We start from the raw sequence: 144,179 nt of genomic DNA on the forward strand, positions 1-144,179 counted from the left end.
AGAAATACAAAAGACTAGATAGAACATAGAAAATATACTAACATAGAACATAGACTAACAAACCCCGAACCACATAAACCAAACCCCCCTCTACCTAAATACATAGCCCAAACCACATGAAACAAACACCCCCTGCCACGTCCTGACTAAACTATAATAACAAATAACCCCTATTACTGGTCAGGACGTGACAGTACCCCCCCCCCCAAAGGTGCATACCCCGGATGCACCACACACAAATAACCAAAAATAACCCCCCAAAAATAAATCCCAAATCTAAAGGGAGGGAAGGGAGGGTGGCTGCCGTCACCAACGGCTCCTGTGCTACACCCCCCCTCCCCAAACCTCCTACAGTGGAGGTGGCATAGGCTCAGGCCTTAATCCCCTACCGGACCAAACCACCCCCGCTGCATACCTCTGCCTGAGGCCAGTCACTGAAGACCCTGGACTGGGCTCTGGGAGCTCTGGACTGTAGACTGACTCTAGGAGCTCTGGACTGTAGGCCGACTCTAGGAGCTCTGGACTGTAGGCAGACTCACATGGTGCCGGACTGTAGACAGACTCACTCGGTGCCGGACTGTAGGCCGTCTCACTCGGTGCCGGACTGTAGGCCGTCTCACTCGGTGCCGGACTGTAGGCCGTCTCACTCGGTGCCGGACTGTAGGCCGTCTCACTCGGTGCCGGACTGTAGGCCGTCTCACTCGGTGCCGGACTGTAGGCCGTCTCACTCGGTGCCGGACAGTAGGCCGTCTCACTCGGTTCCGGACAGTAGGCCGTCTCACTCGGGTCCGGACTAGACACTTTTACCGGATACTCTGGACGAGGTACTGTTGCCGGATACTCTGGACAAGGTACTGTTGCCGGACACTCTGGACGAGGTACTGTTGCCGGACACTCTGGACGAGGTACTGTTGCCGGACACTCTGGACGAGGTACTGTTGCCGGACACTCTGGACGAGGTACTGTTGCCGGACACTCTGGACGAGGTACTGTTGCCGGACACTCTGGACGAGGTACTGTTGCCGGACACTCTGGACGAGGTACTGTTGCCGGACACTCTGGACTGGGACTGGGCTGACGCACTGGAAGCCTAATGCGTGGGGCTGGTAGTGGAGGTACCAGACTGGGGACACGCACCTCAGGGCTAGTGCGGGGAGCAGGAACAGGACGAGTTGGACTGGGCTGACGCACTGGAAGCCTGGTGCGTGGTGCTGGTTTAGGAGACGCCAGACTACACACCTCAGGGTCAGCACGAGAAGCAGGAACTGGATACACCGGGACATGGGTAAGCACTGGAGGTCTGGAGCGCAACTCTTGCACAACCCGTCCTGGCTGGATGGAAATAGCAGCCCTGCACAAGCGGAGTGCTGGTACAGGGCGAACTGGGCTGTGCAGAGGCCTGATGGTTGCCGTGCGTAGAGCAGCCGTAGGGTAGCCTGGGCCTAGGAGGCGCACTGGTGGCCAGATGCGTTGTGCAGGCATCCTCCTTCCAGGCTGGATGCCTACTCTAGCACGGCACTTGCGAGGGGCTGGGATTGCTCGCACTGGACTGTGCGTGCGCATAGGCGAGATCGTGCGCATTACCGCATAGTCCGGCGCTCTCCCCTCCAGTTGCTTCCCATAATAAGCACGGGGAGTTGGCTTGCGGCTCAATCCTGGCCTCGCCAAACTACCCGTGTGCCCCCCCCAAAAAATTATTGGGGGTGCCTCTCGTGCTTCCCCTTCGGCGCGTACAAGGTTTCATACCAGCGCCGCTCCGCCTTGGCTGCCTCTATCTCCTCCGGTGGGCGACGATATTCCCCAGCCTGGTGCCATGGTCCAGCCCCGTCCAGAATTTCCTCCCATGTCCATGATTCTACTGGGCACTGTTGCTGCTCCCTTCTCCGCTGCTTGGTCTGTGGTTGGTGGGAGATTCTGTCACTGGTGTCGTAGGGTAGAGACCAAGACGCAGCGGGAAAATGTACACTCATCTTCTTTTTATTATGGTGAAGAAGGGAAACACATACAACGTATACAAAACAAAACGAACTTGACAGTCTTGTCAGGCACACAGCTAAACAAGCACAATCTCCCACCAAAATCCCATGACAAACAAACTCCTAATTATAGGACCCTCAATCAGAGGCAACAATAACCAGCTGCCTCCAATTGAAGGTCCAACCCCAATTAACTACACATAGAAATACAAAAGACTAGATAGAACATAGAAAATATACTAAGATAGAACATAGACTAACAAACCCCGAACCACATAAACCAAACACCCCTCTACCTAAATACATAGCCCAAACCACATGAAACAAACACCCCCTGCCACGTCCTGACCAAACTTTAATAACAAATAACCCCTATTACTGGTCAGGACGAGACAGTGCCTTGTGAGAATTTGTCATCAAGTATGTAACCTGCCTCTACCATCCGTTCTATTGGCCAACCTGCAATCACTGGAAAATAAACTGGATAAGCTCCGTTCAAGACTATCCTACCAACGGGACAGTAAAAACTGCAATATCTTATGTTTCACCGAGTCATGGCTTAACGACGACACGGATAATATTACAGTTGGCTGGGTTTTCCGTGCATCGGCAGGACAGAACAGCTACGTCTGGTAAGACGAGGGGTGGTAGAGTGTGTCTATTTGTCAACAACAGCTGGTGCGTGATGTCTAATATTAAGGAAGTGTTGAGGTATTGCTCGCCTGAGGTAGAGTACGTAATGATAAGCTGTAGACCACACTATCTACCAAGAGAGTTTTGATCTATATTTTTCGTAGCCATATATTTACCACCACAAACCGATGCTGGCACCAAGACCGCACTGAACAGGCTGTATAAGCAAACAAGAAAATGCTCATCCAGAAGTGGCGCTCCGTGGCCGTGTAGTTTAATGCAGGCAAACTTAAATACATTTTACCTCATTTCTACCATCATGTCCCATGTGCAACCAGAGGGAAAAAAAACTCTACACCACCTTTACTCCACACACAAAGACGCATACAAAGCTCTCCCTCGCCCTCCATTTGGCAAATCTGACCACAATTATATCCTCCTGATTCCTGCTTACAAGCAAAAACTAAAGCAGGAAGTACCAGTGACTCGCTCAATACGGAAGTAGTCAGATGACATGGATGCTACGCTACAGGACTGTTTTGCTAACACAGACTGGAAAAGGTTCCGACATTCATCCAATGGCATTGAGGAGTATACCACCTCAGTCACCGGCTTCATCAATAAGTGCATCAACGACATCGTCCCCACATTGACAGTAGGTACATATCCCAACCAGAAGCCATGGATTACAGGCAACATCCGTACCGAACTAAAGGCTAGAGCTGCCGCTTTCAAGGAGCGGAACACTAATCTGGACGCATTTAAGAAATCCCGCTATGCCCTCAAATGCACCATCAAACAGGCAAAGCGTCAATACAGGACTAAGATTGAGTCCTACTACACCGGCTCTGATGCATGTCGGTTGTGACAGGGCTTGCAAACTATTAGACTACAAAGTGAAACCCGGACGCAAGCTGCCCAGTGACGCGAGCCTACTAGACAGGCTAAATTCCTTTTATGCTCGCTTCGAGGCAAGCAACACTGAAGCATGCGTGAGAGCACCAGCTGTTCCAGACAACTGTGTGATCACGCTCTCCATAGCCGATGTGAGCAAGACAATTAAAAAGGTCAACATTCACAAGGACGCGGGGCCAGACGGATTACCAGGATGTGAACTCCGAGCATGCGCGGACCAACTGGCAAGTGTCTTCACTGACATTTATAACCTCTCCCTGACTGAGTCCGTACAACCTACATGTTTCAAGCAGACCACCATAGAGCCTGTGCCCAAGAAAGCGAAGGTAACTTGCCTAAATGACTACCGCCCCGTAGCACTCACATCGGTAGCCATGAAGTGCTTTGAAAGGCTGGTCATGTCTCACATCAACATCATCATCCCGGAAACCACTCCAATTTGCATACCGCCCCAACAGATCCACAGATGATGCAATCTCAATTGTACTCCACTCTGCCTTTTCCCACCTGGACAAAAGGAACACCTATGTGAGAATGCTATTCATTGACTACAGCTCAGCGTGCAACACCATAGTGCCCTCAAAGCTCATCAATAAGCTAAGGACCCTGGGACTAAACACCTCCCTCTGCAACTGGATCCTGGACTTCCTGACGGGTCGCCCCCAGGTGGAAAGCTGCACCATCGAGAGCATCATGACCAGTTGCATCACCGCCTGCTATGGCAAATGCTCGGCATCCGACCATAAGCCGCTACAGAGGGTAGTGCATACAGCCCAGTGCATCGCTGGGGCAAAGCTTCCTGCCATCCAGGACCTATATACTAGGCGGTGTCAGAGGAAGGCCCAAAAATGTTTCAAAGACTCCAGTCACCCAAGTCATAGACTGTTCTCTCTGCTACCGCACTGCAAGCGGTACTGGAGCGCAAGTCTATGTCCAAGAGGCTTCTAAGCTGCTTCTACCCCCAAGCCATAAGACTCCTGAACATCGAATCAAATGGTGACCCAGACTATTTGCATTGCCCCCCCCCCTTTTACGCTGCTCCTACTCTCTGTTATTATCTATGCATAGTCACTTTAATAACTGTACCTACATGTACATATTACCTAAATTACCTCGACTAACCGGTGCCCCCGCACATTGACTTTGTACCGGTACCCCCTGTATATAGCCTCGCTATTGTTATTTTACTGCTGCTCTTTAATTATTTGTTACTTTTATTTCTTGTTTTTTTTTAGGTATTTTTCTTAAAACTGCATTGTTGGTTAAGGGCTTGTAAGTAAGAATTTCGCTGTATACAGGGGGCCGAATACCTGTTGTATTCGGCGCATGTGACAAATACAATTTCATTTGATTTGACCACATGTCATTTATTCTCACTCTCGTCAGGTTCTGAGCCATCAGGGGCAGCAGAATATGATTTGTGCCTTCTTCCTCAACACACATCTTCCCACTCCACTCGGCTCTTCTTCTTCCTCGCTGTCCATTACCACGTGTATCCGTTCACCTCGCTCTTGCCCTGCCTTCATCAGCTGTATTCCTTGCAAAGCACGCACTGATGGTGTTTCTCCAAAACCCAACTTACATGTCTGGCTATCTCTGGCCTCTCCATTCTTCCCTTACTGCTAATCAAATGGCATCTTCCAGGTGAGCAACAGGGAGGAGTATTCTTGCTGTGTTCAAAACAATTGGGAACTGGGAACACGGAAATCTCCAGCTTCCGACTTCAGTGTGTTCAAGACAACTGGGAACTCTGAAAAACGTGCTCTGACTGGGAAAAATATTTTGAACAGTCATCCAACTCGGAATTCCAAGTCGGGAACTCTGGCCTCTTTCTAGAGCTGCCACTTTCTGACCTGAGCATGGATCACTGACGTTATGATTTGACCTCTTATTTTTCAGAGTTCCCAGTTGTCTTGAAAACACCATTAGCCCTCTGAAGAAGAGTATGTGCATGTAGTTAGATGACAGGTCAAAAAAAGTCTGCTTGTAATTGCTACTGGTTGGGTTGGTATCCCTTGACCCTTGGACTGACTGAAGTTGGTCTATCTTTACATTATCTTTTCTCTTTGATAGAAGGAAATAATATACAACTAAGATATTCAATTGTCAGTGTAAAAAAATAACAAAATATGGTAGGAAATATTAAATGGCCAGTGCAGTCAAAATTCTATTGAGACAGTTTCCCCGTGTCAAATATAACGCACAAACGCCACCGGGTGGCAGATGGCAATAAAACTATAAAATCCATTGACTTGAAAAAATATGTATTTTAACTTTTGTATCTAACACAATACAAAAAAAGGAAATAAACTTAACGTAGACAGGGGTATTACAAGAACATTTACATTTGTCATAAAGTATTTTGGTGCTTAATGCTTTTTTCAACATAATGTTTCAGTTACATCTTCAATAAATTAGAGGGTTTTGTTCTCTGCCAACTTCATCTTATGAATAAAGAATCTTTCAAGAAAATAAACAAATGAACTATGAACATTTTATCGAGGTTCATATCAGTTGGGTCAAAATATAACAAAATATCAGAATCTTCCAAATAATCATTAAAATTGATTTCTCCTATAACTTGAAGTCTTCAAACTCAATCCAAAATCTGTCCATTGGTTTGTGATACATTTTGTCCATGATAATTATCTTGAATTTTGAATTTTGTGTTAGCAAAAACATGTGCTTTTTATCTGATGACTGAATAATTCAATCATGACCAGAGGGTTTGTGTCAATTACATTTTTTTACAGGCTCACTCCCCCAAGGAAACTGTATGCATCTGGTGTGATTCATGACCTGGAGGCCTTGTGTTGCTAATAACACTTTCATCAAGATGAAAAGCTGTCTTCATTTTCAGCAGACCCATGACTACACATTTGCAAAGACCCAATTTCAAAAGTGAAGGCATGTGTATGCCCAGACTAGAGCCTGCTTCCTGGCATGGTCCACAGCCCCAACAGACGAAAGTGAGTTTTTGTGCAGCAGTACACTGTGGACTAGAGAATGCAGTCTGTGTGGGTTGTTCTCATGTTATACCTTTTCTTTTGCATTTTGGCCTGGTAGATACTCTGACATAACTTAACTGCCTTGCTCAGGGGCAGAACGACAGTTGTGTACCTTGTCAGCTCGGGGATTCAATCCAGCAACCTTTCGGTTACTGGCCCAACGCTCTAATTATATCTTATTGGTATGGAAAGAATTCGAACAAACCTATATTGCGGGATTTACGCAACAGCTCTTTCCCCATGTTCAGTGTGGGCTATCCCCAGTATACCTGGTAATGAAACACTGAAAAATTTCAATTAAGATCCTTACTTTTTTATTGGCAAGACACTGATCTACTAGCTACACATTCTGAATGTATATATTACACATAACGTAAACAATGTTTCAGGATAGTTTTGAGGAAATAACCAGTCCAGCCAATATTAAAAACACTAATGATTTATTCATAAATCGTTGTACTTTGACTTGTTAAATGTTATTTATATTTAATTCAAATGTTACATGTTTGTATTACTGAGATTTATATAGCAGGAGTTTTTCTCCACAGTGTAATTTTATTTTTTTTCATAAGCGGAATAAAACATTTTGGCAAAAACGTTTGAAAATGATAATAACTCACATAATAATGCACATATTTATGAGAAGAACGTACAACAAGCATGCTTTGTTTGACCAATTGGACGATGTGATTTGGAACGAAGACTCCCTGGGTGGATGCCGCGTTCAAAACAACTGCGAACTCGGAAATCTCCGACTTCCGACTTCAGTGCGTTCAAGACAAAAGAATGTTTTGAACGGTCATCCAACTCGGAATTCCAAGTCCGGCACTCCGGCCTTTTTCTCGAGCTCCGACTTGCCGACCTGATGATCACCGAAGTCATGATTTTACATAGTTTTCCCCTGAAGTTCCCAGATGTCTTGAAAGCACCAAGAAACGCCACACTAGCTCGCGCTGACGTCAGCCAGCCTTCCCTGCGAACAGACGGAGCCAGGGTGATGTGTAGGAATGTACAGAAACTTCTTCCTTGAACAGTTTGTGTACTAGTACTTCGATAATATTGACCGAATACCGACAGGGAGTGGACACATATATACGGTAAGGTGTATGTAACCAATTAACATATTAATTGTCTATTGTTTTGAATTTGTTTAACAAACTAACTTTGACGAACAGTTTTGAAAATGGAGGCAGTGTGGGGGTTGCTGAAAGGGAGTAGGCGCTGTCCAGGGCTGATTTCAGCACGGAGATCAGGACCATGGCTAACACGCTGTTCTAAACCTTCGAAGTGTTTACACGCCTAACTTTATTTATGATATGATTCGTTTTTTAAATAAAACTAATAACATAAACATTATTTCTAAATTGTTCAAGATTATACAAGTTAACTTTGTATTGTTCGGAGTTTGCGCTTCCGCAAAACTAGTTTTCCGAGTTAAGTTTTGAGGGCCTTGCTGGACAGCGACATTCTCTGCCTCTGTCGTAGCAAGCTTACATAGCGATATGTGGAATACTATTGTTGATAAAAAGTTTGTTTTTACCAACAATCGATTCATTTGTTAACGATATGAAATACTGCAACTTTCCACTTGTATTGTTGAGATCTAGTGGATAGGCTATAACTCAGAAATTGTATTTTTAGTCATCGTATTCTCTTTAGATTATTTTGATACAAGCATGTTACAAAGTATGTCTACTCTACACAGTTTTGTGCTTAGAAAGTAAATATATGTAAATTGTGTTTAAGTATTTAGTAAATATTACCACTTAGGCCTATATATTTTGTTTGGCATGGAGATCAAACAACCCAGTGCACAATTGTATTTTTGTATTTCCAGTTCTTATTTTCTCTTCATACTAGTTAGAATGTAGGACAAACTACTGTAGTTGTTGGGCGCTGTCGACGAAGTTGGTGGTGCTGTTTCAAAATGGCCGAACACAAATTTCTGTGCATGCAAACACAGGCCTAGGTGACTGGATTTTACCAAAGCACAGTGTCAAAGTAAAAGTAGGCCCACAATGAAGTTATGAAACATACATTTTGAAGTGGTGGTATATTTTTGGTCGTTTTGTGTTACATTTTTATATATATGAAAAATATTTTTTTCTTTATTACATTTAATAAAGGTAAATATAATTTCATACAAATGAACATTGTAATCGGTTATATAGTCACATACCAGTACATTGCATCGATATGCACAGCAGACCGCATGAAGACAAGGAATCAATATGATGAAGGTGTACTGTAATTGTGTTGGTTTAGCATACTTTCTTTATCTATTTTGACACTTGTATTGATGACATTTGTGATTTCTTTCTTGGATGCACCATTCCTGGATTATCATAAAAACATCCTATGCTATAAATTCCAAATAACTGATTCAGAGAAGGTATGGTGACATGGTTGGTAGTTGCTTGGACAACTTGCAAGCCATATCACTTTAATGAATTGGGACCAAGTGTATGTTACTTCAGTTGTCTGGTCTTTTGAAGGCCTGTTAAAACTCAAACTCTCTTTGACTACTACTACTACTAGCATTTTAGTTCTGAAAATGAAAACATATCTTAATTGAAGTTTTTTGATCCATGACCTCCGGTTCTGCTCTCATCACCCACAGCAACAGCCCTGTCAGCATGGCTTCTCAGACAGTGTATCCAATGGGATTGGTCATGTTCTCCACCTCAGTTGGCATGCCCATGGCGGAGGATGCCCAGGGGTTGGCTGAGCTTCCACACAATGAGCTGCCGGCCCCGCAGCTGGTCATGCTCGCCAACGTAGCCTGTGAAAACCCAGCAGAAGGGAAGGAGATGATGGAGCTTCAAACTGTCGGCAGCTACTCCGATAGTGAAGACGAGAACATCATCCGATACAGTTACGATAGCCATGAGAGAGAGATGTGTATCGTAGAATACCCAGAGTCTCCACGGGCTGCCCTTTCCCAGGTTGAGGCAATAGATGAGGAGGAAGAAGGGATTGACCTGTCCAAACCCTCTGACCAGCGCCCTTTTAGCCCTTCCACCCCTACCACCCCTTCTACACGTCTGGGCATGATCATGGAGTCAGCTAAGAAGAAGAAACCTTTGTTCTGTAAACCCTGCAACTACCAGGCCCAGTGCGAGAAGGAGTTTGTAACCCACATCCAAATCCACAGCGCCAATAGGATGATCGCAGTGAAACGCATGGTGGGGGACAAGGCACGGGAGAAAGAGACGTTGGCGGGACCAGATCAAGAGGCGCAGAGCGGTGATGGTGGGGCCAACAACAAAGGGCTGATCCGCTGTGAGCGCTGCGGCTACAACACCAACCGATACGACCATTACATGGCTCACCTCAAGCACCACGAGAAGGAGGGCGACGACCAGAGGGTCTACAAATGCACCATCTGCACGTATACCACTGTCAGCCAGTACCACTGGAAAAAGCACCTCAGGAACCATTTCCCCAGTAAGCTCTTCACCTGCAACCAGTGCAGCTATTTCTCGGACCGTAAGAACAACTACGTGCAGCATATCCGCACTCACACAGGTATGTCAAATATAACCTATTCACTCCAAGTATGCACTTAATGGTCAAAGTATGATTTTTTTCTTTTTTAACAGTATAGGTAACTCTGTTTTTTCTACTTTAGGGGAGCGTCCTTTTCGATGTCCGTACTGTGAGTACTCAAGCTCCCAGAAGACCCATCTTACCAGGCATATGAGAACACACTCGGGTGAGTGTCTAACACAGGCTACATGACAAAGAGGCCTGACTGTACATATTTCTATTATATGACACAAATATGATTGATTGTGCATAGATATAGGTCTCTGTTTTGGTGTCCTCTCATAGTCAACTTTTTCTCCTTATGTTGCATTCGCTGGAGCAGATGGTTTTGGATAAGAACGGTAAAGTGGTTTGCGATACGTGCTGTGAGATGCTTAGTGTTCGACTTGTAATTGTTGCTTGTCTCTCTGTATTGTGGTCCATCTTCCCTGCATGAAATGTGTGCCAGTGTTCCCATTGATGTTAACAGCAGTTAAAATGTCTCTAAACTGACCATTTTCCACATTGCTTTCCTTGGCAGGTGAAAGGCCTTTCAAATGTGACCGCTGCAACTACCTGGCTGCCAATCAGCATGAGGTGACACGCCATTCCAGACAGGTTCACAATGGACCCAAGCCCCTATGCTGCCCCCACTGCCCATACAAGACGGCTGACCGCAGCAACTACAAAAAGCACGTGGAGCTCCACCTCAACCCGCGTCAGTTCCTTTGCCCTGTCTGCAAGTATGCTGCTTCCAAGAAGTGTAACCTACAATATCACATCAAGTCTAGACACCCTGGCTGCCCACAGATCGCAATGGATGTGTCAAAGGTCAAGCTGCGTGTCAAGAAACCTGATTCTGATGAATTCACAGATGAGTACACCATGGTGAATGGAATAGCAAAGTTTGAGCTGTCAGCAATTGATGGTGATGAGGAGGAGGGACCAGAGATCTCTGGAGCTGATAAACAATCAAGCCCTATCAATCTCTCGACCAAGAGCAGCAAATCTAGCACTGTTCAAGCAGTAGAAAGCATGGCAATGGACAAGACCCCCAAGAAATGTGACAACTCTCCTGTCAAAGAGACCAAGAAGAGCAGCAAACCTAGCACTGTTCAAGCAGTAGAAAGCATGGCAATGGACAAGACACCCAAGAAATGTGACAACTCTCCTGTCAAAGAGACCAAGAAGAGCAGCAAACCTAGCCCTGTTCAAGCAGTAGAAAGCATGGCAATGGACAAGACCCCCAAGAAATGTGACAACTCTCCTGTCAAAGAGACCAAGAAGAGCAGCAAACCTAGCACTGTTCAAGCAGTAGAAAGCATGGCAATGGACAAGACCCCCAAGAAATGTGACAACTCTCCTGTCAAAGAGACCAAGAAGAGCAGCAAACCTAGCCCTGTTCAAGCAGTAGAAAGCATGGCAACGGACAAGACCCCCAAGAAATGTGACAACTCTCCTGTCAAAGAGACCAAGAAGAGCAGCAAACCTAGCCCTGTTCAAGCAGTAGAAAGCATGGCAACGGACAAGACCCCCAAGAAATGTGACAACTCTCCTGTCAAAGAGACCAAGAAGAGCAGCAAACCTAGCCCTGTTCAAGCAGTAGAAAGCATGGCAATGGACAAGACCCCCAGGAAATGTGACATCTCCTCTGTCAAAGAGATACCTAAAAAGGCAAAGGACAAGGCAGAGAAAAAGGTAACACTGAAACGCAAGAGTACAGAGATGAACAGTGAGAAAACAAAGCAGAATGTTACCCTGAAGGAGAGCGGGAAGGAGGCCGCAGTTGTGGTTGAAATAGCAGGCAATAAAGTTAAGAGAAGTCCCAAAAAACAGATGACTGGGAAAACAAGTGTTCAAGATAAGACCGAAATAAAGGAAAAAGTTCAAAAGGCGGGTTTGGAAGAGGACAGTGCTGAGAAATCAGTCGAGAGGTTCGAGAAAGATATGCTAGAGAGGGAGAATATGGAGAAAGCGAAGGAGGAAAACAAGAGGCTGGAGGAGGAGAAAAAAGAGCAGCTGAAGACACTGAAGAATGAGAAAGAAGGAAAAGAGAACAAAAACGCAATAAAATCTCAGAAGAGTACTTCCAAAAAAAATGAGAAAGTGGTTGAAAAGACTGTTGAAAAAGCGCCTCAAAGTCTGGAAGCACCAGTGAAAAAACAAGGAGAGAAGAGCAAGACGAAGCCAGTGAAGAGAAAAACTACAGAGGCCTTGGACTTATCAATGAAGGAATCTCCTGATGAGGCCTGCACCAACATTAAGGCCAAACGGTTGAAAATCAAGACCACTGACAAGTCACAAACAAAAGCCAGTACCCCCCGAAGCAAAACTACTGAGCCTTGCCCAGCGTCCGAGCAGAAGGACCCAGTAGACCAGATGATGTACTCGCCTGTAGTGAAAAAGCTGAAAAAGACCGAAAAGAGCAACAAGAAAGAAGCAAGCCCTGGAGAGACCAAGGCTTCCAGTGAGAACAAGGTGTGTTCCATCATTGAGAACACCTTTAGCCCCCCTGAAAGCAAAACATGTCCTGCCACAGAGCTTCAGCCAACAGTTGTACAGGAAGAGCAGCAGGCATCTGACCAGGAGACTGTCCCATCTCTGGATACATCTACTGGGCAGAGCCCGGCAGAAGAACGGCCCAGTAATGGGGAAAACAACCTTGCGCGGCAAAATGTATCCCCAACCAAGGACACAACCCCACGGGCTGAGCAGGCTGAGGTCGCCGACAAAGCAGAGGAAACTCCTACTCCTGAAGGCTTCAGCAGCGCCGACGAGTCCCCATCTCCCATAGAAAGTGACGTCTCTCGCGATTTCAGACGGGCACAGGGAGAACCATCAACACCAACAACATCCTCCCTGGAGCTCCCTAGGCCAAGAGGAAAGCCTACTGAAACCGAGGAAGACGAGGGCATCCACAGCCATGACGGAGGAAGTGAGATCAGTGACAGCGCCTCGGAGGGCAGTGACGATTCAGGGCTCAACGGGCTGGCGGCAGCCGCGGGTAAACTGGCCAATGACCCTGAAACTCCCACAGAAGAGATTCCGACTCCAACTGAACTCAAGAGTCACATGTGCGTCTTCTGTGACCGTAGCTTCCCCTTGGAGGCGGAGTTCCGTCGGCACCTGAATCGGCACCTGGTGAATGTGTATTATCTTTGACAATGCTTCCAAGCCGGACAAGTGAGTGCCTGCAGAGCAGGGAGCTTTGATTCCAGCGGTGTATTTTGCTTGACCCTTTCCCCCTGTTATAAAACATATGTATAGTTGTCTGTGTCAACATATTAACAGTAGATATTCAGTTACCTTGCATTAGTGCTCACGGTTACTGCTGTATAAAATATGAATATTCTATGGTATGCCTAAAACTATCTGACCGTCTTTGTAATACCAGCTTTAGGCAGACTAGTTCAATTGATAATTGGTGTCTGGGCTTTCATGTATTGGTTCCCAGACTGTTTGACTATAAATTCTACAGTTCTTATTTTCAAACAGAAATCATAGAGGATATGTGAGTTGACACCATGTGAGGTCCAAAACCTAATGTTCATGGTTTGGCATTTGGCTGAGAAATTATGAAAATATGGGATACAATTTTTTTTGGCTTGTAAATCTCGTATGGTTATGCAACTAACTAAAAGCTAACCATTCTGTAATAGCGTTGTATATACAAGTAACTGCCAAAATAAAGGTGTTGGGCCACCACAAGCTGCCATAACAGCTTCAATGCGTTTTGGCATAGATTCTACAACTGCCTGGAACTCTATTGGAGGGATGCGACGCCATTCTTCCACGAGAAATTCCATCATTTGGTGTTTTCTTGATGGTGGTGAAAAATGCTCTCTCAGATACCATTCCACAATCTCCCATAAGTGTTTAATTGGGTTGAGATCTGGTGACTGAGACAAAAACACTTTAAACCCCCATGCTGCTTTGATACCCCTCTTTCAAATCACTGAGATCTCTTCTTCTAGCCACGGTAGCCAAAATAAGGGGCAACTGGGCCTTTTTATACATGACCCCAACCCTAAACATGATGGCATGTGGATTGCTTAATTAACTCAGGAATCACACTTGTGTGGAAGCACCTGCTTTCAATATACTTTGTATCTCTCATTTGCTCGAGTGTTTCCTTTATTTTGGCAGTTACCTGGATTTTGCATAGTGGTTGATATTCAAGAAATCGCTACACCTTTTTTTTAGTTCACAAACCGGTTGAGCTTTCTATAGAAGAACCATCAGCCCCGTTGAAGAACAACAACCGTAAATCAATTATGAAAGGAAGTGTTTACACTTTTTCAATGAAGAACCAAAGAAACCCTAGGGAGACAAGATTAGAAGGACCCAGGTGGTCCATGCCAAATAACCCAGAGAATAATGGTGCTCTCACTCCTATTGTGCGAGTCCACTCCAGTGAAGCGACCTGTCTCCGAAATGGGGACGAGGACTGCATGTTCAAAGTCCACCATTTAGGGAGCACTTGACAACTACTTTGATTTCTTTATTTTATTGATAACATCAATAGATTTCTTTTTAAACATTGTATACATCTTATCAATCTGTACAATGGACTAACTAGTCTCTTCATCACAAACACTTTATAGGTGTTAATTGCCATGACTCATGACTCTTAGTCGAATTGATGAAATATGAAATGGGGCGAGGTTTCTTTGGGTTCATCCGGCACAAGTGTGTATAGAATTGTTTCTTGCGTTAATGTTTGAATTATGTTGTCACTTTTTGTATATCCAAGTACATTTAGTCATACAAAAAGAAAACTCGTACTACTCATTAACAAATGCACAACTAATATGGGAGGTAGGGTGTTACTGGCCCTTGAAATGTATAGGCCTATAGAACTTAAGATCAGGATGAAAAGGATACTATGTTGCTATCACTGATAGAGAATGGACCGCTAACATTGAAAACAAGTTGTGAAATGGATGTTTGTGCACACATCTGAAACTTTGCCATTATCAGTTTTGTTTGATTTCAGAAAATGCCCAAAGATGATTTTTTTTTTACAGTTGAGCCTGTGAAGATACCGGTAGTTCTACATTCTTTTTTTTTGCCTTCGACAATCATTATTTTCTGGTTTTGTTTTGATGTTTTTGCATATTAACAGTGTAGCTTTGTTAATTGAGTCACATTTTCCTACAGTAAGAGGTCTGATTTCAATGATATTGTTGTTACACGGTCTAACTTTATAACCATTCCTTGAAGTTTAGTTGTAACTGCTTGATTACTCTGCAGATCGAACCCATCAACTTGATTTCTCGCAGTTATCACCCCACTCATGTTTTACAGAATTGTGCCTCCAAAGCTTAGCTTGTTTGTGCCGTCAGTGATAAACTTATTTCATCTGCATCTAGTTCTGTGTTCTATTGAGGTGATTGGTAGACTTAGCTAATAAAAATGCCATGTGTACTCTTAGTAAATTCAGTGCAATATTGTGTTTTGGGTATGATGCCAAAGTGAGAAGGTATAGAAATTTAAAGACTTATGTTTTGAGTTTGACTATTGGAAGGCATAGAATAGTACCAGGGTTCCCTGGAAAACTGGTCGAATTTAGCCCGATGCACTCTTATCTAGATGGTTAGATTCCGTGTCACTGTAAATGATCTAATTTTTTTGTTCACTTCCTGTATTGTGCTTTTTAGTTGATAGGAAAAGTTGTTCATTCTTTGTAACCATTTTGTATTCACATATTGTGTAATCATATGTACCGTAAAACATCAATTAAATGCAGTCTCAAATAGCCGCCTGTCCCTTTTAATATTTAAGGTTACCACGGACACAGCTGATATTCCCAGTCATGTGCATTTAAACAATTTTACAATTCTGTCATTGTTAGCCATGGTGCCATCAAAAAATAAAACGCGATATAAAATGCATGGTGCTGAAGCACAAAATCGGGGGTGTATGATAGGCAGCCTTTGCAAGTCTGATCTGCGATGGATTTGTTATTTTTATACTGGTCGCAAACAGTGTGGATGTCTTTCCAACATTTTATTGAGCAAAAGCTGTGAGCATTAGAGAAATAGAAGCCTGGCTTTAATAAGCGGCGGTTGTGTTCAGTGAATTTTTTTAAATTAACGCCCGGGCTATTAATTGAAGTTTTAGCCTATATCCGTCATTTACTGTTTGCAGTTAGTGAAGAAATGTACTATTTTTTTCAATTCAATAATTGCCAACAAACTTTAATACTGTCAAAGTGGGGAGTTATTGGACATTGTCCCCAAGACTTTGAAAACAATTGGCCATTTAAAACCTTGTTGTGCATTTAAAACAAACATCCTGTACCATTTTCTGCTCTACATTTTTAAATAAAAAGTTGATGGTGTGCGATTCCTTTCCATTTCTTACATTTTCTGCAGTTACTAATACGTTTAAAAAGTATATTACGTTTCAAAATAGTTTAAGAAAAAAAGTGATTCACTAAAGGTTCCCTGCCTGCTGTCTAAATGGAAAGAAAGCAATGTAAATTGAAGCATAAGTCTACACATCGATAAACAAATACAACTGTTTATATGTAGGTTATTTATAATTGTTACATTTACAGACAATTTTACAAAACCCAGAGCTGAAAAAAATCCATAACTGAAAGTCACAAATATCACAAATAAATATCCAGTACAAAAAGCCTCTTGACATGAAAGCCCTTGTTGCCCCATAGAGGTTGTTACGCACTTCATTTTTTCTTCTTCACCTTGAGCCTCTCTGCTCCTTTGTAGGACATGCTGGTGTCCACCAGGGCCTGGGGTTTCCTGGTCTTATAAGCAACAGACTTCTTGATGCGCTCTCCCTTCAGGTTAACGATGTTGGGGAGTAGAGGTGGACTCCTCAGGGAAAGCCCTGCACCCACTGGCGCATGGGCACGCAGCAGGAGACTGTTCCCCTCCACTCCTGTCACTGCCACCCATCCTAAGAATAGAATACATTTTTTTAAATTCGGTAGCGCTAGGCTTTTGAAAAATACCAACCCTGAAACGTCTGGGTCGGCTGGTTGATCAATTTGTAATTATGTGTGTGTATTACCTGCAGAGGAAAACTTGATATCAGCACTGGCTTTCTGATAACCCTGCCCCTTCAGCTCAAAATCTTGGGAGACAAGAGGGGGGAATTCCTTCATGCGTTCTTCTCCACCCATTGGTACCTATCCACACAGAGTTCTTCATGTTGATAACATTATTTGTAAACTTGTTTTGTAGTACCATTTCAGAAAGAGCTTATATGTCCTTAAACTGAGTTAAGTAAGCAGCATCAACTTACTCCCAGCAGGATTTGACCAGCATGCTTCTGATAAATGCTGTCAGCCTTGTCCAGACTGGTTATGTGAATCGGGACCCGGTTGGAAGCAATGACTGAGAACCAGCAGGACTTCTCACCCTGGGAAATGAATATTACGTCTCAAAGTCAAAGAGTGCACCACTGTTTCGATGTCACAGTTGAGCATGGTTATTTGTTATGTTATTAGGATCCCCATTAGCTGTTGCAGCAGCTACTCTTCCTTGGGTCCACACAAAACATGAAAGTGACATAATACGGAACATAAATAGACAAGAACAGCTCAAGGACACAAGCAACAATGAAAGGCATTCACCTGAAGGTAATCAATTCGGCCTAGAGCTCCCAGGAATAGCGACATTCCAGGTTTCAACACAAATGTCCTGGGTACGATGGCTTGTGTGGGCACCACCAACTTCACCTCCTGCTCTGTCAACAGATCGAGGACCTAACAAACATGAGAGAGGGGGGGAGATGAATGGATGGCATTGTTCTGTTCAACACTAGTTAGGGCTTGTCTTAAAAGAAAACCTTTATGAGTGGTACAATGCAATAATAAACTAAACATAAATCTACTGCAGTGACACACAAGATGGTTGATCCATAAATCTGTTCCATTGTAAATATATCCTGGCATCCCACTTGTGTAAATGATACTTCCAAACGTGATGTAGTAATAGGAGAGGAATAACAAGGGACTCCTTCTCCCCCAGGGGATAAGCTAAGGAACTACTTTCATCTGTCAACTCACTAGCATCAGAAGGGAAACTTAGTCAAAGGGTATTAATTAGTCCCAAGTGTTCTCTCCTAGTGCTGGTAAACAGTTACATCATGCATACATGCCGTTTCAAGAGGATGCAGGGGTGTGTCTGAAATGGCACCCTATTCCCTATATAGTGCACAACAATAGGTTGCTATTTTGGACAGATTCCAGGATTGTAATGAGTTGCATTGCAATCTATGAAATAATATGGGCAAAGTTAAAGCGTGGCAGTAACAGTGGAGCCAAGAGCGAATAGGAAGTAGCTCACGTCATGCTCTTTCATGATGCCAGGGGTGTCATAGAGCCAGTGTGCGTCTTTCAGTTCGTTGAGCGTCAAGTCCACTTCCGTAGAAGGGTTGGAAAGAGTACGGTCTCTCTCCTTGTCAATCATATCCTCTCCATAGGCCAGACTATCAGGATCAAACTCTATCAGGCCTCTGTTGGATTCTACGTTGGTACGGAACGTCCTCCCAATGCGACCTAAACCAACATAGGATTTTTAATAATTACCCTGCATTAAGAGTACAAACCTATAAGCAGCAATGCAAGCCATTGAAAACACAGAAGGCCAAGGGTTAAGCTGTATGGGTTGTCCTATTCCACCCCTTGGTATTTAGGCTACCCTGTTGGGGTTACCATCAGTCGTATCCCTAACAGCCAACACCAATCTCTTACCCACTAGGTAGCCCTGCTTGCTGAACTGCTCTAGTCTCTTGAGCTCCTGTGGAGAGAGATCACTCTCGGTCTGCTTGGAGGCGCTCTGGAGCCTCTCGGACCTCCTGAACATGCGATACGGGGTGGGGTTGATGATGGGGAACTTCAGGAGGTTCAGGGTTGTACCTGTGGATCATATTCAATTTCAAATACAATTTAAGAATTTGTTTTCAACATTTTAGAGACTTGAGCCTATACACAAACAGACATACTCTGAGTGTACAAACCATTAGGACCACATGCTCTTTCCATTATATAGACTGACCATATGAATCCAGGTGGAAGCTATGATCCATTATTGAGGTCAGTTGTTAAATCCACTTCAATCAGTGTAGCTGAAGGGGAGGAGACAGGCTAAAGAAGGATTTTGAAGCCTCGAACAATTGAGACATGGATTGTGTATGTGTCATTCAGAGGGTGAACAGGAAAGACAAAATATTTACGTGCCTTTGAATGAGGTATAGTAGTAGGTGCCAGGCGCACCTGTTTGTGTCAAGAACTGCAACGCTGAGGGGCCTCCCAAGTGGCGCAGCGGTCTAAGGCACAGAATCGCAGTGCTAGAGGTGTCACTACAGACCCGGGTTCGATCCCGGGCTGTATCACACCCGGCCGTGATCGCGAGTGCCATGGGGTGGCACACAATTGGCCCAGCATTGTCTGGGTTAGGGGAGGGTTTGGCCGGCGGTAGTCATCACACTCTAGTGACTCCTTGTGGCGGGCCGGGTGCCTGACCTCAGTCGTCAGTTGAAGAGTTTTTCCGCCTACACATTGGTGCGGCTGGCTTTCGGGTTAAGCGGGCGGGAGTTAAGAAGTACGGTTTGGTCATGTTTCGGAGGATGCGTGACTCGAGCCCGTTGGGGAGTTTCAGCATTTAAATTTTTTTTATTTTACCTTTATTTAACTAGGCAAGTCAGTTAAGAACAAATTCTTATTTTCAATGACGGTCTAGGAACAGTGGGTTAACTGCCTTGTTCAGGGGCAGAACGACAGATTTTTACCTTGTCAGCTCTGGGATTTCAACTTGCAACCTTTCGGTTACTAACCACTAGGCTACCCTGCCGCCCCAAGATCGAAATTGGTGTGAAAAAGGGGGTAAAATACAACAAAATATTTGTAAAATTAACTGCATCGCTGCTGGGTTTTTCACGCTCAACAGTTTGCCGTGTGTATCAAGAATGGTTCCCCACCCAAAGGACATCCAGACAACTTGACAACTGTGGGAAGCACTGGAGTCAACATGGGCCAGCATCCCTGTGGAATGCTTGACACCTTGTAGAGTCCATGCCCTGACAAATTGAGGCTGTTCTAGGGCGCAACTCAATATTAGGAAGGTGATCCTAATGTTTGGTATACTCACTGTAGGTGTTATTGGTTCAAGCTTTTCATCAATGTGACTGAAAAAGTAATTGGAATGTAAAACTTTTTCAAGACTTCTGATTACAGCAGTAGAAAGGAGAGAGTTCTATAAATAAGCTCTACAACAGTCAGACGGCATGTGTGCTATCACAAGGTCATGTTCTCAACAAAATAACCTATTCAACAAGAAGCTTTTTGTTCACGGCCTTGTTTGAGTGTTTGTAATGCATCTTATAGTGGAACTTTGGGTTACAGGCTGGGCAGAGCTCTATCTTACCAGGCCATGGAGATATGGTAGCTTTGTGGATCACATCCGAGGCCCTGGATTTGCAGTAGTCGGACTCCAGTAGACTGTTGAACAGTGTGGATTTCCCAGCGTTGGCTGTTCCTACCAGATACACGTCTCCCTTGTACTTCCACGATCTCTGAAGACTTGAGATGAGATTTTCTATTCCGTATCCCGTTTTGGCACTGATGAGGTGGGTATCTTTGATATTATCACTGGAAATGCCTACATCAGCACAGTACATGGAAAGCTGACGTTTAATCCTTTGCAAGTAGTTTTCAGAGTCTCCAGGGAGCAAGTCCACTTTATTACCCAGAACCACTATGTGTTTGTTTTCTCCAACAAGCTCTAGCAAGTCTGGTACTATGGAGTCTGGGATGTCCAGAAGATCTACAATCAACAGTACCAATGCTTTCTCTGATTTGACCCTGCGGACTATATCCCGATATTCCTCCTTGGACATCTTGACAGTCAATGCCTTTTGGTGGTGTGTGAGCAAGTAGCAACGTTGACAAATTGCCCTTTTCAATTCGTCTTCCTCTAGCAAAAGTTTATACTTCTCACTTGGAAGATAGCCTGCCACATCAGGTGCAATGCAGTGCATGACCGCGCCACATCCGTTGCAGCAGGTGTCACTGACAGGTTCCTCCATATCTGGTGTACCATAGATTCTCTGCTGTCCTTTAAGTTTCTTTTTCTTACTCGTTTCCTTGAGAGGGAACCCTACATCATAAAACTCGATGAGAGAATCAGGGCTCACCGTCTCCAGTTTGGTGACGGTCCCATCTTTCAATGACCGCAGCTGTTGCTCCAGAGTCCTCTGCTGCTTCTCGGAGCCTGACCGTGGCGGCAACCTCTTGTCTTCTTTGGAAATCATGGGGACAGCATTCACATGGAGCTGACCACGAAGTTGGTCAACGTGACTATCTTCCGGCTCAATGTAGTCCATGAAAACAAATTCCTCCTCTTTTTCTGGCTCTATGGAGGCGTGTGTCCCCTGATTTTTTACATTTTTACCCAGCTCTTGAGTTTCACCGCTTGCTCCTCTTGCAGTGCTGTAAAACCTGGTCATCCATGTGCCATTCAATACAAAAGGAAGTGCCTGATGGAAAACGCTTCCTCCAAACACAGAAGTATACTGCCTTGGTAGAGCAGGTGATGATATCCATTTGGTCCTATGCTTTACAGATCGACATGGAACTGAAAGATGTCGAGAACATTTACAAGTAACAAGTTCACGTAGCGGGACTTGCAACAATTTATACATCTTTACAAACGAATACAATTGAATCATACATTAGAAACCACAGTGAAATAACATAACCTTGAATAAAAACGCATGTGTGTCGCTATTGCAAGAAACCATTCATATCCTGACAGGAACTTACGTATCCGGAAAGGCCGTTTATTTACGTTTCCAACTATTAAGATTCGACATCTAATATAATAAAACATATTTTTTGTTAGAAAAACATTGATTATAATAGTTAATATTAGATCAGAGTAGTAAACATATTTAGTTAAGACTAATTTCTTGCACATTAAAATAATAACGTTGGTATAGGAAGTGACGTTTAGGCTTGACCATAGATATTTTTTGTGTTCGTTTAGCGAAGTGTGTAACGTTAGACAGCGTTGAATCAGACACTGTTGATTATTTAAAAGTCGGTTTCTGCTTATTTATGCGAACACGAGAGGGAATCAGCAGTAACCATGTATGACCAAGATGAAGGTTTGTTGGTATTTCAGCCATTTGAGTCGAATGCGTTATTTTTTACATAATGTAGTTAGCTAGCTTGCTGCTAGCTAGCATACAGGCTAATATGCGCATCACTAAGAATAGATAGCTACAGTAGCTAGCAAGCATACTAGCGCTATGTAGCTTGCGCGGTTAACGAATTGCCTAGTTAATTAGTTGGCTGGTTTCACCAGAATCAAACATCTAGCTATAATCACACTTTCAACTAGGCCTACTTATATGAAAATCACATCATGCCATGTTGAAAAAACTAAGTTGGCAAGTCTTTGAGGTGTGCTGATTTAAAATACCTTTGTGTCTATCAGTTGTTGTGCTGTTGAAAACTCCATGAACTAGTTAGGGCCTTGGCTAATGTTATGTCACTGCGTCTATATTCACTTCTTTGATGTCTTTTCTGTGATCTATTATCCAATTCTGTGATCTCAGATATCCAATACGATGAGGATGAGGATGAAATCACCCCCGATTTATGGCAGGAAGCTTGCTGGATTGTTATCAGGTAAAATTATGCTCTTACCTATCTCTCCTATTTTTTTTGTATCATGTAGCATACACTATGCAGTTTGCTTATTTTCAAATAACACTATCCTCTCTGATGCGCCTTATAGTTCCTATTTTGATGAGAAGGGCCTGGTGCGACAGCAGCTGGACTCCTTTGATGAGTTCATCCAGATGTCTGTGCAGAGGATCGTGGAGGATGCCCCGCCCATTGACCTGCAGGCTGAGGCCCAGCACACCTCTGGAGAGGTGGAGGATCCGGTGAGTGATAGACAGGCACTTTCAGATATTCTGCTCCATGTATTGCCTCTGGCTACGAGGGCACTTACTAATGCCCTGTTAACGCTCCCTTTTTGTTGCTCTACAGCCACGCTACTTGCTGAAGTTTGAGCAGATCTACCTTTCAAAACCCACTCACTGGGAAAGAGATGGAGCCCCGTCGCCTATGATGCCCAACGAGGCCAGACTCAGGAACCTTACGTAAGTTTGCTCATTTGGGGCCATACTTTTATCACGATAAATCTCCCTTGCACATCATTTGCAACCTTCAGTGCTGACTAGGGCCACATCTGTATTATACAGGTACTCTGCTCCACTGTACGTGGACATCACCAAGACCATCATCAAGGAGGGCGAGGACCAGCTGCAGACACAGCACCAGAAGACCTTCATTGGCAAGATCCCGATCATGCTGCGCTCCACCTACTGCCTGCTCAGCGGCCTGACAGACCGTGATCTGTGTGAGCTCAACGAGTGCCCACTGGACCCCGGGGGCTACTTCATCATCAATGGGTCAGAGAAGGTAAAAGGAGAGAGAAAGTAGAGGGTGGACTTCAGGGCAGATTCCTGGTCTTGATTCTATGTTTCAATCAGGGTTGGGGAGTAACATATTATGAAGAAACTGTAATCCGTTATGTTACCAGAAAAAATATTGTAATCAGATGACAGATACTAAAAAAAAAAAAAAAAGATTGTTTTTAGTCATTCTGAAAAGATGTTTGTGTAAAAAATCTAGGACACCTTCCTGTTTTATCAGTGATATTCAAATCAGCATTGAAAAAAGGTGCAAGTTTAGGTTTGTTCCGCCTGAGTGAGTCTGGCCACAAGTCAAAGACCACTATGATGACACACTAATGCATTTGAAGGATCGCAGGAAAAAAGAATGAATAGGCTTTTGTAAGCTACTGTGCCTTCAGAAAGTATTCACGCTAGAGGTCGACTGATTAATCGTAATGGCCGATTTAATTAGGGCCGATTTCAAGTTTTCATAACAATCGGAAATCGGTATTTTTGGATGCCGATTTTTATTTTATTTATATATATATAATTTGTATTTATTTTTTTATAAATTTTTTTATTTTTATATATATATATATATATATTTTTAGACCTTTATTTAACTAGGCAAGTCAGTTAAGAACACATTCTTATTTTCAATGACGGCCTAGGAACGGTGGGTTAACTGCCTTGTTCAGGGGCAGAACGACAGATTTTTACCTTGTCAGCTCGGGGATTCAATCTTGCAAACTTACGGTTAACTAGTCCAACGCTCCAACCACCTGCTTTACATTGCACTTCACGAGGAGCCTGCCTGTTACACGAATGCAGTAAGAAGCCAAGGTAAATTGCTAGCTAGCATTAAAGTTATCTTATAAAAAACAGTCAATCAATCATAATCACTAGTTAACTACACATGGTTGATGATATTACTAGTTTATCTAGCCTGTCCTGCGTTGCATATAATCGCTTAGGTACACGTTGCTCCAACCATAAACATCAATGCCTTTCTTAAAATCAATACACAAGTATATATTTTTATACCTGCATATTTAGTTAATATTGCCTGCTAACATGAATTTCTTTTAACTAGGGAAAATGTGTCACTTCTCTTGCAAACAGAGTCAGGGTATATGCAGCAGTTTGGGCCGCCTGGCTCGTTGCGAACTGTGAAGACTATTTCTTCCTAACAAAGACAGCCGACTTCGCCAAACGGGGGATGATTAAACAAAAGCGCATTTGCGAAAAAAGCACAATCGTTGCACGACTGTACCTAACCATAAACATCAATGCCTTTCTTAAAATCAATACACAGAAGTATATATTTTTAAACCTGCATATTTAGCTAAAAGAAATCCAGGTTAGCAGGCAACATTAACAAGTGAAATTGTGTCAGTTCTCTTGCGTTCATTGCACGCAGAGTCAGGGTATATGCAACAGTTTGGGCCGCCTGGCTCGTTGCGAACTAATTTGCCAGAATTTTACGTAATTATGACATAACATAACATTGAAGGTTGTGCAATGTAACAGGAATATTTAGACTTAGGGATGCCACCCGTTAGATAAAATACGGAATGGTTCCGTATTTCACTGACAGGAAAAACGTTTTGTTTTCGAGATGATAGTTTCCGGATTCGACCATATTAATGACCTAAGGCTCGTGTTTCTGTGTGTTATTATGTTATAATTAAGTTTATGATTTGATAGACCAGTCTGACTGAGCGATGGTAGGCAGCAGCAGGCTCGTAAGCGTTCATTCAAACAGCACTTTCGTGCGTTTGCCAGCAGCCCTTCGCAATGCATTGCGCTGTTTATGACTTCAAGCCTGTCAACTCCCAAGATTAGGCTGGTGTAACCGATGTGAAATGGCTAGCTAGTTAGCGGGGTGCGCGCTAATAGCGTTTCAAACGTCACTCGCTCTGAGACTTGGAGTAGTTGTTCCCCTTGCTCTGCATGGGTAACGCTGCTTCGAGGGTGGCTGTTGTCGATGTGTTCCTGGTTCGAGCCCAGGTAGGAGCGAGGAGAGGGACGGAAGCTATACTGTTACACTGGCAATACTAAAGTGCCTATAAGAACATCCAATAGTCAAAGGTATATGAAATACAAATCGTATAGAGAGAAATAGTCCTATAATTCCTATAATAACTACAACCTAAAACTTCTTACCTGGGAATATTGAAGACTCATGTTAAAAGGAACCACCAGCTTTCATATGTTCTGAGCAAGGAACTTAAACGTTAGCTTTTTTTACATGGCACATATTGTACTTTTACTTTCTTCTCCAACACTTTGTTTTTGCATTATTTAAACCAAATTGAACATGTTTCATTATTTATTTGAGGCAAAATTGATTTTATTGATGTATTATATTAAGTTAAAATAACTGTTCATTCAGTATTGTTGTAATTGTCATTATTGCAAATAAATAAATAAAAAAATTGGCCGATTAATCGGCATCAGCCTTTTTTTGGGGTCCTCCAATAATCGGTATGGGTATCGGCGTTGAAAAATCAAATCGGTCGACCTCTAATTCACGCCCCTTGACTTTTTCCACATTTTGTTGTGTTACAGCCTGAATTTAAAATTGATTCAATTGAGATTTTGTGTCACTGGCCTACACACAATACCCCATAATGTCAATGTGGAATTATGCTTTTAGAAATGTTTACAAATTAATTAAAAATCACAAGCTGAAATTAGTCAATAAGTATTCAACCCCTTTGTTATGGCAAGCCTAAATAAGTTCAGGACAAAACGTGTGTTTAAGTTGCATGGACTCTGTGTGCAATAGTAGTGTTTAACATGATTTACTTCATCTCTGTACCACACACATAAATTATCTGTAAGTCGAGCAGGGAATTTCATACACGGATTCAACCACAAAGACCAGGGAGGTTTTCCAATGCCTCACTAAGATGGGCACCTATTGGTAGATTAAAATAAAAAATAAAAAGCAGACATTCAATTTCCCTTTGAGCATGGTGCCATTATTTATTATGCTTTGGATCAATACACCCAGTCACTACAAAGATACAGGCGTCCTTCCTAACTCAGTCACCGGAGAGGAAGGAAACCACTCAGGGATTTCAGCATCAGGCCAATGGTGACTTTAAAACAGTTACATAGTGTAATGGTTGTAATAGGAGAACTGAGGTTGGATCAACAACATTATAGTTACTCTACATAATGTAAAGATATAGCCTAATCGTATTATTATATGTAGTAGAAAGCAATGGGTTAGAAGAAGCCTACATAACCAACCCATAAAGTAAAATGCAACATCTATTTATGGCCAGCTATGTGAACTCTAACACTGATTTATCCTGCAATTGGGAATATTCATTTTTGTCTTCTAATGCCTCTTAAGGGAAAAGTAATCTGAAAGTAATCAGATTGTTACTGAGTTTAGGTAATCCAAAAGTTATGTTACTGATTACAATTTTGGACAGGTAACCAGTAAACTGTAACAGATTACATTAAGAAAGGAACCTAACCAACCCTGGTTTAAATGAGTGAGCAGTAACACAAGCTTTTGCAATTGAGCTATTGATAGCAATTGCCTTGTTTGGTTTGCAGGTCTTGATCGCCCAGGAGAAGATGGCCACGAACACAGTGTACGTCTTCGCCAAGAAGGACTCAAAGTATGCGTACACAGGGGAGTGCCGCTCCTGCCTGGAAAACTCCTCGCGCCCCACCAGCTCCATCTGGGTCAGCATGATGGCCAGGGGAGGACAGGTGAGAAACAATATACCTTGTCCTAAATTTACTGGCAAATTTTCTACCATCCCAGATATTGACATGTCAACATTTTGTTTTGTTTCTTTTTCTCCCAGGGGGTGAAGAAAAGTGCCATTGGTCAGAGGATCGTGTCCACTCTGCCCTACATCAGACAGGAGGTGCCCATCATCATAGTGTTCCGAGCCCTGGGCTTTGTGTCCGACAGAGACATCCTGGAGCACATCATCTACGACTTTGACGACCCTGAGATGATGGAGATGGTAAATCTCTGTCTAGGACGTTCTAGATACAGGAAACACTACACACACACACACACACTTCTTATCTGACGTGCTGTGCTCCACCAGGTCAAGCCATCCCTGGACGAGGCCTTTGTGATCCAGGAGCAGAACGTGGCGCTGAACTTCATCGGCTCTCGTGGTGCCAAGCCCGGTGTCACCAAGGAGAGGAGGATCAAGTACGCCAAGGAGGTGCTGCAGAAGGAGGTGCTCCCCCACGTCGGAGTCAGTGACTTCTGTGAGACCAAGAAGGCCTATTTCTTAGGGTGAGTATTTATTATTTTATATTAATGTAATGACCATGGAGCAGCAGTTCCCAATCTTTTCCATTCTGGGGATCAGCAAATCACTTCAATAAGCTCTTGAGGACAAAATATCTTAGGGAAAAATATCTTACTGGGGGGAGGGGTGGTCCAAAATATAGGGGAAGGTTGTTCAAGCTTTTTTTTCTCCTGGTTAACTTTTGCTCTTTTACAGGTTTTACTATATAATGTCTTCCATTCTAGCCAAATTTCCTCATCTGCTTGCATGCACCCCTATATCAAGGTGTTTTGGTACTTCCTTTATGGACTACGCTTTTCCATGTGCTAACTTTTACTGTTCCACAGGTCAATATAGTCTAACGGTCTACCCTGCCCTCTATCCACCATTTATAGTGACATTAGTGGTAGAGGTCGACCGATTAATCGGAATGGCCGATTACAAATTTTCATAACAATCGGAAATCGGTATTTTTGGACACCGATTTGGCCTAATTTGGGCGCACACACCTACTCAACATTTTTTGTGACGAAACCATCAGTAGAGTTGAAAATGCCATGGAAACCCATTTAACTTGTATTTTTTTATTCAGTACATGGGGAGTTTAATCTCAAAGTAATTTTTATGTGCACTGCGTATTTAGGCACATACATTTATCTGCAACAAGTCAATTTGATAGAAACGCAACTGATGGGAAAATGTACAAGGGTTTTCCCTCCAGAGCGCTCAAGACCTCAGACTGGGGTGAAGGTTCACCTTCCATCAGGACAACAACCCTATGCACACAGCCAACAAGACAATGCAAGAGTGGCTTCGGGACAAGTCTCTGAATGTCCTTGAGTGGCCCAGCCAGAGCCTGGCCTTGAAACAGATCTAACATCTCTGGAGAGACTTGAAAATAGCTGTGCAGCGATGTTCCCCATCCAACCTGACAGAGGTTGAGAGGATCTGTGGAGAAGAATGGGATATGGATGTGTTTTCTGTTTGTTGAGATTGACATAGTTCATTTATTGTGGTGTTGAAAATGCAAACCATGATATTGAAGTGCCTGAAGTCTGTATGTCTTGTTTATTGGTTGTCTGGTGCAGAAACCTGTTGGTGGAAAAATGTTTGTATATATTTTATATAATTATAAATATGGCGTAAAAATTTTGAAAATCTGATTCCACCCTAGCTGATCGTTTTCAAATCAAATTTTATTTGTCACATACACATGGTTAGCAGATGTGAATGCAAGTGTAGCGAAATGCTTGTGCTTCTAGTTCCGACCATGCAGTAATATCAAACAAGTAATCTAACCTAACAATTTCACAACAACTACCTTATATACACACACACAAGTGTAAAGGAATGAATAAGAATATGTACATAAAAATATATGAATGACTGATGGCCGAACGGCATAGGCAAGATGCAGTAGATGGTATAGAGTACAGTATATGAGATGAGTAATGTAGGGTATGTAAACATTATATAAAGTGGCATTGTTTAAAGTGGCTAGTGATACATTTATTACATCAATTTTGTCATTATTAAAGTGGCTATAGATGAGTCAGTATGTTGGCAGCAGCCACTCAATTTTAGTGAAGGCTGTTTAACAGTCTGATGGCCTTGAGATAGAAGCTGTTTTTCAGTCTCTCGGTCCCAGCTTTGATGCACCTGTACTGACCTCGCCTTCTGGATGATAGCGGGGTGAACAGGCAGTGGCTCGTGTGGTTGTTGTCCTTGATGATCTTTTTGGCCTTCCTGTGACATCGGGTGGTATAGGTGTCCTAGAGGGCAGGTAGTTTGCCCCCGGTGATGCGTTGTGCAGACCTCACTACCCTCTGGAGAGCCTTATGGTTGTGGGTGGAGCAGTTGCCATACCAGGCGGTGATACAGCCCGACAGGATGCTCTCGATTGTGCATCTGTAAAAGTTTGTGAGTGTTTTTGGTGACAAGCCGAATTTCTTCAGCCTCCTGAGGTTGAAGAGGCGCTGCTGCGCCTTCTTCACCACGCTGTCTCTGTGGGTGGACCATTTTCAGTTTTTCCGTGATGTGTACGCCGAGGAACTTTAAAACTTTCCACCTTCTCCACTACTGTCCCGTCGATGTGGATAGGGGGCTGCTCCCTCTGCAACCGGCTCTGATGGTGAAGTAATGAAACAGGCAGGGAGAGTGAGATCATCTGTGGTGGTCGGCTAATCTTCTGGCAGCAGCCCTGCGTGGCATCGAACTGTGCCACAAAAGCATGCTGAAGTGGCGAAGTCCATATCCACGTTTCTAAACGCAGTTATTGTTATTTGTGGTCTTAAACATTATTTTGAGTTAATTATATGCGGGGGGGATGGTGTTACATTTATTTGACAGTACAAGGGGAGGGTCACCTGAAAATATTTTAAAAGTTGGCGACACCTTGAGTTGGAACCACCCCCTCCCTCCACCTCCCTTCGTTGCGGTCACATTTAGAGTCAGTTTTATCAGTGAATGTAATATATTCAATGCCTATTATTACAGATGGATGTCTGTTAAACAGTTTGCATTGTGAAAAGCAATGTAAAATTGTATATAACATAATTTAACACTGCCATATTATACTTTTTAATTGATTGCAAACTTTGCTGACCGCAGGTTGAAACCGCTGCCATAGAGATCGTGTAACTCACCAGGTCTCTGTTGGACTTTCTTTATGTAATTCTATGGTTATGACGGCGTTAAGTTTCTTCATGCAATGGTCTTTATGCAATATGTTGTTGTTGGACGTATTGATGTAACTCAGTTGTGTGTCTGTTTGCAGGTACATGGTCCACAGACTCCTATTAGCGGCCCTGGGCAGAAGAGAGCTGGACGACAGGGATCACTATGGCAACAAGAGACTAGACTTGGCTGGGCCGCTGTTGGCTTTCCTGTTCCGTGGGTAAGTCCTAAAGAAACACATCTATAAAATGTCTAGAAAGCTTTCATTCAGATGTAGTGCAACTTTTTGTAAACCGCACTCCTATCCAAACTGAGCATTTGGTGAATATGAATGGAAGCTTTTTTTTGTGTTTTTTTTTTCATTTGTTTGGACCCATTTAGAATGTTCAAGAACCTGCTGAAAGAGATCCGCATCTACGCCCAAAAGTTTATTGACCGAGGGAAAGACTTCAACCTGGAGTTGGCCATCAAGACACGAATCATCTCCGACGGCCTGAAGTACTCTCTGGCCACGGGGAACTGGGGTGACGTCAAGAAGGCCCATCAGGCCAGAGCTGGAGTGTCCCAGGTAACACAGGGCAGGACACATCTGGTACACATCCCTATATAGTTACAGTTTGCCGCTATGCTGCTATAAGATGATTTTGTTTATCGTCATTTAAAAACGACAACATTCCTCGTCTGTTTTTAGGTGTTGAACCGCTTGACCTTCGCCTCCACCCTCTCTCACCTTCGTCGTGTGAACTCTCCCATTGGTAGGGACGGCAAGCTAGCCAAGCCCAGACAGCTTCACAACACGCTGTGGGGCATGGTGTGCCCTGCCGAGACCCCTGAGGTACGCCCAATACCACTCCAAATCACACATATACCACCCCCTTGATAAGGAACATGTTGTTGTATGATGCCAAATTGTAATGTTACCCACAAGGAGCTAAGCTATCACTTACAATTGACATTGAAAGTGTTGTCCCTGCTTATTTTGTCCCCCATTTGTATGTCCCCTCCCTGTCTTATTTCCCAGGGTCATGCTGTAGGCCTAGTGAAGAACCTGGCCCTCATGGCCTACATCTCCGTGGGCTCCCAGCCCTCTCCCATCCTGGAGTTCTTGGAGGAGTGGAGCATGGAGAACCTGGAGGAGATCTCACCGGCAGCCATCGCGGAGTGAGTCCAGCAGATGGCAGCACACTACTCTTTTATTAATCCAGAAAATATCAAAAACATTCTGTCATGTCTCTGAAAAGTTTGTCAACCCGTTTTTATCTGCATTTTAACTGATGTTTTCCATTAATTATACTCTTAACAGTGCCACAAAGATCTTTGTGAATGGCTGCTGGGTGGGCATACACAAGGACCCAGAGCAGCTGATGAACACACTGAGGAAACTGAGGAGACAGATGGACATCATTGTGTCTGAGGTAAGAGAGAATTTTCCCCGATTTTCAGGAATTTCTGCTTTTCTGACATTGACATTATTTTATTATTAAATGAACCTACACATAAAAACCCAATATCCCCTTTATCAGATTTTCTATGTTCTCATACGCTATTTCCCGTTTTCTAGGTGTCCATGATCAGAGACATCCGAGAGAGGGAGATCCGCATCTACACGGACGCCGGGAGGATCTGTCGTCCTCTGCTGATCGTAGAGAAACAGAAGCTGCTGCTGAAGAGGAGACACATCGACCAGCTGAAGGAGAGGGAGTACAACAACTACAGTTGGCAGGACCTGGTGGCCAGCGGCGTGGTGGAGTACATCGACACCCTGGAGGAGGAGACTGTAATGCTGGCCATGACCCCTGATGACCTCCAGGAGAAGGGCGTGGCCTACTGTTCTACATACAGCCACTGTGAGATCCACCCCTCCATGATCCTGGGAGTCTGTGCTTCCATTATCCCCTTCCCCGATCACAACCAGGTACGGCCCCAAAAAAATATGATGCTCCTAAAATAGGTTTTCTTATTGGGCTGATTGAATAGATAGAATGGCAAGAGACTGTTAATATCTATGCTAAGACGTGGCTATGAAACATCCTAAATTAAGATTTTTATCCATCCATTTGAACTGTAAATCAATGAAGACATTTCCCACCCACCTTTTCCCGTGTAGTCTCCCAGAAACACGTACCAGTCTGCTATGGGTAAACAAGCCATGGGTGTGTACATCACCAACTTCCACGTGCGGATGGACACCCTGGCCCACGTGCTCTACTACCCCCAAAAACCCTTAGTCACCACCCGCTCTATGGAGTACCTGCGTTTCAGAGAGCTCCCTGCAGGTGAGAATTGACAGCCAATTACACTCTTTAACTCGGACCTAAAAATGTCTGCTGTTTTTTTTTTTTTTGTTCTGGCTGGTTGAAATCCTCCATTTGTGCCTGGTTTAGGTATCAACTCGATTGTGGCTATTGCGGCTTACACTGGCTACAACCAGGAGGACTCTGTCATCATGAACCGCTCTGCGGTGGACCGGGGATTCTTCAGGTTTGTGCTGTGATTTCAAGACCTGCAATTTGATGTGAAAATGACTTTAGACGAAATGTGTAAATAAGTGTTTTTATTTCAGGTCTGTGTTCTACCGCTCCTACAAAGAACAGGAGTCAAAGAAAGGCTTCGATCAGGAGGAAATCTTTGAAAAACCCACACGTGAAACCTGTTCGGGTGAGTCCTAGGCATCTTGGCATCTTAAAAATGTGAAGGAGTCAGCCATAAAACCAGAGCCTACTATTTCCATCACCTCATACGTTTTCCATCAGCAACTTCTGTTAAATTGGCATTCATACAAAGAGAATTTCTCATTGAACAACCCAATGGTCCTCCCCTTCCCTCAGGCATGAGGCACGCCATTTACGACAAGCTGGACGACGATGGCTTGATAGCTCCCGGCGTGCGTGTCTCTGGCGAGGACGTCATCATCGGCAAGACGGTGACCCTGCCGGAGACCGACGACGAGCTGGACAGCACCAACCGGCGCTACACCAAGAGGGACTGCAGCACCTTCCTCCGCACCAGCGAGACGGGCATCGTGGACCAAGTCATGGTCACCCTCAACCAGGAGGGCTACAAGTTCTGCAAGATTAGGGTGTGTCCTGAGTCCTCTAGATTTCCCCAGTAGTGACATTTTGACAATGCGAGTAGTAGGCTGTAAAAATGTAAAAACGAACATGGTAACAAATTACTCCTGTTGACAGCTCTACTTCTCATTTGTCAAGTTTAGGGTAGGCAGGAATTACATCCACAGTAGGGGCAGGCTTGAATTAACCATGACTTGAGTTTTACAAGCATCGTGTGTGTGTGTGTGTGTGTGTGTGTGTGTGTGTGTAACCTTTATTTAACCAGGCAAGTCAGTTAAGAACACATTCTTATTTTCAATGACGGCCTAGGAACGGTGGGTTAACTGCCTTGTTCAGGGGCAGAACGACAGATTTTTACCTTGTCAGCTTGGGGATTCCATCCAGCAATTATTACTGGCCCAACGTTCTACCCACTAGGCTACCTGCCCCCCCCCCCCCCCCCCCCCCCCATTGCTTCCATAGACGCAACAAGACCAAGAAGCCAAATCAGAGTTGTTGACAAATTGACTAAATGCAACATGGACTCCACTGACAGAATATTGCACCCTCTAACCTTACTGCACAGCTAGAAACACCAAGCATTTTTCTACACCTGCAATAACAGCTGCTGTATGTGACAAATAAAGTTAGATTTGAAGGTTATGAGACCTCATTACACTTGACACTCATCTGCCTACTTGTGGCATGATTTAACTCAGCTCCATTTCTTTTTTTGTTCTTTCCAGGTTCGCTCCGTTCGTATCCCCCAGATCGGTGACAAGTTTGCCAGTCGACACGGGCAGAAGGGTACCTGTGGTATTCAGTACAGACAGGAGGTGAAGTATTAGACATGTTCCTCATGCCTCGTCTACCAGACTACTCTTCACTAGACTACACAGTATGTCATTGAGCCAGGCCGTCTGGTCAAATGTCTAGAGACATATTGTGTTTTAGACTGAACATAAATACAAACAAAGGTCTCTTCACAGGAAACGCTAAACAACGTCCCAGAAGGAGTATGTACTATAAAACTGATTTTTAAATAGAACATGGAAGAATGTGCCACGTTCCTGTAAGAGGATATCCCTTAGAAGAACTGGTTCCGAAAATTGGAACCCACATGCAGAAGTCTTTGTAAGTAAACTATGTCCATTGTTCCGACGCTTTCCGCAGGACATGCCCTTCACTTGCGAGGGAATTACTCCAGACATCATCATCAACCCCCACGCCATCCCCTCTCGTATGACAGTCGGCCATTTGATTGAGTGCCTGCAGGGAAAGGTACTGTCGCCCGTCTAATGACTCCTCCACCCACTTCAACTTTTACTCCTTTTTACGAGACCTCTCAATGTGATTGCAAACTGATATTAAATAAATCGATAGGATTGTCTGTCGTCTAGATTAGATCTTTTACAAATGACAACGGTCAGCGAGAATCTGTTAAATAAAAATGAAGCAGAGCATATTTTTTTTTTAGACGTCACGTAAATCAAGTGTTGCGGATGGCAGTTTTCTTTGTAGCAACGTTTTCACCTTCCCGCCCTCCTTTCACCTTGTAGGTTTCAGCCAACAAAGGGGAGATTGGTGACGCCACGCCTTTCAACGATGCGGTCAACGTGCAGAAGGTCTCCAACCTGCTGTCTGAATACGGCTATCACCTGAGGGGCAACGAGGTCAGGACATCAGCCCCCTTTTACCATTCACACCAACTTTCTATAGTAGCTATTTCACACTAGTCTGTCGAGAGTACAATTGACTGGCTTCATCTTTCCCTTCTAGGTGTTGTACAACGGTTTCACCGGCCGTAAGATTACCTCTCAGATCTTCCTCGGGCCCACATACTACCAACGCCTGAAGCACATGGTGGACGACAAGATCCACTCTCGGGCCCGAGGCCCAGTCCAGATCCTCAACAGACAGCCCATGGAGGGCAGATCACGGTAAGAACACTAATAATGATTTAACGTATGACTTTTTCCCTTTATGGCACTATGGGAGTGCACTGGGTATGCATTTCTGAGCTCGTATTCATAAAGCGACTTTTTAAGTATGAGCTTATCGATGATCAGTTCTGTCTTTTTAGATGTTAATAAAAGTACTAGATCCTAGATCAGATGCTTTGTTAATACAGGTCCTGATTTGGCCCGCTTTACTAACCATGCTGTCATCTGTCCACCCAGTGACGGAGGTCTTCGTTTTGGGGAGATGGAGCGCGATTGTCAGATAGCCCACGGCGCGGCTCAGTTCCTGCGTGAGAGGCTGTTCGAGGCGTCCGACCCCTACCAGGTCCACGTCTGCAACCTCTGTGGCCTCATGGCCATCGCCAACACCCGCACGCACACCTACGAGTGCAGGGGCTGTCGCAACAAAACACAGGTACGTGTCAACACCCCCACCACTGTTATCCCTGTTTTTATTTTATTTGTTTATTTTATTTCACCTTTTATATAACATGGTTTATGCTTAGGTCGGCCTATTCATTTGTTGTTTATACCTTTTATTACTGTAACTATGTCAATTCTGATTCTAACTACATTACAGTATAGTGAAATGTGTCCTATAGATTAGTGTTCAAAAAGGACTAGCCTATAGAGAATCTTGACTCTGGGCCTCTATAGCCCTAGTTTTGTTTCTGAAGATTTATTGATTAAGATAATGTACAATGTAACCGTTTCAGATCTCCCTGGTCAGAATGCCGTACGCCTGCAAGCTGCTCTTCCAGGAGCTCATGTCTATGAGTATCGCCCCTCGTATGATGACCAGTTAGGAGCACTACGAACCCCTTTTCGAGTCGACAGGAATTCAATTATGTGTGGAAGGAATGTCGAGGACGTCACTTATCTCTACAGTGGGAGAGCTGGAGAATCAGGAGACTGATGTAAAACTAAATGCAACAGTCAACTTGTTTTGATGCTAATGGTCAGGCTTGTGTTTTTGTCTGCAAAAGTATTTTTGTTGTGATATCACAGTTTTGGAAAAGAAGGAATATCATCTGTTATTTTTGTAAAACTAGAATAAATGTTTATTAATGTGCTGTCACACTGTATTTCTTCATTCAGTGTTTTGTAGCTAGCTTGCTCTGGATGTGAAAAACTGAGGTGTTATATTTCTGTCACACTTTAAAATGTTCTGTGCAGAAGTCTTGATCATGTAATATCAAAATAACCACAAAAGTCAATTTTTGTATTTATTAGTGATATACAGCACCTGTCACACAGTAATAACATCTAGTGTTAGTAAACCATACACCAATGTGAATACAGCAAATTCATACATACAGCTTAAGTCTGGAAAAACTAGAAACATTTGGTAAAAGCAATGTCCGCTGGCCTCTTCATTGGAGTTGCAGACTTTTAGCACCGAAAGTGGATCTCTACATTCTATCATAAATCCTCCTTTTTCTATGCCATTTCATACTTGTCGGTTACTCAATATGCCCTACAGTACATCCCCAGACATCTGCCACTGTTTGGATTGGTAACTTAACCCGTAGTATGCGAGTACTGGGATTGTATGAAAGCAAGAGTGTTCTGAGTTTGGTTTTCCTTCCTCATTCCTGATCACTCACTCCACACAATGGCTTTTGCAAAGGCATGTCTTCATGGCTTGTCAAGGGAAAGAATGATTTGTGTACTTTTCAGAAGGTCCAAAAAATAACCTTGGTACATTTAGAAATATTTTTATTTTTCAAATGTAAGATTTATTCAAATTCATGTGTTTTTTCACATTACAATTTTAGTAAGGGTAATTTTTTTATGCCCGGGTGTCTATGTTTCTGCCTTGCCCACAGGGCCGAACTACCGCGTTTGTGGCCACCGGGAACCGGACTCCGTTTTTTGGGGGGGGTAATCCATTAACTTCCTGCATTTCAACAAATTTTGCCATTGTGCAGAAGTTTATAGCAGTTTTCGAGTGCTATTCTGCACATTTTGTCATGAAGCTAACAGGACATGTTGCAGTTTTAAAGCTAAGTTCCTGCAATTATACACTTTTTGCCATGGGGAAGGGATTTTTTTTGCTGTTTTATAGCTCATCTCATGCTTTTATTCACATTTTGCCATGAGGCTGAGAGAAAATGTTGCAGTTTTAAAGCTAATTTCATGCAATTCTACACATTTTGCTATCATATGCTAATAAAAAACAATAGGTCGAGGGCACGCACCCGTTCGGTAATCTGTCCCTGCTTGGCCAACTAGTGATGGTCTTGCAATGTATTCTTTTTGCTAGAACTAAATGGAATAATTCACAAAAACAGTAAACTACGTCAAAAAAATGATGGTGGAAGAGTAAGAGTGAAGCATGCACATGCAATTTGTTTGTGCACATACAGTGTACAAAACATTAGGAACACCTGCTCGTTCCATAACAGACTGACCAGGTGAAAGCTGTGATCACTTGTTAAATCCACATCAATCAGTGTTAATGAAGGGGAGGAGACCGGTTAAAGAAGGATTTTTAAGCCTTGAGACTTGGATTGTGTATGTGTGCCATTCAGAAGGCGAATGGGCAAGACAAAAGATTTAAGTGCCTTTGAACAGGGTATGGTAGTAGGTGCCAGGCGCACTAGTTTGAGTGTGTCAAGAACAGCAATGCCGCTGGGTTTGTCACACAACAGTTTCCCGTGTGTATCAAGAATGGTCCACCACCCAAAGAACATCCAGCAAATTTGACACAACTGGGTGAAGCATTGGAGTCAATGTGGGCCAGCATCCCTGTGGAAGGCTTTTGACACCTTGTAGAGGCCATGCCCCAACAAATTGAATCTTTTCTGAGGGCAAAAGGTGATACAACTCAACATTAGTAAGGTGTTCCTAATGTTTTGTACACTGTGTACTTATTAAATGAATGACTTGTGTGTGATGTCAGTGACAAGAAATGTGTGTGAGAGGCCTAGATGACTCTTGTGGATGACTTGTTACAGGTCCTGTGTGGCTCGGTTGATAGAGCATGGTGCTTGTAATTCTGGGTTGTGGGTTTGATTCCGATGGGGGACCGGTATGATTATTATTATTTTTTAAATGTATGCGCTCACTACTGAAAGTTGCTCTGGATAAGAGTGTCTGCTAAATGACTAAAATATTTAACAAATATTTAACAAATGGCAACGTTCTCAAATATAAATCTGATGGATCTCTGGGATGCTAATGGTGGCTGTTGGTCCTCTTTCTTAGTCATTGTACAGGTCTACTGGTGGGATGGTCGGGGCTTCTCCCTCCTCTCCTGATCCTGCCAGGAGCCACCACTGAGGCTCTACTGTGCTGAGACGCCTTACAGCTCATCATCCTTGGCCACTGGAAGAGAGACACACAGACAAGAGCACAATGACACATTGGCTAAGGGGATTTCTAGGGTAATGATCCTTAACTGGTCCTATTTATGACCAATGATAGGGGAGACCTATGTCTTATATGTGAATCTGGGGGAAACCTGAATACTTTGATCGGTTTCCATCAGACTTGTATCACATATCTAGCCCTGATTCCTTTTTTAGATCACTGGTATTGAAGAAGTGCTTAGATCTTGCAGGACGGAGAGCGTCCCTTGTTTTGAATAGTGTCCATCATCACAGATCACCAGGGTTGGAAGAACACCTAAAAGTAGAGCTTTCCTTTTGATATGAATGTCGTTCTCACTCAAACATCCAAGTTCTTTCCCCTGGAGTGCAGATGTATAGGCAGTGCAATGAGTGCATCTGTCAACGCTCGCACCAAGTTACACACCCAGAAACGCGCGCTGCCTTGTCGAAGGCAACCATCAAGCTAAGTATGCACTCCTAAACATGTCAGAACAGAATGGGAACCACGGGCTAGCGGGCTTGAATTCCAAACAAGTCACACATACTGTACATACACACCCTTTGATTTGCCCTTTGAATACCTACATTTCCCCTTTGTATATGGTAAATATCCCCCTTTGCCATATTGTGTGGGTGTATAGATTTAACATGAAACAGAGTAGAAATAGCAGTGAAATAGAAAAGGATGCGCTGGGTACCTTTCTTGACAGGGATGTCATCGATGGACTCCACCACGTGAATGGTGCCCACCGCTGAGGCCTCTCCCTTGGCGTTGACAGCGTGGCACTCATACGAGCCCGCCTCTTCCTTGGTGAGCGGCGAGATCTGAAAAGCATGGCGGCGGCGGTTATCGCCTTATCTGATTTTATCAGAACACGCAAGGCGACACAAACACAGCCTCATCTCTTCCTCCCAGCCAAGCTCGGCTCATTTCGACAGAGCAAGGGTGCCATTTCAATTGGAAAGAAGCGTTCTGGATTGTTTTACGGCTGTCTGACTGCTGTCAAGTGCTGGCTTGCACCTGTGTAGGTCTTTAGATACTTCTCACAAGTACAAACATATCATGGAAGATGGCCAATGAGTAGAAATTCTGAAATTCTATGAAGAAATTTAACGAATGTGATGTTTGACAGCAGGGGAGCAGAATACTGAGAGAGAGAAAAAGAGGGTGGGATAGGTAGATAGATCTAACCACTGAACAGGGCTCACCAATGTTTTCTGTTCATTTACTCAGACATGGAGGAAGGAGTTGCAGGTGTATTAAACTCTGTTATGTAGAGGACCTGAACAGAACAAGTCAATGAGTAGCGTTCATGGATAACTTTGGAATGTGCCTCAGGTAATGTTATTCATAAATAAAGTAATAGAATGGCAGGTATCTAATACATAACTCTTCTATCCTATGCTTAATTTCTACCTTTACTACCTCTGTGTGTGGGCCTTGAGGTATTTGACTGATTTTTTTCTGTGGGACGACCCACAAGTCTGTATGATTGCTAAAATCCTTTGTACTAACAGTGTTTCAAGTCAAGGTCTGATTTCACTATTACTGAAACAGGACCCAGGTGGTAAATACAAAGATCCAGTCCATCTAAAAAAACTGGAGACCCCTTACACTGCAGTGTTGTGATGCCAAAATCTTTGCAAAATGCATAGAATTTAAATGGTATTTTGTCAGATATTATTCATCCTAATCAGACAGTTTTTTTTACATGGATGATACATTGGAGATAATATAAGACATGTACTGGAAAGACTATAGAACACTATAAAAAAATCTGGGAAACGAGGCCTGGTATTCATAGCTGACCTTGAAAAGGTCTCTGATAAAGTACGACTGGAATTTATATATAAATGGCTGGACTATTTTAATTTTGGAGAATCTCTTATACAATGGCTTAAAGTTATGTTTACTAACCCCAGGTGTAAAATGGTAAATAATAGCTACTTCTCAAAAAGTATTAAATTGTCAAGAGGAGCAAAACAAGGTTGTCCACTATCGGCATATCTATTTATTATAGCCATCGAAATGTTAGATATTAAAATCAGATCCAACAATAATATCAATGGGCTAGAAATCCAGGGCTTAAAAATAAATGTGTCACTGTACGCTGACATTTCCTGTTTTCTTTTAACCCTCTTGTTTTGTCTGTTTCATGTTAATTAATTATGTTTTCCCAGTCCAAAATGTACTGCCCCATTATAGCTGATTTATAAATCCATAATAATACATATATTATCACCTAATGTTGTGTTAGATATTTTTATCAACTTCAGTTCTTGTGAACATTACAAGTTTTGAACTTCTATTTGCTATTTATGGCCTGTAGGCCTCATTGACCTGAGCTCATACAACTAATTTTTGAGTAAAAAAAGCATAATGTATGGATAATTTTTACTATAACAAATACTCAGATGAAACATATTGTGCTATTTATCACAGACTACTTTGTGTCAAAGTTTAACAAGGACATTTGTTTTGAAACCATTTCAAATGTTTAAATAGTGACAGGATTTTATGTCATCAACCTGGCGTATCTCTTTTCCGATAACATTTTAATTCGACAGCCGACCTCTCCTCTCAGTTGGGGATGAAGACCAGGACAAATTCACATTCTTTGACAGGAATGTAACAACAACCTCAGGAGGGCCCTCTTCCTCATCACTGGATTGTTCCACATATTCTGTGTTGTCTTCAACTTCTGACACTTCCTCCTCTAATGCATCTTCACTGTCAGTTTCCTGGCCTCTCTCCTCCTCATGATTAAGAGCCTCACATACAGTATATAATTTGGTCATTGTGCTGCCACAGAATGAATTGTGAGCAAGGCCTCAAAAAAGCTTTATGAACCAGAGCTGCGAGAAAAGTTCTATATATTATTGAAACAATGTTGCGATTATTTGTGAGAATGCCAACAGGTGGGGTTCCCTTGGGGGGAAAATTATATTGGGGAAAGGTTTCCGTGGGGGTTGTCATGGAAACCAAGTAGGGGAGTGAGATGTGTGTGTATGTGTGCTCAAACACACATGCATCTGGGGGTCTGGGAGAGGAAGTGTGTCCATCTGATGAATGGGCATGTGGTTTAACTCAATTTTATACACTAGTTGTAGTCTCACCCATTAATTTCTAATGACCGGTCATTTTTGACCGGGAACACCACAGGTGTACAAGAGTTAAATAAAACACCCCAAAATTTGATGAAAATCATCAAAATGTATTTTGTGTGTTCAGATGCCCTGTGTTGACAGGGCCTTACGACAATCAGATTAAATTAACTACATTTTTCAGACTACCGGAACAGAGCAGGAGGGTTAAATCCACAATTTGGATCCCTCCACAGCCTCAGAGGATCTAGGTAAATGTTCTAACCTCTCTGGATTAAAACCGAATGATGATAAATGCACCATATTACATATTGGATCGCTACAAAATCTAACTTTTACATTACCGTGTAGTTTACCAATAAAATGGTCCGACGGTGAAGTGGACATACTCGGTATTCATATCCCGAAAGAAAGAATTAATTTCACTGCAATATATTTTAATAGAAAGTTAGCCAAATTAGATAAGATTTTCCTACCATGGAAAGTGCAACACTTGTCTATTTCTGGAAAGATCACCTTGATTAATTATTTAGTCATATCCCAGTTTACCTATATACTTATGGCCCTGCCTACACCCAACAACTTTTTTTATTTTTATTATATGAGCAAAAAATATTCCACTTTACTTGGAACCGCAAGCCAGACAAAATTAAATGGGAAAATGAAATAATCTCCAAAATATCACTATTTTTAAAACAAACAATAGACAGCTGGTTGCAATTTCAGTTTAATCCACCAGGAAAGTCAGAACAAATATTAGAATAAATATTATGGTTAAACTCAAATATACTAACTGATAATTGTTTTATTTTTTTTAACAGTACGATCTTTGTAAATTATATCATAAATATGACAGGTTGAGTTATGTCACACATGCAGATATTTCCTATATATCTAAAATTACAACCAACTGATTGCAGCATTACCGCATTACCACCATACAGGTTGCAAAATAGTTGGAAGGATATTTTCAATGTATGGCACATGGTTTTTGAATTGATATACAAAACGACGCTGGATTCAGTATAAACTAGAGTTTTTCTATTTAAATTATTATACAAAATTCTTGCAACCAATAGAATGTTATATACTGTATATGAGGGATACAAACATCCCAGCTCTGCAGATTTTGCTGCGAAAAGAGAGAATCATTAGATCACTTGTTTTTGGGACTACCCATATGTAGCTTGTTTTTGGTCGCAGGTTAAGAAATGGCTGAAAGATTGCAACATTGACTTGGAAATAGCACTGCTGGGTGATTTGAAAAGTCAATTGATCAATATAATAATACTCTTAGCAAAGGTGTTTATCTTTCATTTACAATCTGTAGAAACTATGAGAGGGGTTGAGGGTAGCTGAAGGCTGGGACTAATGAAAAATATACTGTCCGTGAAATGTATTTAGTATGGATAAGCTGGCTGGCAGTGGAAGCCTAAGTATTGTTTTCCATTAGTTGGGGTGGCAGGGTTACAAAAAAAAAAATATATATATATATATACACTGCTCAAAAAAATAAAGGGAACACTAAAATAACACATCCTAGATCTGAATGAATTAAATCATCTTATTAAATACTTGTTTCTGTCACGCCCTGACCAGGTGAACTCTGCTATTTTGGTCAGGGTGTGGCATTTCTATGGTTTATTTTCTATGTTTTGGTTATAGCCTTTCTTTGTGTTTTATTTCTATGTTGGGCTCGGGGGTGATTTCCCAATCAGACAGCTGTCACTTGTGAAGTCTGATTGGGAATCACATTTAAGTTCCTTTTCCCCCACGATGTTGGTGGGTTGTTGCCTCTTTTGTTTGAGCAAGTTAACATTTCGTCTATTCTTTGTCTGTTTTGGTAACGTGTTTATTTGTGTCTAAATAAACATGTGTTCGCTCCCAGCTGCGTTTTGGTCCGCTTCCTTATCACCCGACGACGAGCGTTACAGTTTCTTTACATAGTTGAATGTGCTGACAACAAATCACACAAAAATAATCAATGGAAATCCAATTTATCAACCCATGGAGGTCTGGATTTGGAGTCACACTCAAAATTAAAGTGGAAAACCACACTACAGGCTGATCCAACTTTGATGTAATGTCCTTAAAACAAGTCAAAATGAGGCTCAGTAGTGTGTGTGGCCTCCACGTGCCTGTATGACCTCCCTACAACACCTGGGCATGCTCCTGATGAGGTGGCGGATGGTCTCCTGAGGGATCTCCTCCCAGACCTGGACTAAAGCATCCGCCAACTCCTGGACAGTCTGTGGTGCAACGTGGCGTTGGTGGATGGAGCGAGACATGATGTCCCAGGTGTGCTCAATTGGATTCAGGTCTGGGGAACGGGCGGGCCAGTCCATAGCATCAATGCATTCCTCTTGCAGGAATTGCTGACACACTCCAGCCACATGAGGTCTAGCATTGTCTTGCATTATTAGGAGGAACCCAGGGCCAACCGCACCAGCATATGGTCTCACAAGGGGTCTGAGGATCTCATCTCGGTACCTAATGGCAGTCAGGCTACCTCTGGCGAGCACATGGAGGGCTGTGCGGCCCCCCAAAGAAATGCCACCCCACACCATGACTGACCCACCGCCAAACCGGTCATGCTGGAGGATGTTGCAGGCAGCAGAACGTTCTCCACGGCGTCTCCAGACTCTGTCATGTCTGTCATGTGCTGTGTGAACCTGCTTTCATCTGTGAAGAGCACAGGGTGCCAGTGGCGAATTTGCCAATCTTGGTGTTCTCTGGCAAATGCCAAACGTCCTGCACAGTGTTGGGCTGTAAGCACAACCCCCACCTGTGGACGTCGGGCCCTCATACCACCCTCATGGAGTCTGTTTCAGACCGTTTGAGCAGACACATGCACATTTGTGGCCTGCTGGAGGTCATTTTGCAGGGCTCTGGCAGTGCTCCTCCTTGCACAAAGGCAGAGGTAGCGGTCCTGCTGCTGGGTTGTTGCCCTCCTACGGCCTCCTCCACGTCTCCTGATGTACTGGCCTGTCTCCTGGTAGCGCCTCCATGCTCTGGACACTACGCTGACAGACACAGCAAACCTTCTTGCCACAGCTCGCATTGATGTGCCATCCTGGATGAGCTGCACTACCTGAGCCACTTGTGTGGATTGTAGACTCCGTCTCATGCTACCACTAGAGTGAAAGCACCGCCAGCATTCAAAAGTGACCAAAACATCAGCCAGGAAGCATAGGAACTGAGAAGTGGTCTCTGGTCACCACCTGCAGAACCACTCCTTTGTTAGGGGTGTCTTGCTAATTGCCTATAATTTCCACCTGTTGTCTATTCCATTTGCACAAGAGCATGTGAAATTTATTGTCAATCAGTGTTGCTTCCTACGTGGACAGTTTGATTTCACAGAAGTGTGATTGACTTGGAGTTACATTGTGTTGTTTAAGTGTTCCCTTTATTTTTTTGAGCAGTATATATATATATATATATAGTATATATGGGGGATTGGAAATGATGCAGACAATTACTCCAATAGAAACCACAATCTAGCTGCAATGTTAAAGTTGATCTACCCCCTAGAAAATAAAACAAAAACATTAAAAAAGTAGTGTGTATCTGTGTGTTAATGTGTGTGTGAGGGGGCTGGTTGGACTCACCAAGACCCAGCCGGTGACCTCATGTTTCTCAGGTCCTCCACGGGTCTGAATGGCCAGGTTATCTCTGTCTCCTGGAAGCAGCTCCATTCTCTGTTTTCCGCTGGTGACCTGGGAAAACAACCGTTAACTTAATAACTAACTAATCCAATCAACCCATTGTGTGTGCAGCTGTGAAACTGAAAACATTCAACGCTTCAGCACAAGAGACAACTGGCTAAATCAAATGTTATTTCATGTAATCTACGATCACATTCTCTTTATATGACCTAAGCTCAGACACCGACGTCTACAGCTATAAAAACACATGATATAAGCAAAGAAAATAAAGGCTCATCTGGGAAATCTGTGGGACATAAGAAAGAGACAACAGAGAGACGTAAGAAAGTATTGAAACGGAAAGATGGATGTAACACATATAGAGTTGCAAAGGGAGGGTATATTACTTGAAACTTTCGAAGTTTACCAGTAAACTACCAAAATGTTGGTATCTTTCAATGATTTTATGTAATCTATCACAAGACATCTAGAGCCCTTTTGGATACTTCAGATTATCACAGGTGTCTGTAATTATCTCTTGCCCTCGGTGTGGCCTAATCACATGTAAAATATATGAAATAATTAAATAAGATTTTAAAATAAATAAAAAATACAGTGACAGCTGTAATGGCGGCGGATGAATGGCACGACAATGGGTCTCAGGATCTTGTCACGTTATATATGTACATTAAAATTGCCATTGCTGAAATGCAATTGTGTTCTTTGTCCGTAGCTTATGCCTGCCCATACCATAACCGCACTGCCACCATGGGGCACTCTGTTCACAATGTTGACATCAGCAAATCACTCACCCACACAACGCCATACATGCCATCTGCCCGGTACATTTGAAACTGGGAATTATTTGTGAAGAGCACACTTCTCCAGCGTGCCAGTGACCATCAAAGGTGAGCATTTGCCCACTGAAGTTGGTTACGATGCCGAACTGTAGTCAGGTCAAGACCCTGGTGAGGACCACAAGCACGCAGATGAGCTTCCCTGAGATGGTTTCTGACATTTTGTGCAGAAATCCATAGATTGTGCAAACCCACAGTTTCATCAGCTGTCCGGGTGACTGGTCTCAGAAGATCCCACAGGTGAAGAAGCCGGATTGTGGAGGTCCTGGGCTGGCGTGGTTACACTTGGTCTGCGGTTGTGAGGCCAGTTGGACGTACTGCAAAATTCTCTAAAACGACGGTGGTAGAGAAATGAACATTACATTTTCTGGCAACAGCTCTGGTGGACATTCCTGCAGTCAGCATGTCAATTGCGCGCTCCCTCCAAACTTGAGACATCTGTGGCATTGTGTTGTGTGACAAAACTGCACATTTTAGAGAGGCCTTTTATTGTCCGTAGCACAAGGTGCACCTGTGTAATGATCATGCCGTTAAATCAGCTTCTTGATATGCCACACCTGTCAGGTGGATGGATTATCTTGGCAAAGGAGAAATGCTTGCTAACAGGGCTGTATACAAATTTGTGCACAACATTTGAGAGAAATAAGCTTTTTGTGCATATGGGACATGTACGGGATATTTTATTTCAGTTTATGAAACATGAGACTAATACTTTACATGTTGTGTTTTATATTTGTTGTTCAGTGTAAATGGGTCAAATTTAACAGGTCAAGGCAAATCTCAGATCTAAGGGCACAGTTCGAACAAAGCAACATTCTGTTTAGCTGAGAGAGAGTGGTAGTTTGGGCTAATCGAATCAATAAAACAATGCTTACAACATCAAACTTATATAAATGTAATCTCTCTCTCTCTCAGTGCAGGGAGACTTGTTTTGGCCCATCTTGATTAAATATCTCTTTTCATATTAAATCCTATATAGAGTGGTCTCTTGCACTATTTTGAGAGTAAGCAAACAGTGGGTTATCTTCCTCGTCTGTCCAGGAATGATGAGTTGTGTTCTCCACATTGACTTCTTGCATCCTGGCTTTCCATGGCCCTGTTTGTCTCCCCTCCCTTACATATTTTCTCAACCTCATTCTGAATTATCCTCAATAACTTTAGTATTTTTAGTCTCTCTTTAGTCTCCGTGAAACCAATGGGAATTTCATGCCTCTTTACTTTTTTCATGAAGAATGTTAAGAATATTAGCCGCTGACCGTGGGTATGAGTAAAGCCTTGACTGTAAAGATCAGATAATATTTAAGGATTTCCCCTCTAACCTCTCATGTCCTGTGCTATTGTGTCAGTGTGTGGTTAACAATAGCATGCTTCATATCCTCTATTTTCACATCTCTTTCATCCATTGTGTCCCCAAATACAGAGCCCAAATCAACCATCAGTGGAAGGGGACGTATGATTAACTTGACATATGAAAATACATTAACGACCTACCGTATGTACAGTTCTTTGGACCATCATACGAAACTACATATGGGAGTGTTTCTGAAAGACTTTTCTCAAAGCATGGAGCGATTTTTTTTATTTTTTTTGCACCACACCTGAGAAAAGTGTGGTTCAAAAGTCCCAGAGACCTCACAATTGAACCTTCTGGTACCTTCTTCCAGGTGATCACGGGGGTGGGGATTCCAATGGCCTCGCAGCTCAGGTACACCTGGGAGCCTGTGACATTGTAGACCTCACCAGGGGCCGTCACAATGACAGGTGCTGTGGAGGAGAAGAAAAAAAATGAAAAAAGTGAGACGATTGAGTGGCTTTATCATCTCCTTCAAATCAACCTGTAATGCTTATCTTTTAACTTGGGCGGAATCAGAGATAGCTCTGTTGTAATCCACTGGGACTAGCTGGTACAGGTCTGAAAGCAGTAATATCCTAACAGAGATGTTCTGATTGATATGTGATAAATGTATTATATAAATGAACAGATAGCATCTCCAGTCCCTTTTAGCCATCCAGAAAGGAATGAATGTGCCTTTTTTTAGGTCAGTACAGTAAGTGAAGGAGTTTATGTAACATGGACCACATAAAGGAGTTCAGAATGAATTCTGTTAGTGAGGAATTTAGTGAAATATTAAGCATACTTTCTCCCTTTAGTTTCCTCATGCCAGTCAGAATTAGTTAAAAAGTAACTCTGTTTGGTTTCTCAATACGAACACTGAACATTACTGTCATTGCCTTTCAAACATTGGGACAGGTTTTATGCGGATTTGCACAAATTCACAAATATTATTTAATCTGATAAACAAAACTTCTAGTAATGTGCTTGGCTCAAACAGAATTTTCTGCTTTTATGGATCAAGAAAATGTGTGCATTTACAGTTGAAGTCAGAAGTTTACATACACCTTAGCCAAATACATTTAAACTCAGTTTTTCACAATTCCTGACATTTAATCCTAGTAAAAATTCCCTGTTTTAGGTCAGTTAGGAACACCACTTTATTTTAAGAATGTGAAATGTCAGAATAATAGTATAGCGAATGATTTATTTCAGCTTTTATTTCTTTCATCACGTTCCCAGTGGGTCAGAAGTTTACATACACTCAACTAGTATTTGGTAGCATTGCCTTTAAAATTGTTTAACTTGGGTCAAACGTTTCAGGTAGCCTTCCACAAGCTTCTTGAGATTTTGCTTCAATATATCCACAGAATTTTCTTTCCTCATGATGCCATCTATTTTGTGAAGTGCACCAGGCCCTCCTGCAGCAAAGCACCACCACAACATCATGCTGCCACCCCCGTGCTTCACGGTTGGGATGGTGATCTTCGGCTTGCAAGCCTCCCCCTTTTTCCTCCAAACATAACAATGGTCATTATGGCCAAACAGTTCTATTTTTGTTTCATCACACCAGAGGACATTTCTCCAAAAAGTACGATCTTTGTCCTTATACGCAGTTGCAAACCGTAGTCTGGCTTTTTTTATGGCGGTTTTGGAGCAGTGGCTTCTTCCTTGCTGAGCGGCCTTTCAGGTTATGTCGATATAGGACTTGTTTTACTGTGCATATAGATACTTTGTACCTGTTTCCTCCAGCATCTTCACAAGGTCCTTTGCTGTTGTTCTGGGATTGATTTGCACTTTTCGCACCAAAGTACGTTCATCTCTAGGCGTCTCCTTCCTGAGCGGTATGACGGCTGCATGGTCCCATGGTGTTTATACTTGCGTACTATTGTTTGTACAGATGAACGTGGTACCTTCAGGCGATTGGAAATTGCTCCCAAGGATGAACCAGACTTGTGGAGGTTTTTTTCTGAGTGATTTCTTTTGATTTTCCCATGATGTCAAGCAAAGAGGCACTGAGTTTGAAGGTAGACCTTGAAATACATCCACAGGTACACCTCCAATTGACTCAAATGATGTCAATTAGCCTATCAGAAGCTTCTAAAGCCATGACATCATTTTCTGGAATTTTCCAAGCTGTTTAAAGGCATAGTCAACTTAGTGTATATCAACTTCTGACCCACTGGAATTGTGATACAGTGAAATAATCTGTCTGTAAACAATTGTTGGAAAAATGTACTTGTGTCATACACAAAGTAGTTGTCCTAACCGACTAGCCAAAACTGTAGTTTGTAAACAAGAAATTTGTGGAGTGGTTGAAAAACGAGTTTTAATGACTCCAACATAAGTGAATGTAAACTTCCGACTTCAACTGTACATAACTTCACACTTCTGGCACATAATACTTTGTATGTGGGACACAAGTGTGGACAGAAATGTAGCTTTACTGAAATCTTATTTTAGTTATGAAGACTAGGCTTTGGATGACAGGGGTTGCAAAGTGAAGGCCTCTTTAGAATAATGTTATGATGCCACATGCTTATGGAAGATTGAATAGGGTTGGCTTCTCAATACTCTAACCCAAGGAATGGATATGATCATGACTATAATAAATAAGCACTGTCTCATATACTGTAGGTAGAGGCCCCTGTTATTTTGAGTTCCGGTGAAATTTACTGTTGCCAGTTAAGTATGGTCAACAAAATCCTGAAATAGGCCTAGCTAATAGACCCTGAGAAAACAAGAACAACATGGAGTAGAGTTAGGAAGGGTGGCCTTGAACTTGAACCTAAAGCAGTGCTATCTTTAACCTCTCTGCGAGCCTTAAGGGTGCAGCTAAAGTTGCTCTCTGACCTTACCCTGTTGGATATGGGCAAATTAGTCTGTGGCTTTTCGCGTGTGGTATGACTTTTTTTTCTGCCAGGCAGCGTTTTTTTTTCACGTCCCGAACCCTTTCGCCTGCCTAATCCAGAACCAGCATGCAGTTATAATTAATCATGTAAAGGTTCACTGAACTAAACACTGAAGCCAACGGGCTTTGCTGTAAACCAACAGCGCCTGTCTGTGTGTATGTAGGCGAGGCGCTGCTGTTTGATTGACAGCCATTCTCCTTTACAAAATGTAAAATCCCTCCCTTGGAGGGTGGAATTTCAGACATGTCTGTTCAGGGCTGTGGAGGGTGCCACCCCAGAGTGGAGACAATGGCTTTCAGCTTAGTCAGTGGCTGTCTTTAGTTAACTCTGGTTATTTTGCAAGGGTTATAGAGGTAGAGGATGATGTTAACCTTGTCCACACCCAGTGCCACAGATTTTCCCTATTTCTCAGCCAGTTCTTCTATCCAGTAACTAAAGAGCATTCATGTCTCTGCATGGGTCCCAAGACAAATCTGTGCATTGTGGCAGTGATGTACAATAACAATGTAAGTTGATGGTGCATTGGACAAGTCAAATCAATATAATTTAGAATCAGTTCATGCAAGGCAAACATTGACAATAGATGAGATACCAGCAGCGATTAATACATTAACACAATTTTCAGTAAGTTAATGGTTAATTAGCCTACTCAAGAAATCTTAACGTTATTTATTATAACTACATTACTGAGAAAGGAGAAACATGAGTCATCACACCAAAATGTAATTTTTTTGGCACCTTGGTGAACTATTGGCTATCAGGCTAGAATGTATTTCAGTGAGATTCGAATTATTTTAGTGCAATACACAAAATATTACTGTTTCCAAAATAGACAGAATTCAATTTCCACTAGCCTACTACTGCGCTCTTCATTCTCACCTGTTGCGCATTTTCCTTTATTCAGGACTTTTATTTCAGGCTTCTCCTCGCTCACCGCTTTCAGGCTGGCAACTTTCAAGTCGCAGCCAGTTTTATAGGTCACTCCATCGGAGCCACACACTTCGTATTTGGTCTTGCAGGCGCAAACTCCGAGCTTTGTCTTCTTGTTCTTGTCGCTCTTAACGCACTCCAGTCCAGAGGCGCAACGCTTGGCTGTGGTCCCGCGTCCCCTGCATGGCTCCCCCTCTCCAGCCGCGCAAAGTGAACAACAACCGCAGGAATCGAAAATCGTGCCAGACTTGCAGCCCACCTCTGGAAGAGGGTCGCACAGACTGGGTTCGCAAGCGCCACAACTGCGCGGCACTCGGTCCGCAGATGCGGACGCAAGTGACAACGAGAAGACCACAGCGAAAAACACTAACATGTTGCTTGCTGAGTTTACAGTTGCGGTTCTGTATGTGTTCAGACTCCTACAGTGTGAAGCACTGTACAGTTATCAGCGATTTTGTTGAAGATCAACCACGCCCCTAAACTCCATCTTTGATTTCCATGTCTCCATCGAAGTTAAGGTCTAAGACCCCATTATACAGTTACTTACTTTGCAATTAACCAAATGCCACAGTTAATACAAAATGTTTTATTTTACTGATGTAACTTAATTACTTCAACTTTGAGCACATCTGATGTCATCAACAATTTCTGGATCACAATAAAATTCACAAAATAACAAACCTTTCATGCAATTCACACTGAAAGTTCAAAGTACAAATGTAGTATCCATTGATCATCCATGACTGTGATCGTTATCTTAAACACATTTCTTGCATGTCATTTGCCAGTTACATTGCCAGTTAGTCTTCAATCACAACACCATGTTATCCTGGGTAGAACAGGAAGTGGTTACCTTTCAAAGTAAACCTGCATGTACATGCTACAGTATATACCAGTCACAAACATATCTTGACACTGACTTGGTTTGTCAGATATGGACGTGTTGGATACTCCATGTCCACAAGGTCTGATTCTCTCTGATGGACCGTGGTCCACTCTAGATCTTAGTTTAGTGGTCACCAACCCTGGTCCTGGAGAGATACAGGGTGTACAGTGCAGGTGTTTGTTCCAACCCAGCGTTAACACGCGTGATTCTTCAACTCGTAATGAAGATTGACTGAATCAGGGGAAGGGGCTATGGCATTGACATGATTGGGGGCTACAGTCTCTTTCTCTACTATCAGATGGAAAACCTCTTTCACTTGATGTATTTGGAGACAAAGGAGGAAGCGATGTCCCTGTAAGGCGTGTCCGAGTCGGAGCGCGTGGGGGGGATGCGGCACAGCCTCTGGAAGCGAGGCGAGCGCAGGAGCAGGTTGTGGCCCAGTCCCACACAACTGGAGCTTAGCCAGTACAGAGCCATGGACTGAGGAAGGGAGAAAGAGAGCGTTCAGCATAGACAAATAAGCAAAGTTGAATTCCATGCATAGCCGTAAAATTTTATTCAACCGAAAGCTTTAGAAAATGAGGTGCATACGGTTAGCCCTTCATAATTATATCTGAAAAAAGAATTACCAAACATCACCTTGCTAAAATATATATCTAACTAAACCAAAGATCGTGAAGAGCTTCTGATTTTTTTCAGTCTCCCTTGCAGCATTTCACAAGGCCTACTCTCACATGGAACAGCGTTTTGGGTTCCTCTTCCGCAGTTTCTTATGCAACTACGATGGTTCTCCGAGGGAGACACAACAAAAATGACGCTCCAGATTATCGAATCAGATTGAGGGGGGGGGCTAGATTGGGAGGCTGCATCAGTGTACCTGGGAAAGATAGGAACGAGAGAGGGCTTTCAAAGCCCGATGGGGGTCTTCAGGGACAAACAGGGTTTGTCTGTGGCAACATCTGCCCAACTGTAGAGTGTACAGAGCGTGTATGTGTCTTTCGCACAGTGTCCCAGATAAGCGGGACGTCCTGTGCATGGGTCTGTGGACTTGGTGGAACTATCACCAAAGTCGGGGAGAAAACATCCTCAGTGTTTTTTTCTGCTATCACCATTTCGGTGGGCTTCTAAACAAAGTGTTAGTCTCATCCATCCCTTACGTAATGTGATGGGTGGATAGGCGCACGGGGCAAGGGAGGTTATGCCTGTCTGGGCAAGAGGGAGACAGAGGTGTGGCTGAAGTCTTTTGTTTCAGCGCTAGTGGGAGGGTGTTGCCATAGGGATGGCTAGTGAAATGTGCTAGCTGTCTTAATGTACAGGGGGAAAGTGATGTGGCATGTTTAACAGCTTTTGTGAGGACATGTTGTTGAAGGACAAATGGTTTGTGGTTGCGTGTGCTGACACACAAGCATGCAGACACACACACTTACGGAGGGCACGGTGGCAGCTATGGGTATCATCAACAGAGAGATCCCTCTGATAAAGTTGGTCACATACTTCTGGAACTTGGATGCTTCTATCCTCCGCAGAGCAAATACCTGACAACACAAATAAACTAGACTGAAGGGAAACGTTCACGGTGAAGGTCTCGACATTCTCATTGCTACTGGGAAATTAATTCTGGTTTTTAATATCTATTCACGGGTCAGTGAGGGATGCAGAATGACAAATCTCAAATTTTATTTGTCACATGCTGTGTAGACTAACAGTGAAACGCTTAAAGGGATACTTCGGGATTTTGCCAATGAACAGCTCTACTTCCCCATAGTCAGATTAACCATTTTTATGTTTCTGCATCCAGTATGAAGGAAGTTACGTAGTTTCGCAAGCCAATGCTAACTAGTATTAGCACAATGACTAGATGTCTATGGGATCTACTAGCTTGCTAGCAGTTCCATAGACTTCGTCATTGCGCTAATGCTAATCAGCAACTTCCTTCAAACTGCACACCGAGACATAAAAATGGTATCCACGAGTTCATCTGACTCTGGGGAAGTAGATAAAGGGATTCATTGCCAAAATCCTGAAGTATCCCTTTAAATCAAAAACAGATGTGACTATCAGAAAACGAGTCTGAACCAAGCGAGCAACTCTCACATCACTATCTTTTTCGTATCCCAGTAGATAATCTACGAAAGTATGTTCTGTCCTAGCCTACATTTGAGTATTTCATTACACCAAAACCTGACACTCCACTCCACCCCCTGAAATCTATTGTGAGTTGAACACACGTCTATCTGAAAGCATGTTAGGTGAGGAGTGTCCTCTTGTAAAAACAACTGCCACAGGGTCTGAATACTAGGTGGATCAAAGCTTTCATCTAAAAGGTTTCCCTGTTGTGTGTCTAATGGAGGTGTTGTTCAAGCCGGGTGTGTTAGTTCGACCAGGGCCTCACCTCTGTGATGAGCAGGTTGATGAGGCCCAGAGAGACAGGCATGATCCAGGTAGAGTCAGGCAATGTCAGGTCGGAGAACCATAGAGTTCCCCCTACTGTCAGCTCTGTCTGCAACGCTGAAAACAAAAATCATATTTGAAATGTTCCATATTCCATTCCAAACTTAAAGCAAAACAAATGTGATTATGTAGCTTGTAGAAGATACAACAGACTTGATTGTGATTCAAGTCTGTGGTGAGTGTGGAGGTTTACCGGTGGCAGCATCAGTCACCCCCAGGCTCAGGTTGCGCAGGGCCAGGGAGAGGCAAACCCACATGGGCAGCTGCACCCATACCAGCAGACTGGCCTTGAAGGGGTGGCAGTTATCCCTCACGTACAGCTCAGACACTATCCTCTTCAGGTTTTTCTTGAATTGGTATCTAATGGGACACAAAGGATGCCAGGCCATTAAGGAAGTTCCATTTTTAAAGGCACTACTTTTAAAACCTCATAGCTGACTTTGGAAAACTGACAGTGTAATGTATCAGTTGAACAACATGGAACTTTCCCATAGAAATTCCATTGTATTCCATAACTAACCAGATCTAAAAAGTTAACTGTCATACACCATTACATTGACAAATCTCAAACTGCATGGAAGTGTGTTGTGTTTTGGTTAATATTTATAGGCTGTGGTTTCGGAGTTGGTGCCAAGCTCCCAGAGGCAGCCCTCCAGGAGCCCAGGTCAAAGGTCATTTATTCACCGGCAGTGTTTTTCCGTCCAGCCCTTCTCTTTGGCCCGCACCGAGATCTCGTAGCGCAGTCTCTTAGCCAGCTCCGCTATCTCCACTTGCAGGGCTTCAACCTAGCTGGAGGCAAAGAGAAGCATGGGGGTTAACTTTGATTCAACATGGACTCCCCCTGAAATGCAGCCAAAAGTTCTAAATTACACAGCCCACATTAGTAACCCAAAACTGGACATGGGTCGTAGAGGGAATCAGGCTGGCCAGGGAGCCTGGTCACGAAGGACCACTCTCTGAGTTATGACAACAAAACATTCAACCCGACTGCTCCTTTTTTTAAATCAAGTTCTCAAAGTCCTCCAACAGTCCGGGACCTTGATGTATTACAGCCAAATATCAAAGTCAAAAAGCTGTTTTTCTCATGATGACTCATCATGGAGGACATTCATAGGCTTGAGTAGAATGCTGCTGTGTGTGTGTGTGAGGCCTGTGGGAGCGATATGCTGACCTTTACTCTAACACAGTGGGAGAGAGAGCAGCACTGGGGAGGGGAAGAAAGGGAGGAGGAGGACACTGGGGGAGAAACAAAAACTGGAAAAAGAAACAACCGACAGCTGAGGAGGACGGAGGAGTGGGAAAGAATGCTTAATAAAGGCCAAGGGCTCAGCAATGTTTGCACAGTCACAGAGAAGCATTGGCTGACTTTAAATTGCCTGTCACAGTTCCCAAGAATGTGTGTAAACATCTTCCTGGGATGCTTCAGTAACGGACAAGGATGGGAGACGAGGGAGTTTCAAGTGCAGCAGAGAAAACCTTCCCATTGTGACTATATCATGTTCCACAGCCCACTTGTTTCACACAACAATATGGATGAGAACTTCAAATCCTGTTTATTTACATATCAAATTGTTAAGCAAATTATACATTACACCAGCGGTGCACCTCAACAGTCTAACGTAGCTTCCTCGTCTCTTTTCCTTGACCTGCACCCATATGTACTTGCAAAATAGGTGAAACCAATGGTCGAGCCTTCCTGGATATTTGCTTTCAACTTGCCAGTTCTTGCATATCTGTGCAGATGAAGGAAATAAGATGAGGAAGAATGCCACATGACTTTAGACTATAGAGATGCACCCAAGGGCTTCTCAATCTCAACTCTGCCCCTGTTGGGACTAGTGTGGGCTGAAAGAAGGAAAAAAAAATAACGACTATATAATGCTCGGTTCTTGATGCAACACAGACCTTTGCTATGATGACAGCCTGATAGGCTCCCAGTGGCAGTGTGACAACTGTCCTCAGGGCCACAGTGGTGCATACGATACTGGCCCACCATGGTAGACCTGTGGCCTGATGGACAGAGATCAGTAGCTGCTCAGTCAGATGGACAGGAGTAGAGTCTGCTAGGCTCTCATACCAGCCTGTACCGTTGGCTGTAGATGCTGGTCTACATGGCTGAAAGCATAAAGTTGATTTGAGAGGCAGACTAGGACGGAGACGTGGTAATGTGTCCACCCGAAGGGGAACGTGGCTGCGGTATGTTTTGTGGTGGTCACAGGCAAAGGGAGCGTGGGAGATGCTTCGAATGGGAGGTCTGGATGACAGGTGGCTGATTTGATGTAATATCCGCAGTGAGCCAGGTCTCACGTTCACGGTCATCTTCAGACAAATCTGTAGAGGAGAGGACAATTTTTTAAAGAAGTAGGCTTTGGCAAAAGAAGTTGTACAGTAGTATGTAAATCAATCACCATTGGCACATTTTTATTTAGCCTAGCTAGCAGCAATGACTGGCCCTTCTGTAAGGTAGACATACACGCCACCTAGCTAGCTAGCTACACAGGCAACAAGGTCAATGGACATTGGAACTGTTTTGCTTTGCAGCAAGTTTTCCATTACTTTAGGGCAGGTATTCCCAAACTGGGGTACGCAATGCTGTCTATACATTTGGGTGAGGTTTTTTCTCTCGCCTGAGTAGCCTCGTTTCACTGCCAAAAATAAAATTAAACCATCTAGTGTTCAGCGAAATATCAACACAATGTCAAATACAGGTAGCCTAGTCAAATAATTAACATCCAATCACATAAACCGTTACTCTCTCGCGGGAATTCCACTAACGGTCCGTATGTAGCCAAATGTAGCTGCTGCTCATTCCGATTGCTTGAAAATGCTACTACCAGCAGTACTACACCTGCACCTGTCGACGACAAGTTGTTCTGCTTCCACAAGCACATCCAATGCTAGCATCAGTAATTCTACATTTGTTGTTAGCCCAGCTAGCATGGACACTGACAGTTGTGAATCTGATGCAGCTGAAGAGCTACTTCCCCCTTACCGGGGAAAGCACCGAACCGTCAAAGAGGCACAAATATGATGAGAACTACATTGATTTGGGGTTCACTTATATTGGGAGTAGTGCCTTTCCTCAGCCACAGTGTATTATATGTGCAAAAGTACTATTTCACAACTCGATGAAACCTTCACTCTTGCACAGACATTTAAAAACAAAACATGCCAATTTGGAAAATAAGCCACGGGAGTTTGAGTGAAAATAAAGACGACTTTCGATTAGTAAGACATGTATAAAAGCAACAGATACCATTAATATGAAGGGGCTAGAAGCGTCTTATATGGTGAGCTACCGAGTGGCTGGGACAGGCAAGCTCCATACTATTGTGGAGGACTTAATTCTTCCTGCTGCCGTGGATATGGTTGGGACAATGCTGGGGGGAAATTCCCAAAAAAACGATATAAAGACAATTCCATTGTCAAACAACACTCTTTCACAATACATCAGTGACATGGCAGGAGATGTTTTGAAACAATTCGCATACAAGCCAGTGAATTATATGCGTTACAGCTGGATGAGTCAACAGACGTGGCGGGCCTGGCACAGCTCCTGGTATATGTCCGTTACGTTTATGGGGGGTTAATTAAGAAAGACATCCTCTTCTGCAAACCAGGATAACATGAGAGGATATTTTTAAAATACTGGACAGCTTTGTGACATCAAATGGACTTTGGTGGTCAAGATGTGTTGGTATCTGTACTGATAGCGCAAAAGCCATGACAGGGAGACATAGTGGAGTGGTAACGCGCATGCAAGCAGTTGCTCCCGACGCCACTTGGGTACACTGCAGCATCCACCGAGAGGCTCTTGCTGCCAAGGGAATGCTTGGCAGTTTGAAAGACGTTTTGGACAGTGAAAATGGTTACCTTTGTTAAAGCAATGCCCCTGAACTCTCGTGTATTTTCTGCACTATGTAATGATATGGGCAGCGACCATGTAATGCTTTTACAGCATAACAGAGTGCGCTGGTTATCACGGGGCAAAGTATTGAAGCGTTTTTTATTTTTTTTTATTGAGAGACGAGCTTAAAGTTCTTTACTGACCATAATTTTCATTTGTCTGACCGCTTGCATGATGACGAGTTTCTCACACAACTGGCCAATCTGGGTGATGTTTTTTCTCGCCTGAATGATCTAAATCTAGGATTACAGGGTCTCTCCAACTATATTCAATGTGCGGGACAAAATTGAGGCTATGATTAAGTAGCTGGAGTTCTTCTCGGTCTCCTTTAACAAGGACAACACAGGTTTTATATGTATGATTTTTTGTGTGCAAATGAACTCAAGCTTACGGACAATGTCAAATGTGATATAGCAGGCCTCCCGAGTGCATCGCAGTGCTAGCTGTGCCACTAGAGATCCTGGTTTGAGTCCAGGCTCTGTCGCAGCCGGCCGCAACTGGGAGACCCATGGGGCGGCGCACAATTGGCCCAGCGTCGTCCGGGTTAGGGAGGGTTTGGCCGGCAGGGATATCCTTGTCCCATCGCGCACTAACAACTCCTGTGGCGGGCCGGGGCGCAGTGCACGCTGACATGGTCGCCAGGTGTACGGTGTTCCCTCCGACACATTGGTGCGGCTGGCTTCCGGGTTAAGTGGGCATTGTGTCAAGAAGCAGTGTGGCTTGGTTGGGTTGTGTTTCAGAGGATGCACGACTCTCGACCTTCGCCTCTCCCGAGTCCGTACGAGAGTTGCAGTGATGAGACAGGACTGTAACTGCCAATTGGATACCACAAAATTGGGGAGAAAAAGGGGTTAAAAAAATGTAATAAAAATTGTGATATAGTGAAGCACCAAAGTTGGGTGCGCAATTCCGCAGATACTTTCCCGAAACGGATGACACAAACAACTGGATTCGTTATCCACCTACCGATATCTGAACAAGAGAGCCTCATCGAAATTGCAACAAGCGGTTCTGTGAAAATGTAATTTAATTACAAGCCACTGCCAGATTTTTTGATTGGGCTGCGCTCAGAGCATCCTGCCTTGGCAAATCGCACTGTTAAGATACTGATGCCCTTTCCAACCACGTACCTATGTGAGAGTGGATTCTCGGCCCTCACTAACATGAAAACTAAATACAGGCCCAGACTGTGTGGAAAATGATTTAAGACAGACTCTCCAATACAACCCAACATTGCAGAGTTATGTGCATCCTTTCAAGCACACCCTTCTCATTAACCTGTGGTGAGTTATTCACAATTTTCGATGAACAAATAAGGTTTTATATGCAAGATGGTTAAATAAAGAGCAAAATGATTGATTATTGTATTATTATTTGTGCCCTGGTCCTATATGAGCTCTGTCACTTCCCACGAGCTGGGTTGTAACAAAAACTCATTCTTATGTTTAATACATGTATCGTATAGTGTGGGTGTGTGTGTGGCAGGCTTAGAATGACGTCAAGAAAACAACATTTGAGAGTGTGCTGACCCTGGTGCTTGAGCAGGTACGCAGCTGGAGGTTGAATGTTTGAAGGGGTACGGGACTATAAAACGTTTGGGAACCACTGCTTTAGGGGAATAGGAACGACTCAAGAAAGCTGTTGTAAGCGAGCAGGTTATTTTACAACTAAAACCTCTTTGTAGCTAGTACATCATGTACTGTACTAGCCCTTGATCATGACTCTCAGTTCCATTACACAAGAGTCACTGGACGAAGGCGTCTTCTGTACGGGGGAGTTTTGTCGAGAGCCTGCCGCTCGGTCTGAACATTAACACCCATCACTTGGTTTCGGAAGCATAAGGACCTTTTCTGTCTTATCTGATAATAATAATAATAATAAATAAAAAAAGGTTACGTTGATACATACCTTTATAGGGTTAGTGAATTCCCACACGGCAATATCTCTATGTTAGTGTTTATGGAAAACCTCCCTTATCGGAGTTGCCAACAACCGGATGCATCCGGTTTTCAGGGATACAGCTAATTCAACATAGCTTCCTTTTTAGCTGATAAATGAAAGTGGGAACTCTGCTCAGGCATATTTTAAAGCCTGCTACGTTAAGTTAACCAGAGAGGAAGAAGCGAGGGACAACTGGGGCCAAAATCTCTTCTCCAGCAGGTGGTGTTTTTTCACGTTTTTAACTCACCAAGCAAGGAGTTTTGGTTTAGAGCTCAATAAGTGTGTCGAATTTGGTTAACAAAAAATGTAATGCTTTTTTTTGCTACGTGTGGCATATTTGATCAGTATTAGTTTCGTAATGATTAGGTTGTTATGCGTGTACTGATATAAGTACAATAAAAATAAGAGTACCCACTTTATATCAGTTGTACCTGGTTGTCAGTAGTTCCCACTGCCACAAAGTCATAAACCCTGCCAATTTTTACCATTTTAAACCTAACCACACTGCTAGCCTTCAGACCAAAAATGAGCATTTTTGAATATGAGCATTTTTTAATATGTGTTTGTGGGAACTAGCCGAAGAAGTTGTGCCTTTTGTTCACAGTCAGCATATCTGCCCTCTCATCGGCTAGAATGGTACCACCTGATCTTGCCCCCTCCCGACTGCCTTTCATTTTTGAAGACGTTTCTTTTCATTGTTAGATCGGCCACTAGAGTATCTGGTCAATAGTCAATAGAATGGATAATCTGTGGGTTAACGAAATGATAAACTAGGTGGTTCGAGCCCTGAATGCTGATTGGCTGACAGCCGTGTTAAAATCAGACCTCACCTTGATGCATCTTGCATAAGAACAGCCCTTAGCCGTGGTACATTGGCCATATACCACACCTGCCTTCTTGCTTAAATATACACTACCTGTGCTAATTACCTATCGGCGTCTCCTAACACCTGTGTGTAAACTTTAAGAGTTAAGCCAAAAAAACATCTGGTTGCAACTGTTAACGATGTACAGTATGTTTATTTTGCATTTGTGAAATTATGTTGATGTGATATGAACGTAAAGGGATTTATGTTTCTAGAACACTACCGCAATTGAGGATCGATTCACGTTTAGATGGAGTATTTGGCTGTTCTGGTTTCCAGAGCCAATTCACCTTTCAACAGAATGTAAGGTCATTGGATCATAAGGAGTAACGTTACGCTCCTTTAGTCCATTATGGGGATAGTACTGCACATAAGCTATCTAATGTGAATCGATTCTCAATTGCGACATGGTTCTAGAAACAAAGCGTTTTGCTTTTATATCACATCAATATACACAAATTAAAATACACTTAATGGACACTTAACGGGCTTTATCGCAGTTGCAGTTGACACTTTCAGTGATAACACTTTCTGGCGGCCTTCAGTTACACGCAGGTGTTTGGAACACGTTTGATAGCTAATTCATTAGCACAGGTCTGTCTTCCATGAACACGGGCTGCAACATGGAGATACGGCCATGTAGGAATCCTAACCTTATAAAAAGGTGTGTATCAATTCAACGTTTTGATTTTTGAAAATTGTTTCTCGCTGATATGGAAGATAAGGTGCTCAAGCTTCCAAAACAGCAACGCAAGCGATGCGTGTTAAATGTTCGGACCGAGAGTCGGGGCTCTTAACAAAACATCCGGTACAGGAGACACCTTCATCCAATGACTCTTGTGTAATGGAACTATGAGGCTAGTCAGTGACATGCAATTGGCTAGTTATAGCATGTAGTTCGGACAAAAATAATACATTCTCACCTTCGTTCCACTTGCAGAAACTAATATTTAAACGTATGTCCCAAATCGAGTATTCATTTATGATTTCACCTCCAGCTGCCAAACGTGTCGAGGAAATATGACGTCTGGAAAAGAGTTAATACGCCCGTGAGAGGCTAGAGCATTAGCAGCACCTTGTGGAGAAAAGTATGTATGCCCTGAAACCTGCAATTGATCATGAAGGAATGCCTATTTAAAATGTAATTTTTTAAATCTTTATTTAACTAGGCAAGTCAGTTAAGAACACATTCTTATTTACAATGACGGCCTACCGGGGAACAGTGGGTCAACTGCCTTGTTCAGGGGCAGAACGCTCTAACCACTAGTCTACCTGCCGCGTATGAGTGATATGAGTGAATATTCCACCATTTAATCATATGTGTGCTTCCAATAGTTATGTCACACCCAAATGTGTTTAACTTCTTTATCATTTCCGTGATATCTCTCTGCAAAGAAAAGGTCAGCCATTCTAAATGGGTCTAGAAACGTTATTTTCATTGGTTCATAGACCTACCTGTTGAGCTAACATATCTAGATAACGTTGCCCGTTAATGTATTAGGATACTTAGGCTATTTGTATTTTGTATTTATTATGGCTCCCCATTAGCTACTCTTCCTGGGGTCCAGCAAAATTTAAGGCAGTTTATAATTTTAAAAAAAATATTACAATACATTCTCAGATTTCACAACACACTGTGTGCCCTCAGGCCCCTACTCCACAACTACCACATATCTACAGTACAAAATCCATGTGTACGTGTGTATAGTGTGTATGTTATCGTGTGTGTATGCATGTGTCTGTGCCTATGTTTGTGTTGCTTCACAGTCCCCACTGTTCCGAAAGGTGCTTTATTTCTGTCTCTTTTTTCAATCTAATTGTACTGCTTGCATGAGTTACTTGATGTGGAATAGTCATGGCTCTATGTCATGGCTCTACATAGTCATGGCTCTATGTAGTAATGTGCACCTTCCATAATCTGTTCTAGACTTGTGGACTGTGAAGAGACCTCTTGTGGCATGTCTTGTAGGGTATGCATGGGTGTCCGAGCTGTGCGCCAGTAGTTCAAACAGACAGCTTGGTGCATTCAACATGTCAATACCTCTCATAAATACAAGTAGTGATGGAGTCAATCTCTCCTCCACTTTGAGCCAGGAGAGATTGACATGCATATTATTAATATTAACTCTCTGTGTACATCCAAGGGCCAGCCGTGCTGCCATGTTCTGAACCAATTGCAATTTTCCTAAGTCCTTTTTTGTGGCACCTGATCACACGACTGAACAGTAGTCCAGGTGTGACAAAACTAGGGCCTTTAGGGCCTGCCTTGTTAATAGTGCTGTTAAGAAGATAGAGCAGTGCTTTATTATGGACATGCTTCTCCTGATCTTAACTACTGTTGTTTTGACCATGACCATTTACAATCCAGGGTAACTTCAAGCAGTTTAGTCACCTCAACTTGCTCAAGTTCCACATGATTTATTACAAGATTTAGTTGAGGTTTAGGGTTTAGTGAGTGATTTTTCCCAAATACAATGCTTTTAGTTTTTGAAATATTTAGGAATAACTTATTCCTAGCCACCCACTCTGAAACTAACTGCAACTCTTTGTTAAGTGTTGCAGTCATTTCAGTCGCTGTAGTAGCTGACGTATTGTGTTGAGTCATCCACATACATAGACACTCTGGCTTTACTTAAAGCCAGAGGCAATTCATTAGTAAAGATTGAAAAAAGTAATGGGCCTAGACAGCTGCCTTGGGGAATTCCTGATTCTTTCCAGATTGTTGGAGAGGCTTACATTAAAAAAACACCCTCTGTCTTCTTTTAGACAGGTAATTCTTTATCCACAATATAGCAGGGGGTGTAAAGCCGTAACACATATGTTATGCCAGCAGCAGACAATGATCGATAATGTCAAAGGTCGCACTGAAGTCTAACAAAACAGCCCCCACAATCTTTTTATCATCAATTTCTCTCATCCAATCATCAGTCATTTGTGTAAGTGCCGTGCTTGTTGAATGTCCTACTCTATAAGCATGCTGAAAGTTTGTTGTCAATTGGTTTACTGTAAAATAGCATTGTATCTGGTCAAACACACATTTTTTGCCAGAAGTTTACTAAGGGTTGGTAACAGGCTGATTGGTTGGCTATTTGAGCCAGTAAAGGGGGCTTTACTATTCTTAGGTAGCGGAATGACTTTTGCTTCCCACCAACACTGGGGGCACACACATTCTACTAGGCTTAAATAGAAAATATGGCAAATAATATTTTTTCACCTCTTCCACACTAACTTTACGGAATTCAGAATTACAATGCTTGTCTTTCATAATTTGGTCAGATATACTTGGATGTGTAGTGTCTGCATTTGTTGCTGGCATGTCATGCCTAAGTTTGCTATTCTTGCTAATCAGGGTGAGCTTCACACAGTGGACTTCCTTCTGGGGCACACTGGCTTAGTGCTAACAATATAAATCTGGTTCATAGGCACAGGATTACTGCATACAATAGCTGTAGGATCAGTAGAGGCATTCAGGGCAGTTAAAGGGACATAAATGAGGTTACATACATTGTGTCTACTGATGCCCCTGGTGTAATGTACATTTGCTGAAGCATTATGACAATTCTGCGTCACAATGGTAGGGATTCGCTGAGCTGGGCTTGAGTCATTGATAAGTCATTGTCTCAACGCAGCCTTATAGTGCTGTGAAAGGATCCAGGATCCCACATGATTTGGGTGGATCCCATCCTCCTTATAAAACCTGTTTTGTTACCAAAATGTATTGAAATCTAGTATGTGGGACTGTGGGTGCAATCCTTGGCCATACGAGTGAACCCACTGGGCACAGATGTCAATTCAACGTCTTTTCCACGTTGGTTCAACGTCATTTCCTGTGAATGACGTGGAAACAACGTTGATTCAACCAGTGTGTGCCCACTGGGTCTTTTTCTCATGCAAGGGTCTGGACACGGTGTACTGTAGAAGGGTATTGAGATAAACTTGGCTCATGTTTTTACTTTTACTTAAAAATGAATCGTGACCAACACGAAAACACAGCCTGGACAGGTAAAGGTTTGCTTTTGAAGTATTACATTAAGAATTTAGAAAAGTACATTTTTCCCAAGATTTTTTAAACATTTTGAGTGCATTTTCCCCACTGCTGCACATGATTCCTCATTGGCAGAAAAGCAGGCAGCTGTCGGTGGTGATGTGGGTGGGCGTTTCCGTGGCACTGGCCTGCGTCGTCCTATCCCTGATCACTACCCTGTGGTGTCGCTTTGTCAGCCGCAAACACCATGGAGGACGACGGCGGCAACAGGATATGCAACTCCATAGAAAACAAGACATGGGTTTGACTTTGGACTATTGGTGTTTATAAGTAAAGCTTTATTTGGGATCCATTCATAACATTGTCTCTTGGCTTGCAAGGACATCCAAATGCCAGCATTTAATTTTGGTAGTATAAAAATGAACCAAAGAAAGACAAACATTAAAAATCATATAATTTCATTTGAATAGATTTAAAATATCTCATGTAGAACTCTTATCAGTTCCAGACTGTAACAGCAGAGCTCTCGTCTCTATGACATGAGTCATTTTAGTCTCATTGAGTTTGGTCTGTAATTTGTGGCATGAATTTTACTTGAATAGTGGTATATCTACCCAACGGTGGATTTGAACAGCATCATGCCACTTGGTTTGTTGTTGTAAGTAACCTGAGTTCTTCAAGTGAAAATAATATTTTAATCCAAAATCACCTTGCAATTATTTGCTCTAATCTGATTCAAATATCTAAATACAATCTGGCCCTTTCTTCAGAAATAAATCACTAAACCATACCGGAAGTACAATGCATTTAACATTTACATATTTTTTTTGTATCTCAGTAGGCTATTCCTACAGAACTGCCCACATGGTGTAAACACTTCCAAACTGACTTAAACCAGGAACTTCCCCCAATTAAATACAACAACCCTCCAGACAAAGTGTGTTGTGATTGGTTCACCGAAGGCCGGGTCAACATCACGACCCCCGTGCCTTCCTGCTAGCAGCCGCACGCCTACTGTTGATGGCCTTGGTGCTGGCCCTCAGTTTTCTCAGACGCAGCTGTCGTAGCCTCAGCTGCAGGTCTTTGGGGAGCTTGCCCCCCTTGGCCAGGATCTCCTTCAGCCTCTGTTTGGGGGTCTTGGTGAGGCGGAAGTCACATATGGTGGGGTAATGCTCATACATCACACGGCACATACGTGTGGATGGGTTGTAGCCCTCGGCACTCACCGTGACCTCGTACTCGCCCGGGTTTAGCAGGCGCCAGTAGTCCCCGTCAACAACTGCAGTACAGGCAGGACACAAAATGGCTACTGGTTAGTTGTTGGCTTCTTTGGCCTACACCTTTCATAACATATTCATGCAGTGCCCTCTAAGTGCAATTTTACGACATCATTTTGAGGTTTTCTTCTTGAATCATTTCCTGATGTTAAAAAATGTGCATGTGAGGAGGGAGACAGCCCACCTGATCTAATATGGTGGTCGATGTCATCCACTTTGATTATGGCATCTGCAATGCCAGCCTCTGTGTCTTTGTCTCTGATCACACCCTTGAGTCCTCTGTGGACCTTCAATACAAAGCAAAAATCTAGAGATCAACAACACCATCATGCTGTGTTTAAACTGTACTAGACACTATTGGTGGACGGACCTGCTCCATGTAGATCAGTAAAGACTCTTTGTTGTTCTCCCACTCGATGGGCAGCTCACTGGCATGGGGGAACTTATCACAGGACAACTCCACTGTCACATCGAAGCAGTTGGTGTGTAGATAGCTGAAATCATTCATGCCTGGAATAGATTTCAGGCAAATAATCAAGAATGTAAATCTTAAAATGGTACTTGAAATGACAGTACAGTACCCTGCTTTTCAAAGACAATGATGAGATGAACAAGATCACAAAATGCATGACCGTGACCATAAAAGCGGTGGAATTCTCACTTCCTTGGACCGTGTGCCAGTTGGCTCCGTTGATGATGTTGTTGTAGCGTTGGAAGTTTTCATTGTGACAAGGCCGGCGGTCTGGATTCGACATGACCTGGTTGGTGCTGGCATAGACCGTGGCCAGCCAGCGGAAGAAACTATTGTCCGGTGTAGGGGTGTCATCGCGAGGTGCCCAGTCTTCAGTCCTGTCGAAGGGGTAGGTGACCACCAGTTCACCCCCGTGGAGGTTGGCACTTAATACGAACGGGATGTTCTGCATCCAGTTAATGACAGCACGCGTCTCTAAGGCCACCTATTGGATATAGGTCAATGCCACAGGAATAATGCATTCAAACAATATATTGAAGTACAACAATTGAAATGGTTTATATTCTATGTGTGATAGTTTTGACATATTCTCAAGGATATTGCTACATGACAAATCAAGAGCTTGGTTCTATAAGGTTACACAGTATCTGCATTTTTGTCAAAATTGAATTATTGACATAGCCTTGTTCTGTTCAATGTTCTTTACCTATATAGTACTCTAAATACGCCAATTCATGTTCAGTTCAAAAGAATACCATTCAAACCAATGAGGGTTCAGAACTTTAAAGCCAATTATCGCAGAATCATCTTTTTGCAGATAGATTTAAGAACATTTTCGCATTCTTGATTTTCCCTAATTCGCTAACACAATATCATAGAGCGGATACTATTTGGTGATTTGATGTATGCGTGTGAATTCTAAATGTCAACTTACGAAGGCGTCCTCTGAGGTATAGTACTCTGGTATGGGGATGTAGTGGTTGATGAGTTTGGACTTATCGTTATTTTGGAAGTCAAATTCAACAGCATCCCACATGACTTTGTTCAGGTCAGCAAAGTTGTGGTTCATGTCGATGCCCTGGTAGCTATAGCGACCGAGCGCCCACCCCGCCAACTCGGAACCCTGGGATGAGAGAAGGGTCAGAGGTCAACATGGGCCTCTTTGAATGGTTAAAGGATATTTGACCAGTAATGTTGAGCATAAAAAAATACTCTCAGTAATAACACTATAATATATTATATTACAACAAAACATGTTTTCTGAGACCTTCTTGAAGGCCATTTCATAACCATCGGGGTTCATGGATGGCAGCAAGTGGATGCGTGTCTCCTTGACCAGCCGGACGATGCGCTGGTTTCCCAGTTTGTACTCCTGACAGATATACTGCATCAGGTTGAGCAGCAGCTCCCTTCCCAGGGCTTCATTCCCATGCATGCCAGCCACATAGCGGAACTCTGGCTCGCCTGCAGAGGGAGACAAAGCACATGTGTAAACACAGCATAGCAGTGGCTACAAAAGTTGTGACCAATGATTTATATGTGCACTAGATGACTAATAGGTGGCGCTGTGTTGAAGCCACCTAGCCTCCATCTTGGCACTCCCCCAATGTTGTAATATATTTCCTACGGGGTAGTGCCAATATGGCCGACCAGTGGCTTCAAAGCCTCTCAATGGCCAAAACATAGCATCTGCAATCCAGGGTTTATATACAGTACATCATTGGTTGTGACCATTAGGTTAGAAGCCATTCTTCCATGCCGCTCTAGTTTACACTTATATAATCCACTGGCAGACGGTTCTGAAATCCAGCACATCCTCCCTAGATAGCTTTGTGGTTTTTGACCACTTCCCTTGAGCAACTTCCCATGAGTCAAGTAACAACGTTTCCGGGGGCGGGACCAAAGAGATATGGCTGAGTGTAAATTCAATCAACAGCATTTAAAACTGTGGCTTTTACTTGGCAAACATAACAAAACACTGGTGTGATTGGACTGAATCTAACAGGTCGGGTGCAGACTTAATCATTTATTTAAAAAATGATGATTTGGTTGGGAGATTACTCTCGGCTTTGGAGGAGCACAAGCCACGTCTGTTCCTATGCTCAAGGGGCTTCTGTAGGTTCCGAGTGCAATGTTCCTGGAATGTTTTTTTTAACCTCCCCTTTCTAATTCACACCACACAAACCACCCATTCAAATCATAGTTCGATAGATCCAAATAAGAAAATAAAAATCTCACATCTCATGACAACGATTAGAATTCTGTCCCTAGATGACCTATGAAGTCAACATTACTAACTGGATCTCCGAGATACTGTAAGACTAAAAAAAATATGCTTCCACTGAGCACAGACGGCAATTCAAAGTCTATTCCACGTTGGTTTAAAACTGTGTTCTCATAACACAGCAAGAATGGATATGGAATCCTGGAATTCTGGTTACTGTTCCGGTTGAAATAAGGCCCCTAGTCTTAACCACAGAATGAATGCATTGTTGATAGAAAACACCTGTCCAGAGAGTCTGATTGGCACAGGTCCTGACTGTGTCAAAGCATGTAAATCACAGACAGTACATTCTTTGGACAACAAGAACCTCAGACACCCTCCCATAAACTATTTACATTTCTGTCCTCTCCTTTCTGTTGATCTTGCCTGTATTTTTTTTCACAGCCATGAAATGAATTGTACGGTCAGTTTTTACAGTAACAGTGCATCATACCTAAAGCCTTGTGTCACAGCAAAACATTTTGGGTTTGATAAAATAGGACCCCCCAAAAGAAACAAAGCACATATCTATCACCATGAACCCACTGACTGTGAGATCACATTGTACATACTGGCACATGGGACGAAAAGGCAAAGGACTTTGCCAGTGGAACATTTAAACTAGTCTGGCTTATCCTCTGCCAATGGAATTGGAGGTTAACAACAAAATTAGGTCAAGTTGACAGACAAAAAAACATTCAAAGCTTTTTATTCTCTTAAAAAAACTATATTCTAAATTGTCATTTTAAGACTAGTCAGCCTGTTTGAAACGGCTTCTCCTTATATTCCAGTGCACAGGCTAACCAGTTCTCTGTCTATGGCATTCCTGACTCTCTCTCCCATTATGAGTTCTGGCGGCAAGGGGTATTAGTGGTTACCAGAGCTGGTAGCCCGGCTCAATGGGCGCCGAGCGTGGTCAATGAGTCCAAAGCAAACACTTTAGACAAGTCAGAGTGAACAAGGATTGACTCCAGTCTCTGAGAGCATACTGTACAAAGTACTATAGCAGTGGCACTGCAGATAAGTTCCAACCTGGACTTTACATAGTAAACGTAAATCCAGGACACTCCAATTAGTATATGCTACATTTGGTATGATATGTATTCATTTGTGGATGTCTGTCATCCTTTTCGTATGATATGTTACGAATTACAATTCATATGATACACTATATATACAAAAGTATGTGGACACACCTTCAAATTAGTGGATTCCGCTATTTCATCCACGCACGTTGCTGACAGGTGTATAAAATTGAGCACACATCCATGCAATCTTCATAGAGTGGTGTAAAGCTCGCCGCCATTGGACTCTTGAGCAGTGGAAATACGTTTCCTAGAGTGATGAATCACGCTTCACCATCTGGCAGATGAATCTGGGTTTGGCGGATGCCAGGAGAGCGCTACCCACCCCAATGCATAGTGCCAATTAAAGTTTGGTGGAGGAGGAATAATGGTCTGGTGCTGTTTTTCATGGTTCGGGCTAGGCAACCGTTTGGGGAAGGCCCTTTCCTGTTTCAGCATGATAATGCCCCCGTGCAAAAAGCGAGGTCCATACAGAAATGGTTTGTCGAGATCAGTGTGGAAGAACTTGACTGGCCTGCACAAAGCCCTGACCTCAACCCCATCGAACACCTTTGGGATGAATTGGAACGCTGATTGATAGCCAGGCCTAATCGCCCAACATCAGCACCCGACCTCGCTAATGATCTTCTGGCTGAAAGGAAGCAAGTCCCTGCAGCAATGTTCCAACATCTAGTGCAAAGCCTTCCCAGAAGAGTGGAGGCTGTTGTAGCAGCAAAGGGGGGGACCAACTCCATATTAATGGCCATGATTTTTGGAATGAGATGTTCGACGAGCAGGTGTCCACATACTTCTGGTCATGTAGTGTATGTTGTGAATTGCAATTCCTACAATATTTTATAAATTAGCAAAACGTATGACAGGTTACGAATTACAATTTGTTGTCGCTAATGTTAGCTAGGTGGCTAGTTGGCTAACACTAATGCTACGGGTTACATTTTAGGGTTAGGGGAAGGGTTAGCTAACATACATAAGTAGTTGCAAAGATGCTATAATGCAAAAGTTGTCCGTGATGAAATTTGAACACGCAACCTTTGGCTTGCTAGACATTCGCGTTATACACCCACCCACCCACCCATCCACCCCACTTTATTTTTGACATTTTTTTAAGTAACCTTCTGTCTTATGTAACCATACCAAACGTAACATATCATTATAATTTGAGTGTCCCTGATTTACATTTCATTTGTTACGTCTAGTCTATGAGGCCAGGCTGTAAGCTATGTAGCATTGCCTTATGCTAAAACTTCATAAAGGTGTAAGAGGCCTATGTCTACTCACCCAGCTCATGCTTTCCAGGGTGGTCGGAGATCTCCATGACGTACATCTTGAGACCCATGTGACTCTTCCCGATGCTGTAGATATGTGTAATGTCAGGGCAGGCCTCGGTCACTGATTTCATGAGCTGAGGAGGGACAGAGTTACGGTGTTGTCTGGTGGGCATTAGACTTCCATTCCTGTGGGACCCCCAGAGTATGCACATTTTTTGGGGGGGGGGAAATATATATTTTTGCATCCGGGGGGTCCACCAGGAATGGATTGAGTAAACACTGCCTTATGATGGTTAAGTGTGACTGAGAAGGAAGCATCAGTATGCACAGTACAGTTTTTCTACCGTACAACTGGATACATAGTCTTGGTTTAGTTTGCTGAGCACATGGGGAGAGTGCGGTATGTGTGGACACGAGCCTAATGTTACATCGTACCGGTCAGACTCACCTCAAGCTCTTTACTGAGCGGTAGTGGCAGTGTAGTGAGGAGAAGAAAAACCCCTAATAATATTTGTTTTTCGGTGAGACTGAGGGAGGGAGCTCCAACCAGAAACCCTCTGCTTCCAGGACAGATACAGTCAAGCGCCAGAGAGTAGATTGAAGTGAGTAAGTTTCTTGCTAACTGTTGCATGCCATGTCCCTGCTGCTATGTTTATAATGCACAACATCACAAAATCTGAGCCAGCGTAGGATTTATTTTAATGAGAAATTGTATTATTTTCTAAGTCACTGTTGTGTAGTTCTAAAATATGGTGAATCAGTTGTTTGGAATTTTAATGATAATTCTCTCAGACACACGCAACCCATTCGAAACCTCTCGCGACCCAAATTTAGGTTTTGATATTCTTATTGGTCAAATATTTGTTAATTGTTGGAAGAGAACAGGAAGTAGTTGAGTTGATGTATGGCTGTGAAGGTGGTCAGTTCACTATCAAATCTGCTCTACCATAATTCTAAAGAACCCCTAAAACTACACCAGTAGCCTATGGGTGAGTGCTGAAGGTCTCCACTTCAGGCCTTACTTTCCTCATCTCCTTGTAGTTGTGGTGTCTGAAGTCCAGCTTGTCTTGGGTGCCTTGCTCCGTCTGCTGCCAAGCGTAGATGTTGTTGGGATCTACAGGAGGGGAAAGACGCAACATAATGGAAATGCAATAACATTTGAATGTCGTTGAGGTTATGATTCCTGTGTCTTAATCTAGTGTTGGGAGGATGTTGTGATGATGTTGGTGGACAAACCTGGCAGGGTACAGCCCAGAACCTCAGCTCTCAGACAGATAGTTCCGTTCTCGTACCAGCTCTGTGGATTGATGCGGATGTAGCGCGCCACTGTTGCCGACTCGTTAAATAGGGCCAACGCTGGAGTTTCAGTATCCTGGTTCCCCTCAAATACCTACAGTACAGGAAAACGCCAATAGTGGAGATAAGTCATGCTCCATGAAGAGATGACTTCATATTCAATGAAGTGTTTATTTCTTGTTTCTCGAATTGCAGACTGCATCTTTAATAGATTATACAATAACTTCCAATTTTGCAGTTTCCGTCTCTCTGCCAGTCACATTTTCAAACCAGTGCCACAGACTGGTAACTAGATGGTGCAATCTGCCACAGTGTGCCCATGGAGAGTAAGGCTTGTGGGTTGGCAAGGTTGGCACAGTTGGCAAGGTTGGCACAGTGGAGTCAGCTTTGGCCAGGGCAAACTGTCAGCGCCATGGTCAGCTTGCCAACAGACAGTGGAATGTCATTGGTCAATGATGTCAGAGCACTGTAGATATGAATACCTCACTGGACCACATAATGATTTATTGTAATTTTTTTGTTGTAATTTTTTTAATTTCACCTTTATTTAACTAGGCAAGTCAGTTAAGAACAAATTCTTATTTGCAATGACGGCCTACCCCGGCCAAATCCAGGCGACGCTGGGCCAATTGTGCGCCGCCCTATGGGACTCCCAATCCCGGCCGGATGTGATACAGCAACTTGACAATTGGGTAATGAGGAATCAAATAGTATTGCTATTCAAGATATGAAAATGGGAAGAAGGCAATAGATTATGGTTACTACATATCATATTTTAATGTATTGAATCAACTCACTGCCTCTTTAGTCCCATTCATAGCTGGCTGCCAGACCAGGGTATCATTACTGAACTGGACCTTGTAGGTGAGTATGAAGTCCCAACTGTTAGGAAAGACAGGGGCAACTAATTAGCAATGTCCATACGACATTTACAATGCATACAATTCATTGCTATGGCTACATCACTGCACAATGGGGGCTTGGTGAACATGTGCCGTGACCTCCACTGACCTCCAGATTGAGCTGCGTCCCTGCAGGATGACCCCGGTGAAGCGCGTGGGTCTCCGGGCATCCACCTCCAGCCACTGTTTCTTATCCTCATACTGGGCGCACCACGCCCCATCATAGATGTCCCCGTCCTCAATACCCGACTACCCAGACAGCCAGATTTTATTTACAAAGTGCATTTTACAAATCTAAACACAAGCTGTAGAGGTGGTTACCACAGAATAATGCATGGAGAAAATGGTAAGAATGGCAGTAACATTTGTTGTGTTTGCTAACAGTGGTGAGAGACCTGTAGACTAGTTCTTGGTCTCACCTGGATGTTGAGTCGACCGCGGTGAGGTCCGAGTCCCCGGCGCTTGTAGGACGAGGCCCGCAGCTGTGTGTCCTTCACCCTCAGAGACTCCAGCCCCAGCGGAGGGCACTCTGACAGTCACGTAAGGAGAACAAGGTCACAGAGGAGAACAAGGTCACACACACACACACAAGTCAAATATTGACTTGCAGAGAAGAAATGGATCTAACGTGTAAGAAAGCTGTCCATGAACATGACATGACATGTCCATGGGAATTACAAGTTGAATTGAATGCCTTGACAGGAGCGGTAGGAGAAGGGAGATTGAGAGACTGCCCACTGGGCACAGATGTCAATTCAACATCTATTCCAAGTTGGTGGAAACAACGTTGATTCAACCAGTGAGTGTCCAGTGGGTGCATACATGCGCAATTCTCTAAGGTATTTGAGCATGAAAGAGAGTGAGAGGGGAAAGTCATGAAGAGATGCAGAAGGGTTCGCAAGAAAGAGAGCAGAAGCGTGCAGGAAAGAGAGACTTCCTGTGTTTCCATGTGAGGAGCAGACAGGCGCTCATTGTCTGAGGAGCTACGCCTGGTCGACTGGTCCTCTAAACACTAGTTCCTGTGTTAGGGCTGTGAGTGGTCTCTCTTAAAACCCTAATACCCTTTTGCCTTAGAGGCCTGCAGGATCTCTCCACGGGGGTCATTGCTCTGCTCCAAGAGCTAATTGTTTAAAACGACTCAAAACTTTGTTGACAGTAGTCTGCCAAGTAAAGTAGCCAACTGATCTACTGAACTAGTGAAGTGATGCCAAAGACATTAACCTCATGTCAACAATGGTTTAGTCGTTTTAATGAAAATGGTGTTTTTACTCCGATACTATTTGTGTTAGGAGAATTGGCAAACATAAGGACTCAATGATTTCTTAGAGCCATCCTATTTAGAGCATAGGAAACATCGTATAAGCTTTATGCATTAAATCATGTCCAACCTCAACAATTTGTATAGTTTCTTCAGAGACAATTTTCAGAATGCAGTTTAGATATTACAGCAAACTATCCAGTGGCCTTTGGGGTTACTCATCACCATTTTACCAGTACATTAGTCATGGTGAAAAACAGCTTGGCAGATCAGCCAACCTACAACATGAATATTTAAAACATTAGACTCCCTTTTTCTGAGGAAAAACTGGGGAAACTCATAACTTCCCCCTGCTTTGGGGCCTCACGGTCCCCCTGCTTTGGGGCCTTACGGTCCCTCTGCCTCATTACACACAAACTTCCTACTCGGCTCGGCTCCTTATTCAAGGTATATCTCTCCATCTGGCCCCTGTAATTCCAGTTCTCTTTCCGTCACATTACCGACCAGATCAGGGGCACCAGCAGACCCCCCCCCCGCCATAGGGAGGGGCTTCCATGCAGCTCTGAGCAGTAATGAGAGAGAGGGAGAGTGCGAGAAAGAGAGAGAGAGAGGATGGGCAGGAAATACTACAGAAGACTAGGGTCAGTTGCTGGAGAACAAATGCAAAAGCACAACAACTATTTAAGCAAGGGAATGTTTTGTTTTGCTCTACTACAGCCAGTACCGTAGCTACTCTGTCATCAAGCAATGCTGTCATTGCCAGTTGTCTATCATTTCTGCATTTCAAAGTTGAAGTGAAAATGTACCATGCGTTGTGCACGGTAAGGAAAAAGAGCGCCGCACAGTATACAGTATGTTGTCTATTAGGCATCTACCCATTCTCATACTGTACATGTCACTCAGGGAAGTTCCCCATACATACGTCCCACTGGCTTCACTGGCAGCGAAGGGCGCCCAATGATTTTGGGTTTGCTTTTTTTAACAACCTTGGGCTTGCGCTTCTTAGGTAGGACTTTGGGTTTCTTGGCCTTCTTCCATATCTTTTTAGGCTTCTTTACTGCCTTTACACTCCTGGTGGACCACTTGGCTACAAAAGGCAAACCATCTCATCAACATAAGATAAGGACTATACAACACATTCTCAGGCTTTGCAGATATGGTATCTTGGTACTGAACGTAGACAGCTGACTCAGCCAGTTTAACTCAGGGTTTTCTGATGGTCTGCGTCTACAAGACAGCTGGTTCCCATTACAACCTGATAACCCCCAAGCTAAACACTTGTAGAACCAACCCCCTGGACTTGGTTTCCAAGACCACAGCAATGCAGCATAGCTATAACAACACCCTGTTACTCGTGTTTTCCCTGCCTTGCGCTCCACCGTTGTTATTTATCCCATTCGTTTGCAATGTGTGTTTTCAGAGTTGTTTGTTGATGGACATGGTCTAAATGATTTCAATGTAAGTAATTAAAGATAAAAATGTAGATGCTTTTTAACCAATAGGCTGTGCCCAAGGCCGAAATACCGCATTTGGGGCCCTGGGGAAAACCTTTTTTTGGAGGGGAAATGGCTAATTCCCTATATTTCAACACATTTTGACATGGGGCAGAGAGAAACATGTGCAGTTTTATAATGCTATTATACACATTTTTGCTATGAGGCTGAGAGATAATTTTGCAGTTGTAAAGCTAATTTCCTGCAATTTTACACTTTTTGCCATGGGACAGAGAGAAATGTGTTGTTTTTAAAGCTCATCTCATACTATTCTTCATATTTTGCTATGAGGATGAGAGAAAACGTTGCAATTTTAAAGCAAACGTCCTGCAATTCTACACACGTTGGCACTGAAGGTTGGAGCCCCGGGGCACGTGCCCTGCAAGCCTGCTCTGTAATCTGGCCCTGGCTGTGTCTTTTTCCAGACATATCACACATTTACTTGATGCACAAGTGAGATGTCAGATATCTGCCCAAAAATGACACTTGAAAGACACATGAGATCATTTAAAAATGTCTGTAATATCTACAACAATGTCTAGCCTACGTCTATAATAACACATCACATAACGCATCACATTGTTTCAATATTTAACTTAGCAGTTGACCTGCATTTTACATCAGCAAATACATTTCAATGCTGCTCACCTAATTCGAGTGGTTCATCCTCAGGTTCTTTGTTCCATACTCTTTTTTCCACTTTCTTGTCGATACCCTCATTTAAGTCTTCTGTGTTGAAACTATAGTTAGCGGTGGTGGTCGTTCTCGGTGGTCTAGTAGTCGTTGCCAGTACCTTTGAAGTCGTTGTAGATGTCAACCTTACCTCTGGTGCGTTGGTGCTTTTATTGCTCTGGGTTGTATTTGGTTTAGTTGTAGAATCTCGTTTCTCAGTCGGAGTAACAGTTGTAGTTTTAATATAATCCACAGACCTCACTGTAGTTGTGCCATTGCCAGATGAAACGAGACCATGTGATCCACATATCAAACACGACAAAACAAAGGTAAAGTACAGGGCTTGTGCCATAACTGTCCCTTCAGACATTCCGGGTGAATATTGACAATTTAAACGTCCCCCACTCCACATGAAGGTCCACCCATAGACTTACATAATACGGGTCCCGTGCACAATCCGTTGCGCGTGCAGAAGTAACCGGACCGCTGCCCATAAATGTTCTGTGTCCCGAACGTTTAGAAAAGCTTCACAATAAGAGCCCTCGTTTGACAGTTTTAAAAGGTACACGTGTAAAAGATATCATCACAAGGCTGTAGTTATTATTAAAGGAGGGAACTGTAAACTATGTCTTGGTCAGTCCTACTGAATAATCTGTCTGTCCAACAGTCTACTTTCTGAACCATAGCTCCACAATTATTTTCAAATTATTAAAACGGTTCTAGTTATTTGCAATATAATTTTACACTAAGGATGCTAATGAGCTTTTAATTTGATAGAAAAAAGCAGAAGCTGCTTCAGCTTTTGCTTGATGTGCTTGTGATTACAAAACAGAACAAAGTAACGCTGAAGTCCCAAATATTGATGGGGATGTGCTTCCATCTAGTGGGTAAAGTTGAGTATTTACAACCACCAAATTCAACAATTACTTTCAGTTTGAATATAGAAGATAAACGTAGAACATTGCTTCACTTGCTCAGACTGAGCATGCAGGGACTGGCATGGCAATGATTGCTAAAACCTATTAAGTTAATACAATTATAAAGTGTGCATTTATTGTCTATGTTTTGGTAGGGATATCTAAAGAGAGCTGGGACAAATGTCAGATGTATTAAAGGCAATGTTGCATTGCTCAGCAAGTATAGGACATTTGTCACAAACTGGTGATAAAAGCACCTAGAAATGCTAAATAAAAGGCTTACTGTCTTACTTGTCATTTAACTGTAAAATTGTACATGGAATCCATATGGGTTGTTTATTGTGATCATCGAATAATTAACATCTTAGGGCCATGATTTAAAATGATGTTCTGTAAACGGGATAAAATGTGGTAAGGAAGATACTCACTAGATGGCGCCAGTGACCAGATTTTGAGCTGAACATTTGGAGCGCCAAAGTATAGACCAAGTAATATTTTTTTTGCTATTATTGACATTTGAAATTGTCTTGTCTGCTTAATGTATTATATTCATAATAAGTAACAAAGCTTTTGGTAGCTGTCTTCTCTAATTTATCTACATTTTGTGGAATGATGAAATATAATTGTCATCAGTGATTGATTACCGTTTTGATAAATGATTGGGGTAGGAAATAATTATTAGACTTTTAAATCTTTTTTTTTTTTTAAACATGGTGGGCATATATGATGCAACCTATGTTATTTCTTGGTGGATAACATTTTACACCAGCCTTACTATTGTACTGCAGTAACTCACTTTACTTAATGGAACATTCTTTCACAGCTCTCCTTTAATTTTATTTCTCTCTGTCAACCTGTAAGGATTTATAAATGGATGTTTCTGCATTATGCATTGAAGTTTTGTTAGGACAATGTTCATTTGCCCCAACACTTGAGGTTACTTTCCAGTCCTCCCTAAGTTATGCATGCTATATTCAAATGAGTCACGTTGCAGGTTTTCCAGTGTACACTCAGGTTCCGCCCCACTTACTCTCTTCTGGGAAAATGAATTCTCACATGCAGGTATTTGGACCTCTGTTAGTTGGATCTCGTCCCCAACATCCTGCTGTGTCCTTTTAGACCTGGTGTAGTAGTGTTTTGGCCTTTTACTTTGAAACACTGGACCCAAGCAATGAATTTGATCATATTACTCCAGTGCTAGCCTCCCTAGACTGGCTTCCTGTTAAGGCAAGGGCTGATTTCAAGGTTTTACTGCTAACCTACAAAGCATTACATGGGCTTGCTCCTACCTATCTTTCCGATTTGGTCCTGCCGTACATACCTACACGTACGCTACGGTCACAAGACGCAGGCCTCCTAATTGTCCCTAGAATTTCAAAGCAAACAGCTGGAGGTAGGGCTTTCTCCTATAGAGCTCAATTTTTATGGAATGGTCTGCCTACCCATGTGAGAGACGCAGACTCGGTCTCAACCTTTAAGTCTTTACTGAAGACTCATCTCTTCAGTAGGTCCTATGATTGAGTGTAGTCTGGCCCAGGAGTGTGAAGGTGAACGGAAAGGCTCTGGAGCAACGAGCCACCCTTGCTGTCTCTGCCTGGCCGGTTCCCCTCTCTCCACTGGGATTCTCTGCCTCTAACCCTATTACGGGGGCTGAGTCACTGGCTTACTGGTGTTCTTCCATGCCGTCCCTAGGAGGGGTGCGTCACTTGAGTGGGTTGAGTCACTGACGTGGTCTTCCTGTCTGGGTTGGTGCCCCCCCTTGGGTTGTGCCATGGCGGAGATCTTTGTGGACTATACTCGGCCTTGTCTCAGGATGGTAAGTTGGTGGGTGAAGATATCCCTCTAGTGGTGTTGGGGCTGTGCTTTGGCAAAGTGGGTGGGGTTATATCCTGCCTGTTTGGCCCTGTCCGGGGGTATCATCGGATGGGGCCACAGTGTCTCCTGACCCCTCCTGTCTCAGCCTCCAGTATTTATGCTGCAGTAGTTTATGTGTCGGGGGGCTAGGGTCAGTCTGTTATATCTGGAGTATTTCTCCTGTCTTATCCGGTGTCCTGTTTGAATTTAAGTATGCTCTCTCTAATTCTCTCTTTCTCTCTTTCTTTCTTTCTTTCTCTCTCTCGGAGGACCTGAGCCCTAGGACCATGCCTCAGGACTACCTGGCATGATGACTCCTTGCTGTCCCCAGTCCACCTGGCCGTGCTGCTGCTCCAGTTTCAACTGTTCTGCCTGCGGCTATGGAACCCTGACCTGTTCACCGGACGTGCTACCTGTCCCAGACCTGCTGTTTTCAACTCTCTAGAGACAGCAGGAGCGGTAGAGATACTCTCAATGATCGCCTATGAAAAGCCAACTGACATTTACTCCTGAGGTGCTGACCTGTTGCACCCTTGACAACCACTGCGATTATTATTATTTGACCATGCTGGTCATTTATGAACATTTGAACATCTTGGCCATGTTCTGCTATAATCTCCACCCGGGACAGCCAGAAGAGGACTGGCCACCCCTCATAGCCTGGTTCCTCTCTAGGTTATTTCCTAGGTTTTGGCCTTTCTATGGAGTTTTTCCTAGCCACCGTGCTTCTAAACCTGCATTGCTTGCTGTTTGGGGTTTTAGGCTGGGTTTCTGTCCAGCACTTTGATATATCAGCTGATGTAAGAAGGGCTATATAAATACATTTGATTTGATATGAGAGCATGCCCAGAGACATCACATAACAGAAATTGGGAATGCTGCTGAATTTTTGTGACTTGACCAAATATACTGTATGTTTTATTGTAATGTGCAACTTTAACACATTTTCATATTTATCTTATACAAACGCATACAAAAATGTACATGCACACTTAATTCAGCACATGCACGTGCCAAAGAAGAGTGAGCAACTAGTCGTATTCCAGCTCTTAAGCTAGTCAAGAAATATAGGCCTGGTGTCAATAAAATCCCCATGATGTAATAATGTGACCAATATATGTCTAGCATCTTATCCCTGACTTCATTGGTAGTTAAACACGGCAGAACATTGTGTGTTATTGTTGGGATAGGCAGGCCAGTTTTTGAGATCGCAAGGTTTTGTGCATGTGTAGCAGAAAAAGGCAGGAAGCACCCAGTTGTATTGGTCCCAGTGGACTGATTTGAACATAATAGTTGTTTTGAATGTAGCACCAACATTTAAATTGCTAATTATAATCGGATTTAACAAATAAATAAAATATGACCTTCCCACCTTTCATTTTTTACTGCGGAAAAGTTTTTCTGTTGTAAATCTAAGCAGTGGTAGAATATTTGATAGTGCTCGCTCAGTCTTAGTGTTCCTTTGGATGTTGTTCGGATTTTGTTTAGTGGCCTTTTTCTCAGACTCTTCATCTATACCGTTGAAGACATTTGGCTCTAACATGTAAGAGTCTATCAATGAACAATTAGTATGTTCATAAAACAAACCACTGAGCACACACTGGTTGAATCAACATTGTCTCCACGTCAATTCAAGGAAATTACAGTGCCATCAGAAAGTATTCAGACCCCTTGACTTTTACCACATTTTGTTACGTTACAGCCTTTTTCTAAAATGGATTAAAAAAATCAAAAATCCTCAGCAATCTATACACAATACTCCATAATGACAAAGTGAAAACAGGTTTTAAGAAATTTTGTAAATGTATTAAAATTAAAGAACAGAAATACCTTATTTACATAAGTATACAGACCCTTCGCTATGAGACTCGAAATTGAGCTCAGGTGCATCCTGTTTACATTGATCATCCTTGATGTTTATACAACTTGAGTGGAGTCCACCTCTGGTAAATTCAATTGATTGGACATGATTTGGAAAGGCACACAATTGTCTATACAAGGTCCCACAATTGACAGTGCATGTCAGAGCAAAAACCAAGCCATGAGGTCGAAGGAATTGTCCGTAGAGCTCAGAGACAGGATTATGTCGATGCACAGATCTGGGAAAGGGTACCAACAATGTTTTGCAGCATTGAAGGTCCCAAGAACACAGTGACCTCCATCATTCTTAAATGGAAGAAGTTTGGAACCACCAAGACTCTTCTTAGAGCTGGCTGCCCGGCCAAACTGAGCAATCGGGGAGAAGGGCCTTGGTCAGGGAGGTAACCAAGAACCCCATGGTCACTCTGACAGAGCTCTAGAGTTCCTCTGTGGGTATGGAAGAACCTTCCAGAAGGACAACCATCTCTGCAGGCACCTAAAGACTCTCAGACCATGAGAAAAGATTCTCTGGTCTGATGAAACCAAGATTAAACTCTTTGGCCTGAATGCCAAGCGTCACGTCTGGAGGAAACCTGGCACCATCCCTACGGTGAAGGATGGTGGTGGCAGCATCATGCTGTGGGGATGTTTTTCAGCGGCAGGGTTTGGGAGACTAGTCATGATTAAGGGGAAAGATCAACGGAACAAAGTACAGAGAGATCCTTGATGAAAACCTGCTCAGGACCTCAGACTGGGGTGAAGGTTCACCTTCCAACAGGACAACGACGCTAAGCACACAGCCAAGACAATGCAGGAGTAGATTCGTTACAAGTCTCTGAATGTCCTTTAGTGGCCCAGCCAGAGCCCGGACTTGAACACGATCTAACATCTCTGGAGAGACCTGAAAATAGTTGTGCAGCAAAGCTCCCAATCCAACCTGACAGAGCTTGAGAGGATCTACAGAAAATAATTGGAGAAACTCCCCAAATACAGGTGTGCCAAGATTGTAGTGTCACACCGAAGAAGACTCTACGCTGTAATCGCTGCCAAAGGGGCTTCAACAAAGTACTGAGTAAAGGGTCTGAATACTTACAGTTGAAGTCGGAAGTTTACATACAATTATGTTGGAGTCATTAAAACTAGTTTTTCAACCACTCTACAAAGTTCTTGTTAAGAAACTATAGTTTTGGCAAGTCGGTTAGGACATCTACTTTGTGCATGACACAAGTAATCTTTCCAACAATTGTTTACAGACAGATTATTTCACTTATAATTCACTGTATCACAATTCCAGTGGGTCAGAAGCTTACATACACTAAGTTGACTGTGCCTTTAAACAGCTTGGAAAATTCCTGAAAATGATGTCATGGCTTTAGAAGCTTCTGATAGGCTAATTGACATTATTTGAGTCAATTAGTGGTGTACCTGTGGATGTATTTCAAGGCCTACCTTTAAACTCAGTGCCTCTTTGCTTGACATCATGGGAAAAACAAAAGAAATCAGCCAAGACCTCAGAAAAAAAATTGTAGACCGCCACATGTCTGTTTCATCCTTGGGAGCAATTTCCAAATGCCTGAAGCTACCATGTTCATCTGTACAAATAATAGTACGCAAGTATAAACACCATGTCACCACGCAGCCGTCATACCGCTCAGGAAGGAGACGCATTCTGTCTCCTAGAAATGAACATACTTTGGTGCGAAAAGTTCAAATCAATCCCAGAACAACAGCAAAGGACCTTGTGAAGATGCTGGAGGAAACAGGTACAAAAGTATCTATATCCACAGTAAAACGAGTCCTATATCGACATAACCTGAAAGCCCGCTCAGCAAGGAAGAAGCCACTGCTCCAAAACCGCCATAAAAAAAGCCAGACTACGGTTTGCAACTGCACATGGGGACAAAGATCGTACTTTTTGGAGAAATGTCCTCTGGTCTGATGAAACAAAAATATAACTGTTTGGCCATAATGACCATTGTTATGTTTGGAGGAAAAAGGGGGAGGCTTGCAAGCCGAAGAACACCATCCCAACGGTGAAGCACGGGGGTAGCAGCATCATGTTGTGGTGGTGCTTTGCTGCAGGAGTGACTGGTGCACTTCACAAAATAGATGGCTTCATGAGGAAATCAAATTATGTGGATATATTGAAGCAACCTCTCAAGACAAATGGACAATGACCCCAAGCATACTTCCAAAGTTGTGGCAAAATGGCTTAAGGACAACAAAGTCAAGGTATTGGAGTGGCCATCACAAAACCCTGACCTCAATCCTATAGAAAATGTGTGGGCAGAACTGAAAAAGTGTGTGCGAGCAAAGAGGCCTACAAACTTGACTCAGTTACACCAGCTCTGTCAGGAGGAATGGGCCAAAATTCACACAACTTATTGTGGGAAGCTTGTGGAAGGCTACCTGATACATTTGACCCAAATGAAAACATTTTAAGGGCAATGCTACCAAATACTAATTGACTGTATGCAAATTTCTGACCCACTGGGAATGTGGTGAAAGAAATGAAAGCTGAAATAAATCATTCTCTCTACTATTATTCTGACATTTCACATTCTTAAAATAAAGTGGTGATCCTATACTTTAAAGATTTTGAGTTTTAATCACTTAATAATTCACAACCAAAATTGATATCAATGAAACAGTAATTCATAGGTCTACCCTTAATTGTTACTATCCTCCCTCCTCATGAGGGTGAGACATTACAAAATATCTTCAACATATGTGGGTTTTTGGTAACAGAATTACAAGGCTCAAGTCAATGTTTCTTAAACTTACAGAAGGCAGAACATTTTATCCTAAACTAAATATAAGTATTGATATTAGTTGGCAGAAGTCTTTACTTCAATATTATTGTGTTTTGATGTATTTCTAATACCCTTTAAAACTTTTTCTGGTAGATGTTGTCTAAGACACGTTTTCCATCTGTTTGATCAGAAATCAAAGCCTTTGCTTATTCCTAATATTTAGGATGAAAAATTATATACAGTGCCTTCAGAAAGTATTTACACCCCTTTACTTTTCCCAAATGTTGTTGTGTAAAGCTAGAATTTAACATTTTTATTGTGTCATTGATCTACCCCATAATGTCAAAGTAGAATTTTGTTTGTAGAACATTTTAGAAATTAATAAATAATTACAATCTGAAATGTCTTGAGTCAGTAAGTATTCAACGCCTTTGTTATGGCAAGTCTAAATAAGTTCAGTAGTAAAAATGTGCTTAATTCAACACAAGTTGTTTGGACTCATTCCGTGTTCCATAATAATGATTAATATAATTTTTGAATCACTACCCCATCTCTGTACCCCTCACATACAATTATCTGTAAGGTCCCTCAATTGAGTAGTGAATTTGAAGCACAGATTCAACAACAAAGTTTTCAAATGCCTCGCAAAGAAGGGCACCGATTGGTAGATGTATAAAAAAATAGCAGACATTGAATATCCCTTTGAGCATGGTGAAGTTATAAATTAGGCTTTGGATGGTGTATCAGAGGGGAAGGAAACTGCTCAGGGATTTCACCATGAGGTCAATGGCAACTTTAAAACAGTTAGAGTTTAACGGCTGTGACAGGAGAACTGAGGATGGATCAACAACAGTGTAGTTACTCCACAATACTAACCTAAATGACAGAGTGAAAAGTAGGAAGCCTGTACAGAATAAAAACATTCCAAAACATGCATCCTGTTTGCAACAAGGCACTAAAGTAATACTACAAAAAAATGTGGCAAAGTCCTGAATACAAAGTGTTATGTTTGGGGCAAATCCAATGCAACACATTACTGAATACCACTCTCCATATTTTCAAGCATAGTGGTGGCTGCATCATGTTATGGGTATACTTGTTGTTAAGGACTGGGGAGTTTTTCAGGATAAAAATAAAAGGAATAGAGCTAAGCACATGCAAAATCCTACAGTAAAACCTGGTTCAGTCTTCTTTCCAACAGGCACTGCGAGACAAATTCACCTTTCAGCAGGACAATAACCTAAAACACAAGGCCAAATTTACACTGGAGTTGCTTACCAAGATGACATTGAATGTTCCTGAGTGGCCTACTTACAGTTTTGACTTAAATCAACCTGACAATCTATGCCAAGACTTGAAAATGGCTTTCTAGAAATGAACAACAACCAACTTGACAGAGCTTGAAGAATTTTCTAAAGAACAATGTGTAAATGTTGTACAATTCAATTAGAGACTTACCCAAAAAGACTCACAGCTGTAATCGCTGCCAAAGGTGATTCTAACATGTATTGTTTCAGGGGGATGAATGCTTATCTAATCAAGATATATTAGTGTTTTATTTTTCATATTTTCTTTTTATACATTTTAAAATTTTTCGTCCACTTTGGCATTACCGAGTATCTTGTGTAGATCGTTGCCGGAAAATTACAATTAAATACATTTTAACACAACAAAATGTGGAAAAAGTCAATGTGTGAATACTTTCTGAAAGCACTGTATGCCTTCATTTCTCAAATATAGACTCATAACTTTCATTTGACACCCATTTGACATGCTCCTAAGAACTTCACATGTTGGAGCTCCTTTTACATGGAAATGCCCAAGACAAAAACAAATGTGTGACCACTAACCAACCAATTTCAACAATGCAAATTCATTACTTTGTATTGACTTCCCATTAAATCACTTTTCTGGGAAAAAAATTGATTTTGGAAATTCATTGTAATTATGTCTGATACAGTATCTGTTGGACATAATTAACTATTCAAGAATTCCCTGATTCAATGTCAGGCAGGTCACCCATGATACAAGTCAGTATTTGACGTCAATCCATGTCTGAGGACGTTGGGAGATTACATGGAAACTGGCCACAAGCGGCAACAGTGAGCGCTGAGCACGGTGGATGGGGGTAAGCATCTGCCTCTAGTTCGCAGGGTTGCATGTTAAAAATCAAGCGCTAGGAAGTTGTTATTGATATTTTTGTTTTAAAACCTCTCTAGGATAGGGTCTAGTTTCCTGAATTTCCACCTGACTGACGTGCCCAAAGTAAACTGCCTGTTACTCATGCCCAGAAGCCAGGATATGCCCATAATTGGTAGCTTTGGATAGAAAACACTTTGAAGTTTCTAAAACCGTTAAAATAATGTCTGAGACTATAACATAATTGATATGGCAGGCGAAAATCCAAAGAAAATCCAACCTGACATTTTTTTTTTTTTTTTTTTTTTTTTTTTTTTGAGCTCCCAGGCCCTTATGATGGGATCCTATTGTTTCTATGTAAATCCGTCTCCCAGATTGCAATTCATATGGCTTCCACTAGATGTCAACAGTCTTTATTCAAGGTTTCAGGCTTGTTTTTTTGAAAAACGAACAAGTATTTGGAGTTTTTGTGAGAAGAGCACCGGAACAATATCAGTCTTTCGGCATGCGCTTACTAATTTTCCTTTCCTATTGAACATACTACTTTCCATATGAAATATTATAGTTTATTTACATTTTAGAGTACCTGAGGATTAAATAGAAATGCTGTTTGACTTGCTTGGATGAAGTTTAGAGGTAGCTTTTTGGACTCCTTTGTCTGCATGTGGAACGAGTGGATTACTGAAATCGATGGCGCCAACTAAACTGACTTTTTGGGATATAAAGAAGGATTTTATCTATCAAAACAACCATTCATGTTGTAGCTGGGACCCTTGGGATTGCAAACAGAGGAAGATCTTCAAAAGTAAGGGATTTATTTAATCACTATTTGTGATTTTATGAAGCCTGTGATGGTTGAAAAATATGTTGATGTGGGGCGCGTCCTCAGACAATCGCATGGTATGCCTTCGCCGTAAAGCCTTTTTGAAATCGGACAACACAGTTAGATTAACAAGAATTTAAGCTTTTAAATTATATAAGACACTTGTATGTTCATGAATGTTTAATATTACAATTATTTATTTGAATTGCTCGCCCTCCAATTTCACCGGATGTTGTTGGCTTGTGTCCCGCAAGTGGGACGCCTATCCCAAACATGAATCCTAACCTTAACCATTCGGAGTTAATGCCTAAACTTAAACTTGGAACAATACAGAGAAGTAACCAACAGCAAAAAAATGTGACGTTTGAGAAACATGGTTGAACGTCTAATTCTGACTCGAGACTACGAGAGCTTGTTGTTCAATGTCTCAGGCTTACAGTAAACAGTGGAGTGGAGATGGGCTATCGCTCGACTGCTGTCAGTACAATAATGACCAGAGAGTTGTGTGTTTCTGTCTCTGTCTGTCTGTCTGCGAGCATGGGTGGACATTTATGAGTGTGTGAGCGGGAGTGAACGTGTGAGTGAGTGAGTGAGTGCTGATTTAAACCGCATGCGGCCCTGTAAAGACCATATTACCACAGGGTTCGGGTTTCACTGCACCTTGTGTGAGACAAGTGTATCTTTCACAATCACCGAAACGAAAGATTTAGTGTAAATGCTCTCCATTTGGCAGCGCTCTCTCATTTCTCAGTGCAGAGGAACTCAAATAAACTCCAATTACCCAGAAGGACCAGGTGAACGGTTTAAATACAGCATCTTTCAATTCCTTTCAGGACAGTTTAAGTCACAGAACGTGACAGGGAATTGACTGCAATATGACACCCATAAGTGAAACAGGTAAAACTTGTATTCCTTTACAGCCCAGCATAAAGCGTATGCGTGCAGTTGTTACGCTGAAGCCTAGAGGACGAAAAACAGAAGACAGAGAAAAATATTACTGAGTATCACACCTTTTCCATCATAATAATTCAAGAGTACTTGGACTATAGGACTATATGATGATACACAGGGACAAATAATTACTGTTAAATGGATTCATAGAGAGGGAAGTATAATTTAACTGTTCGCACAAATTAGTTTGGTATAAAGATTTGTTACTGCATAAGAAAAGATCCAAATGCAGGAGCGGTTGGAAAGATAAACATGCAAATAGCTCTAATAATCTTTCCAAAGGCTATTGCGTTTGGATTTTAATCTTACTTAACTCTATGTGCCTCATTTGTTAGTGTAGTGATTTGTTACTTTTCTTTGTACTAGCTCAAGGCACTGTGCATATTACAGATATACTTTATAATGCATTAAATGTTCAAAAGCCACATTTACGATAAAAAAAAAAAATCTTTAGCATTTATCAACATGTTTTTCAATATTTAATTGTGTTTTTAGTTACTGTGCCAATGACTATTACAAAGACCCTTAAAGGCATACAATATTAAGATATGAAAACCAGTCTTGCAGTGTAATATTCTATTCATAGCTTAATGCACAGTGGGGCTGTATAACCCTCTTGAGAATAAACCTACTATGTTTTTGCAACCAGTCTCATATCTAACTACAGTACTACATTACTCTGTCTGAATACAGAATACTTCAAAACAATGGAGCACAGTGCGTGGAAGAAACCGTCTACGCTACCACGACTGTTTATATGTCAGGGGTGTCGTGTGAATAACGGTCTGGATCAGTTGAAATATTTTTCCCTCTTATTGGGGCCTTGATTTGTTTTAGCGGGAACCCTCATAATTCAAATCCTCCCTGACAATACCGCACAACTACTGCTTTGAATAGTGTTGGAGTTGAGAAGTCTGGAAATGACCACCAAAAGAGGAAAACACGGACTTCAAACCTTTTTTCCAACTTCCCTAAATTTGGAGGAAAAAAAGAGGACGCAAAGTCCCTGCATGGTCCACCTATGAACAATACATGTGGAAGTCTGATACAATATTGATGGCCTTCGCTCTCTCCTGGCGACCTCCGTTAGGTCCCTCGCATGTTTTATCAACTATTCATGAAGTGTGTCCCCTGTCCCTCGGTCACCTCCCTGAGATCCCATAATGCATGTTTAATGTTCTGCGGAGGGAGGTCGGAGACCAGACTGAGACAGATCAGCAGGAAGAGTGAAGGATGATGGGAGAAATGGGCAGTATAGTCACTCCTGGGGAAAGACCTGCTTAGAATACGCTATTTAGCGCAAATTTCGAATCATTTGCCATTTTTTTCTGATTTAGTTTGAGCACTTTCCCTTACCGCAAACCACATGCTCCCTGAATCTTCATATTCCCTTATATTGCACCCTGAGGAACCCACGTTTGGTGCTCCACCACTTTCCGCTCACACTTTCCCTCTCCTGTTGTTTGTTATTTATCACTGTTGCTACGGTCACCTCCTTTCTTCTTCTCTCTTCCCCTCCCACCTCTTCAGCTCTCTCTTTCACCTGTGCTTCACTTAACTCGGTCGTTTGTCAATGTTGGTGATGTGCGCCACCTCCCTTCCTCCCTCTCTCTCCTGTATCGTTCTCTCTTTCCTCCCCCTCCCTGGGTTCTCTCCCTTCCCCTCTCTCATTAACACCCTGCCCTGATAGATGTAGAGAGGAGCCCGACGCTCGCCAGGTCTCCCACCTCTCGCCCCTGCCGGCTCCACCCAGGAACCGCTCACCTCACAGAGGTGCCCTGTCCGAATTCCCCCCAGGCCCATGCCATCTGCCAACTCTTCCCTCCACCGCTGGGGCCTGGTGACTGATGACTCTCACCACAGCTGGGGAGAGGAGGTGACGAGAGGTGATGCTGCTGAGGTATAGCTGAAAGACTGGAGCAGGGAGTTATTGCTCAACTTGGGTGTGAGTAGTGGTTAAAGAGTGACAGGGCATTGCCTGTGAAAATCTGTATTTTTCCTGTACGTTGGCCTACGCCATTTTATAACTACATTACAACTACTAATATTACCACTACTTCTACTACTACTAATGATAATATTGGTAATAATGATAAGCCAAAATATGTTATATTCACCGCCATATCACAATTCTCTGTTCCAACTCTAATTACTGCATGATTGTATGCTTGGCATGGAAATTATAATTAACAAACCATGTTGGTGCCAACCTAAGCAGGCAATATGCTGTTTACTTAAACCCCTATCTGCACGGGAAACAACACACACAAGTAGATTTTTCTGGTTCAGAGAGGAATTTGAGTGTCCCTGGAGAGGCTGACAGCGAGCCGGCTTGTTTTATCACAATAGCAGTGCACCCCTCTCTTTTCAGATGTGTTGGCGGCTGTAGCGTCCCAGGGAGAGGGGCCACTTTGTGGTGTGGACAAGAGGAAATATGGGTGAGCGAGCCAAGAGAGGAGACCCATTGGGGGGTGACGTGAGAGTGCAACGCGGAGGCACTGTCGTAAATGGGAACATATATACACACACACAGACAGACTACACATACATACACACGCCCCTATGTATGTGTTTTTTAATGATGTCAAGTTTGTTGTGACCCATGTAAAATGCACATTAAATAAAGTCTAACTTGATGCACACACACAAGTATAGACATGTATACACACACACACACACACACACACACACACACACACACACACACACACACACACACACACACACACACACACACACACACACACACTGATGCGATATACCATCATGGCCATCTAATCATCCCCAGCCTCCAATTGGCTCATTCATCCCCCTCCTCTCCCCTGTAACTATTCCCCAGGTCGTTGCTGTAAATGAGAATGTGTTCTCAGTCAACTTACCTGGTAAAATAACGGTAAAATAAATAAATAAAATAAATATAAGAATCAATTCCAAAATGCCCCCACGTTTGTGGAAACATCCTGGAGAGCGTCGAGCCAACCACAAGTGTCTCACAAAACCATTGTTTCTTGCTCAGTATAATTCAGGATCTTGTTGAAGTGACCTTAAAAAAAATGCAGATTGTGTGTGATTCTTTTCCCTTTTGTTATTTATTGGGTGGGCAGTGAGTCGCTACCTGCTTATTTACACCAGATTGCTTCTCCAGATGTTTTGTTGGGAGAAGAAATCCCCAGCCCCTCCTCGGTAGCCCCCGCCCTCTCCATCTTCCTTTGTCCAGATGGGAGTCATTTTTTATAAGGCTCCATAATCCCTTCCTTTCCAGGCCTATTTTCCATCGCAATTGTGATAGGAAACTTATGATATGAAGAGGAATAAAGTTTGAGGTTACGTTCTGGTTCTGTCAGCGGGAAGCTATCCCTTCCCGTTGTCGTTACTCGATGCCCCTGTCTTGTTGTCAGGTTAACAGTATGGATTCTTGACGTTTATGCTAACACTGAAGTAGTGACCTGAGCTCTTCTACGTGAGAATGCGATTAGAATATTAGATTGTATTCTTAAGTTTTGAATGACTACAGCCTCACCTCTGACCCTGACTCTAACCTCAATGGGACCAAGGGAGAATGATGTTTGGAACATTTGAACACATTTTGTTTCACATTAATTCTCTTTTTACAATATTGTGACCTATTTTGACATCATATGCATTATATGAGTTGCTTATCATGGTAGAAAAATGTGTGTCAGTGGGTTTTCTGACTTGATTCGTGAAAACATCCCAAAAACAATCCGAAAAACAATTGGCTCTGGACCGGGTTACTGCCAACTGAACAAATTCTTACTTTGATACAACATTTGAGCTAAGAGCATACATAAGAATAACTTGAAAAAGATTTGTATAACAATCATAAAGCTTTCATAATACAGTGCGATGAAAAAACTTTCTCCTCTGTCTAGTGGGATTTCCTCATGAGACGAGAACTGAAAACGGAAAAGAGTCGAATGTGTTTTGTTGTGTTACTTCGTACATCTCCATTCACTGAGGGTGGGGGGTGTGGGGAAAATGGCAGATTGATGAAAAGCCAAAATGGCCCCATGATGACACATTCTCCACTCCACAATATTAAAAACTCCCACACGTTTTTAGGAAGCAAAATTGTCCTTGCTGGGATGTACTGTATGCTCGTTAATGAGCCGCATATGTTTCATTTTGATATATGGGCCTCTCGACAGAAGTCATATCATCCCAGAACTAGAGATGGGATGCACTTGTGCCTACAAGTCCCATTGATGGCTGGTGAAGGACGTCTTGATGATTACTGTGGGGAGGCTTTCAACTAAGAACTTCAAAGTGAATTGTATTGCTTCCAAATTAAAGTTGGCTTTCTAATACTGCATGGGGGAGAAAAAAATACAGAAAATACTGTTACAATACTTTTTCTTACAACCTGTTACTCCTAACAACCCCCCCCCCCCCCCCCCCCCACACACAAACACACACACACTGGCATGCCATCATATCATCTTCCCATCACTTTGAAGTGCCTTTCTCACATTGTTAAACCTAACGTTGTTCCCCTGGAAAGGCAGGTGCTTATGAATATTCAGCCGTAGAGATATCTCTTGGATGTCTAGTTTAATGCTATTCATCATCACTATATTAGAGCCATCTCGTTTATGATTGGTCAGAGAGACTCAATTATCTTGTCTGTAGGGTTTGGTTCTCGGTACAGGAACTATTCTCGGACAAGTAGTGTAATCCAAGGCAGTCTCTTGCCATAACAGATTCTCCAAAATAATGTGAAACGTTACAGTTTGACAATGATGATCTGGTGATAGTTTTGTATTCAGAGGTTTAGTGTGAACGAAACGATAAACATTACGTAAAGTCGTAAAAGGTAAGTAACCACACTGGAGCAGACCCACATGACAAAACTCATTTTCTGAAACACTTCAAACCACCTCCCACGGCTAGAGTGGAGTAGAACCGCATGTCCAAATGAATTTAGCCATATAACTTCTTCTGTTCATATTGCATCCATTAGAATCCTCCTAGGGGTTGGCATGGTCTGCAGTGATTCTCAACGCTTCCCACGTTCGCTGCATTAATCTAGAATCTATTAAACTAGAGCAGCTCAGCTGTTCCATATCAGGGACTACCGGCGAGGTGGCAGAGGCGTTGGGCTTCGGACTCGTGGCCAGCAGCAAAACGCTCCTAGGCCATATTGGTGCCATATGTAGCAGAGCCGCTGGAAAGGCGAGGCAGCTTGTGTCATTTCCTACACTTAACCCAGGCTGGGAAACCAGTTTTCTCAGGGCACCTCTTTAAGACCCACTTCCCACTTCCCCCATCTGTAAACACACATTCGACCGCAGCAGCACCCCTCCCCGAAGGTCTGGGAGTCGACCGCAAACCTTCCCTCCCCACACACAATTTATATAGCACACCCACGTTGAAATCACATTACCATACGCGGTTTACTCTCAACATGCTCTACTTTGCAAGGGGGACGTGGGTAATTAGAACTGACTAGTTTACAGAGAAGGCGACAATGCATGGATTTGGAAACATCAATTTGAACATGTGGGGAGCACACGACTGATACTTAAACTTATTGTCATGGGCAAACCACTTACTTGGTAGTCTCTGCAGATAACTTTTTCTTGTGAGAGTGCAACTTTTAATGGACCTTTTATTTCTGTCTTGTGGAGATTCCTTTTATTTCGAACTTGAGAAATTAAAATACCCAGACACTAATGCTCGTTGTAGCACCTTTAATAAGTGGGAATGATTTGATCTGAGGTGCATCTTTTTCAGGTCATGTACTTATACCCATACACGTAGTATACATGTACAAGCGACATGCTTCAAGTAAAGTATTGAGAATTACAACAGGGCTCTCTGATGAACATAAGTACGTGTTAATAAATTATTTAAATGGAGAAGAGATTGACTTCATCACTATTTGTATTTATGAGAGGTATTGACATGTTGAATGCACCGAGCTGTCTGTCTAAACTACTGGCACACAGCTCGGACACCCATGCATACCCCACAAGACATGCCACCAGAGGTCTCTTCACAGTCCCCAAGTCCAGAACAGACTATGGGAGGCGCACAGTACTACATAGAGCCATAGCTACATGGAACTTTATTCCACATCAACTCATGCAAGCTGTATAATTCGATTTTAAAAACAGATAAATAAACACCTTATGGAACAGCGGGTACTGTGAAGCAACACAAACATGCATACATGTCACAGACACATGCATGCATACACACACACACACACACACACACACACACACACACACACACACACACACACACGATAGCATACGCACTATATACACACATACACATGCATGTGGGGGAGTAAGGGCCTGAGGGCACACAGTGTGTTGTAAAATCTGTGAATGTATTGTAATGTTTTTAAAATTGTATAAACTAACTTCATTTTGCTGGACCCCAGGAAGAGTAGCTGCTGCCTTACAAATAATACGCTAACAATAACAGTATCTTAAAGACTCACATCACAAGGGGGTCTCCAAGACTGAGTGAAAAAGGGTCTGAGAATCTGGCGTTAGGTCACCGAGCAAGTCTTCGTCATGCTCTTCAATCCTCATCTACTTTTAGGTGCCAATTAGAAACTGGAATTGTCGTAGAAATGGAAAATAATCAATTCTCGTATTGCCTTGGCAGTGTGAGGAGACTTTAGGACTCATCTTCCACAAGTGGGAAAATGTCACAGTTTTGTAGATCTTGCAGGTAAGAGTACACGTTGTTCAGAACCTTGGAGAGCTTGATTAATAAACAAGCCTATGGAATTCAATTGATTAATAAACAAGCCTATGGAATTCTCACGGAGGTGGAATACCAGGAAAACTCCTCGTAGATCATTATGGATTAAATGACAATAAATATAATATCTGATGCTGACCTTCCCTCAAGCTATTTTCCACATTACCCCACACTGCTGAGAGTACGTGGTTATTGATATATGAATTCTCTGTTGTCTGTAACTGAACCCATCCTCCAGCTGCGGCCACTTATGATGTCATTTACTCGGGACTCTATCGGTTTCTTGATCACAGATCAGGCTGACACGCTTTTCTGATTACCTCGACAGAAGTATGCTTCCTTCCACAGCCAGAGAGCTCCTATCTGCCAGCCGCTGTGACAGGTCCATGGGTGGACTGTGGTCAACGTTCGGTTATGAGAACCTAAAGGGTTGCAAAAGTTTTGTGGTGAGTTTTGAGCCGTTGGATACAAATTGTGGTAGTCATTCACTTTTATGTAAAGTACAAGACACACATTTATTTTCCCGCTGAGGATTATGGAATTATTGATGATGTACACTGAGTGCACAAAACATTAGGAACACCTGCTCTTTCCATGACATTCACTGACTTGGAGAATCCAGGTGAAAGCTATGATCCCTTATTGATGTCACTTGTTAAATCCACATCAATCAGTGTAGATGAAGGGGAGGAGACAGGTTAAAGAAGGATTGTTAAGCCTTGAGACAATTGAGACATGGATTGTGTATGTGTGCCATTCAGAGGGTGAATGGACAAGACAAAATAATGAAGTGCCTTTGAACAAGGTATGGTAGTATCCATGTGGAACACTTTCAACACCTTGTAGAGTCAATGCCCCAACGAATTGAGACTGTTCTGAGGGCAAAAGGGGTGCAACACAATATTAGTAATATGTTCTTAATATTTTATACACTCAGTGTATAGTGGTGTCAATGCAACAAATGCTACAGTACCACCAGTACGAATAGTATTACTACATCTAACAACAGCACAAATAATACTGACACGGATGCCAATAGTATTGTCTAATATGAATAGGCCTCTTACTACTAGTCCTAATGCTAATATTGTCACATAGTAATAGAACAAGCAACATTTCCACCCATGCAAGGCATGCACAGAGGACCTGTAAACAATATTCCCGAAAAAGATTGGGTCGGAATCGTAAATAACTCCAAAGTGAGGGAAAGCTTTGTGAATTTGCTAGAGTGCAAGTCTTACATGATCATTTGGAGTGAATTCAGCAAACCTGTCCCGTGTCACTGCCTTTGTCTAAGTCCTCCTGGATCACAATGCTAGCTGGTACTTGGCACTCAATTGTCGTACAGAGGTTTGGCTTCCCTGTTAGCGCCAGTGGGCGGTTGAGCACATCCTCTCGATACAGATTGAATGACGCAGTGCAACTTGACTTTATCTGACAGGTGTCATTAACAGACACAGTTAACATCACAACACTTCCACGGATTCAATTCACACCCAGTTTGAGGCGCAAGCTGCCAAAGAGCTGCCATATCGAACACATTCTTCAAGCAGATTGATAAGAACAATGCTCATGCTCCAAGTTCGTCACTGTTGGTGCTTATATTTAAAAGTGCAAGTAGTCATAGACGTAATGTGACACACCAACCCGAGCGTTTAGGAATGTTTATGGGGTCCGTAACGTGTCATGCGTGATCATTGTTTTTTTCCGGACCACCCTTTTTGTTAGGAACTCTTCTAGGACTTCCTGTGGAGACCACAACAACAAGAGGAGAGAGGAGATTCTTCCGCCCACCTTAACACAGGAACAAGGCTTGGCCAGGATCCCCATGTACTCCCTCGCTGCATCCTGGAGAAAAGGAGCGGGGGGCCTCCAGTTTCCTGTGGCCAGTTGTGTTCGCCCCGTTCCCCTCCAGTGCACATTGGATGTAACAAATCCAGAGGACAAAATAAGTCCATTACTTTTTAAAAGCGGGTCTTAAGTGAGACAGTGATGCACGCTGACAGGGCCTGCTAATTGGAGTAAATTAATTTACCTCGGGCGCCGTGTTCGCACAAAGTACCGCGCTCCGCGTGAATAAGTGATGATAGGCAGGGCCCGTATAAGCCCCGACTTTTTAAATCATTTAACAGCGCAATCTGCTAATTAGCAGAGAGAAAGCCAGCTTTCAGCTACAATTAAGACAGGCCTCTGTCAGTCAGGGGAGTGGAGCCGGAGAGGCTCTCATTTATTCATTCTCCAAGCAGATGCTGAGTGCAATGGGGGTTTGAATGGAGGGATCGAGGGAGGGAGAAAGCAGAGGGATTTGAGGGATGGAAGGGAGAGGGGGAAGAGAGAGATCTGGTGGTTGGTAGGTGGTGGGTGGTTGAAGAAGTCCCCCCCCACCCCGCCCCCATCTTTTCCTCTTTTTTTCCTTTGGCCCCTGAGGGGGGGGGGGGGGGGAGGAGGCAACCAGGGGCCCAACAAAACATAAGCAAAACAAAAGGCTTGTAATAACAGGATGAGGAGGAGAAGGCGTCGCTAGGTGTAGGAGTAGCCTACTTGTGAGCTGGATTTAGTGCTGAATTCCATGTAACACACTTAGTTAGTTCTAAACACTTGTATGGCCCCAGGACAACACTCCCCCCCCCCAGCTGGTCCTAACATGGCTCCCACATGAGCCTCCTCCAGCCTGTCACCAGCTGACTGTGAAAAGTGGATCAACCTTTAAACTTGATATCGTTTGACCACTCAACTCTCTGATCCTGCATTGTAAACAAGCTTTTTCTAGCACGTGTGGCTCACGACTATAAACCTTACTACCGTACTAAACATTCCATTCTCTATGGTATTGGCTCTCAGCTGAAATGGACATGAACTTGGACAACACTCCAATGTTTGGATTGGATCTGGGCGTAGGCCTTTGGCTTTCTGTTTCTCCCATGGACAAATAAAACCCCCATCTGTTACAGTCTGCTGATGTCATTAATTACGTATAATTATGTGAATTCTACTGCTGTCTGTTACAGAGGGGATTACCGTTCATGTGAATGGACGATGGTTCCCAGCTACAGGAATGAAGCACTACACTCTTAGAAAAAACGGTTCCGAAAGAGTTCTTCGGCTGTCCTCATGGGATAACTTTTTTTTGTTTGTTTCAGCTAGAACCCTTTTTGTTTCAGGTAGAACCCTTTTTGATTCAAGGTAGAACCCTTTTTGTTTTATGTATAACCCTTTTTGGTTCCAGGTAGAACCCTTTTGGATTCTATGTAGAACCCTCTGTGGAAACATATCTACATGGAACTCAAAAGGGTTCTACCTGGAACCAAAAAGGGTTCTTCAAAGGGTTCTCCTATGTGTTTTTAGTTACAGGTTTGAAATGAGAAGACACAGAGACGATATTCCCAATTTGATGACAAATTGCTGTCCCTCAGACTCAGAAAAGACAGATAAAACACAAAAGTTAAACTATTACTCTCTGGTGTAAAATTCTAACAATAATTATCTGGAATAATAGTTAACTTTTGACATTCACATAACCTGTCTGGCAAAGCTCACTTTGATGCACTTACAGTGTGTCTGGCACTTAGTTCCTTACACTTAATCAGAAAGTGCTTTGCATAGCTTTCACAACATAGTCATACGTTCAAACTAGCCAGATTTATTAAACTATGAAATCATTTACAAGGAGTTAGAATGATATCAAACCATCTAGGTTAAGGAAGTGTTACCCAGGTTTTTTTTATGGCATACAGAGAGCTGTGGTTGTGTAGTTAGACTGGGAAAATAGTTCCAAACCTTTACAAATTAATTATTTTCTAATAATCCCACTAAGAAAGCACTTCGTGTTTCTCTAAGTTTCAATTCATTCCAGAATCAGTGATAGGCCTTAAGGCTGCTGCTCAGCATTTCTCTGTGACAGATACAGCTCATTCACTCCCCACGGTAGAATGACAAAGTGACGGGCTACAGTGGAGAACAGCATAATGCCACACATGCTGCCTGATGGATCACTGAACGGGTTCATCAGTACTCCACTAAACTAGCCCACCAGCAACCACTCATTTTCATTATGACACACAGATCTGTCGCATTGAAGCTAGGCGATTGACAAAGCCTTTCTCTTCCCCCGGTCAATTTATTCAAGGTCAGGCCCATGAGTGCTCCTCCATACATTCAAGTCGTCACATTATGGCCTGCAAGCTCCTCAGACTTGGAAATCATTATCTACCGTCGAATAATGAATATGTTAAAACAGAGGCCTGTTGGATTTATGACCAACACAATGCTTTGAATGTATGTATGCGAGGTGTTGTTTATGCAAACTTTGTTGACCACTGTTTATTTATCAGCTCTACCCGACTTGTCTTTCCTGGACGGTTCTCCCTTGCTGTTGGCTCGCTGTGGCAGTTTTTTCTCCCCCCCTTGCTTCCTGCAGAGCTAAAGTATTTCACTTTGATCTAAAAGTCTTTGCAGCCTCATTGACTGTAATGAGATCTGGAGAATCCATAAAGACTGCGGGGATTTGACGGGGAGCCGAAAAACTCCAGGCTGGGAATCGGCAGCATTTCACGGGCGCAAACAAAATAGAAAAAAAGAGAGACGATCTCAGATGGCTTGGCAAGCGCTTTGCCTTACCCTCCTCCGCGCTAGATCCAAACATTAATTTCCCCAACGTCTGGAATTCCAGGGTAGAGCGGGGAATTGCGGGAGAGGGGGATTGGCACGGAGGCTTCTGGATGTTTCTGTTCGCGACGTGGCGGCCCTGAAGTAGGCGTCCCCAGATGAGAGCCAGTGTTTCTGTAATCTGGCCCCCTGACTACCACTCTGCCGTCCAGTCCATTAATCAGTCACTCAAGGTCTCCATTTCACCAAGGCCTCCTATCAAACCCAAGAGCTGAGGGTGTCTGATATGTCCAAGTACTCTCTAGGTCAAGGAGAACCACCGCAATGTCACCACACTGAAGTACCCAAGGTTTTCCTCTGCTGAAACCCAGATTTGTGTACGTACATTTTGTTGTATGATTATTAAACAGACTGGAGCATGATACTGATTGAATATGTGTTTCTGTATTGAACCTAGGAAATGGGTTTGCGAGTGTTTCAAGAAGCAATCTATACTGTATGTACTCTGCTTGAGTTCCTGGCAACATTTTGAGTTGCATTATGGGTATGTCCAACTGTATTAGAACAAGGGTTAGGAACGGCAATTAAAGCCATTTGCACCTCTCACTTAGTTTTAATGTAAGCAATTTTATCACACCAAATTAGTATAATCATGTTAATTTGAGAAATGACAGTGAATATTCCTGACAATGGCAGTTTGTTGACTCATTTAATTTAGCTTGAATATTTTGTTGGCTTTGACACACAGTTTGAACAAAACCCAGCGGGGCAATACTGGTTGCCATGACATTATTAGAACCAGATTTCCACTAGTTCTGTCTGCTTTGCCCACTGGGAAGTTAGCCTACATGCTAAACATCAAAACTTGACCAAATAACATTTCTTTACAATTGAATTAATATTGCTGGCAAAAGTATTGATTTATCTGAAATATTGACCATTTATTTGGTTATTTTTGTTGTTGTAGACTTCTTTTAAAGCGTATAAAGAGTAATGGATGGTTGTATATTCAACCACCAGTGCAGAGCTTGAAAAGCATTGGCATTGTGATCACACTGGGTTGCTTAGCCTTAGTGCCGACTTCACTCCCTAAATGTTTCTTGTTTTAACAACACAGAATTAACTCCTCAAGTGTCAGAGTGCTCTCGCAAAGCCTTTTGAATTTCATGCCAATATATCCCATTTATTATTAACGAGCATGTAAATAATCTGGGAGGCACATTCCTTAGCTAATGCCGACCCTTGGTCACAGGCTCAATTATTTTGATTGTATTTGCTCTTCGTGGTCCCTGTTGAGGCTCATGACCCGACCTTGAGAGAGACGACCGGAATCCGATCAGCGTAAGTTAAGACGTCATGCTCCGCGGCCTCTTCTCTCAACCTGTGAAAGACTTTGTGACCTTGACCTTTGGTCCTCTCTTTCTCTTTCTCTCTATTTTTCCCTTGCTTTCACCCATGTAAATTCACCTGCTGGACTGACCACCTAGATGTCTACCTGGTTGTATCATGCCTTCAGAGTGTGGCGTGAACAAGGTGACATCACCAGGCATCTGCGAGTGACACCTTTTGTCTGCGTATATGACAAATAAAGGGCCCCTTAATTAAAGTATGGGAGGAAAGGTCATTACAGGGGAACAGATGGGGCCTTGGCTTGCATTGAAAACCCACCGTATTGTTCCCAGCCCCACACTGTTTTTCCCCCCAAAAAAACGTTCCCAATTTTCATTATAGGCGTTGCATATTAAGTTTAATTTTCCACAGCTGTAAGCTAATGGTAAACTCTCTTTGTTATCCCATTGTAAATGGCGTTTAACATCAGCAAACATGGTCATTTTGAACCTTTTTAGCTTTTGGCGTCAATGGCGGCGCATGTGATAAACGTATAGTCATGTGACGATATGATTAAGGAACTGGACGGCTGGTGAACGAGTTCACAAGTATACCTCCCTGGTGGGTCTCACTGTTGTTGTGCCCTGGAGCTAGACACTTGTCCTGAATTGCCTTGGTGAAACAATGCACTCTTGTAAAGGATGCTGCAGTGCTGCTGTGCTTATCCTGGACGCCCTAGGATAATACTACTGTATGCAGTGAATACTCAAGGCAAGATGGGAGACAAAGACTCCAGGTCCGACTGTATATCTAAGTCTTATGTACCCCCTCTCCTCTTGCTCGCCCTCAATGAGAGCGTTGTGTGTTTGTTTCTCTCCTCCCGTGGACATGAGAGGGCCCCGTTCTGTCTCTCAGCACCGTGCTCACTCTCCTCCTCCTACACTCCTGCCTTCAACATCCATCTTTAATGTGAAAACCGCAGGAAGAACAATGGCCCGTCCCCCGGCGGGGGGCCTGCTCGCTAATAATTAGCCAGGGGTCATAATTTTTTTATAAAGCCTAGAGAGAAAAGGAGAGAGGGAGAGATGGAGGAAAAGAGAGACGGCTCTCATTTGCATAGCGGCGCTACATGGAAATGTACCCTTCCTACAAGCGCAGGTCAGGCCGTCGCAGAGATTGTTCGGCGGTAATTAGCCCGATTTCCCCATCGCATCGTCTGAAATATTGAACATCGCAGGGGCCAAGGAAGACGAGAGAGCCTGTATGCAAATGGACGGCTCGCGTTGGAGCCCAGGCTGGAGCTGGCGGTAAATCCCTGCCTACCGACACCATGAAGAGCTTTATGGTGCTCACGGAGAGCCGGGGCTGGAGCTGGCGGTAAATCCCTGCCTACCGACACCATGAAGAGCTTTATGGTGCTCACGGAGAGCCGGGCTGGAGCTGGGGGTAAATCCCTGCCTACCGACACCATGAAGAGCTTTATGGTGCTCACGGAGAGCCGGGCTGGAGCTGGCGGTAAATCCCTGCCTACCGACACCATGAAGAGCTTTATGGTGCTCACGGAGAGCCGGGGAGGCGTTTGTTTGTTTGCAGAGAGGTGAGCCTCTGTAGACAAAACACTGTGCTGTAGAGTGTGAAGGCAAGGCCCCTGGGCAGACACATCACGCCTCCATTCAACCACTCCCCCCGTTTGGTATGATCCGAACATAATGTGAATGAGGTAGAGTTGCCAAAAAGCTACAAGCACCACGTGCAACTCCTCTCGGTGTGAGCTGAATGCCATGAACCATGCATAGCGAAAGTAAAGAAGATAAAGAGTCAATTAATTTGAAGTTCACTATTAATCATCTAATCGAGGTGAGATCTGGCTTGATTTGATTAGGATGAGTAGTGGGGCAGTAAACATTCAGAGGGCTCCATTGGCAGGGAGGCAGGAATCTGACCTATCACAATGTCCCTGTGGGTCAACCCACATCTTTAATACATCATCCTCCTAGCTTTGACTCATGGCCTGCTCAACCTACGTTTGGGTCGAAGTGTAATGGGCCTTTGCGTCATTGGCATCACACTACAGAGGGGTGTGTACACAGGTCAGTGGTATACTTTATACACATATACATACTGTTCTCCCCAATGACTTAACACCCAGTGTCTCTGTCCCCAGACTATCATCCACATCTTTAAGTCAAAGGCTGAACACTCAGGTAATAGAGAATAGCCAGAGATCCACTACGGATCCCCAACTGAAGCCTCTTCCTCAACTTCAGTTCAAGTCCCTGTAGCTCAGTTGGTAGCGCATGGTGTTTGCAACGCCAGGGTTGTGGGTTCAATTCCCATGTGGGTCCAGCACAGAATTTTTTTTAATGAAATGTATGCATTCACTACTGTAAGTCGCTCTGGATAAGAGCGTCTGCTAAATGACTCAAATGTAATGTAAATGTAAGTATGGGTAGAATATTTGGGATTGGGGCAGACATTTTTTTTTTATGTTGTTTTGATTTACTGTCGTTTGCAATTTCCCACGGCAGTGGCTTGATGGAAGGAATGAAATAAAATGTTAGCCGGTGTTGGGATGAAACTTAAACTGTCTGCTTCCTTTCAAAACACCTCAAAATAAAGCACACAGTTAAATTAAGAGTTTTCTGGCAACTCTCTGTCTGGCAATTGAAGTCATGTCTTTGTAAATGACTTATTAGCAAAATGCTTACAAACATAAGCACTTCGTTATTAGTCAGTACCACCGATGTTGCTATAAAATAAAATATGGTTGTCGTGTGGGCCTAGAACCATTGTCCACCATCTTTCCACCACTCAGCCTTAATATTGTGTCAGTATTAACTGCTTGGAATATTGTGCCGCAAATATAAATGTACGGATGGATGTGAGATAGAAACGATGCAGCTGTCTGACAAAACAAATGATTTGGAGGCAGCGATTACCTCGTCGAAGTCCCAGAAGAGACAAAGATAATATTAAAGTAATCTGCCTGCTGACATAAACATGCTCTCCACTGAAGATGATCGACATCTAAATTAGTAGAACTCGTGCAATGTTTTGTCTATGAGAGTGGCCTGCTTACCTGTCAAATGGTGAGCCATCACAGACATGGCATCCAGCCCTGTAGCCTTCTGCTGCCTTTCCAGATGTGTTATATGAGGCACATATTCATAATGGAATCATTTGCTGATTACCATGTCAAAATCTATGGCCGTAGGTTTTCTCTTAGAGGAGTGGAGCAGAACATTCAAGTTATGGTAAAGAGTTTATCTTCTTACTTGGAAGTTGGGTAGTTCTCAAAAAAGACAAAGAGACTGAAGTTCATATGCCAACTCTGCTTACTGCTTGCACAGTTGTAAATTGACTTTGACACACCTATTGTACTAACTCACACACACACACTCACACTCCTCAATGTAAAGATTTGTAATGGCGTTTCCCATGTTGGCCTATCCCTTCTGTTTCTCTAGTGTGGGAGTGGGACAGAACTCTTGGGAGAGCGAGGGGAAGTGGAGGAAGTATTTCAGCCCTCCATCTGGGCCGACACAAACCTGACATGTGTTTCAACCCCTGACCCCCCCTGGAGAGAGCGCTGCCATGGCAACCACTAAGTCATTTCGTAGGTTTTCAAATTCAAACCATATGAAAAACGATTAATACAGCCATTTAAAGAGGAGGTAAGAAGAGAGAAATTAATAGGAAACAGATGATTCAAGAACAAGAGAAGATGTGAACCATCTTTCCCAAAGCAGGTCAGTTCATTTCCATTTCTCGCTATAGTGTTGCCGACTTCTGCAGAAAACTTGGAGAAACCTGCTCAACCATTGTTTAATTGATCTCTGAGTATGTTCTAGGCATCTCTCCCATGTGAATGGGACTACCTAGAGCAAGTGGAGTGTTTTTAAATTGGAGGACGTCTGGTGAACACGATGATGTATTCCTTAAATGATTTGTCTACAGCTGTGAGCGGTATGGATTAGTATGGAACATTCCATGTGATCTACAGGGGCAGCATAAATATATGATGGTTTAAACTGAAACCCACCATTTGAGTTTAACTTGGCACTTAACCAACGCCATTCCACGTAATTAGATGTGATTTCACAATAAACCTGGACCAAATTTGTTCTCATGCCTGGAGACATAGATCTTCCAGGACAATAGGAGGATATCTTGCTAGTAGCAGCCCTTGTCCAGAATATGTGAGAATGGTTTACAACAGAGCACAACCTTCTTCCAAAGAACAGCAATCCATTATGGAGAAACATCAATTACTTTGGCTCAGATTTTTTGGCAGGTTATGGAAATATTCACTTCTCAAAATAGTCTGCGTAATATGGATAATTTGGCTTTCCTTCAAGAACCTAGCATTATGATGTATAGTAACGTCCCTTTCCTGCACGTTTTTAACAAAGGCTTCACTGTGTTCCATTATTTAACACAAACCAGAATTCTGCTGTTTATCTTTTGGAACAGGTCAGATGTCAGAATATAATATCAGACTAGTAAACATCGGATAAATACATAAATACAATGTCCACTGCAGCTCATTTGTCAGATCAATGTGTCTCTCCTGAAAACAAGCTTATGTACTCCAGTTCTTCCAACAACTCTTTATGAATGCAGGCCTGCTACCTTAAACCGTGGAAGACTCTGAGGACGAAGCAGAGCAGAAGTTGAGAGAGAAGAGGCTGTTGTTCTGTGCACCTCGCCGTCCCCAATGTCCCGGGGTGCGAAGACATCGATGGCCATGCAGATGGGGTTTTTAATTAACACATGGGCCCTTTCGTCATTACAGCGTGTCCAGGTGTCACCAGGGGGACACAACCGTGAGAAGGGACATCTGGGACAGGCTAACTAGGAGACCAGACACCATGTTCCTCACATCTTCACCATTATTATTATTATTAGGTTATTATCAGCTCGGGGATTCGATCCAGCAACCTTTCGGTATAGTAGTAGTACTACATTATTAGTGCAGTAGTAGTAGTAGTAGTAGTAGTATAGTTGTTGTTGTAGTAGTAGTAGTAGCATCAGTAGTAGTAGCAGTAGTATCAGTAGTAGTAGTAGTAGTAGTAATAGTAGTAGCATCAGTAGTAGTAGCAGTAGTACTATAGTAGTTGTAGTAGTAGTAGTAGTATAGTAGTTGTTGTGGTAAAATTATATGGTGATTTTCCTGTATAATGACATAACAATATCCACATCTGTTACCCAGAAAATTGTATAATAGAGACTAATATAGGACAGATCCAAACCTCCAGTGAGTCATGGTTTTAAAAAGCATTACAACATACAGTATAAAGCCTCCTTTGGTGCAGTACACTGCAGGGGTCGTATAGTTAGAGTAGGCCCCTAATGTATTAGTGCTCTCCCATTTTGCTTTGTTTTTCAATTAGAGTATCATATACAGACCAGTTACAGAGCCCTTAGATGTCTATAGTGCCATTATACAGTTGAAGTCGGAAGTTTACATACACCTTAGCCAAGTACATTTAAACTCAGATTTTCACAATTCCTGACATTTAATCCCAGTACAAATTCCCTGATTTAGGTCAGTTAGGATCACCACTTTATTTTAAGAATGTGAAATGTCTGTCACTACTTCCGCCGAAGTCGGTCCCTCTCCTTGTTCGGGCGGTGTTCGGTGGTCGACGTCACCGGCCTTCTAGCTATCGCCGATCCACTTTTCATTTTCCATTTGTTTTGTCTTTGTCTTACACACCTGGTTTCAATTCCCCAATTACTTGTTCATTATTTAACCCTCTGTTCCCCCATGTTTGTTTGTGAGTAATTGTTTGTTGTATTGCGGTCCGTATTTGTGGCCTTGTATTTATACGACGTGTATTGTTATATTTTTTTGTAAAATTGCTTTCATTACTCATATCTGCTGTCCTGCGCCTGACTCATCTCACCAGCTACACACAGACGCATTACAGAATTACTCACCTGAAATGGAGTCAGCAGGAGCAGACGGCCCCCCTTTCTCGGTCGAAGAGCGCGTCCAGCAGCACGCAACCTTGTTACAACGTCTGGGCACCGCCATGGATCGCGCGCTGCAGACGATGGATAGATGGGAGAAGGATGTCTTCCAACGCCTCCACCAGCCCCACAACAGCAGGCTCCACGGTCCACCCCTCCTTCACCCGGTCCCAGCGGGATTCGGCTCGCACTCCCTACTCCAGCTGGAGCTCTACCTGGCGACCGTCCACCCGGCTCCTTCGGGACGTGAGAGCGTGTCCGCCCTCGTCTCCTGCCTCTCAGGCAAAGCCCTGGAGTGGGCCAACGCCGTGTGGAGTGAGGGAGACGCGCCATTGGACCATTACACAGAGTTCCCCCGCCGCTTACGGGCAGTTTTCGACCACCCGCCTGAGAGTCGAGCGGCAGGTGAACGTCTGTTCCACCTGAGGCAGGGGACGATGAGTGCGCAGGATTTCGCTTTGGACTTCCGGACCCTGGCCGCCAGCGCGGGATGGAACGACAGGGCCCTGATCGATCACTATCGGTGCAGTCTGCGCGAGGATGTCCGTCGGGAGTTGGACTGCCAAGACACCACCCTCACGTTGGACCAGCTGGTGGACCTGTCCATCCGGCTGGACAACCTGCTGGCCACCCGCGGACGTCCAGATCGGGGCCCGTCAGTTCCATCCCACAGCACCTCCGATCCAACGCCCATGGAGCTGTGAGGTGCTGCGCTTAGGGCGACCGGAGGAGGGGTCATTCCCTGCACCATCTGTGGCCGCAGAGGGCACACTGCTGGTCGGTGCTGGGGGGGGTTCCTCAGGGAGTAGAGGCAGCAGGCAGTGCATTATCGTGTCACCCCAGGTGAGTCGGCACCAGGCTCACCCAGAGCCCCCTGTTGCTCACATGTATGTGTTTATTAAATTTCCTGAGTTTTCCCCGCATTCCCAGCATAAGGCGCTCGTAGATTCAGGCGCAGCTGGGAATTTTATTGACCGTTCATTTGCCCATAGTTTAGGGATCCCCCTTGTTCCTGTGGATATGCCCTTCCCTGTGCACGCCCTAGATAGTCGACCATTAGGGTCAGGGCTGATTAGGGAGGCCACCGCTCCACTAGACATGGTTACGCAGGAGGGTCGCAAGGAGAGAATCAGTCTCTTCCTTATTGATTCTCCTGCGTTTCCCGTGGTGCTGGGCCTACCCTGGTTCGCCTGTCATGACCCCGCTATTTCGTGGCAACAGAGGAATCTCAAGGGGTGGTCACGAGAGTGCTCAGGGAGGTGTGTAGGGGTTTCCGTCAGTGCGACTACGGTGGAAAGTCCAGACCAGGTCTCCACCATGCGCATCCCCTCAGAATATGCTGATTTGGCTCTCGCCTTCTGTAAGAAGAGGGCGACTAAATTACCACCTCATCAACGGGGGGATTGTGCGATAAATCTCCTGGTAGACGCAGCACTTCCCAGGACTCATGTGTATCCTCTGTCACAGGAGGAAACATATGGAAACATATGTCTCCGAATCCCTGGGGCAGGGATACATTCGGCCCTCCACTTCACCTGCCTCCTCGAGTTTCTTTTTGTGAAGAAGAAGGATGGGGGTCTGCGCCCGTGTATTGACTATCGAGGTATCAATCAGATCACTGTGAGGTACAGCTACCCGCTGCCTCTCATCGCCAGTGCGATCGAATCAATGCACGGGGCGCGCTTCTTCACAAAATTCTGAGGAGCGCTTACAACCTGGTGCGTATCCGGGAGGGGGACGAGTGGAAGACGGCATTTAGTACCACCTCAGGGCACTATGAGTACCTCGTCATGCCATACGGGTTGATGAATGCTCCATCAGTCTTCCAGGCCTTTGTTGACGAGATTTTCCGGGACCTGCATGGGCAGGGTGTAGTGGTGTATATCGACGACATTCTGATATACTCCGCTACACACGCCGAGCATGTGTCCCTGGTGCGCAGGGTGCTTGGTCGACTGTTGGAGCATGGCCTGCACGTCAAAGCTGAGAAATGTCTGTTCTTCCAACAGTCCATCTCCTTCCTAGGGTACCGCATTTCCACTTCAGGGGTGGAGATGGAGAGTGACCACATTTCAGCCGTGCGTAATTGGCCGACTCCCACCACGGTAAAGGAAGTGCAGCGGTTTCTAGGGTTTGCCAACTACTACCGGAGGTTTATCCAAGGTTTTGGTCAGGTAGCGGCACCCATTACCTCACTGCTGAAGGGGGGACCGGTGCGGCTGCAGTGGTCGGCTGAGGCGGACAGGGCTTTTGGTCACCTGAAGACTCTGTTTACCTCGGCTCCCGTGCTGGCTCATCCGGATCCCTCTTTGGCGTTCATAGTTGAGGTGGACGCATCCGAGGCTGGGAAAGGAGCCATGCTCTCTCAGCGCTCGGGCACGCCACCAAAGCTCCGCCCCTGAGCTTTCTTTTCGAAGAAGCTCAGGCCGGCGGAGCGAAACTATGATGTGGGGTACCGGGAGCTGTTGGCTGTTGTCAAGGCTCTGAAGGCGTGGAGACATTGGCTTGAGGGGGCTAAACACCCTTTTCTTATCTGGACTGACCACCGCAATCTGGAGTACATCCGGGCAGAGAGATGACTGAACCCTCGCCAGGCAAGGTGGGCCATGTTCTTTACCCGTTTTGTTTTCACTCTGTCCTACAGACCAGGTTCCCAGAATGCTAAGGCAGACACACTGTCCCGGATGTATGACACAGAGGAGCGGTCCATGGATCACAATCCCATACTTCCACCCTCTTGCCTGGTGGCACCGGGGGTGTGGAAGCTGGACGCGGACATCGAGCGGGTGTTACGCACAGAGCCCACTCCCCCCAGTGTCCAGCTGGGCACCTGTACATTCTGTCTGCTGTCCGTGACCGTTTGATCTATTGGGCCCACACGTCACCTTCCTATGGTCACCTTTGCATCGGTCGGACGGTGCGTTGCCTTAGTGGGAAGTACTGGTGGTCCACCTTGGCCAAGGACGTGAGGGTTTATGTTTCCTCCTGCTCGGTGTGCGCCCAGTGCAAGGCTCCCAGGCACCTGCCCAGAGGGAAGTTACAACCCCTACCCGTTCCACAACGGCCGTGGTCGCACCTGTCGGTGGACTTCCTGACAGATCTTCCTACGTCACAGGGCAACACCACGATCCTGGTCGTTGTGGATCGGTTTTCTAAGTCCTGCCGTCTCCTCCCTTTGCCCGGTCTCCCTACGGCCCTACAGACTGCGGAGGCCCTGTTCACTCACGTCTCCCGGCACTACGGGGTGCCTGAGGACAAAGTCTCTGATCGGGGTCCCCAGTTCACGTCCAGGGTCTGGAGAGCGTTCAAGGAGCGTCTGGGGGTCTCGGTCAGCCTCACTTCAGGATTTCACCCCAAGAGTAACGGGCAGGTGGAGAGAGTAAACCAGGATGTGGGTAGGTTTCTGCGGTCATATTGCCAGGACCGGCCGGGGGAATGGGCGGCGTTCATCCCCTGCGCAGAGATGGCCCAAAACTCACTCCGCCACTCCTCCACTAACCTCTCTCCCTTCCAGTGCGTACCTTGGCATCAGAGCCAGATCGAAGCTCCTGCGGTGGATGAATGGTTTAAGCACTCGGAGGAGACCTGGGACGACGCCCATGTGCACCTGCAATGGGTCGTGAGGTGGCAGAAGGCGAGCGCCGACCGCCACCTCTTTGAGGCCCCGGTGTTTGCACCTGCCACTCTGCCTGCCCTGCCGGAAGCTGGGTCCGCGGTTTGTGGGGCCATTCAAAGTCCTGAGGAGACTGAACAAGGTATGCTACAGGTTACAGCTTCCCCCTGATTACCATATTAATCCCTTGTTCCATGTGTCTCTTCTCAGGCCGGTGGTGGCTGGTCCACTCCAGGAGTCTGAGGTGCGGGAGGTTCCTCCGCCCCCTCTGGACATCGAGGGGGCCCCGGCGTATGCTGTTCGAGCCATCTTGGACTCGAGGCGTCGGGCGAGGGGCCTTCAGTACCTCATCGAGGGGGAGGGGTATGGTCCGGAGGAGAGATGCTGGGTGCCGGTGGAGGACATCTTGGACCCTTCGTTGCTGCATCTCCATCCGGATTGCCCTGCGCCTCGTCCTCCGGGTCGTTCCCAAGGTCGGTGCAGGCGCGCTGCTGGAGCCGCGCGTCAAGGCGGGGTACTGTCACGACTTCCGCCGAAGTCGGTCCCTCTCCATGTTCGGGCGGCGTTCGGCGGTCGACGTCACCGGCCTTCTAGCCATCGCCGATCCACTTTTCATTTTCCATTTGTTTTGTCTTTGTCTTACACACCTGGTTTCAATTCCCCAATTACTTGTTCATTATTCTGTTCCCCCATGTTTGTTTGTGAGTAATTGTTTGTTGTATTGTGGTCCGTATTTGTGGCCTTGTATTTATAAGACGTGTATTGTTATATTTTTGAGTACAATTGCTTTCATTACTCATATCTGCTGTCCTGCGCCTGACTCATCTCACCAGCTACACACAGACGCATTACAATGTCAAAATAATAGTAGAGAGAATTATTTATTTCAGCTTTCAGTTCTTTCACCACAATCCCAGTGGGTCAGAAGTTTCCATACACTCAATTAGTATTTGGTAGCATTACCTTTAAATTGTTTAACTTGGGTCAAACGTTTCAGTAACCTTCCACAACCTTCCCACAATAAGTTGGGTGAATTTTGGCCCATTCCTCCTGACAGAGCTGGTGTAACTGAGTCAGGTTTCTAGGCCTCCTTGCTCACACACGCCTTTTTAGTTCTGCCCACAAATGTTTAATAGGATTGAGGTCAGGGCTTTGTGATGGCCACTCCAATACCTTGACTTTGTTGTCCTTAACCTCTCTGGCGCATGTGGGACGAACTCGTCCCACCTACGTAACAGCCACTGAAATCCAGTGGCGCGATTTTTGAATCGTTAGAAATACTATTACTTCAATTTCTCAAACATATGACTGTTTTACAGCTATTTAAAGACAAGAATCTCGTTAATCTAACCCCACTGTCCGATTTCAAAAAGGCTTTACAACGAAAGCAAAACATTAGATTATGTCAGCAGAGTGCCCAGCCAGAAATAATCAGACACCCATTTTTCAAGCTAGCATATCATGTCACATAAACCCAAACCACAGCTAAATGCAGCACTAACCTTTTATGATCTTCATCAGATGACACACCTAGGACATTGTGTTATACAATACATGCATGTCTGTTCAATCAAGTTCATATTTATATCAAAAAACAGCTTTTTACATTAGCATGTGACGTTCAGAAAAAGCATAACCCCCGCAAACTTCCGGGGAATTTACTAACAGTTTGCTAAATTACTCACGATAAACGTTCACAAAAAGCATAACAATTATTTTAAGAATTATAGATACATTACTCCTCTATGCACTCGATATGTCCGATTTTAAAATAGCTTTTCGGATGAAGCACATTTTGCAATAATCTAAGTACATAGCCCGGCATCACAGGGCTAGCTATTTAGACACCCACCCAGGTCAGCCTCCACCAAAATCACATTTCCTATAAGAAAAATGTTCTTACCTTGCTTGTTCTTCGTCAGAATACACTGCCAGGACTTCTACTTCAATAACAAATGTTGGTTTGGTCCCAAATAATCCATCGTTATATCCAAACAGCGACGTTTTGTTCGTGAGTTCTAGACACTATCAGAATGCTACATCACGGTCTCGCGCATGGCGCATTGGCGTGACAAAAAATTTGTAAATATTCCATTACCGTACTTCGAAGCATGTCAACCGCTGTTTAAAACCAATTTTTATGCCATTTATCTCGTAGAAAAGTGATAATATTCCGACCGGGAATATGCATTGAGCCTAAACAGCCGAATAAAATTTCTCCTCAGGAGCGAATCGTGCATGCGCCTCATTCAAAGGTCCTCTGAGCCGCCACTTACCAAAGGCGATAATGTGTTTCAGCCTGAGGCTGCCTTGTCAACCTTCAGGTATTTCCCGGGTTCTGAGAGCCTATCGGAGCCCTGGGAATTGTCACGTTACAGCTAAGATCCTTACTTTTCAATAAACAGATGCAAGACGCACGACTCCTTGTCAGACAGGGTACTTCCTGCTTGAAACCTTGTCAGGTTTTTGCCTGCCATAGGAGTTCTGTTATACTCACAGACACCATTCAAACAGTTTTAGAAAATTCAGAGTGCTTTCTATCCAAACCTGAACAATAATATGCATATTCTAGCTTCTGAGTTGGTGTAGGAGGCAGTTAAAAATGGGCACATATTTTTTCCAAAATTCTCAATACTGCCCCCTATCCCAAACAGGTTTTAAGCCATTTTGCCACAACTTTGGAAGTATGCTTAGGGTTATTGTCCATTTGGAAGACCCATTTGCGGCCAAGCTTTAACTTCCTGACTGATGTCTTGAGATGTTGCTTCAATATATCCACATAATTTTCCATCCTCATGATGCCATCTATTTTGTGAAGTGCACCAGGCCCTCCTGCAGCAAAGCACCCCCACAACATGATGCTGCCACCCCCATGCTTCACGGTTGGGATGGTGTTCTTCGGCTTGCAAGCCTCCCCCTTTTTCCTCCAAACATAACAATGGTCATTATGGCCAAACAGTTCTATTTTTGTTTCATCAGACCAGAGGGCATTTCTCCAAAAAGTACGATCTTTGTCCCCATGTGCAGTTGCAAACCGTAGTCCGGCTTTTTTATGGCGGTTTTGGAGCAGTGGCTTCTTCCTTGCTGAGCGGGCTTTCAGGTTATGTCGATATAGGACTCGTTTTACTGTGGATATAGATACCTTTGTACCTGTTTACTCCAGCATCTTCACAAAGTCCTTTGCTGTTGTTCTGGGATTGATTTGCACTTTTCACACCATAGTACGTTAATTTCTAGGAGACAGAACGCGTCTCCTTCCTGAGCGGTATGACGGCTGCATGGTCCCATCGTGTTTATACTTGCGTACTATTGTTTGTACAGATGAACGTGGTACCTTCAGGCATTTCTCCCAAGGATGAAACAGACTTGTGGAGGTCTGCAATTTTTTTTCTGAGGTCCTGGCTGATTTATTTTCATTTTCCCATAATGTCAAGCAAAAAGGCACTGAGTTTGAAGGTAGGCCTTGAAATACATCCACAGGTACACCTCCAATTGACTCAAACGATGTCAATTAGCCTATCAGAAGCTTTTAAAGCCATGACATAATTTTCTGGAATTTTCCAAGCTGTTTAAAGGCTTAAAGGCACAGTCAACTTAGTGTATGTAAACTTCTGACTCACTGGAATTGTGATACAGTGAATTATAAGTGAAATAATCTGTCTGTAAACAATTGTTGGAAAAATGACTTGTGTCATGCACAAAGTAGATGTCCTAACCAACTTGCCAAAACTATAGTTTGTTTTAATAAGACATTTGTGGAGTAGTTAAAAAACTCGTTTTAATGACTCCAACCTAAGTGTATGTAAACTTCCGACTTCATCTGTATGTAGGGGCTGGTGGATCCACAGTACTTGCTTCTCTGATATGAGCTGAAGTGATGATACATTTACACTTCTAAATACTTCATATAAGTAAGGTCTTTCATTTGTGCGCCACATCTGTGGTTTCATGGCCTGTGAATCACATCTGTAGCCACTGTTCTGTAAACGGACAGACTGTGACAAGCAGTTTTCTTAAGACCCTAAATGACAAAACCAAGCATGTAATTCAGTCCTTTCCGTCATCTGCCCATTCTAAATAATATACACAAACAGGCTGTTGCTGGGATCTTGCACTTCTGCAGCCATTCCAATCACCTTTCGTGTTAACTCCTTTGCTGTGGTGCAGCCTGCTAAAAAGATCTCTTCAATAAACCAAAACGGCAGACCGTTTCTCAGTGTCTCAAAGCTACCCAGCTGCGAGCATCTGGACACAAACAAGTGCATTGAAATCCCACACAACGACTCGTAAAAGGGGGTGCCAACTGCCAGTGAAAATAACCTGTACCACTGCAGAGATGCCCAAGTAAGCAGGGTGACATGGAAGAGCACTTCCCATTAAGGCCCTAAAGAGGGGGACATCCAACTAGGCCGGAGAAGAACCCTCTGCGGGACCAGAAATCATATTTTAATAGAACATGTGGCTTCTTCCCTGTACAACTCGAGTCCAAATTGCACTAGTGAATTCTGTCCAGCTGTCGATCTACAAATGGGGCTAAATTACCCCATCGTACGAGCAACACCAAACATCGCGCCCCCTCACCCTGTTCTGTCAAGACGGAACCCTAATCATGAAACAAAGTGAAGCTGAGTGTGTGGCGTCGCCCCCGGTCAAGCTTCCACGGACTTGACAGCTGACATCATTGGGAATGACTTTATCCCCGTGCTCCTGCATGCATGTACACCCCTTTGTTATTACTATTGTAAACAGTGAGAGATCAGGAGGGAAGGAGAGCGAGAGAATGAGGTGGTTGGGATGGGGAGGCCCAATGGAAGGCCTTGGCTTTGCCTCTGTGATAATGGACCTGTTGCATGTCACACTCACAGTGCATCACTGGTGGAGGTTTTGGCTTATTCTGTTCATGACAGTCTTTTAGGCTGATCTGCCATTGTTTTTGAAGGCCATTTTTGAAGGGTGCTTTCAGAGGGTATTTGGGTTCAAGGGTGAGGGTAACAAATGTTTGTTTTCAACAGCCGATATAAAACATGTGCATCAAGGGACCAGATAATATTTCTGGAGTGGCAGGGGCTTGGGGCTGATACCTTTACTGTACAATCTACTGCTGACTGTAACAATTTTAATTCCTCATATTTCTGTCAGACATTCAATCAAGATCCATTGTCTGATGCTGTATGGTAGCCTTGATGTTTGCTGCATTACTTATTTCTATATAATGACTAATCAGAACAGCAGACACGCTGCTCTGTGGGCAGACTGGCTAATAGCTTAAAGGCCCAGTGCAGTCAAAAACGAAATTATCCTGTGTTTTATATTGAACAAAAATATAAACGCAACATGCAACAATTTCAACAATTTTATTGAGTTACAGTTCATATAAGGAAATCAGTCAATTGAAATAAATAAATTAGGCCCTAATCTATGGATTTCCACATGACTGGGCAGAGGTGCAGCCATGGGTGGGCTTGGGAGGCCATAGGCCCACCCACTTGGGAGCCAGGCCCACCCACTGGGGAGCCAGTACCAGCCAATCAGAATGAGTTTTTCTCCACAAAATGACTTTATTACAGACAGAAATACTCCTGTTTCATCAGCTGTTTGGGTGGTTGGTCTCAAATGATCCCCCCCAGGTGAAGAAGCCGAATGTGGAGGTCCTGGCCTGGCGTGGTTACACTGTGGTTGTGAGGCCGGTTGGACGTACTGCCAAATTCTCTAAAATGACGTTGGAGGCGGCTTATGGTAGAGAAATTAACATAAAATTATCTTGCAACAGCTCTCATGGACATTCTTGCAGTCAGAATTCCAATTGCACGCTCCCTCAACACTTGAGACATCACTTGAGACATAAAACTGCCTTTTATTGTCCCCAGCGCAAGGTGCTCCTGTGTAATAATCATGCTGTTTAATTAGCTTCTTGATATGCAACCCATGTAATGGATTATCTTCAAAGGAGAAATAACGGGGATGTAAACAAAATAAGCTTTTTGTGCGCATGGAACATTTCTCTTATCTTTTATTTCAGCTCATGAAACATGGGACTAACACTTTACATGTTGCGTTTATTTTAGTTCCGTATATATATTTCCACAGAATGAGGTTTGAGTAATACTGTGAAATTGTGAAAATTAAGATAATGCCCGTTTAGTGTAAGAGCTGTTTGAAAAGACCCATGACATTTCTGCCTGTTTTGGTGGGATGGAGTTTTGGCCTGAATGGCACCATCACCAGGCAATAAATTACTTAATAGACCTGTAAGAAAGAGAGTTCCAAACCTCTCTGCCAATAACAGCTAGTTTTCCCCTCCCCATTCAGACCACTCCCAGACAGTCCTAGCAAAATTCTTGCTTGAGGTTACTTAATTGTTACCCAGAAATGATTTGACATGAGATTAAAAACGTCTGCATTTGACCTTTAAATATACGGTATGGTTGTGGTCTGCAACTCATCTCTCATGTTGCTGTTGAAAGATATGTCTGAAGGTACAGTACCAGTACTCAGGTGTGTCCAAACTTTTGACTGGTACTGTATATTTTCAAACAATCACATTATATCTCTTTTGTGAGGAGTTAAGCAATACTACGTGAAGCTCTACTGATTTGGGTGAAATACATACCATCTTCCACATCATAACATTACACTGCTGTAGGCTACAGTAGTTTCTATAGGACCTTATATGACGTTGCACATTGCAAAAATTGTTCTACAGTACAAACTTGCTAACATGCATTGTTTTGCCAATTAACTTTTATTACACTTGCAGCTGAACCATTTCAATTACTACATTATTACTGTACAGAATCAATAAAAGGTTATGTATGGTTATTTTAGCTGGCACTCCTGATTACAACCTCTAGGGTCCTGTTCATTTCACTCCAAGACTTAAAACTATTAGTATTTCCTGTGCCATGTGTGTATTGGTCCAAAAAACATTACTTCAACTCCCAACATAAGTTACCACAGTAGCCAAGAGTCCCTGAAGACCACATATTATCCTAGCAATGAGGCACGGGCCAAAGCAGCGGTCCTTGGGAGAGAACAAAAGCGTGTTCGCTACAGCAGAAAAGCCTTTGCCACTTCACTTAGCTCAGGTAAACTACCGTGCTCTATGGCATCCTAAATACCTTCGGGCCCAGTAGTGCAGCCCCATAATAACCTTTATCATCACTGCCATACATTAAAACTGCTGATGCTAACGGTAATGCCTCAGGGGCAATGTGCCCTCTCCCTCTCTCTCTCACCCTCGCCCACAACCCCAAAACCCCTCTCTGCATTTTCATTTCTTCAGATTTTTTATTTATTTTCCTCTTTTTTTTTTTATTTCCCGTTGGTTGCAGTTGCTCCCTTTACAAAGCCCGGGAGCATTAACAAAACATTACGGTGCGCAGCATGTGTTTGATTAAAAAATTGTAAAGCTACAAATTAGTTAATAAAATCATTTAGGCCGATAGCTGCAAATGGTGATAAATGTGTTCCATATGTTCCCAATAAAAAAGGCAAGTGCCATGTGCCCGTCCCCTCTGTCTCCGCCATAAACAAATAAATTAAAACAATTACCGCGGCGAGCGCCTTCCGACTTTAATGAGAGCGCGGCCGTGTAAAATATGTGACAGGTCTCATTTGCTCCGAATGGTGCCTGTCTCTATCGAGTGGTCGAAAATCTCCTGATAAATATTGGTCTTCTTCCCTCTGTTTCCCTCACAGTGTTTCCTGTTGCTCAAAAGGATTTGGGATTATCTCACCACTGTCAGCTGGCCTGCTGCTAGGCCTAAAGCCCTTCTCACCATTACTAGCTGCAGCTAGGGGTGGCAGGTAGCCTAGCGGTTAGAGGGTTGAGCCAGTAACCGAAAGGTCACTGGTTTTAATCCCTAAACCGACAAGGTACTTAACCCTAATTGCTCCAGGGTTGCCGTTGATAATGGCCGACCCTGGCCGTGACCCCACTCCCCGAGGGTGTCTCAGGGGGAATTAGGCTATGCAAAAAACACATTTCTAATATACATGTGTGAAATAGGACAAATATAAGCACCCGCTAACTTATTATTACAGGCGTCAGATGGGCTAATAATCAGTGATATACACATTAGCCACTATGGTGTTAGAGTAGACGTGTCAAATATAAGAGTAGGTCCTGTTTACAAACGGTCTAAACGTGATGTTGAGGAAATGAATGTACATAATCAATATTATGTTTACTTTCCCAAAATGATCTTACTGCATGACTTTGCCAACACCGTAAATCCACCTGCCTAATTTTTTACTGTCGTTTGACTTCCCATGGTCCCGTCTGACTCTGCATATGTCTACAGGTTAACTCTGGCAACACAATCACAGTCCATCACCAGTGTATGTGATGCTATGGACTCTAATCGCCTGATCGAATGAGTGCTGTTCGCTGAATTAGCTTTCACAAACCATTAGTGACATGCTTTGGCAGGCCTGATCTCCCAGCTGCGGGTAATCATGATGTCTCTGCCTACCTTAGTTTCGCCATGTCTTGAGGGCCTGGCCACAGTGGCTTGCTCATTACTCTTCATCTGAAACGGATGACGCGCGCGCAAAGAGCAGAGCTGAAGATGCCTACCACCCAGAGAGGCAACAAAATCTGGCTGAGTGAAACAAATTGCCTTTGGTGTCCATGTTTCTTAGACCACACACACCTGGTCGGTGATCCTCAAACTTGAATGATAATCGCTCCCCCCTGTAAACCTGGCTTTTATTATTAAACGTAATATCCACATTATTTTTGTTGTTTTTCTACAATTCTGTTGTATTTTTTACTGAGTCCTTCAATTGCTAATTGTATCTCTGGGGATATAAAGGATATTTGCTGTCATTTGCGGTGAAAGAACAATGACCAGTGATAATGACGCATTCAATTTAAACATTTCCTCTCAGTCAATTGTTGCAGAGCTCCATTGTAAACTGTAAATGGTCAGCTTTATTGACCAACAGCAGTGCCCTCATTAGAAGGAAAAGGACTGCAATGACTTTGTCAACTGAAATCTCAAAGTACAAACTTTCTGAACAAGTCATTTTGCCATGTAGCCTACATTATAGACAGTGCCTTCGGAAAATATTCAGACCCCTTGACTTTTTCTGCATTTTCTTATGTTACAGCGTTATTCTAAGTAAAAACATTTCCTCAGCAATCTACACACAACACCCCATAATGACAAAGTGAAAACTATTTTTTTAAATGTTTTGCAAATGTATTAAAAATAGAAAACTGAAATACCTTATTTACATAAGTATTCAGACCCTTTGCGATGAGACTCAAAATTGAGCTCAGGTGCATCCTGTTTCTATTGATCATCCTTTAGATTTTTCTACAACTTGATTGGAGTCCAGCTGTGGTAAATTCAATCGATTGGACATGTTTTGGAAAGGCATACAACTGTCTACATAAGGTCCCACAATTGACAGAGCAAACACCAAGCCATGAGGTTGAAGGAATTGTCCGTAGAGCTCCGAGACAGGGTTGTGTTGAGGCACATATCTGGGGAAGGGTACCAAAAAAATTCTGCAGCATTGTAGGTCCCCAAGAAGAATATGGGAAAAAAAATCTGCAGCATTCCCCAAGAAAAATATAAGAATTTGGCCAGACTCTTCCTGGCCAAATTGAGCAATCATGGGCAAAGGGCCTTGGTCAAGGTGTTGGTTACTCTGACAGAGCTCTTGAGTTCCTCTGTGGAGATAGGAGAAACTTCCAGAAGGACAACCATCTCTTTTTTTTCATTTTTAACCCCTTGTGTCAGAGGAAACACCGTACACCTGGCGACCGTGTCAGCGTGCACTGCGTCCGGCCCGCCACAGGAGTCACTAGTGCATGATGGGACAAGGACATCCCTGCCAACCAAACCCTCCCCTAACCTGGATGCGGCTGGGCCAATTGTACGCCACCCCATGGGTCTCCCGGTCACAGCCGGCTGTGACAGAGCCTGGACTCAAACCCAGAATCTCTAGTGACACAGCTAGCACTGCGATGCAGTGCCTTAGACCACTGCGCCACTCGGCAGGCCCCAGGATAACCATCTCTGCAGCACTCCACCAATCAGGCCTTTATGGTAGATTGGCCAGACAGAAGCCACTCCTCAGTAAAAGGCACATGACAGCCCGCTTGGAGTTTGCCAAAAGGCACCTTAAGACTCTCAGACCATGAGAAACAAGATTCTCTGGTCTGATGAAACCAGGTAAGGAGATGGGAAAAGGAAGTCATAGAAGTGGAATTGGGCTGCAGCCATGGCTTTAATGGTCTTCAGGTAATGGGCCTTTACATTGGGCTGTGAGGCACAGGGGATGAGCATACTGTAGCTTTTTGCTTGTTGACCTTCACAGTATCTCAGGTGGGAGCCAGGGAGCAGAGGACAACCTGGTGTCTGAACGCTAGCTTGGTCATTTGGACTCAGCAGATAAAATCACCAAAGAAGCAGATGAGGGGAAATTAGCCTTTTAATTGAAGCCCTTATTAAAGGGGTTAAGAAAGGGGAGGGCGGAGCGGTAACGTGATCGTTTCATATTAGAAAAGGTTAAGTTCACAGGAATTTTAAGACCTTGTTTGGTGCTTTAGGCTTAGCCTACTCTGTGCTTCGGAATTCGCGTGGAATATTGCAGTATCCAAATGTTTATTTGGAAGAGATGACTTTGACCTACTCAGAGGATTTAACTCACCGAGCCATATCTGTTGATCAGATGTGTTTAATTTGAGTTTTTTTTTTTCAAGCTAGAAGAGCAGAAAGAAGTCAGAATAAAAAAAATATTCTGAAATAATTGCCCTCTAGATGGTCTTGCATCATAGAAAGCCAACTTGCTCAATTGAAGAATCAATCAAATGATGTGCTGTGACCTGAGTTGAAGCTGGGAACCATAACTAAGATGGTCTCTAAGGCTACTTGAATACATTATAGAGATGAAACTAACCTTTTATCTTTGACAATCACCACCTCAATCACTTCATCAGTGGCTGATACCAGATCACACTTCGACAAGGTTCCCTCTTTTAGCTACTTTCAAGGACCTAACCGTTAAATGAGAGAGAGAGGCGAATAGGGAAGAGAGAAAGCCACCGGGAGAGGGAAAGTGAAAAAGAGAGAGAACTGCTCTTGTCTTTTCCAGTTTAGGGAGTCCAGATGGGAAGTCATTTTTTATTCGTCTTGAGGCGGCACTTCACATCTGCTGGCCCAGATGCCTAATGAATACGGAAGCAGGGCCGTGCTGTCGCCTCATTAATACTGCACTCGCACGGGGAGCCGGCCCGGCCCATGCGTGCCATACCGCATCCGCCCACCCCAGCCCAGCGCGCCGCTGGAGCAGAACCGACGGCTACCCGCCAGTCCTCTGGGCCTGCACGCCGGCAGCTGGCGCCTCGCAGGAACAAAGCTGCCGCGCTTTGTCGGGCCTAATGCCTCTCTGTGTTGTCACTTAAGGTCTTTATTGGTATTAATTGATGCGATCGGTTGGTGCAACTTCAGCTCCCATACTTCTCTTCTTTGCCCCCTTTCTCTCAGCCGATGTGTCTCATGAGTTTTGGGCTTCTTCAAACAGGTGGGCTGGTCTGAGTTGAGAGCGAAGGAATAAATGTGAGGTTGGCCCCCCTTTTGCACCTGTCTTCTGTTCCCTGGTATTGACAGATTTCAGGTTTTCCTTTGGTGAATTAGTGTGTGTGCGCAAAACTGACGCGGTGCCTGGTCCCACTGACCTTGACTTAATATGCTTACTCAGTGCTCTGTCTGGATTGATTGACAGCTGGAGTACTTTTGGGTTTGCAACCTGCCAACTGCCAATCAACCGAAACTGGTGCCAACCATATGATGACACAACTATACAGACTGGGAACATGCTCTCTGGTTAAAACAACAACACTAGCTATGTTTCCATTAGCGTGTTCCACATTTAGAAAGTTCACATAGAAAATAGATATGACAGTTGCCTGCTAAGGTGCGTTTCCATTGAACTAACTTGTGTCGATAAAAACAGCTGGATATAATGCCGTCACACCTAAAAAAAAAAAAAATTGTAGTGGTTGATGATTTCCCTTTACCCATTTAGGCAAATTGCGCATTAGTAAATTGGCGACAGCCTGTCGGCCCTCCCACATATCTGTTTCATATCTCAGGTAGGCCCGCTAAAAACAGCATGTATATAAAGCAATAATTGACTAATATTTGCCATATTCTAATAATTTTCATGTCGCCTTGGTCTGTGCCCTGGTGATACTTGCAAAAGTTAAAAGTTACGCAGTGACCCCGCATACCTTCAAAATGATTCGGCGATCATCATTTATTCGAAAAACCCTGTTTCCATAACCATTTGTCGCAATAAAGTTTGACAAATGACAAATCCATCCCTGTCGAATGGATAAAAATGTTGTCGATCTTTAGAAGGCTTCTCCTATATCTACCGTTTCCATCACACATTGCTTTTGTCGAAAAAGCCCGTGTCAATGGAAACCTGCCTATTGTTCACTTGTATAAATGCATCTGCAGATAGTTCTGTAAAAACAACAGTAGCTTTAGTCTCTTTTTATGTCCTGTTCTTGAACACTTGCGCCTACCCTTTGCTTCTAAGCCTGCAAAACTTGAAAATGTAAGTACTTCTCAACTACTGTGCACACTTTTCTCTTATGTGTTCCGAAAAGGCCGGATGTTTAAATGACACTGCTGTCTCTTGTCTATTCTCAAGGCAGTAAAATTCCATCTGAACTCAAAGTAGATCAAAGGGAAAGGAAGAAAAGTTTACACTGCTGCGCTGTCAGGTCATAAGCACTGGAGGGCCGCAGAGATGGTGAGGGAGGCCAAGTGCTGCTGTTAGATCTGATTGAAACCCTGTAGCAATGCAGCGTGTGTGTGTGTGTGTGTGTGTGTGTGTGTGTGTGTGTATACTGTATGTGTGTGTGCACTGAAGAACCTTTCCCCTATAGCAATGCAGCGTGTGTGTGTGTGTGTGTGTGTGTGTATACTGTATGTGTGTGCGCACTGAAGAACCTTTCCCCTATAGCAATGCAGTGTGTGTGTGTGTGTGTGTGTGTGTGTGTGTGTGTGTGTGTGTGTGTGTGTGTGTGTGTGTGTGTGTGTGTGTGTGTGTGTGTGTGTGTGTGTGCATACTGTATGTGTGTGCGCACTGAAGAACCTTTCCCCTATAGCAATGCAGCGCTTGTGTGTGTGTGTGTGTGTGTGTGTGTGTGTGTGTGTGTGTATGTGTGTGTGTGTGTGTGTGTGTGTGCATACTGTATGTGTGTGCGCACTGAAGAACCTTTCCTTCTTTTGTAAAAGAGATGTAGACACAGCTAACCCATTAGCCCAGCTAACCCATTAGCCTCCCCTAACAACGCTGGGCCAATTGTGCGCCGCCTCATGGGTATCCCGGTCGCGGCCGGCTGCGACACAGCCCGGGATCAAACCCGGATCTGTAGTGATGCCTCAAGCACTGCGATGCAGTGCCTTAGACTGCTGCGCCACTCAGGAGGCCCTGTTGCTGCTTTTTATTGTGATTATGTTTATAGTGGTGCCCTTTTGACCTTTGCTCAAGAAAAGGAGTTCAGTCAAATGGCAATGTAAACACAGACTTAAGTACTTCATTATTTGTGTATAGGATGATGGCACCTCAGAACAACTGAGGATCCCTGGATGTTCCACATAGTGTTCCACTGGCCTATCTTTCTGCATTCCTCCAAACACAGCTTCTGTAATGGTATAGCCCCCATTGCACTCTTCACAACTTATCTCTCATTCTAAACAACGTTTGGACAATTATCACGGACACATGAGCATTAGGGCAATTGCTATGAGAGTATTTCATAGGTCATTACTTTCCCATAAGACAACATTGATGCAGTCATTTGCGCTTGGAGTAGTAAGAACCCTTTCTTTATGCTTTGGTTATACTGCCCCCTCCCAAACCCTATCCCGGATGGGGGGCTGTACTAAGACAAAGACCAGTGGGATGACTGATAAGAAAAAGTGGAATTTAGTGGTCAACAGGGGTTAATGGCTTAAGATGTTTTCAATGTCAAATATATGTGAGTGCTTGATGGTCATGCGAAAACATGAGGTGCGTATGTGTGTGTGTGTGTGTGTGCGTGTGTGCGTGTGTGCGTGTGTGTGTGTGTGAGAGAGATGTCTTTTTTCTTTTGGAACTTTTGTGAGTGTAATGTACATTTCTATTGTTCATTTCACTTTTGTTTATTATCTATTTCACTTGCCTTGGCAATGTCAGCATTTGTTTCTCATGCCAATAAAACCCCTGAGAGAGAGCGAGAGAGAATGGATAGTCTATTCTGTTTTTCAAGGTCTAAAATCCCCAATAAGTTCATTTGAACAAAGATAATAATTAATAAAAATCTACCCGAGACCTATTATGCACATTTGGGGTACATAAACCATGATATCTAAGGGGAAATGCATATTTGACTATTTTACTTCAAGCCATTTCCTTCAGATTTTTATCTTTTAAAACCAATTAGGAACCACATAAATGTCAGTATCTGAAGTATGTGATTTCTGCTTAAAACCCTTTTCATGACCTTGTTGAAGCCAAAGCCAATTTGATATTAGTCCCCAGTGGATCTTAATACCGACCCATATTTAGCGTGTAATTATACTATTGTTGGGAATGTTACCATGTCAGATTTTCTTTAAAGCCTGAGATTTCCACTTCTTTCAATGAGTGTGCTTGGACCTTTTGTTTCACATGAAAAACACAAATGAGCAGCGCCGTAGCGCCCGTAGCGCCGAAGCGCCCGTAGCGCCGTAGCAGCGTAGCGCCGTAGCACCATAGCGCCGAAGCGCCCGTAGCACCGTAGCAGCGTAGCGCCTTAGCGCCGTAGTGCCGAAGCACCCGTAGCGCCGTAGCACCGTAGCAGCGTAGCGCCATAGCGCCGAAGCGCCCATAGCACCGTAGCAGCGTAGCGCCGTAGTGCCGAAGCACCCGTAGCGCCGTAGCAGCGTAGCGCCCGTAGCGCCGTAGCAGCGTAGCGCCGTAGCGCCCGTAGCACCGTAGCGCCCGTAGCGCCGTAGCAGCGTAGCAGCGTAGCGCCGTAGCGCCCGTAGCGCCGTAGCGCCGTAGCACCGTAGCACCGTACATAGTTGTTGTTTCAATCTGTTTGACATCCATTTGTCCATTTGAGACCAACATTACAATATGAGATATGTAAAGTGGAGTATCACTTCAGTATCACAGGATGGATGAAATAATTATGTTCATTATGCTTAATTAAAACTGCACATCAATTGGAGAGAGAGTACAGGACAGGCTGTCTTTGACAAATAGAAGAGTCTCTGAGTAATCAGGTCCAAAATGGATCTACCAAACAATATTCTCACAAATGTTGTTCTTTAACCAGTGATTTGCTATTAACAGGAAACCATCCAGTGAGGCGAATCAAAACAGTTTCAAAAGAAGGGTTCGTCTTGCATGACATCCTGCCCTGTTCATTGTCAAGTCTGTCATCAAACATGATGAACTTCCTGACTCTTTTTTTTTCTTTCATTTGACATTTTTCCACAACTCTTTGCCAAAAAACATATTCATACCATTAGACAAGGCTCAGTTTGAAATCCCCAATGTCTCGGTGGAGAGAAAAAAGGGATTGGGGATAATGTTTTTGTCATCTGCGTGAACCCAGGAAACACTGCGTTGTCCAGAGCTAGAACCATAACTCATTCTTGAGTCTAAGTCTCTTAGGTCGAGAGAGCTTACATTGCACATCTGATCTGAGCCAATGCACTGTATAGACCTAACTCTGGAAGCACACCGCAAACAGACACTGAGACGTTCTGCACCTGGGGAGTGGGCATGAAAAGTTTGGCGGCATACAGAGTGAATAGTGATACAGTCAGTCTCTCGTGATTTACAGTCTTACAGATCGTGTAACTTCACCTTACAAAAGTAGAAGACCAGCTGAACGACGAGTGAGGTACATTCAAATTCAACTCAAAAATGGTTTGCAAACTATTTCTAACTTATTTCTATTCTATCTAGATTATAGACCCTCCTTGAAAAAAGTGTCTGGCAAAGAGGCAATGTCAAACAGAAGAACATGCAGTAGATATCTCATATTGCCCACCTTACCTAGACTGATGGCACCATCCCTAAGGAGAAAATTGAGTGTTGATTGGGAGCCTGTAATTGATCATGGTCTGAACATCAGTATAGTAGATCGCCCTCTCTCCCTCTCTGAGACAACAAGTGGCACTCAGCCTGAAGGTAACGATCATAGTGGTAATAATCATAACAGCAGCTCATCGCAAGGAAACATCACTTCATTACATGCCTGTCAAAACACAGCTCTGTGCCTCGCCAGATGATGGGAGGCTCATTTGACTGTCAGTTCAATATAGAAAATGCACAGTATGTTATGTAAGGCCTGCAGCATACCACCCTGCATCCCACTGCTGGCTTGCCTCTGAAGCTAAGCAGAGTTGGTCCTGGTTGGTCTCTGGATGGGAGACCAGATGCTGTTGCAAGTGGTGATGTTGGTCTAAAACAATATCCCAATGCCCTAGAGCAGTGATTGGGAAAATTGCCCTATATAGGGTTCCGTCTTTCAGATGGGATATTAAACGGGTGTCCTGACTCTCTGTGGTGACTACAGATCCCATGGCACTTATTGTAAGAGTAGGGGTGTTAACTCCTGTGTCCTGACTACATTTCCAATCTGGCCCTCATACCATCATGACCACCCCTCCTCTCCCCTGTAACTATTCTCCAAGTCATTCCTGTAAATGAGGGCGTGTTCTCAGTCGACTTACCTGGTAATATAGGGGTTAAAATAAAAGGATGTGGAGTACAAATATAATGCACTCACTCCGCACACCTACTGAGAGTCTCCTGCAGGTGCATTGAAATATTGAACATGATTCTGAACTAGAAATTCCCACACACTTCTTGCTTGCAAAGCATTCACTTTCAGTCTTTTGAATGCCAACATGTCAGTATTTCGTCCTACGTCGAAGAAATAGACAAATGTTGGCATTCGAATTTTTGCAAGCAACCCACACGTTGCTTTTGCTTATTTTCAATGTGAAATAACGTGCCTGAAAATGATGCCTGCATGAGAATTAGTATTCCTGAAGAGAAATAGGGGGTGAAGAGCTCTAGGAAGGGGCAGCTCGCGTGCCAGATGTTTAACCAGGGTTTTGGATTGTGGAAGGGTCACCTTAGCCGAAGACAGAGCTTCACAGCGACTGGCCAGGTGGTTTTGCCTGCTGCACCAGGTGTCTATGTTGTCTTTTTCTTCATGGAAATGTCCAATATCTTGACACAGAGGAACTTTAGCATGAGGGAGGATGTGTGATCCTTTTGGCTCAACACATGTTACAGGCTGTCCCTCCGACATGTTAGAATTTTTTAGACTTGAATTTAGACTTTGAAAAAAATGTTGCAGGTCTTTTCTTTTTTTGAAACAGCGTACTCGCCAACGTGAGGCTCTTTTGTAGCTTTGTATTTCATTTTTTCCTTTACAGTACAGGTGAATTTTCAGCTGGTACAAAAACCACCCAAGGCGGACTGTAGCAGTGTCACAACAACTCTCTAGTGGACAGTTTACACTCTTTCCATGGGATTTCTTTACTTCACTTTCTCACCAGTCATACGTTAGGCGAATGAGACTCGTGAATAATTTCAAGTGTCATCACATCTCCGTATTTGCAACAAGAGCATTTGGGGCCCTGGTCAAATTTCAAATATACCCTATCAGAGAGGCTGTTTGTTCTCCCATGAAGAGAGGCGAGAAAACGGTGGTTGACTTCAGCTGCATCAAGATGGCAGCTGCAGTTACAGTAGCTTCCAGACTGTCTATCAAATAATTCCCCCCCCCCTCCCCCTCCCACCTTTGGGATTCAAATCACCCTGAGCATTTTAGTTCCTCTTTTGTGCAATTGCATGAACCAATCCCGAGAGGCCTAGCAGACACAAAGCGGGTAATTTCATGTAATAACAAAGTAGAAACCAAGTGCGTCACTTACGGCTGGATCTGAAAACACGTTGTTTAATTTGAAGTGCCTTCAGCTTCAAACGTGGGAGATGTTTAAGAAGGACAAAGGAAAGTTAAGAAAAACAGCGTTTCCATTATTAATGTGTCATACATGTCAGGATGACTTATTTATTCTAAATGTATCTTCAACATCATTTATTGATGTAACGTGTGCTGAAAAACAGAAGGTAAAGTAGACGAGGGAGCCGTACTGTATCCCCACCATCGAGCTTGATGCGAAGAAGAAAAAAAAAAAACCTGGCTTATTTGTTCTTTGTTTTGTTTGTGTTGCAATGGCTATAAAGCAGTGTATGAACTCTAATCAAATAAAGTCCAAGACAAGGAAGTATACACATCCCTGACATTTTAAGATGTAGTTCATCTGGTGTGAGAAACCTCACTGGCTTGCCTAGAATGCACAAAATAGATATTGCACAGGTATGATTCTGTAGTGAAAAATGCATATGGAAAAATATTTTTTGATATTTTTCACATCAGATATTTTATATAACAAATAGAACGAGTTTGAATGAACATGGACACGTGTGTAAGTGCTTTGGTTGTGTGCATGGCAAATATCATTGCAATTCATAGGAGCTGTTTGTGATGACAGCAACTGTCCACAGGGGGGCCAGGCAAGATATGCTGCGGTGCGTTCGATAACACGTTGAAAGCTGTCATTATCCTCTCATCATTGTTGCTCCATGGATTCCCTTTGCACCAAACCCCTCTCAGAAACACACGCAGACTACAACTGCCAGTCAATCAGACACAGACAATATGCCACTGAGAACAATGAGTGAAGGAAATGTGTGTGCTGCACATCTAATTAATGAACCTGTTCACAGATGAAATCTCATTTTTTTTAACTAACTGTGTGTGTGTGTGTGTGTGTGTGTGTGTGTGTGTGTGTGTGTGTGTGTGTGTGTGTGTGTGTGTGTGTGTGTGTGTGTGTGTGTGTGTGTGCGCGTGTGTGGTCGGCAAAGGCAATTAAAGGGAAAGTTATCACCTGACCACCGATGTCCCCTCCCTCAGTCACACCTTCAAACCCATGTACAGTGCCTTCAGAATGTCTTCATACCTCTTGACTTATTCCACATTTTGTTTATGTTACTGCCTGAACTCAAAATTAATGGCAAAGTGAAAACACGTTTGTTTTTTGGGGGGCAAATTTATTGAAAATGAAATACAGAAATATCTTAATTACGTAAGTATTCACACCCCTGAGTCAATACATGTTAAAATCAGTGACAAAAAATCCCAATTTAATCCATGTTAATTCAGCTGTAGCACAATAAAATGTGGAAAAAGTCAAAGGGTGTGAATACTTTCTGAGGCACAGTACCCCAGAGCAAGGGGTTAACACTTTACCCATCATCCTCTCTCTGGTGAGCTCACAGTTACTATTTAACCCTTTGGCACCAATTACAGCTGGGTAAATCTCCAAGAGCTTTGCACACCTGGATTGTACAATATTTGCACGTTATTATAAAAAGAATACTCCAGACTCTGTCAAGTTGGTTGTTGATCATTGTTAGACAGCCATTTTCAAGTCTTGTCATAGTCAAGTCATGCCGATTTAGGCCACTCAGGAACATTCAATGTCGTCTTGGTAAGTAACTCCAGTGTATATTTGGGGTTGTGTTTTAGGCTGTTGTCCTGTTGAGACGTGAATTGTCTCCCAGTGTCTGTTGGAAAGCAGACTGAACCAGATCTTTCTTTAGGATTTTGCCTGTGTAACCGATGTGAAATGGCTAGTTAGTTAGCGGTGGTGCGCGCTAATAGCGTTTTAATCAGTGACGTCACTCGCTCTGAGACTTGACGTAGGGTTTCCCCTTGCGTCGCAAGAGCCGCGGCTTTTGTGGCGCGATGGGTAACGATCCTTCGTGGGGTGTCAGTTGTTGATGTGTGCAAGGGTCCCTGGTTCGAGCCCGGGTTGGGGCGAAGAGAGGGACGGAACCTACACTGTTACATTGGTGCCGTGACCCGGATCATTGGTTGCTGCGGAAAAGGAGGAGGTCAAAGGGGGGGTGAGTGTAACCGATGTGAAATGGCTAGTTAGTTAGCGGTGGTGCGCGCTAATAGCGTTTCAATCAGTGACGTCACTCGCTCTGAGACTTGAAGTAGGGTTTCCCCTTGCGTTGCAAGAGCCGCGGCTTTTGTGGCGCGATGGGTAACGATGCTTCGTGGGGTGTCAGTTGTTGATGTGTGCAAGGGTCCCTGGTTCGAGCCCAGGTTGGGGCGAAGAGAGGGACGGAACCTACACTGTTACACCTGTGTTTAGCTCTATTCTGTTTATTTAGATTTTATTTAAACAAAAAATCTCCCTCGTCCTTGCCGATGACAAGTATACCCATAACATGATGCAGCCACCACCAGGCTTGGATTTGCCCCAAACATAACGCTTTGTATTCAGGACATAAAGTTAATTTCTTTACCACATTTTTTGCATTTTAACTTTAGTGCCTTGTTGCAAACAGGATGCATGTTTTGGAATGTTTTTATTCTGTACAGGCTTCCTTCTTTTCACTCTGTCATTTAGGTTAGTATTGTTGAGTAACTACAATGTTGTTGAGCCATCCTCAGTTTTCTCCTATCACAGCCATTAAACTCTGTAACTGTCATCATTGGCCTCATGGTGAAATCCCTGAGCGGTTTCCTTCCTCTCTGGCGACGGAGTTAGGAAGGACGCCTGTATCTTTGTAGTGACTTGTTATATTGATACACTATCCAAAGTGTAATGGATAACTTCACCATGCTCAGAGGGATATTCAAGATTTCCTTTTTTTTACCCATCTACCAATAGGTGCCCTTCTTTTGCGAGGCATTGGAAAACCTCACTTCACTGCTCGACTGAGGGACCTTACAGCTAGTTGTACGTGTGGGGTACAAAGATGAGGTAGTCATTCAAAAATCATGTTAAACACTATTATTGCACACAGAGTGTCCCTGCAACTTATTCAGTGACATTTTTACTCCTGAACGTATTTAGGCTTGCCATAACAAAAGGGTAGAATACCTATTGACTCAAGACATTTTAGCTTTTCCTTTTTTATTAATTTGTAATAATCTCTAAAAATCATAATTCCACTTTGACATTATGGGGTATTGTGTGCAGGCCAGTGACACAAAATCCCAATTTAATCCATGTTAAATTCAGCTGTAGCACAATAAAATGTGCATAAAGTCAAGGGGTGTGAATACTTACTGAGGCACAGTACCCCGGAGCGAGGGGTTAACACTTTACCCATCATCCTCTCTCTGGTGAGTTCACAGTTACTATTTAACCCTACATGGTCGCCTACGTCGAGGCGACCTAATTGCAAAAGAGGTGAAGGCTTGTGTCACCCAACCAAGCCAGCGGCAGTGCTTTGATAACACTCTCGGTAGGCTGTAGAAACAGACAACCTAATTAACCCCTCTTCATTATGGCAATTAACCCTGACACATTAAGGCTAATCTGCATGGTGCCACCAATATTCATCTTGAGCATGAACTACATATCAGTGACTCTCCCACAGTCACAAAGAGTAAGACTGGGAGGTTGTAAATTAAAATTCATAGAACAGTGTGGTGGTGGGAGAGGAAGCCAGGTTATCACTACGGAATGGAAGAAATTATTGAATTACTCTGTTGCCACTTTTTTTCCATTCTAGCATGGCCATAGGGACTACAGGTAGTGTAGGAGTGTTGCGTTTAAAAAAGGAATCAACTGAATTTAAGTTAGCCTTCTGAATGGAATTGAAATAGAACTGACCCCAGCACCACAGAAAAATCATTCCAGCATCAGGCACATGGATGGGGATTCAATCGCAGTGCGGCCATTAAAAACGAACATTAAACAAGGATTACCTCAACTTCAGGACTCTCCATTCCCACATCCACTCCTTAAGCCCTCTATCCTTTTTACACTGTCTTATATAATTGCAATTAGGCGAGAGCAGAAAGGAATGCCCTTCAACTAGCTAAGAGTTTCATTAAAGTAAAGATCAATGGAAGGTGCCTTATTCAGAACAACAATGTGCTCTACATTTAATGCACTATATAGCAGTTGATAGCTAGGGATGTGCTCCAGACACGTAGAAGATTCCCTACCATGCTGAGCACGTCCATACAAAGTCACAAATCCCATAGAAAGATTACAGTAGAGCAAAAACTTGGCCGAATCCTCACTTGAGATATGCACACGGTAAGTCAGATGTTCGAGTAAATCATACATTTGATGTCAATGGGAGGTTACCTCTTAAAGACAAGTTGCACGCACAGATCTCAAGTTCAGATTTGAAGCTGAAGGCAGTAGAACGCGGGATATCTATGGAAGACGGATAAATATTGAGTGAAACAGAGAGGGAAGTTGGAGATGGGGTAGATGGAAAGAGATGCAGAAAGAGGAGACATGGAAAGAGGGTCTTAGAGACTGTGGGAGAAATAGTAGAAAGAAACATGGGAAGACATCAAGAGAAAGACAGGGTTCGATAATAGGGGAGACGGAAGGGAAGGGGAAGGGGAAGAGAGCGAAAGAGAGAGACAAGTGAAAGAGGAAACGGATTAGAGACTAGGACAGACGGATAACGAGGGGGCATAGAAACTGGATGAGTGAGACAGATAGAGAGCCAAGTGAAAGAGCGAACAATGCAAGGAGCAGAAGCAGCCCTGGCTGCCTGGCTCTGATTAATATTCATGGGCCGGAGGAGGCAGATGCGGCTGACATCTGGGTGATGTCAGCGTGTTGTCAACACATTGTTAGCGCCGCAAATGTGCAAACAGATTAACAGCCCGGCGAAGCTACGCTGCAACGCATTCACAGGGTGAGAAAACCAGCCCCTGAGTTTCATTCCCAGAAAGAGGGAGAAGAAGAGTATAGACAGGTCGTTTATTAGAAGTGAGCAACGGTTCTCGAGTGTCCAATTGGGGCACCATTTCCTTCAGTGTTCAGAATATCAGTCGTTAGGCTTATTCAGAGTTGATAACGAACTGAGTACAACGACAGGTTTGGGAGACGGCATGAATGAACGATAGATAGACAAAGATAGTTACTTCCTGTTGTGAGTTCTTTTAGGGAAGCACTTAAGTGCTCTGTTGAAACCTTTAGTGTTACAAAGGAGTATTTACGGCGTGGCCTTTGACAGATGGTTACTGGTAGGCCTACAGTCTTCAAATCAATTGTAATCAAAATGTTATGCGCCATATAGCTAGAGGGATTGTATAATCTTCTGTCACTGACTGAAATGCCAATCATAGATGACTCACAGAAATAAAGTACGCAATGGAAAAAAAATGGACAAAGATATTTTCCCTCAGGCAAATGTTGTGTGGCATTATAGTTCAGGCCGAGGCTGTGGATCCAACTTTTCTGCACCTTTCTTCCCGACAGCTAAAGGTGGAAAAGCTTCTGCACATGTGCGAGATTGTCTACTTTATGCGCTGTGTTGAGTTTCAATCAAAGCACATATTCTGCCTAGCGACGCAAGCTCTTGAGTTTTGGCCACATGAGAGAAAAATGCGACCGTTTGTTCTCAATCATCCCAAAGTCGTAATACCGTGCTATCAAATTTGGTTCTGTTATATAGCATGCTATCATTCTGTTATGTTGCAGTTGATTCAGCTTTGATCTAACTTCATTAAACGAGCACCATTCGCCAGAGTAGCCTGTTCTCTACGAGTAGATCAGAGACTGTGCGTAAAGTAGAGAATCTCGCTCAAGCTTTTGGACGTTTAGCTGTCCGGAGGAAAGGTCCAGAAAAGTTGGATCCGTAGCCACTCTGTATAGTTTAACAATTTCAACAAGACAGGATAAATAATGTCAACCAATTCAGTGTTCCACATCTGCACGAGGCCCTTGAGGTACAGTAGGATTATTTCAGTACAGGACCTACATCGTTGAGTCTTTGGACCTCGAATTGGTGGATGAGGTCACTGGACGGTGAGGTGTGTTCAGGAAGTGTTCCCTTCAATGGGACACTACCAATGGGAGTTTGGATGTAGGGAAGCCACTGATCCCTCATTGACACCCACATGGTAGGGCATGCACAGGGCTGGGCGCTGGCTCAGTGCACAATGCAGAGCAGTGTGTTACTAGCACAGAGGAGCCTGCGTGGGTTAGCGTGGACATAAGCCAGACTATCCCTATCCCCAGCAGCAGACAAACTGGGAAAATGAGGACATTCCAGCAACTCCCTGCCACTTGGCAGATACGGCTCTGTTTGGTTCGGAATTTTAACTTTTAAATTGGACTCACATGTAATCCTAACGTACTCTCACACAGAGAGCTTTTCTGATCTCTCTCTCTCTCTCCCTTTCTTCTCTCTCACTGTCTTGCTTAGTTTTTTTTGTTCTTGCTTGTGGCAACAGAAAGCAGACCACCTTGTTATCCAGCTCTACAAGAAGTTCCAGTGCAAAAAGGCGAAAGGAAGCAATGAATTGAAAGCTGCAAATGCACAAAAGGATGCAAATGCACTTTAATAAGCTTCACCTATAGACCCAATGTCAACAGTGCGTCTTAGTGTCTCACAATACGCAGTTCACATGCAGTTATAACAACATTAATTAGCTTTTTATTATTGGCATGTACTGTAATCCACCTCTCTGGCTCCAGGCTTTTGCACCTCGGCACTGGAAGAGAGGTGTTGTGTGTTTGATAAGAATACAATTAGGTTCAAGATGGCTCCTCTCCTCTCAATCTCTGATTCTCTAATCACTGAAGAGCTTGGTCTCCCTGTAGCCTGACTGCACTGAGCTCCGTCATAATCAGCCCTTTACAGCTGGCTTGTTCACTTTGAGAGCTGCATTGTGGTTTGTACTCTATTTATTTGTGCACCGGCATCTTGGGGGACAACTGTTTTACAAGTTTCAGGACCTCTGGGAAAGCCAGTGAGAAATTGGCCCTGTTTGAATTGACTTCTTCTTCTGTCCTTCCCATGTTGCCTTCAGTTTACAACTGATATGCGAAATATTTCACCATGTGTGTCCAGATTTCTCAATGAAGGCTTATGTCAAATACTAATTTTACGAAAGTACAGAATCAGAGCTTCAAAATGGTTTATCATACACTGTATTTGGAGAAAAGGTGGGAAAGTAATGCTGCTTTAAAAGTTGATAAACTTGTTATCCCATTTAAGAGACAAGTAGAGGAAAATACCTTTCGAAAGATTTTGATGAGATTTTCACACTTCCGAGAGAGCTCTTCTTTGTTTACACCCATTCAGCATCCTTTAAGGGAATAATTTGGAGATTATGAGAATATTATTAGACACAAGATGAGAACACAACAGTTCATTTACTGTACTTTTCGCTGCCACAAAATCTGAAAATACTCTGCATACATTCAGTTAAATGGTAACAATATTCCTGGAAAATGTGGGGTAGGTGCAACAAGACAAAAACAATGACAAGGGTTTGAGTGAGAGGACTAACTGGAGCCTCCAAGAGTCCATACCTCTCCAGAGTGTGTACAGTTCCTGAGTCATTTCAATGCACTTTTAGGACTCAAAGAACACTCAAAGAAGTGTCTTCAACTATAAGGTGTTTCTTTTGTTTTCCTAGATGCGCCGTTGAGGAACTAGAACAAGTACACTTGTAGTTGTTTTGTTTGTAAAACAACCCTGCATCCCCGCCAGCACACAATTACAGTTGTTGTTGACGCAATCCAAAAAACGGCCCATTAGAAATGGAAATCTGGGTCAGGTGGGTATCAGCACAAAGTTTGTTCTAATGTCAACATGACTAGCTAAGTTATAAAATATGATATTACAGTGTTAGGCTTTCACAACGCAATTCAGTTGCCCAAATAGCAGGAGGGATGGCGGCAATTTCTTGATGCACGAGGTGCCCAAGTTCAGAACGTCTGTCAGTCAAAACCCATTAAGCGCTGTGAAGCACAGAACCTGAGCTCTGACGTCGTTTAGAGCACGTTACTGTACTGCCAGTACGTTCCAATTTAGGCGCGTATCAGCGCCCAAATCTTCAATTTACAAATGTAAAGGGCTACGCCTTAACCCCACCCTACCCACTCATGTAAACACGTGCGTCAGCATGGCATTGTCCTCCAGAAAGTAGTCTCTCTACTTAAAGGTAGACTCAGTGAAATGACTTTGCAGCACCGCAGATATTGAGGTGAGGGAGATGCAAGACTTCGCTCTCACGCAGAGTTACACACAGTATCTGTCAATGTGCAAGGGTTTGCATCAAGCTGTTACAGCGTGGTAGCCAGGGCACCAAAACAGTGAGAAGTTGAGTCTCGTGGTTCATCGCTCTTCATTGTTGTGGAAATTGACCCACTATGTGGTTTACTATCTGCATCTATGTCATATCGCTGAGTCTACCTTTAAACCCAGCTAAATTCAGGGCGGCAATGTTTTTGAGCTGTAGCGTCACTTTTCCAGTGTCCAAAGCAATATCTTTCTGAAAATTGGAGGTAGCAAAGATCATCTATATACTGACCAGTGTTGTTCTGTTATAGACAGAAGCCTGTGAAATGACAGACCAATCAGGACTCATCTCTCAGCATGTCCAACCACTCCATTAGCTTAGCCAATCAAGACTAGCCAGGAAGGATCCTTTCTTTTTCCCATTATAGCTCAGTGCTTTCTCCTTGGCTAAACTAGGTTCATCATTGAAAATGTTTATTCATATTTACAGATCCTATACAAGTTTGCAATTAAGGCATATGAAAGTGTTCAAAAAGGCATTTCTGCAACAAACCAAAAAAGCTTCAAACACCTCATATCCTGTAATCGGTCACATATTGGCTTCCACTATAGACTGATAATGGATCAGTGAATATGATGTAATTTGTGAGCATGGATAGTAGGGGATTAACTGGTAAACTGCCACTATGAGGAAAACACTGGAAAGGAAGCCATTTTGCATTTCATTTGGTTGCATGGAGAAATGTAAGCAGACCTATGTAATTGCACAGATGTTTGCTCTATTTGACGGCCAATTATGGTCATATAGTAGCTAATGGCAATGTTTGTATGTTGTATCTTTCTGTATCGCTACAACAAGCACTCAATAGTCAAAAAGACAATCCCATACTCACAACCAACACAACACTGTTAGGTTCCCACACAATTCTACCTTACTTTTGCCAAACTTTGCATGATGTTCTGTAAATATAATCAATTACAATAGTTGTGGACGGGGAAAAGTACTGAAAGATTTAGAACCTGAATTCATTTAACATTTTACCACAACATGAATATTTATAGATTGTTTTGGGAAGTGATTTTGTTGCATACCATTATGTGATTTCTTGTGGCTTTTGGTCTGCATGTAGTAACGACACTGATGTCTTCATTTCTCATGCTGCATAATTACATCCTCATCCTCTCTTCAGCCAGTCATTTAGAAATGTATATTTTGGCAATGGAGAATATACCGGTGAAATGAACAATGCAGTGGCAATTGTTCATTTTAATTGTGGAAACGTATGAAGATTTCTACAAAATAGCTCAGCCAGATGTGATATTGCTAGCAAGCCAATTTGCATTTCATTTGGCACTGTCGAGAAAAATCCTGATGCCTTTGCAATATTGAAATGCAGTGAGGAAAAACTGTTACCGCCGACTTTTTCGAGCAGGAGGCATTTTAGGGAGAGGTGCTCCTCCTATAGCAATTAGCCACAGAGCTTGTAATACGCCAGAATCACTCTTACTAAGTGATTTCCTCTCTGTCAAACGAGCCAAATTAATTTGAGTGATACTTTTCATTTAGTTAGCATCAAAACAGCTTTTCCGTTCACATTCCATATGGGCATCTGATGCAAGGTATGCCATTAAACTGCTGCAGCCAGATGTTCACCACAACCCTCCCATTATCAATGCAAATTTATTCATTAAACAATTTAATTGTGTCAATGATTGACAGGTGGCCACATTATTATGGGGGAATGTTATGAAGCTAATAATATGCTGGTCCTATTAACTCCCTGTGTAAGCAATATGTGTGTCAACGTTTATATGGATGAACCCTTTTCTAATGTTGCGCAGTAAGACAAATGGTTCCACCCACTACACAGATAAGCACTTTTTGTTGTTGTCGTTGCAGCATTTGATATCAGCGGTTATGTGGTTATGACACTGCTCAACTATACGCGGAAGAGGACCTGCATGATAATGTGGAATGCCTTAGAGAAACGCCCCACAACTCTCAGAGCACTACGACGGGTTCTCACCCCCAGTTTAGAGAAAGGAAGAGCGTATAGGGATTGATGTGAATTGCACATGGATTCAGTGAGGCTATGTATTCAGTGGGGCTATGTCAAGTCACAGGGTGGTCTATCGAGACTTGTTCACAACTTGTTCAGTTTGGTTTGTCAAATCATTTTTGAAAAACTGACTGTCCAAACAGCAAGTTACAAGTGACCCAATCGGATTTGTGTGTGTTCATACTGTAGTCATTTGCTGACATGGCTATGCTAGTTGCCATGGTAATGGTGGGTGTGTGGGTAGGGGCGTTGGCTGATTGGTGCTAGTACTCGTGCTTCTTCTCACTCAGTCAGAACAGAAGTTGTTGTGTAGCAAGCTAATGGGACAACAATGCCAGCCATGGAAGTCTCTCAGTCGCTTTGAATGTTCAAAATCATAGTTTAAGAACACTTTAAAAGCCTCAAAGGATAAGATGATCCAACTTTCAAGTCCTTTTTGTCTAGCCACAACAGTCAACTAGCTAGCTAGGTAGCTGTTTATCACATTCACTCATTTGTTTATAAACAATTAACAAGCTAGTTAGCTACCACATGTTCTTGTCAAAACTGTAAACAGAGTTGCTAGCAAGCAACAAGATATGCCAAATAACAGTCTGAAAACCACTTCAGGGCAAATAAATCAGATTTGACCGTTCAAACACAAGTCGCATGGCCAGAAATCAGATATGTATCTGATTTCAAAACACATACGAAGGTGGTTTGAAATGTGTCTTGAAATATCCGATTCCATGTACTATTTGACTGTTCAGACTGCAGAAAATGATCAGATTCAAATCGTATATGGAAAAAAAGTTACTTCAAACTGCCAGTGGGAAGAAGGCTTTAGAGCTTATATTTTACGGACAACCCTCAGCTCTTGAAGGCCTTTCCTAATGGTAAACCAGCATAGCTATAGTTAGCAATTGTATGCTCATTCCTATGTGTTGACAGAAAAGAAGAAGGCTACTAATGGAGAGGGTAGAGTGATATGTCAATGTCCAAATCAGAACGTATCATAGGGCTCTGTAGCTAGACAGAAGGCTACCGAACAGGATTGTGATCGGCTCAAGACAGATGAAAATGAGACTTGACCTCTGTGAGCTTGGTGGCTGGTTGTTTGGAGTCCAAGGTTACCTACTTACCTAAGGCTTAATGCTCGTTAGAGAGTGCATGTTCCCTGTACTCACATGCCGTGTCTTATGAATAGAGTTTTGACAGGCACTCCCCAGGCACCTAACCCGCAGCCTTAAGGACCCCATTACCTACTGCTTCAGGATGTTGTTTTAGCTCCTTAAGTGTTCCCGATTTGTTTTTCTCAACCGCCCTCTGTGTGAATGATGTGTCCAAAGAGGAAATAGTACAGTGTAAGTGTATAATACAGGAAGTGTTTGGTTTCCTGTCTTGGTTCAGGATGACCATCTGTACACAGAGTGTCGCCCCAATTCCCATCTCTTAATTCATACTGTACGTATAGTGTTTGGCTGTTCCACACAAGCTGAAGTAGGGAATTGGGAAATGTAGCAATTTATGTATATCTAAATGCTATCCACAGAATATATTTGGCACTGATGATTGTATTTTTATATACAGGGCTACAGTAAAGTTAAAGAGATAATTACATAATTATATATAGTAAACTGTAATCAGCATATTAATATTGGTAGGCTACTAATGAGCACTATTTCTCCATACATGGTACAGTACCTCCCAGATAACCCCTGATGTTAAAGCAGCACCCTGGGCTTACGGTTTGATTAGCCATGTCTTCTCCCTCTCCTATATTCCCCAGAGGTCAGGCTCAAGTTTTGCTCCTCGTGTAGAGGAAACGCCATTGCCAGTGGGCTGTGGAGGATCATAGATTTTTATGGACCACTCGGCTTGGCCCCTGTGAGACGGGTCCCCTGGCTGCAGTAGGCTGGGGGCCCCGGGGCCCCAACAGGAAGTGCAGGCAGGAGGAGGTCATGCTCAGGCAGGCATGGATCCGCTTGATTGATAAAGAAAGCAAGTGGCAGCAGGTGATCCCCATGATTTAATGGGCTGGACGGCACCCACCGTGTGATGATTCTGATTCCTTTTCCCTTCGTCTCAAACGTCATAATGAATTATATTGGGGTTTAAGCAGGGATTTCTGATGGTGGAGGCCTACAGTGTTTGGGAAACACGTGCAACATTTGTAATGCTGGCGAAGTGGCATGGGATTATGGCTGACAATGTGTTTGAATTTGAGAAGGTACAAGAGGATTCACACAGCTTATTATACACTGAGTGGACAAAACATTAGAAACACCAGCAGTTTCCCATGACATAGACTAACCAGTGGAATCCAGGTGAAAGCTATGATCCCTTATTGATGGCACTTGTTAAATCCACTTCAATCAGTGTAGATTGTGGGGAGGAGACAAGTTAAAGAAGGAGTTTTAAGCCAAGAGACAATTGAGACATGGATTGTGTGTGTGCCAGTCAGAGGGTGAATGGGCAAGACAAACAATTTAAGTGCCTTTGAACGAGGTCGGGTAGTAGGTGCCAGGCGCACCGGTTTGAGTGTGTCAAGAACTGCAACGCTGCTGGGTTTTTCACGCTCAACAGTATCCCGTGTGTATCAAGAATAGTCCACCACCCAAAGGACATCCAGCCAACTTGACACAACTGTGGGAAGCATTGGAGTCAACATGGGCCAGCATCCCCTGCAAGGTGTCAAAAGCGTTCCACAGGGATGCTGGACCATGTTGACTCCAATGCTTCCATACGGTTGTGTCAAGATGGCTGGATGTCCTTTGGGTTGTGGACGATTCTTGATACACCTTTGGAAACTGTTGAGTGTGAAAACCCCAGCAGCGTTGCAGTTCTTGACACACTCTAACCGGTGCGCCTGGCACATACAAATAATTATGGAAATAGCTCCTTTCTCACAAATAACATTTATCCATGCCCTGATGAATTGAGGCTGTTCTGAGGGCAAAGGAGGCTGCAACTCAATATTAGGAAGGTGTTCCTAATTCTTTCAACACTCAGTGTATAGCCTCATACCAGGCTCCAATTCTGTTGTTGTGTCTTTGAAGTAGAGATACTATGCCAGATGTATTTGGGAATAATCCCCAGACAAAGTTGGGTTCCATCCCATTTCATGACATGTGGGCGGTAGGTAGCCTAGCGGTTAAAAGTGTTGGGCCAAATCACCAAGCCAACTAGGTGAAAAATCTGAGGATGTGCCTTTGAGCAAGGCACTTAACCCTAATTGCGCCTGTAAGTCGTTCTGGATAAGAGCGTCTGCTAAATGACAAAAAAGTATATACAGTTGAAGTCGGAAGTTTACATACACTTAGGTTGGACTCATCAAAACTCGTTTTTCAACCACTCCACAAATTTCTTGTTAACAAACTATAGTTTTCTGGCAAGTCGGTTAGGACATCTACTTTGTGCATGACACAAGTCATTTTTCCAACAATTGTTTACAGACAGATTATTTCACTTATAATTCACTGTATCACAATTCCGGTGAGTAAGAAGTTTACATACACAAGTTGACTGTGCCTTTAAACAGCTTGGAAAATTCCAGAAAATGATGTCATGACTTTAGAAGCTTCTGATAGGCTAATTGACATCATTTGAGTCAATAGGAGGTGTACCTGTGGATGTATTTCAAGGCCTACCTTCAAACTCAGTGCCTTTTTGCTTGACATCATGGGAAAATCAAAAGAAATCAGCCAAGACCTCAGAAAAAAATTGTAGACCTCCACAAGTCTGGTTCATCCTTGGGAGCAATTTCCAAATGCCTGAAGGTACCATGTTCATCTGTACAAACAACAGTACGCAAGTTTAAACACCATGGGACCACGCAGCCTTCATACCGCTCTGGAGGAAACATGTACAAAAGTATCTATATCCACAGTAAAATGAGTCCTATATCGACATAACCTGAAAGGCCGCTCAGCAAGGAAAAATCACTGCTCCAAAACCACTGTAAAAAAAGCCAGACTACGGTTTGCAACTGCACATGGGGACAAAGATCGTACTTTTTGGAGAAATGTCCTCTGGTCTGATGAAACAAAAATCTAACTGTTTGGCCATAATGACCATCGTTATGTTTGGAGGAAAAAGGGGGAGGCTTGCAAGCCGAAGAACCCTATCCCAACCATGAAGCACGAGGGTGGCAGCATCATGTTGTGGGGGTGCTTTGCTGCAGGAGGGCCTGGTGCAACTCACAAATTAGATGGCATCATGAGGATGGAAAATTATGTGGATATATTGAAGCAACATCTCAAGACATCAGTCAGGAAGTTAAAGCTTGGTGGCAAATGGTCTTCCAAATGGACAATGACCCCAAGCATACTTGGGGTCATTGGCAAAATGGCTTAAGCAAGGAGGCCTACAAGCCTGACTCAGTTACACCAGCTCTGTCAGGAGGAATGGGCCAAAATTCACCCAACTTATTGTGGGAAGCTTGTAGAAGGCTACCCGAAACATTTGACCCAAGTTAAACAATTTAAAGGTAATGCTACCAAATACTAATTAAGTGTATGTAAACTTCTGACCCACTGGGAATGTGGTGAAAGAAATGAAAGCTGAAATAAATCATTCTCTCTACTATTATTCTGACATTTCACATTCTTAAAATAAAGTGGTGATCCACACTGACCTAAGACAGGGAATTTTTACTAGGATTAAATGTCAGGAATTGTGAAAAACTGAGTTTAAATGTATTTGGTTAAGGTGTATGTAAACTTCCGAATTCAACTGTATAGTGCTCCTTAGCAACACACATTGGTAATTAAACAGTAATGTAATTTCCACATGGTAGCCATATTCTCTTATGTATGTTGCAATGGCTCCAATACACTGTATGGTATGTACTTCTACATGTCCTCT

At 43.4% G+C, this 144,179-nt stretch overlaps 6 protein-coding genes across 7 annotated transcripts; 2 read left to right on the forward strand and 4 right to left on the reverse strand.

The window, feature by feature from the left end:
* Positions 1-7,479: 7,479 nt before the first annotated feature.
* Positions 7,480-15,818, forward strand: LOC115205176 (RE1-silencing transcription factor). Of its 2 annotated transcripts, none has more exons than XM_029770882.1 (4): positions 7,480-7,636; positions 9,153-10,060; positions 10,164-10,247; positions 10,602-15,818. In XM_029770882.1, exons 2-4 carry the CDS (start codon positions 9,169-9,171, stop codon positions 13,220-13,222), a joined length of 3,597 nt encoding a protein of 1,198 aa, XP_029626742.1. In that variant the 5' UTR covers positions 7,480-7,636; positions 9,153-9,168; the 3' UTR covers positions 13,223-15,818. The 2 variants fall into 2 exon arrangements, with proteins under 2 accessions (XP_029626742.1, XP_029626741.1); XM_029770881.1 differs by having other exon boundaries at positions 7,481-7,629.
* Positions 15,819-16,570: 752 nt separating this feature from the next.
* On the reverse strand, positions 16,571-21,858 carry noa1 (nitric oxide associated 1). The gene is made up of 7 exons (XM_029770883.1): positions 20,458-21,858; positions 18,786-18,950; positions 18,379-18,590; positions 17,664-17,795; positions 17,333-17,449; positions 17,099-17,216; positions 16,571-16,984 (listed from the first exon to the last, which is right to left on the reverse strand). Exons 1-7 carry the CDS (start codon positions 21,758-21,760, stop codon positions 16,752-16,754), a joined length of 2,280 nt encoding a protein of 759 aa, XP_029626743.1. The 5' UTR covers positions 21,761-21,858; the 3' UTR covers positions 16,571-16,751.
* Positions 21,859-22,052: 194 nt separating this feature from the next.
* On the forward strand, positions 22,053-36,542 carry LOC115205178 (DNA-directed RNA polymerase II subunit RPB2). Its single transcript, XM_029770884.1, has 24 exons — positions 22,053-22,198; positions 22,652-22,724; positions 22,834-22,984; positions 23,091-23,203; positions 23,306-23,525; positions 27,077-27,235; positions 27,334-27,498; positions 27,586-27,782; positions 30,554-30,673; positions 30,835-31,021; positions 31,145-31,288; positions 31,475-31,614; positions 31,757-31,868; positions 32,015-32,368; positions 32,561-32,729; positions 32,838-32,934; positions 33,017-33,111; positions 33,282-33,532; positions 34,250-34,339; positions 34,677-34,784; positions 35,063-35,176; positions 35,283-35,443; positions 35,684-35,879; positions 36,181-36,542. Exons 1-24 carry the CDS (start codon positions 22,180-22,182, stop codon positions 36,268-36,270), a joined length of 3,525 nt encoding a protein of 1,174 aa, XP_029626744.1. The 5' UTR covers positions 22,053-22,179; the 3' UTR covers positions 36,271-36,542.
* Positions 36,543-38,520: 1,978 nt separating this feature from the next.
* LOC115205179 (insulin-like growth factor-binding protein 7) lies at positions 38,521-52,014 on the reverse strand. Its single transcript, XM_029770885.1, has 5 exons — positions 51,530-52,014; positions 48,060-48,169; positions 45,513-45,620; positions 39,498-39,624; positions 38,521-38,794 (listed from the first exon to the last, which is right to left on the reverse strand). The coding sequence occupies exons 1-5, from the start codon at positions 51,951-51,953 to the stop codon at positions 38,772-38,774; spliced, it is 792 nt and encodes a 263-aa protein (XP_029626745.1). The 5' UTR covers positions 51,954-52,014; the 3' UTR covers positions 38,521-38,771.
* A 134-nt stretch (positions 52,015-52,148) lies between these two features.
* On the reverse strand, positions 52,149-62,644 carry LOC115205180 (cytochrome c oxidase assembly protein COX18, mitochondrial). The gene is made up of 7 exons (XM_029770886.1): positions 62,554-62,644; positions 56,823-57,248; positions 55,602-55,702; positions 55,111-55,277; positions 54,859-54,974; positions 53,894-54,001; positions 52,149-52,946 (listed from the first exon to the last, which is right to left on the reverse strand). Exons 2-7 carry the CDS (start codon positions 57,234-57,236, stop codon positions 52,779-52,781), a joined length of 1,074 nt encoding a protein of 357 aa, XP_029626746.1. The 5' UTR covers positions 57,237-57,248; positions 62,554-62,644; the 3' UTR covers positions 52,149-52,778.
* A 3,286-nt stretch (positions 62,645-65,930) lies between these two features.
* Positions 65,931-78,107, reverse strand: cpxm1b (carboxypeptidase X (M14 family), member 1b). The gene is made up of 13 exons (XM_029770887.1): positions 77,578-78,107; positions 74,598-74,707; positions 74,288-74,427; positions 74,074-74,158; positions 73,217-73,370; positions 73,003-73,094; positions 71,991-72,114; positions 68,632-68,828; positions 68,299-68,487; positions 67,554-67,848; positions 67,263-67,402; positions 67,077-67,179; positions 65,931-66,894 (listed from the first exon to the last, which is right to left on the reverse strand). Exons 1-13 carry the CDS (start codon positions 78,011-78,013, stop codon positions 66,590-66,592), a joined length of 2,370 nt encoding a protein of 789 aa, XP_029626747.1. The 5' UTR covers positions 78,014-78,107; the 3' UTR covers positions 65,931-66,589.
* Positions 78,108-144,179: the final 66,072 nt, after the last annotated feature.

Source organism: Salmo trutta, chromosome 13 (genome assembly GCF_901001165.1).
Source record: "Salmo trutta chromosome 13, fSalTru1.1, whole genome shotgun sequence".
Taxonomy (NCBI): Eukaryota; Metazoa; Chordata; class Actinopteri; order Salmoniformes; family Salmonidae; genus Salmo; species Salmo trutta.

Excerpts from the sequence above, each read along its gene's own strand:
- LOC115205176 (XM_029770882.1), top strand. The coding sequence starts at position 9,169 with ATGGCTTCTCAGACAGTGTATCCAATGGGATTGGTCATGTTCTCCACC. Across the intron at positions 10,061-10,163 it reads GCATATCCGCACTCACACAG|GGGAGCGTCCTTTTCGATGT; the intron begins GTATGTCAAATA and ends TTTCTACTTTAG. Across the intron at positions 10,248-10,601 it reads GCATATGAGAACACACTCGG|GTGAAAGGCCTTTCAAATGT; the intron begins GTGAGTGTCTAA and ends TTTCCTTGGCAG.
- noa1 (XM_029770883.1), bottom strand. The coding sequence starts at position 21,760 with ATGATTCAATTGTATTCGTTTGTAAAGATGTATAAATTGTTGCAAGTC. Across the intron at positions 18,951-20,457 it reads TACCATATCTCCATGGCCTG|GTACAACCCTGAACCTCCTG; the intron begins GTAAGATAGAGC and ends TATGATCCACAG. Across the intron at positions 17,796-18,378 it reads GCATCATGAAAGAGCATGAC|GTCCTCGATCTGTTGACAGA; the intron begins GTGAGCTACTTC and ends CATGTTTGTTAG.
- LOC115205178 (XM_029770884.1), top strand. Across the intron at positions 27,236-27,333 it reads TGATGGCCAGGGGAGGACAG|GGGGTGAAGAAAAGTGCCAT; the intron begins GTGAGAAACAAT and ends TTTTTCTCCCAG. Across the intron at positions 32,730-32,837 it reads TTTCAGAGAGCTCCCTGCAG|GTATCAACTCGATTGTGGCT; the intron begins GTGAGAATTGAC and ends TGCCTGGTTTAG.
- LOC115205179 (XM_029770885.1), bottom strand. The coding sequence starts at position 51,953 with ATGTTAGTGTTTTTCGCTGTGGTCTTCTCGTTGTCACTTGCGTCCGCA. Across the intron at positions 48,170-51,529 it reads TAAAGGAAAATGCGCAACAG|CACCTGTCATTGTGACGGCC; the intron begins GTGAGAATGAAG and ends TCTCCTCCACAG. Across the intron at positions 39,625-45,512 it reads AGGTCACCGGCTGGGTCTTG|ATCTCGCCGCTCACCAAGGA; the intron begins GTGAGTCCAACC and ends CATGCTTTTCAG.
- LOC115205180 (XM_029770886.1), bottom strand. The coding sequence starts at position 57,236 with ATGACCGTGAACGTGAGACCTGGCTCACTGCGGATATTACATCAAATC. Across the intron at positions 54,975-55,110 it reads GGTGACTGATGCTGCCACCG|CGTTGCAGACAGAGCTGACA; the intron begins GTAAACCTCCAC and ends TTTTGTTTTCAG. Across the intron at positions 54,002-54,858 it reads TCAACCTGCTCATCACAGAG|GTATTTGCTCTGCGGAGGAT; the intron begins GTGAGGCCCTGG and ends TTGTGTTGTCAG.
- cpxm1b (XM_029770887.1), bottom strand. The coding sequence starts at position 78,013 with ATGTGGAGTGGGGGACGTTTAAATTGTCAATATTCACCCGGAATGTCT. Across the intron at positions 74,159-74,287 it reads GGACGCAGCTCAATCTGGAG|TTGGGACTTCATACTCACCT; the intron begins GTCAGTGGAGGT and ends CTTTCCTAACAG. Across the intron at positions 73,095-73,216 it reads TCTGGGCTGTACCCTGCCAG|ATCCCAACAACATCTACGCT; the intron begins GTTTGTCCACCA and ends CCCCTCCTGTAG.